Here is a 144,179-nt window from a genome sequence, read left to right on the forward strand (position 1 = left end):
CTATCCTACCTGGCAGACAAAACACTGCCTACCCTTTTTTGCTAGATAATTCTAAGTTAGGAAGCCTGTGGACTTACTAAATGACCTATATGATCTGGGAGGAGTAAAACACAACCATTCTGACAGGAGACATACCCGGACCCATAAGAGTCTTTCACTAGGACCAGGGTAAGATGGTTTGGGGGGAACTGTCAAATATTTATGGCTTTTTGTTCTTACATCAAATAAGTAGAATTTTTAAAAAATGTCTGGTGGTGAGAAGAACTTAAAAAAGTTAAAGTATTTGGGGTGTCTAAAGTAAATTCAGGCTGGGTTCATCATAATTTAGTTAGCCAGTTCTTTATAGCTAGACATTTAGTTTCTTTCTAGCTCTTTTCTGTTTTTGGCATGCAAGCATCATTGTACGTGTATTTGATTATATTCTTATGATCATTGCCTTAAAATGTGGTTTATTTGATTTGTTTGATTATACCCTTATGATCATTGCCTTAAAATATAGTTACTAAGAGTTTGCAAAACTTCCAAACTTTTGATACATATTGTTAAGTTGCCCTCTAAAAATATAATAAAAGTTTCCTTTTCCACTAAAACTGTATGCAAATACTTGTTTTCTTAATATTGTCACCAATACTATGTATTACCATTTATTAAAATTTTTAAAAACTTGTCTAATCTGAAATGTGGAAAATGGTACCTTATTAAGACTCCTTGTGAGAACAATGATCATAATCATTATCATTTTTTGTGGGAGTATCTTATTTTCCTCTCAAAATAGTTCAAGTAGGTCCTATTAATTCATATATTCATTGGCTATTTCTGCTTTCTAAAAATTAATTTATGTGTATGTCTTTTGCCTGTTTTTCTATTAGGATTTTTTTTTTTTTTTTTTTTTTTTTTTTTTTTTTTTTTTTTTTTTTTTTAGTGTAGAAGTACTCCTTAAAGATTAAGGAAATCAGGTTTCTCCTGATCATCTTTTTTTGGGATATGTCTTTAGTGGTATTTCTGTTGATCAAAAGTAATTGATAAATCAGAAAGTGTGGGGAAAGTCCTACAACTGAATACAAATAAAAACAAATGAACCTCAATGTGTATAAAAATGTTAACATATCCACACAGAATAAAAAAATTAATACAAGGGACTTTTGAATATATTACTCTGATGTACACTCTCAGGGAGATACATTCCAAGGAAAAAAAGGAATATGAAGAAATATTAAACTTTACTTATTAGGTTTCTTGTTAGTATAAGTATTGATAATAGTAATTTTGAAGTTATTTGCTCAATTTTACAATGTTAGAATTGAGATAGATAGGTTGACTGATATTGTTGGGAAAAAAGACTCTTACTGAGGCATAAAGGTGGTACAAACATGAAATGGTCCAAGGAAAGGAAGAACCCTCTGGTGTTTGATTGGCATTGGAACGTATGAACTTATAATTTTATATATATTGGATTTGTTTCTCTTAGCAATGTCTGGATTTGTAAACATGTTCCAACAAGAAACAGGGTGCACAAGCTTTGTAGATCCCAAAGAGCATTAACTCTCCCATGCCCTTCAGATGTGGCCATAGGGGCTGATGGACAAAGAATTACCTCCTAGAGCTAGGAGCCATGGATACCAGGGAGTTTTCCATAGAAAGCTGAACCAGGTACTTGCTCCATAATCAGGACAGGGATCTTCACAATCTCTGACCAGAAGGATTTGCTTACCACTGTGGAAACAATGACTGTCATGTTTCCTCTCTTCTTTTTTTGGTTCCAAATCTATCACCATTGGTAGAAAAAAAGAACTTTCTCTTAGACTGTAGGTGATATGACCCCAGGAGCCACACTTGGAGAGAACTGCCCATCACCAAGAGATCCTGGAATTTCAACTTGAAGATATAACTGGATGGGACTTTGGGTGCTCCTTCTCCCGTGGGAAAAATGAAAGAATTTTGTTTGGCAGGTCAAGTGTAGTTGGATATTTGGGTAGCTAAAAGGGCAGTCTGTGGAAGAGACTTCTTGTTATTTCTTCCCAATATCCATTCCTTTCTTCTCCTATTATGAGAGAGATTTTGAATTTTCAATAAATCCCAGTCTCCCTTGCATCTAGATGTGGCCGTGAGACTAAGTTTTGGCCAAAGGGTTATAAATGATAGTGTTGTACACAACTTTAGGCTTGCGTCCTTAAAGTGAAAGAGGTGTGCCCTGCTCTGCCTTTTTTTCTATCTTGTTTTAACTGTGGATGAGGTGGTGAGCTACCATGGACCATGAGAATCAGTGGAGCATACTAGAGATGGTGCAACAATAAGAGAAGGAGCCTGGGTCCCTGAATGACCTCATGGAGTAAATATCCTAAACTAGTATTGCACTATTTACTCCCAGACTGGTGCAGAGAGAGAAACAATTTCTGACTAATTCAAAACACTGTTCTTTTGGACCCCTGTTACATGCAGCTTAACCTGTATTCCAGTTTATATAGGTAAGATACCTTAAAGCACTTTGGCATGCTATCATTCCCAAATACATGGGAATTAAATTTTTTGGTATAAATTTATACTGAGAAACAAAAGTATCTAAAACTAAAAGTCTTATTTTAAAAGTTTAATTTATATTTGCCTTTGCTTTGTTGGTATAACAAATTTAAAAAAAATTAAAAGAGTTTAATTTATAGTAATGTCTTAATCAATTAGGAACTTATTTATAAACTGAAAAATGTTACATTTTAAAAAGTTTTTCATAGAAAACATTTATACATATTCTTTCAAACAGAAGTTTGAAAAAAATGTTTGTTTTTACTCCTTTTATAAATGGAAGCTTTATTTTCTCAAGTATTTTAATTGATTGCTTGGAAGGTATCTTTTCCAAACAGTTTTTAAAGCATGGAGGCCTTCAAATGCCATTTAAAAGCCCAAATGGTTTATATTAAATCTACAAATTTAGAGTTCTAAGTTTAGAGTTTTTTTAGAAAACTCCAAAGCTTATTTTTTTTCAAACAAACAGCATTAACATACATGTTAAGTATAAACTGTTAAATATGATATAGGATACATATAACTAATGAAGACATGAAAAGTTCCATGTCTTCATTAGTTATATGTATCCTATATCATTTTTCACTTTTCAATTTTGAAATTCACATTTTCACTTTTTAATTTTGAAATCTAAGTATCAACCTCTTCTGTTGTATCTTGAACAAACTGACATTGTTCCAATTGTATGTATAAAAGCAGCTGTTTGGCATTTGGTTGGATCAGCTTCACATGTTTGATTAAGAACTTTGGCAAATCTTTTAGATTCAGGTGAGAGCCCCTACAACTTCTCAGCTAGATTTTTCTTGAGGGTTTTGTTGTTTTATCATACAGTTAAAATAAGAAATCTATTGAATTTTGATTGACCTTCTCCCTTGCATGTCAAATTCACTCCTAAAAATGAACAAACAAAATAATGATTGGTTCACCAATTTTTATTTTGGAGGATCCATAATCCTTACAGGCACAGCAAATATGCTGAAGTGTGGATGGGTACTTTCTTGAATCCTTGACCTCTCCATTCACAAAGCAATGAAAAGACACAGTCTGACAGATGATTCAAACTAGACTTGAGACTTGCTTGGCCACAGATGGAGTACAAACTGGGGAGGGGGTCACCAATTCAAACATAGAAAGAAGATAATCAAAATGAGTCCTTGTGTCAAGGATTCCACTGTGTATAGAACAAGCCCCTAACTGAGTAATCATTTCTAGCCTCTAAGTCCACATAAGATGGTAAGCCAGGGCTGGCAGACAGGTACACAGCTCTGGAGAATTTGGAAATTTTGCATCAGTTATTGTGTAAATGTGATCCTAATTCCTAGCCAACTTCACAAAACAGAAGAAGCTATATCTCATTTCATCTGGTAAGACACATTCAACATTTTGCATTTATATTTAATCTTAGCTAGCATATTGATCTTTGCTTATCTAAAACTGTGTCTAGCATATCTGGTTGCAAAAACAGGGTGGCATGATTCCACAACTGAGTTATACAAATGACAGGCAGCCTACTGGAAGCCTACATTAAGGTTTTAAAGGGCCTCTTACCTTGGTGATTGGCATCGGGAGATACAGCAGTGAGAATCCTGTCTTGTTATCATAATTTTAGATGCAATCACTTTGAGTCAGTACGAAAACATACTTGCTGATCCATTTAAACACAAATGTAAACAAAATCAGCACAATTTTATACCCTTCTTTTTCTGTTTTACATAGCCATATCTCTTTCCAAGTCACACATAGATTTACCACATTTTACAAAGTTAGCTAGATATTTGTGAGATCTAAAAATCAAAACAATTGAACTCATTGACGTAGAGAGTAGAAAGATGGTTTCCAGAGGCTTGGAAGGGTAGTTGGAGGCTGGAGATGACTCATGGGTACAAAAATAAAATAGAATGAATAAGACCTACTATTTGATAGCACAACACGGTGACTACAGTCAATGATAAATTAATTGTACATTTTAAAATAAGAGTGTAATTGGATTATTTGTAACACAAAGGATAAATGCTTGAGGTGATAGACACCCATTCTCCATGATGTGATTATTTCACATTGCATGCTTGTATCAAAACATCTCATGTACCTCATAAATATATATACCTACTATGTACCCACAAAAATTAAAAATAAAATTTCTAAAAAGTTTGCTAGCGATTCCATTTATTAACCAATACCTCACTGATGAACATGTAAGTCATTCTAATTTCTTGTTATTATTAACAATGCTCCTGGTGAGCTCCCTTCTTTAATACTCATTTTCATATCAGGATTTGAGCGCTAGCTACAGAGACAGCCTCCATATACAGATGCAGATGTGGCACAGCACAACTCCAGGGGTTACCCTTCATCCCAGAGTGTCTGTAAATGGCAGGCTCTGGAGTCAGGTTGTGGACAACCTCCCCAGGCTGTATGTGATGGCCCTTGCTGCAGAATTCCAAATGTTCCTTGGAAGATTATCCCTGCCCCAGCTCCAGGGAAAAATCTCCACTCTCACCTTTCCAGCATTCTTCACTTGACTCTTCCAAGATTCCTAATGTCCAAGAAGGACACCACAATTAAATCAATTATTTGCCTCCCCTAAGACTAAGGTAGAATGCCTTATTAAGACCTTGTTTTGACATCATGTAAGAGCAATATCTGGGAGGTGGGTGCTGCCTAAGTGTTGGGGCAGTGTGATAAAGTTGAGTGCCAGCAATGTATTTTGGAGGTGAACCCAGGAAATACTGGCAAGAGAGTGGGGAGAGGAGATTGAGAAGTAAAGGAAGACAATAAAAATGTACTTTCAAGCATGTTGATACTGTGGGCAACTGGGGCTCAATCCCACCAAAGAAACTTGGTGGGACAGTGTAGGACAGGTTTCAGAGTCATTCCCTCTGAGAGGTGAGGAGCCTAGAGAAGTTATTCGTCAACTCCCCATGTCTTTGATTTATGGCTGCTTTCAGGGGCATTAACTCTTTGACACTTCTGCCCTGCCCTTCTTTGTGCCTGGGCCTGTCCCCAAAGCCAGAGAAAAGCTCTCAGACAGAGAGGTAGTTTTTTGGGCAAGTACCAACAGCATCTGCTTCAATGGTCATCCATGCCTGGATTTGAAAAATGTGTTGGCTGGTAAATTGTCTGTTTTTGTTTAAGAAAATTTAAGATGGGTTTATATCACTTTCAACCAAATAAATTCTTACATATACAGCAGACATATATTCCCTACCTATATACAATATAAATAGTGATATATGATCACCATGTATCACTATAAAATTATTGTGGGAAATAACAAGATAAATAAGATGCAAGACCTGTGTTAAAAATAATGATTGATATGATTAATACTAGTTACTTCTCATTAATAGTTCTTGTTTGAATTTAGTGGCCACCTACTATATAACAGACCCTATACTAATAATTTATGTTTTACGGTTACATTTATTAAGCCCCTAATTTGAGCCAAGATTTCTAATTACATTGTTTTGTTTAATCTTCACAACCTATGAATTAGTTATTACTATCCTTTTTATTCTCTCTGTAAAGGAAACTAAAGCTTACAGAAATTAAAAACTTGCAAGGTTACGAGTAAGTGGCAGAGCTGTGATTCAAACCATCACCACTACAGATGACAATGGGAGCAGGGAAAAATTAAAGTGGTTTGCTTAAGATCACATAACCAGAGATTTTAAATCATAGGGATGAAGTTATGGGGTATTGACTACTGGAGAAATATTGGCAGGCAAAATAATACACTTCCTACCCCCCACACTGATTCCCCTCCCCTCCCCTCTCCTTCCTTCCCCTCCCTTAACCCCTCCCCTCCCCTTCCCTTCCTTTGCTTTTCTTTTTTCCTTTTTTGAGATGGAGTCTCGCTGTAGCACCCAGGCTGGAGTGCAGTGGCATGATCTTGGCTCACTGCAACCTCCGCCTCCTGGGTTCAAGCGATTGTCCTGCCTCAGCCTCCCAAGTAGCTGGGATTACAGGTGCGTGCCACCATGCCTGGCTAATTTTTGTATTTTTAGTAGAGACAGTACCTTGGCCAGGCTGGACTTGAACTCCTGACCTCAGGTGATCTGCCCGCCTTGGCCTCCAAAAGTGCTGGCATTACAGGGGTAAGCCACTGCACCCAGCCAAAGATGTTTATGTCTAATCCCAGGAACCTGTGGATTTGCTGTGTCACTTGGGAAGGGACAAATAAGATCAGCTGACTTGAGATGGGGAGGTCACTCTGTATTAGCAGGGTGGATGCAGTGTATGCACAAGGGTCCTTATAAGTGAAAGGGGGAAGCAGGGGAGTCAGCTTTTTTGAAGATTTGAAGATGCTACCCTACCAACTTTGCCAACTCTGTAGATAGAGGAAGAGGCATGGGCCAAGGAATATAGATGGCTTCTATAAACTATGAAAGGCAGGGAAATATTTCCCAGAGGCTCCTGAAAGAACATACTTTCTGACACCTTGACTTTGGATCACTGAGACCATTTTTAATTTATGACTTCCAGAACTGTAATTATAAATTTGTATTGTTTTAAGACACTAAGGTTGTGATAATTTTTTACAGCACGAATAAGAAACTAATATATTGAAACTATTAAAAGAGGTCTGTGTGTAGAACTAGCCACTCTCAAGGTTCCAGAAAGAACGGTGATGTTGACATGATGAGATCACTTAGAAGGGTTCTACATCACCACTCAGATGCTAATAGGCTATTGCCTAAATGTACCATGGAGGAGAAGGAAGATACAGGAAAATTTCCAGTTAGAGGTGGGACTGCTTTAAGATGTCCTTCTATCTGGGTGAAAGCCTACCTCAATAAGCTCTGGTCTATTCTTGGGTGAGGACTTTTCTGGGGCTATTTTCACTCCTAATAATATAAAGAAATGCTTCTTGACAAATCACTGGATACATTTTATTTTTTCATATGCTTTCGGTGAATCTTAGACTTTTTAAAATCATTTTCCTTAGCCATAGAGTACAATAAAAATAAAAAGGAATCTCATGTTCTATTAATACTTAACTTAGGTCCCTTTGCTTTTGGAAACTAATATTATTCTTTAGTTTAAGCATAGACTAGCAAATAATATAATTATTCTACAAATCTGGAAGAAAATTAAGATGCTCACTTTTATTGTTTTAAGAAGTTGAATTATCTATGTATAGGGAGATTAAATTTATTTTGTCTTTGAAGAAAACACACATAGAAATTTATGTATGTAATCCATCTATATATTGGTGTATTTTAAAGTATTTGCTTTAATTGGCATATTGACTTATATATATATACCTATTTGAGGAAGAGTTTCGAATTGTGATTATTTTGGCATTTCCAAAGTGTAAGAATTATTTTTAGTCATAAGTCACACAACAATAAAATTTTCCCATAGTGCTGACGGCTTGTACTCTTGAGAGCTAATTCCGTTTCTGATGGAAGAGGTTGGCAGGCAGGTAGGTTTGATCCGACGGGACACCTATATAAAAATCAAGGATATCTCCATAGAATTTGTCTGGGGAAAAAAGACAATTTTTATTTTAAGGTCCAGGGTACAGGTGCAGGATATGCAGGTTTGTTACATAGGTAAATGTGTGCCATGGTGGTTTGCTGCACCTATCAACCCGTCACCTAGGTACTAAGCTTTTTTCCTGATGCTCGATGCTCTCCCCTCACCCCACCCTCCCCTGAGAGGCCCCATGTGTGTTGTTCCCCTCCTGTGTCCATGTGTTCTCATTGTTCAGCTGCCACTTATAAGTGAGAGAGAACATGTGGTGTTTGGTTTTCTGTTCCTGCGTTAGTTTGAGAATAATGGCTTCCAGCTTCATCCATGTCTTTGCAAAGGACATGCTCTCATTCCGTTTTATGGCTGCATAGTATTCCATGGTGTATATATACCACATTTTCTTTATCCAGTCTATCATTGATGGGCATTTGAGTTGATTCCATGTCTTTGCTATTGTGAATAGAGCTGCAGTGAACATATGCGTGCATGTATCTTTATAATAGAATTATTTCTATTCCTTTGGGTATATACCCCATGATGGGATTGCTGGGTCAAATGGTATTCCCAGTTCTAAATCTTTGAGGCATTACCACAGTGTCTTCTACAATGGATGAACTAATTTACACCCACACCAACAGTGTAAAAGTGTTCCTATTTCTCCACAACCTTACCAAAATCTGTTGTTTCTTTACTTTTTAATAACTGCCATTCTGACTGACATGAGATGGTATCTCATGTGATGTTGAGCTTTTTGTGTATGTATGTTTGTTGGCCACATAAATGTCTTCTTTTGAGAAGTGTCTGTTCATGTCCTCTGCCCACTTTTTAATGGGGTTGTTTATTTCTTGTAAATTTGCTTAAGCTCCTTGTAGATTCTGGATACTAGACCTTTGTCAGATGGATTGCAAAAATTTTTTTCCCATTCTGTAGATTGTTCACTCTGAGGATAGTTTCTTTTGCTGTGTAGAAGCTCTTTAGTTTAATTAGATCCCATTTGTCAATTTTTGCTCTTGTTGCAATTGTTTTTGGTGATTTCATAATAAAATCATTGCCCATACCTATGTCCTGAATGGTATTACCTAGATTTTCTTCTAGGGTTTTTATATTTTGGGGTTTTATATTTAAGTCTTTAATCTATCTTGAGTAAATTTTTGTATAAGGTGTAAGGAAGGGGTTCAGTTTCAATTTTCTACATATGGCTAGCCAGTTCTCCCAGCACCATTTATTAAATAGGGTATCCTCTCCCCAGTGTTTTTGTAAGGTTTGTCAAAGATCACATGGTTGGAGATGTGCGGTTTTATTTCTGCGTTCTCTATTCTGTTACATTGGTCTATGTGCCTGTTTTTGTACCAGTACCATGTTGTTTTGGTTACTGTAGCCTTGAAAATCAAGACAGTTATTTGGCTTCTTTGTCTTAATATTCCAGCCAGGTCTCATCAAGATAACAGTTACCTTTTTACCAAGTAAAAAGTTTTTATTTGCTCATGCTGAGCAGCACAGAGAGGAATGGGAAGTGAGAACTGGAAAAAGAGACTTCAGGATAGATAACCTCTCCAAATTCATCTTGATTGGGCAAACTGATTAATAATACACGTTTTATATCTGCCGTAAACGTTTCCCCAGGAATGAGCTGTCTTGGACTCACTTGCTTCTAAAAGGCCAGTATAAACAGTGGTACTTGACCACATTCCTCCTCTACTCATAAGTTAACTGTTAACAACATTCCCCAGAAACCGATTCTCCCCCCTGCATTTGCACATTCTAGGCTATTTCATGTCAGAATACAATTGAAGTTCAAATTTTATTTCGTCCTGAATATTTTGGGATTTTTTTTTTGGTATTTTTTTGTTGAATCACAAGACTGCTGTTTTCTTGATGGGCAGAAGACTATTTTTGTTGTTTACTGTTTGGTTTGTTTTGGGGGTGGAGACATTTTAAATTAAAGCAATTTAGCTTCCTGTGCCTCTCATTCCATCGCTATTTCATTTTCTAATAGAATTACTTGTTTAAGCCTCTGAATGCATCCTGATGATGGCTTTTGTGAGCTATTACTTGATGGGGGCAAAAATATTTCAAATTTTGGAGACAGACATTCATGAAGTGCTGAAAAATTCCATTTGAGAAGCCAAAGCAGCTTTAATGGCAAACTATGCCGACATAACTACAGAAGAAGTTGAAATCTTTACAGGTAAGAGATGAAGGGGCTTTGTTTTGGAGTTTTAAATTTGCTGTCTGTGTTGAAAGAGTGCTATAGATAAAAGATGGTATAGATTGGCCTCCTATGTATTTTCCTAAATGTATATAAATAATAGCACCAGTTTTTCTTTCATCCAATGAGAATAAATAAAAGATAAGTCCCGATACTAGCAGGAGACAGAAAGACAACAGCAAGAGAATGCAAAGGAGTAAGAGAGTTATAGGTGAAGGGAAAATCACAGAGCAGGGCATATCTCTAAACAATTTTTTGAGGGCCAGGAGAGAAGTCTTATTTTTAGTTTAGTTTAGTTTTAAAAAATGTTTTAAATGATGCTAATCATTTAAATTTTTTAAAGTAACATGAAACTTTATGTACATGAGCCGTAACTCCTTCATCCTGGAAACCCAGACCCTGCTTGTATTTTTAAGATGGCATCTCAATAGTATATGCAGCTTCTCTCTTATTTTGAATTTTTGATCATTTGTCTCTTCCATAACAAATTCTGTGTACCTTTTCCCTTTAGTAGGTGGTCTCGGCAGTGGTATTTCTACCTAGTTTCCCAACATACTGGGGTAAGTGGCAAAGCCAGACTAGCCAGACTCCCCAGGACTCCTGACAGAACTGTAATGTCCACAAGTTTCTCTGGAATTCAGCTAGAACTTACCTAGAGAATTTTGTGATTCAAAAACAAAAAGTTACCATAGGTTTCTACTAAACTTCAGAGAATTCTAGCATATTTTGTTGTCAACTGAGAACCATTAGGGTTTACAAAAACAGTCAGCATAATTTAAGGTAGTGGCTGTGGAAGACCCTCAGGAGGTTCCTGGAAAACACCAGGTTAGACTGTCAGAGACCTCCAGCACTGCCATGGAATTTTCCTTCTCCTGGCAACATAGGAGTTTAATAAGTAATAACTGCTATTTCCAAGTATGGCATGCTCAGATCTATTTTCCCTACTTAAAATAGGCTGCATGTTCTTGCTTATGGAGGTGAATGTGATGCCTACAAACTTCCCAACAAAATGATCCTATTTGTTTAGAAATCTTTCTCATTTGCTTGTAACATTTCGGTTAAAGAATTGGGAGAACCTTGGATTCCAGGGGCCCACATAAGGTCAGAGTTTTGGGACTGGATATCTCCACGACCTGTGGTTTCTGCCCTGAGGAAAGGAACATGGATCTGACTCCTGTCTCCCTCGGTGCAGAGCCTGCTGGTGCTCACAGAGGCCTGGCTGAATGGTGGGCATGCATTTTGTCATCTCCTCCCCTGTCCCAGTGAGCCACTCCAGCTGTGAGCCAGGGCAGTTGAAGGAACCTAGCCTCAGGCAGTCAGGCAGCTGTCAAAGGTCTTGTTTAATAGAGAATTAAGGGAGGTGAAACCGTTTGACCACTCTCTTTGATGTTCTGCGATTTTTATCTCATAATAGAATTAAAATACCAGCTATCCTGAGGAATGGAGATAGCCCTTATTTTGCAGTCCCGAAAACAGTCAATAAGCCTATTTTTCTTTTATTCTTATAACAAATTATTTTCTCTTAACCAAATGGGAGTTAAGGCAAACTGTGAATTTAAATGATGAGTTTAGACATGACTTCAAATGCCATGAGCTTCTCATTTGTTGAGATGGCTTTGACATTGCCAGGCTGTCTCAAATATGACCACAGGCAGCCAAGGGAACTTTTGTGCAAACCTCATGAACAATTGAGAGACTTTGGTTATAGCGTTCATTTTTCTTTTTCTGTTTTGTGACGTTGCATTCTTTTTTCCTTTTTATATCATTGAAAATAAAAACTGAACTTAAAGGCCATGAGCACAGAAGGGATAGATTTCTTTACGTCATCATTATGTGTGTGTTAATATGTTTAGACAAAAGTAACCCCAAATTCACAATTTAGAGAAACAAGGCTTTGTTAAATTTTGTGCTGTGCCTAAGGCAGCAAATACCAATATGTGTAAATTAAAATTAGATGCAGTAATCGGGATTGGCTCATCCAACAGTAACAGAAAGGATTATTTAAGCTTGACTATGTACTAAATAGCAATTTTTTTCATTTTTCTTTTTCCCATAAATAGGTGTTATGAATGGTTATAGCTGAACACACAAAAAAAGCCTTTTTAAAATTCAGCAATGTATGATTATTAATTTTCCATATCATTGAATATACTTTCACACTACAGTTCTTAAAGATTGGAAAGCATTTTATCATTTCATTTTACTCAGTAAATTCCTTGTACTGTTAAGACACTTACATTAGTTCCAATTTTTCACTCACAAATAATGCTTCAGTGATATACTTCTATCCTTCTCACTTTTCTGGTCATTTCCTTAGGAGAAATTCCTGGGTGTAAAGTGGCTGAATCGTATGTTTAAGATCATATGATCTTAAATGCTGTGTATGCTGCTGGGGCTGTCATAACAAAATATTATCAACAACAATGCACCAAAAGTGCATGTTCCAGAGTAGTCATATTGAGCATTTGTCTCCTACTGTCCATCAGATTACAGGTCAATTGCTCCCAGAATTCCTACTAGACAGATACTCTGTATTTTCTATACTTTATTGGGGATTCCTCAAACTATCATATTCCTGAATTTTGTGAGCAAGGCAGTGTCAGCGCCATTTTCAGGACTTTGGAAATACCTTCAGAATATGGGAAGGGAAGAGCTAATGTTTACTAAATAATTTTGTTTTCTTATATATACTTGGGTTCACAACCATATTTAAAATATGTATGCAACACCTAATAAATTCTTGCTAAATACATAATAAAAAAATATACATATAGGTATATATGTGGCCCTCTCAACATATATTTGGTGTACTGTTTGTTACTCCACTATATGTGTACCTCTCTGGTATCCAGGACACAGACTTATATGTAAAACATTGGAACTTCATTAGACAAATAGCAATTCTATATTAAAATGGCATGTGTTAAAATACTATGTTAAAATGCTTGCCCTATATTTTTGGAACTCCTAGCTCAACAAAAGGGTATTCAGACCAAAATATTATATATAGCGCTTTATTTTTCTTCTTCAGAAAATAAGAATATTATTTCAAAGAATACTTATAGAATATTATAGTATAAATGCAGTTTCAAACCCATTTTATTGATTCTCTGAACCATTCTATGAGGTATGGGCAAATCTCACATCTAGATTTTCTAGGAGAAAGTTATCAACTTGAATTCACTTCTTCTGGTCCTAGGCTCTGAGCTCTGTTATCTCACAATGCTCTGTCAACACTGCTAAGGGCAAGAAATTATTTAAGGTGATAGATTATAGACTGTTTCACTTTCTTAATATATGATTTCTTATACTTTAGTATATGATTAGTAGAGGCTGTTTGGAGACCTTATAGGAAAATATGTGTTTATTTGGGACAAAGTGAAATAAAGAGAAATGACATGGACAGATAGTCCACTCCTGATATTCCTGGTATCCCACAAGGAGATACACAGAGGAGACAAGGCCAGGCAAAATGTTTGTGCTTGTTACCATGAGGCTTTGTGTCTGTGTATTCCTGTGAACCAGGTTGCACTTTGGCAACAATCCCTTGTGCTTACATTAATCCAGTGTGAGTGGCCAACCGAGGCAGGACACTCCTTTTCCTTCCCCTCTGAGCTCATATTCGCTGGCTTAAGAGTGATATTAAAAGACTAGACAGGCCTAGTCTAAGCAAGCTGCCCCAGGCCTTCTCAGGAAAGAGCAATGCTGAGTCGAAGCAGACTCTGGCTGGTGTTACTTTCTCAATCCAAGGAAGTAAAGTCCAGAGAAAGAAAACTCAAGGGAGAGTACACGCATACCTCACTTTACTGCGTTGTTGCTTTATTGTACTTCACAGATAATTGTGTTTTTTATACATTGAAGGTTTGTGGCAACCCACGGAGCAAGTCTGTTAGCAGCATTTTTCCAACAGCGTGTACTCAGTTACTGTTTCTGTGTTATATTTTAATTCTCACAAGATTTCAAACTTTTTCATTATCATTATATCTATTATGGTGATGTGTGATCAGTGATCTTTGATGTTACTGTTGTAACGGTTTTGGGGTGCCACCAACCATGACCAAATAAGACAATGACCTTACTTGATGGTGCTGTATGTGTTCTGACTGTTCTACTGACCATCCATTTCCCTATCTCTCACCCTCTCCTCGGGCCGCTCTATTCCTTGAAACACAACAATATTGAAATTAGGCCAATTAATAACCTCACAAAGACCCCTAAGCATCCAAGTCAAAGGAAGAGTGTCACATCTCTCACTTTAAGTCAAAAGCTAGAAAGGATTTTAGTGAGGAAGCCATGTTGAAAGCTGAGACAGGCTGAAAGCTAGGCCTCTTGCACCAAACAGCCAAGTCATGAATGCAAAGGATAAGTTCTTAAAGGAAATGAAAAGCGCTACTCCATTGAATACACAAATGATGAGAAAGTGAAACAGCCTTATTGCTGATATGGAGAAAATTTTAGTGGTCTGGATGGAAGATCCAACCAGCCACATCATTCCCTTAAGCCTGAGCAAGGCTCTAACTCTTTTCAATTCTGTGAAGGCTGAGAAAGGTAAGGAAGCTGCAGGAGAAAGTTTGATTCTAGCAGAGGATGCTTCATGACATTTAAGGAAAGAAGCTGTCTCTATAACATAAGTGCAAGGTGAAGCAGTAAGTGCTGATCAAGAAGCTGCAGCAAGTTATCCAGAAGATCAAGCTAAGATCATTGATGAAGGTGGTGACACAAAACAACAGATTTTAATTGCAGGTGAAACAATCTTACATTGAAAGATGTCATCTAGGACTTTCATAGCAGGAAAGGAGAAGTCAATGCCTGGCTTCAAAGCTTCAAAAGAAAGACTAACTCTCTTATTAGAAGCTAATGAAGCTGGTGACTTTAAGTTGAAGCCAATGTTTATTTACCATTCTGAAAATCTGAGGTTTTCTGATCCTCCCACAGAAAATGAAAGCATCAATATCAATTGCCTCTTATTCCCAAGCTTCTTAAAAGGTCCATAATACATACTAATAATTAGCTATCTATTTCTTCCACCTTCTTCTAATTCTGCTGTCTCCTGCTACAGGTATTCCAATAAGTACTTGATTGGAATGTCTCTAAAGTTGATCATGAGTATCCGTTTTCAAACTTTTAGAGCAGCAACAGAGCACATAGAATTTCATAATATCAGCTCCATATCCTACCAAATTTAGAAAGTACTTCAAATTCCACAATCCAATATAATTACAATAAGCGCTAAAATTCAAGGAACTATTTACATGATGTCCCTTTATCATAATACATTTTGGAAGTATATAATGCTCTTAGCATAGTGTCTGTCCCATACAAGATATTCTACAAACAAAAGCTTAAAAGACATGTGATTTCTAATATTGGTTTACCTGTCTCTCTCTCTCCTCCTTTCCTCGAATAAAACTGTAATCTCTCTGTAGACAAACTAGTTTTTCTCTTTGTATCTTGAGTATCTCCCATGGAACTAATAGGAAAAGCTCAATAAATGCTTTTTGGGTAAATGAATGAATGAATGAAGAGATAGTATGTTGCATTGTTAAGAATTTGAATTTCATCATGAAAAGCATTTCATCAGTTAATAGGATATAGAATTATAAATGAATATTCAATTTTCAGATTGGAAAATATATTTATCTCATGATTTCAGGTTTTGAAATGTCTCTGAACAAAATATAGTTTATAAATTGATGTCCAAAACTTCCAGATGACGATTGTTCATCCTACCCTTTTGGACTCAGCCAGTGGGACCCAGAGCTTGAGGTGAGAGTGAGCAGGTCACAAAACAAAAGAACACTACAGCATGAGACATATGGAGGATGGGAAGGAAGGGCAGGTTTTAAATGTAAAGTGCAACAAAATACATGAAGAGGGAGAAGTGAAATAAAGGGTCAGCAATATTCACAAGGAAGATAATTCAGCAGGTAGAGCAAGGAAATATTCCCATATGCAAGGGAAGTCTGCGTGTCAAGAGTATGGTAAGAGACACCAAGTAAGCTCTTGATCAGGAACAGATCTGTAAAGGGCAAATGTTGGTTTAGTTAGATTGATACTAACATCTATTTCCCTCCTTCCCTCCCTTCTTTCTTTCCTTTCCCTCCTCCTTCCCTCCCTCATTCCCTTCCCCGTTCCCTTCCCTTCCTTTTTTCTAGAGACAAGTAAAAATTTACAGACTCTTCTTCTTCTCGGTAACTGGACTTCTCATTTTCATCCTGCTACCATCATTAACTTTTGTGCTTACAGTGGGCTGGACTTACAAGAAAGGATTATATTTTGCATTCACCTTAAGCATCATTGGGTTTGGTAACTATGTATTAGGTAAGTCAACTGATATTAATCATAGAATTGTATTATTGCTAGCCACAGAATCAACAGGTTTTGTTTGTTTGTTTGTTTGTTTGTGAGAGGGAATCTTGCTCCGTCGCCCAGACTGGAGTGCAGTAGTGCCACCTCAACTCACTGCAACCTCTGCCTCCCGGGTTCAAGCAATTCTCCTACCTCAGCTTCCCAAGTAGCTGGAATTACAGGTCCCACCAACACACTCAGCTAATTTTTGCATTTTTAATAGAGACCAGATTTCACCATCTTGGCCAGCCTGGTCTCAAACTCCTGATCTCGAGTGATCTGCCCACCTCTACCTCCCACAGTGCTGGGATTACGGGTGTGAGCCACCACGCCCAGCCAGAATCAACAGAATTTTAGATTAAAGTATAACTAGAAATTTAGAAGTTATCTATTAGAGTAGAATGAAGGCCAAAAACGATTTTTAAAACTCCAATCACATAATAAAAAATTCAAAATGAGAATTATAACTACAAATTTAGAACTATAATTATATATTCTCATTGAATATGCTATTCATTTTATAAGTGCTACTTCTTAATTTCCAGTTAGTTTTAAATAATCTATAATAGTCAGTGATTAGACTCCACAAGTAGGCTTTTTGTGGGTTTATACAAATGTGTTATAGCTTATGAGGGGGAAAAGGGGATGAGAGGCAAAATTCAACTTTCGGTGATTTAAATGTGATTGGATTTTTACCTTTAGGTATAAATCATTCTAAGAATTACTCACAAATTTACCCAATAATACTAATACTTTGGTGTACCTTTGGTCTTGCTTGAATTGCCAGTGTGCAGGAGATTTTCCCCTATGTTTTATTCTGGAGGTTTTATAGTTTCTGGTCTTACATCTGGTCTTGAATTGCCAATGTCCAGGAGATTTTCCCCTATGTTTTATTCTGGAGGCTTTATAGTTTCCGGTCTTACAGTTAAGTCTTTTATCCATTTTAAGTTGATTTTTGTGGATGAAGTATTTGTTTTTCTGCATGTGGAAATCCCATTTGCTCAGTACCATTTATTGAAGAGACTATCCTTTCCCAGTTGTGTCCTCTTGATGCCCTTTTCAAAAATTAGTTTACCATATATGGTTGGATTTATTTCTGAGATCTCTGTTCTACTGGTCTATGCGACAGCTTTTAGCTCAGTACTATACTGTTATGACTACTATAGCTTTGTATTATAGTTTTAAATCAGGAAATGTGATGTCTCGAAATTTATTTTTTCTTTTCAGAATTATTTTAGCTATTTGGAGTCTTTCATGTTTCCATGTTAATTTTAGGATTAGTTTTTTCTATTCCCGTGAAGAATGTGATCAGGATTTTAATAGGAATTGTGTTTAATCTGTATATTGCTTGGAATAGTATGGAAATTTTAACAGTATTAATTTTTCTTTCTTTTTTTTGGAGAAAGAGTCTCACTCTGTTGCCCAGGCTGTGATCTCGGCACACTGCAACCTCTGCCACTCAGGTTTAAGTGATTCTCCGGCCTCAGCCTCCCAAGTAGCTGGGATTACAGGCACCTGTCACCACACCTAGAAAAGATGTTAGACTTTTGTACTTTTAGTAGAGACGGGTTTTCACCATCATGGCCAGGCTGGTCTTGAAATCCTGACCTGGTGATCCACCCACCTCGGCCTCCCAAAGTGCTGGGATTACAGGCATGAGCCACTGTACCTGGCCCAGTATTAGTTTTTCTATTGTATGAACACAGGATATCTTTCCATTTATTTGAGTCTTCAATTTCTTTCATCAATTTTTTACAGTTTTCAGATTTTTCATCTCCTAAAGTATTTTTTGATGCAATTGCAAATGGCATTTGTTTTTTTAAATTTATTTTTCAGTTAGGTAATTATATTTAAAAATGCTACTGATTTTCTATATTGATTTTGTATCCTGCAACTTTACTGAATTCAATTATTAGTTTAAACAGTATTTGGTGGAATCTTTAAGATTGTTCAAGAATCATTAAGGTTACTTACATATAGAAACATTTCATCTGCAAATAGAAGTAATTTGACTTCTTCTCTCTCAGTTTAAATACATTTTATTTCTTTTTCTTTTCTGATTGTTCTTGCTAGTACTTCCAGAACTATGTTGAATAGAATTGGCAAGAGTGAGCATCCTTGCTTTGTACTGGATCTTATTGGAAATGCTTTCAGTTTTCCCCCACTGATTATTAATGTTAGCTGTGTGTTTTTCATAGATGACCTTTATTGCACTGAGGAGCTTTCCTTCTATACCTAAACTGTTGAGAGTTTTTATCAAGAAAAGATGTCGGACTCTATCAAATGCTTTTCTGCATCAATTAAGATGATCACGTGGTTTTTATCTCACATTCTGATAATGTGATGTATTACACTGATTGATTTCCATTTGTTAAAACAGGCTTGCATGCCAGGGATACATCCCACTTGGTCATGATGATGTACAGTCTTTTTGATGTATTGTTGGAAAAGGTTTGCTAATATTTTATTGAGCATTTTTGCATCAATATTCATTACAGAAATTAGCCTGTTGTTTTCTTTTCTTGAAATGTCTTTGGCTTTTGTATCAAGGCGATACTGGCCTTATAAGATGTGTTTGGAAGAGTTTTAGGAGTACTGGTATTAATTCTTTGGATGTTTGGTAGAATTTAGCTGTGAAGCTATCTGGTCCTGGGCTTTTATTTTTTGAAAGGTTTTTGACTACCTCTTCAATCTTTTGTTTGTTATATGTCTGTTCAGGATTTCTATTTCTTCCTGGCCAAATCTTGGTCATTATTTACAATCTACCAAATTTACAATCTTGGTAGGTTGTATTTTTCCAGGAATGTATCTGTTTCCTTTAGGTTGTCTTACTTGTTGGCATAAAATTTTTCATGAGAGTCTCTTATAATCCTTCGTATTTCTGAGGCATCTGTTGTAATTTTCTCACTTTCATTTTCGTGTTTGTACCTCTTCCAAATTCTGATTTTGTTGAGCTCCCATGTGTTGAGGTGGTTACTCAGGACAACAAGACAAACTGAAAGTAGTGATAAACTTTTTATGCACTTTCTGTGATGGAGTAAGCCAGAGACAGCATAGGTGCTGGCTCCTCAATGTTTCATTTCCCCCCATAGAACAGCACTGGGTGAGGTAAAGCAGTGTAGACAAGGGGATTGTCTCACTGCCAAGCAGCTGTGAACAAAAGGATCCTGTCATTATATGGATCCAGGAGGCTGTGGGGGAGACAGAGTGCATAAGGGCTAGGAGTGGAAAAGTACTAAGTCAGAGTGGAGAAACATGTCTTAGTCAAGGCCCCCTAGCGAGGAGGTCTTGGCAGAGTTGCTCAAAATGTGCCTCAGCTGAGGACCCCCATAAAGAGGTCTTCAAATGGAGGCGCCTAGGCTAGACATGCAGAGAGGTAAATGAGCATGGTTGGCCCAGGGGCGCCTGAGTCCTTTCCTGCAACACCGCCCCCGCCCCGAGACTGCAATGCACTGGCTGTGCACCAAGACTGGTGTGGAAGGGCAGCTTCCCCCTATGAGGCCTGCCAGGCAAAGCCTTGTAATTGCCTGTGGTCAGACTTGAATGAACATACACAGAACTGTGGCCTGGAGCTAGACTCCTCAGATTAGTCCCACCAGCTCAGCTGAAGTTAAGGGCTCAGTTGTTTTCTCATCATCCCTGAAGCCTCTTCATCTCTGGCAGGCCCTGTCCTCTGCCAGACACATCTGTGTTTGTCCCAGGGATGAGCTGCCACTGAGCTCTGCTGACCTATAAAGGGCTCATTCTTCTTGTGAATTCATTCATCATGGCTTCCTTGTGTTCACTGCTCAATAGCTCTACAGAAAACTAGGGTTTTTATTTTATCCCTTTTATCTGTGTTATTGGTGCAAGAGCCAAGAATTTTTGCATCCTGAAGAAGTAGTATTAAGTGCTTTACATGCACTGTGTTCTAGGGAGCGGTTGTCTGCCTTCCAGTTCCACTCTCCACCATTCTGCACTCTGCTCTGAACCCCACACACTGAACTCGGTGGCTGCATCAATAGACAGCCTTGCTTCTATTTTAGTTTGACCAATGGGAATTACTAGAAGTAGATTAGATGGAGAGGAGGAGGGATTTTAGATCATTTAATCCCTCAGCTTTACCTCTGCTGGGTCATCAAAGGACAGTTGCTTTCTTCTGTTGAAGCATTTGTCAGTGTCCTCTCCTACAACTATAACTTAAACTTTCTCTGGGTTCGGGTATCTATTCTCTTCTTTGCCTTTTTAGGCCTAAGGTGGTAATGACTTTTATTTTGCCAACATTGGGGTAGTTCATCATCTCTTATGACTATACTCTTTCCAGTTTGTAAACAGTCCCTTTATTAAATGACCCTCAATTACTCATTTGAATGTGTGATTTCCTATTGTGATTCTGATATATTTTTATTCACTGCCATCATACTTCATGTGCTAAGTATGATTATCATCCTCATTTTACTGATGTGGAAATTGAGGGTTAGTAAGTTGCCTAGTTAGTAACAGGACTATAGTTCAAGCTTACGTCTATTTAACATAAGCGAGGTCACCTGTAGCCAGTTCACTCTAACTGTAGTGTGCAGGGAACATTTGAGGGTTGTGTTTTGGAGACAGGAAGACAATTACAATTATCTAGGTGAAAAATAAGCACCCTAATATGCCAGTGACAGTGTGAATGGAGATCTTGTAATGATTCAAGTGCTTTTATGAAGAATAAAAAAGACTAGGTGGCCAACTTTTATGTATCTACTTAAGTTGGCCACCCATTCATTTTTATTCTTCATAAGACAACTCAAATCATTTTATATGTGTATATAATATTTATTACATTATATATAATATATATTACATATATGTAATATATATTAAATATAATATTTTATATATATAACTTTGTGGGAGAGGTTGGGTGGCTTGTGTGAAGGAATGCAAGAAGTCGAGGGTGACGTAAGGTTGTCAGCTTACTACCACCTTATTACACTTGGTTCTCATGTAAAATAGTAATAACAACAATGGCTGATGATACTGCCCCCAATGAGGAGACAAAATATGCTTCGAAATGAGCACCTTTAATTGCTTTACAGAATTGCCTGTAGTACAATAATGGAAGCAGGCAATCTTAGTCCTAACAGATCTTCCTTTCTCTCCCAAGCTGGTAGACAGATACTGGCTCTTGCCAGACTGCTATCATCAACAGATTGAGTTGACAAGTTTGTAATGAAGGAAAACTTGGAGGGACGAAGTGTAAGAAGTACCCTCATCATTTATGATCTCTGGGCATATGGCTAGAAACAGGAGGAGACAAAACATTGTGCCTACTGACATTTGCCAGTCCTACAGTGAATTTTGATTGAAAAATACATGAATGTTCTCTTTTTTGAGATGTCTGTTGTCACCACCTTAATATAAAAAAAATCATTTTTTCCCTTTCTACAGTAAGCATGCCCTCATTATTAGGAGTATTAAATCATCGAGAAACACTGAAGTCAGCTAAGTCCCTTTAGCCAAGTACAGGAACTACACTAGCCAAAATGCTCTGGGTGAAGTTCATTACTTAATCATCCACCTTCCAAAAGCAAAGTATCTTTTTCTAGTTTCTTAGATATTATCTGTAACCCATAACTTTTGAGTGGTTTGACTTATCAACAAAGGCCTGACGATAATTTAGTGGAACTACTTCCTAGAAGAGAAGGCTGAGTTTGAGAAGAGAGTCCTTAAAGCACAGATTAACATTTTCTTGGCTAAATGTTCCAAGCACATTTGTGGAAGGTACAGAGCTGTCCACTTGGGCATTTAAAAGGGCTACAGAGACCTGGGATCCTTCCATCTTTGGAGGCTCTTAGCTTACTAAAATTTTTTTGGGTGCTAAAATAGACTTATAATAGTTGAAGTATAGCATGAATACACGTAACAAATTAATACTTAGAAAAAAAAGTGCAATATAACTCTGTTATTTAGAAGATAATAACAACATTCATAAAAGTCATTGCTCCACATAATGGAGGTGGACAGTTAATGGAACATAAGCTTAAAACTATATGACATCTTTCAGTGTCATCAGTATACCCCATTTGAAGATCTACATTTGAGCCCTTTCACGAGTACGGGCCTTGTATAAATAGCCCTTCAGGTCTCCACTAGGATAGGGGTGGTCCCAACTCCTTTAGCCCAAGAAAGCACTTCAAAAATAGACGTTGGAGGCAATGGATATCCTAAATACCTGGCTTACACGTTCTAGGAGTGTAACAAAATTTCACACATACCCCATTAATATGTACAAAGATTAGGTATCAAAAAAGTAGACCTTAGACTTCGTTTTGGGAAATGATGGTTTCTGAGACACTCCTGTCTCCTTCCACTGAGCCTCCTTCTAGGTAACATTTTTGACGGTCTATTTTGAGTGTTTATGACTTAGGAAGTTATATACCTTGGCTCCTTGTAGGAATGATCCAGAATGCTTATTCTTCACAGGAATGTCCTTTGACAAAAATACAGTGCAACATAACTGCTATTTTATCTTTTTTATTTATTTTGAGACAGGGCCTCACTCTGTCACCCAGGATGGAGTGCCTGGTGCAGTCTTGGCTCACTGCAACCTCTGCCTCCTGGGCTCAAGTGATCCCCCTACCTCAGCCTCCCAAGTAACTGCGACCACAGGCATGCACCACCACGCCCAGCTAATTTTTGTGTTTTTTGGTAGAGATAGGGTTTCCCCATGTTGCCTAGGCTGGTCTTGAACTCCTGGGCTCAAGCAATTTGCCCACCTTGGCCTCCCAAAGTGCTGAGATTATAGGCATGAGCCACTGCGCCCGGCCAACAATTGCAACTTTAAAGATAACTATGCTTTTTAGCACAATCCTTGTTGAAGAATCTCTGTAACAGTGTAAACTGGTCCATCTCCAAGAGTGCCGGACCTGGGGATTTGGTCACATGAATATGGGTTCAAATTCTGCTGCACCAAGACTAGTTAAGTGACACGAAGAAATTACTAATCCCTCTGAGCCTTGATTTCAACTGCAGAATGGGGATAATAATAGTCCTTATCTCACAGGGTGGTCTGAAGATTGAATGGGTTGCCGCAATGAGAGCACTCCTGTGCTGCCTGGCATCTACCGGGCACTCAGATGTTCCTCATTATCGCTGTTATTCTTTTCCCAAATGCAGACTCAAATTTTCAGAAACAGAGCTATACGTAGAAGGTAAAAAGTTCAAACTTCTTTTTTAAACTACTTTTTGATGTTTTTAGACATTTCAGATTTTTACTTAAAGAAGTTTAGAGGCACTAATTACTCTGATGAGCTCTGAAATGGGTAATAGCCCTTATGTAGTGCCAAGGCTTGGCCTCCAGATGTCAGTATGAACTCAACTGATTGAGGTGGTTACTGTTTGAACCAGTTGGATGGTTAAAGCTCCTTTCTGCTTATCTATTAAATAACATTGCAGATGCACAATCATTCTTTGATTTTAAAAAGGTAATAAATATATACCTTTTGATCTATTACTTTGGAGGACATTAAACCATAAAGCTGGTATGGAAAATATGCAACAAGTATATGAATCTGAAAATACCACTTCAAGAAAGTTGGACACCATTACCACAAATAAAAACGTGGAAAGAGTGTTAAATTTAACAATTGCTCTTGGAATAAAAGTATTATTTACATAATTATGACATCTACCCTATGAGTCCTCAAAAATTATTCAACAGAAATCAGAGGCCACATCTGATATTCCTTACATTCTACAGCTGTGCAGTAAATATTTCGAGCCATTTCCATTAGAAAGTGGGATTAAAAATAGGTCCATGTCTATGAAGACCATGTGAAAGTAAATTGCTCCAGAAAGTGTCCCAGATTTATTATGGGTGTTGCTACAGAAACCTCAAGAAGAAGTTTGCTCTTAGAGGACATCCTTTTTTATTCTATGTGTTCAATAAACACGTATTGAGCATCTACTACATTCCAGGTAGATTTTAAGTGTTGAGAATACAGCAGTAAACAAAGCAGACAAAATCCCTGCCCACATGGTTTATGGTTTAGGGAAAAGAGACAGAGAGTACACACAATAGATAAATGAATAAACAAAATAGTATAGAAGATAAGGGCTACAGATCAAAAATGGGAAAGAAGGCAAACATTTGAAATACAGTGGTTAATGCAGGACAAATTGAACAAGTGACGTTTAAGGAAACACTTGAAGCAAGTGAGGGAGCAAACCAGAGGTATATTTGGGAGAAGAGCACTCCAGGTAGAGGGACCAGCAAAGGCAAAGTCAAGGGACAGCAAAAATGCTAGTGTGACTGGAGCAGACTAGACGGGACTCCTTCCAGGATTTCTGGTAGAGTCATGGCATGATTTGACTTTACTGAAACCCATCTGGTTGCTCTGGTAAGAACAGGTGGCAAGTGTGGAACAGGGCCAAACAGGAAAACCAGCCAGGAGGCAACTGCAATACTCTAAGGTAAAGACTGGGGGTTTAGAAGAAGATTTCAGGTGGAACATCTAAAGATGGTTGTTCAAGTGAAGATATCTGGATGCCTCTGCAGCCTGGAAAGGTCTGTTAGTTTAAGGATGAACCTGTTTTAAAGTCCATTCTAAAACAAACAAAAAAATCCCACCCATAATCCTTTTATACTAATGAATTACATCTTGAAAGCCTATTATAGAAGAGAAAAAAAGTCTTATTTTATAATAGTGCAAAAAGAAGAGTCAGAAAAAAAGTCAGCATGACAAATATATAAAACTCAAATACATAATGAGTACATGACAAATACATAAAACTAATATTTATGGGAGACAAGATGCAAAGTTTCTTCTGATCTTGACAAAAATATTGAAACCAGATTTCTATCTTACAAAAAAGAAAATTTCTCTCTTAAAGAAAATTCCCTTTTCTCTGGAATCCTAATCATTTTTTTCTTATACCAAACTTATCTCAGAAATACCAATTCAGTTTTTAAAAAGTCAATAGACTGTTTTAGAGTAGTTTTAGGTTTACAGAAAAAGGAATTTAAAAGACAGCATTCCCACATACTCCTTCTCCCCCTGCCCCACTCTCAACTAATGCAGCCCTCACCCACACTAATGCAAGATTTTAATAACTCATTGATACATTATGATCAATTGGAGTCCATAGTTTACATGAAGTTTCACTCTTTGTGTTGTACAGTTCTATGGGTTTTGACAAGGGCCTAACATTATGTATCTAACATTGCAATATCATACAGAATAGTTTCACTGCTCTAAAATTCTCCTGTGCTCCACCCAGTCATCTTCTTCCTTGCCCAGAACCTCTGGCAACCACTGATTTTTTTCTCTCTCTATAGTTTTGCCTTTTCCAGAATGTCATATAGTTGGAATCATATAGTATGTAGCCTTTTAAAATTGGCTTCTTTTATTTAGCAATGTACATTTAAGGCTCTTCTCTGTCTTTCTGTGGCTTGATGGCTTATTTTTAAAATTGATTTAGTTGGAAGCGTCTGTGTGTCCCTCCCTTTGTACTTGTATAAAGAAATATTTCATGGCCGGGCGCGGTGGCTCAAGCCTGTAATCCCAGCACTTTGGGAGGCCGAGACGGGCGGATCACGAGGTCAGGAGATCGAGACCATCCTGGTTAACACGGTGAAACCCCGTCTCTACTAAAAAATACAAAAAAAAAAAATTAGCCGGGCGCAGTGGTGGGCGCCTGTAGTCCCAGCTACTCGGGAGGCTGAGGCAGGAGAATGGCGTGAACCCGGGAGGCGGAGCTTGCAGTGAGCTGAGATCCGGCCACTGCACTCCAGCCTGGGCGACAGAGCGAGACTCTGTCTCAAAAAAAAAAAAAAAAAAAAAAAAAAAGAAATATTTCATCTATCCTGTATTACCATCTTTGTATGCAGAACTCTAAAACTTCATTATGTACCCTTCCCACATGCCAGCAGGCATTGTTGATTATGGTGACAAACAATATTTTCATTAAAATAAGATCCATTTGTTCTGGTAAGTGTTCCAATAAGGAGACTACAAAATATCATGTAAAGACCCATTGTCACTGGCACCTGATCCAAGTCATCGCTGACTTGGGTCCATTTTATGACCCACTCTTGACATTTCCTATTTGCTGTACTTCAGGAAAAAGAATCCAGTTTTTCTCTCTACCCCACCTCCACTGTGTGTCAAAGAAGGTGCACAGATACCAGCCTGGGCAACAGAGTGAGACTCCATCTCAAAAGAAAAAAAAAAAAGAAATACGTAACATCTATGGAAGGCGAAATTATGACACTAGCTGGCAACAAACACTGCAAAGTCAGCATGTTTTCCTGCCAATGTGGTGTATGTCCTTAACTCAAAACCTAACACTGTTCTTTCTCTCACAGACTGAAGACTGAGATCTGTGGAATGGTGGTGACATTTCTCAAAATGACATGGAAGGATCCACTCACAATTTTTTTTTTTTTTTTTTTACATGACATGCCCATATTCCTGCCTGTGATGGGATACAGATTTTATTATCCGAGGAGGAATGCTCCCTTCTAGAGGACAAGAATGGTTCCACTAAACTGGAAGTAGAGACAGTCATCTGATGCTTTTGAGGTCCACATTTCACTGAGGTAAAAGGCAAAAAAGGAAGCCATGCTGTTGTTTTATGTGATTGCTCATGACTGTCAGAGAAATGTAGTTAGTGCTAGATAATGGGAATATAAAGTAGTATAGAGGAAATCTGGTGTGCCCAGTAATGAACATGGAGCATAATTTCTGGTTGGTCTCTTGCCTTATATATGTCTTCCAGCATGCCCACTTCCTTCAGCCTCTTCATTCCTTCTTGTACCTCCCCCTACCATCTGGTGGGCCAACTCGGGAATTCCCATTTCATTCAGTGCTTCCCATTACTTTTCCATGCTTCCAAGAACCACGCCAGCAGCACATTTTCCCTTCCCCTAGAGTCCTTTTTCAGGGTGTTAAATCCCGTCCATAAGCAAGTGCAACCAAGCCAGTGATTTCTTGCAAGACCAGTTTTATATTTTGTGCACCTTGATCAAGTAGCCTCAAAATCCAATCCCAGTTACAGGCCAATGAATTCTTGTAAGTCCTCATTACATAGTATCTTTTTTCCTTAATCCCACCCAGCATGTTTCTTGACAGTTTGTGTAGGGATTTAGCTCTAGTTATTGGTCTGGCAACCAGGAGAGGAGGTGAGGATGTAACACGGTAACACAACAGAAGCACATGCTCTTATTAGGGAAACATGGGCCACCTTTCCAAGGTTAGAGGGTCCAGAGGTAGAAGATGCAGAGTCAACATCCTTAGGAGTATCCATCCAGATTTCTCCAATCTCATGTTTCAGGAAGCCCACTAGGGCCCTGGATTTTCATAATGCATCTGCCTTGAGTATTCAAAGGTCACTAGAGCACTGTGACTCTAAGAACTAGGTTTTCAGTCTCTTGCTCAGCTATGCCCTTCCGCTGAAGGAAACAAGGGTCTTTTTATAAGATACATAGAGGCTCTCTGGCTCTCATATTTATCCATTACTGTAGACACACACATCTATATCTACCTGTTCTTCCATCCATATCTATAACTATATCCATGTTTGCATCTATGTATATATTTAGAGAATTCATACTTTGAATTTTTTTAAAACATCACATTGAATAAGATGAAAGGCTAAGTTTCCTAATTTCTCCCAAAAAAGATGCTACTATGATATAGGGACCATAGTTACTGAAACAACAATCCCTCAGGCCATACTTTTTGAGTTAATATGAGAGAGCTAAAAAAAATGCATACAATTTTAAGAAAATTAGATTGAGGTCAGGTGCGGTGGCTCATGCCTGTAATCTCAGTACTTTGGGAGGCCGAGGCGGGCAGATCATGAGGTCAGGAGATCAAGACCATCCTGGCTAACATGGTGAAACCCCATCTCTACTAAACATACAAAAAAATTAGCCAGGCATGGTGGCAGGTACCTGTAGTCCCAGCTACTTGGGAGGCTGAGGCAGGAGAATGGCGTGAACCTGGGAGGCAGAGCTTGCAGTGAGCCGAGATCATGCCACTGCACTCGAGCCTGGGCAACAGAGTGAGACTCCGTCTCAAAAAAAAAAAAAAAAAAAGGAAAATTAGATTGATAATCAGAAATAATGTGTATAAAAAATATATCCAAATGAAAATAACTCCACAGATTTGTACATGTGTATTTCTACCTTTACTGAAGTACATGGTGGGGGAAAAATGGAAACACAGCTTTCAGAAAAAGCTGCTATTGAATAAAAATGCCAGTCTGCATCCAAATATGGGGTGAGGCTGATGTGGGGAGGATTAATAAGTAAAGTTGAGACTTGCATTATATTTTAAAATTATTTTTAAGTGACAAAATTAACAAATTTAATGTGGAACTATAACCCATATAAGAGGTTTACTGAGAAACATCTGATCATTTTTCTGTTCCTCCTTTCTCTTCTGAAACATTTGAAAAGGCTTTGTGGAAACATTCTGCAGTCCTGATGAATGAAAACTATTACAAGTATTGTATTCCAAGCTCTGGCTTCTTTTTTCTTCTACACCCTCTGTTTCAGATGTGTTCTTACTTAGTTTGTTTCCATTTTTTGCAAGAAGCTGGTTATTATATTAAATAGAAGAGCAATCCAGGAAAGACCATGGAGAATCCAAATTGATATTAAGAGTGAGTAAATGATGTGCTGATTCTCTTTCATAAGAAGAAATTACAGACAGGAAATAAAATGTAAATAATCATATGGTGAATTTTTCCCATAACACCTTCTTTTTATTAATACCTAAAAACATGCCTCTTTGGTTGCAGTGAGCCAAGATCGTGCCACTGCACTCCAGCCTGGGTGACAGAGCAAGACTCCGTCTCAAAAAAAAAAAAAAAAACCAACAACAACAACAACCAAAAAAAAAAAAAAAAAACAAAACCAAAACACATGCCTCCTTTTAGAATCTGATCTTAAAACCAGAAAGTAAAATTAAAGATTTCTAAAATTATCACTGCTTTCAAGGAAAAAATGTACTTTAAATTACAAACATTCGGATTATCTTCGATTTTTATAGCACATTTTGAGGGTGAAAAATTCACTTCCCCTTTGAAAATTGTTCTTTTGAATAAGGATAAGATTTTGAAATGGTCATTGATTTATCATCTCTACCTATAGGAAAGCTTTAAAATGAGGAAAGGAAAATATAAATATGTAAAACATCTTTTAAAATAATATTCATTTTTAAAATAACAATGCAATCCACTCTACTGTGCCATTTATCTGCATTTCTGAGTTTAAAATTGTATAATTTATTGCTTTTGTTATAAAAAAATCTTAGGCAAACTCTTAGAAGGGGGAAAAAAAAATCACTCATAATTCAATCATCCTAACATGGCAGCTACTATAACTTTTACATTCCCTTCAGATCTTGTCATTTATTTTTCATGATTGAAATCTACATGTATGAGATGTAACAGAAAGAACATGGACTTTGAAGTCAAAGAGAAGTGACAAGAAACAAATTACATAATAAATAAATCTTGATTTATCATATAATACAATTTGTACTGTGCTAATTATGGCATAAAATAAAAAATTTAAATTATCAGACATTAAAGTTTTCAACATTATCTGCAAATTTACCTGGAACAAAAGACTACAGACAGAGAAATACAGTAGAACATATAAGTCCTTCAGAAAATGCAGGGGTGAAACTCATAGGGAAATTAAGACATTTAAAAACAGCTGTGTATAATGGGGGGAATTAAGAAAAAAGCACGTGCACAGGCTCAGGGAAGATACATGCCCAAAAAAGACCAGAGAAGACAAGAGAATAAAAAATAATTATAAATCTCTGTTAATAGGTATACAATATATGAAACTGTAATTTGTAACATCAATAACAAAAGTGGAGTAGAGCTGTAAAAGAGTACAGCTGTTGTTTACAACCATTAAGTTGGTATCAGTTTAAAACAGATTGTTATCACTTTAGGATATTGTATATAATAATCCATGATTAAATCTCAAATAAAATATCTACAGAAGGTACTCAAAAGGAAATGAGAAGGGAGTCAAAATGTCTTCAATTTTCTGCTAATTAGAGCATAAAATAAAAGAAATATTTTAAATTATACATTAGATTATTAAATATTATCTACAGACTCACTTGGGGCAAGAGACTACAGGCAGAGATTTCTTAATAAAGTATAATGCGTTTATTGTATAATTTGTCTCTGGTCACTACAAAGAGATCAACTAAACACGAAGGAAATCAATAAGGACGGAAACGAGGTGTAAAAATGTAAAATACACAGAAAACAACAAAATGACATAGAAAGCTCTCTCCTATCAGTATTTTAAATGTAAATGGATTAAACTTCCCAAAGACATTAGATTGGCAGAATGGATTGAAAAAACAATCCAATTATTTGTTTTCTACAAGAGACTCGCTTTAGATTTAAGGACATGCACAGATTGAAAGTGAAAGGATGATAACAAGATAGTTCATGCAAAGAGTAACTAAAAGAGAAGTGGCTATACTACTATCAGACAGAATAAGTTAAAAACTGTGAGGAGAGACAGGAAAGGACAGTGTATAATAATAAAAAGGTCAATTTACTAGAAGATTTAACAGTTATGAACATATAAGCACCAAACATAAGAGCTCCTAACTGCATGAAGCAAACACTGACAGAATTAAAAACAGGTCTTCCTATAATTATAGTAGAAGATGTCAGTGACCAACTTTCAATAATGAATAGAAGGACCAGAGAGAAAATCAATAAGGAAATTGAGGAATTGAAAAACACTAGACTAATTGGGCCTAAGAAAAATAAACAGAACACTCCACCCAACAGCCGAATACACATTTTTCTCAAGTATACATGTAACATTCTCCAGGACCAACTATATTTTGGGACACAAATCAAGTCTTAATGAATGTTAAAATATTGAAATAATACAAAATATCTTTTCCAATCACAATGGGATAAAACTAAAAATTATAGCAAGAAGGAAAAATGGAAAACCTAAAAATATGTGGAAATTAATTAACACACTCTTAAGCAACCAACATGTCAAGAAATCACAAAAGAAATTAGAAAATATATTGAGACAAATAAAAATGAAAATATAACATACTAAAACTTACGAGATGCAGTGAAAGTAGTGCTAAGAGGGAAATTTATGGCTATAAATGCTTGCATTAAAAATATCTCAAATTGACAACCTAAATGTATACCTTAAGGAGCTAGAGAAAGAACAAACTAAACTCAAAACTGGTAAAAGGAAAAAAACGATAAAGCTTAAGGCAGAGAAACAAAACAGATAACAGAAAGATAGGTGAATCAACAACACTAAAAGCTGGTTCTTCAAAAGACTGACAAAATTGACAAGTCTTTAGCTACATTGATTAACAAAGAAAGAAAGAGTCAAATAATGAAATTAGAAAAGAACAAGGGGACACTACAACCAACTTAACAGAAATAAAAAAGATTACAAGAAAGTACTAAGAACATGGTATACCAACAAACCTGATAACTTAGATAAAATGGATAAATTCTGAGAAAAACACTACCTACCAAGACTGAATCATTAAAGAAAATATGAACAGACCTATAACTAGTATGCAGATTAAATCCGTAATCAAACATCTCTCAACGAAGAAAAGCCTAAACCCAGGTGGCATCATTGGTTAATCTATCAAACACAGTGTAAAGACAACGTAACACCAATGATTCTCAAACTCTTTCAAAAAATAGAATAGAATACACTTCCAAATGTATTCTACGAGGCCAGCATTACCCTGATACAAAGACATTACAAGAAAAGGAAACTACAGACCACTATCCCTGATGGAAAATTGTGGGAAAAGGCAGTCATGCACGGATTCTTGTCCTCTGCATAGTCACATAAGACTGGCTGTGAGCCTGGAACATTTCCTTACAGGAAAATAAGGAGCCCTTGCAGCTTGTGCTGGGCATTATTTGGGTGTTTGGGAATATCTTTCCCTGTTGCAGGATTGGTGTATACTCCTTTGTTCTGCTTAAGCATGTGTGTCACTGGAGCCCAGGCTCACCCCTCACTTTTTATATTTCAGACCCCATGGGGAAGAGGTCAAGATTCTTCGCTTGCAGTAGACAGTTTCCTTGCATTAGTTGTGAGGCAAAATCTGTTGGCCATGAAGGACCCTTGCTTGCCATTTAAGCTGATATTTTTCTGCCTGTTCTTTACGTAAGTAAAGCATTGCTCCATCCAATGCCTGTGTAAGCTGTGCCTTTCTTGGCAATTTTCTTGCAAGTTGGAAGATACATGCAAACCATCCAGGAGTTTGATGTCCTAAAACTGCTACTCATGGTGATAGGCAACAGACGTTATTTGCTTCACAATACTGGCACAAAAATCCTCAATAAAATACTAGCAAAGAGAATTCAACAGCATACCAAAAGAATTGTATGACTTGTCCAATTGAGATTATTCCTGAAATGCAAGGATAATCAAATATATGAAAATCAGTCACTATAATATACCACATTAGCAAAATGAAGAAAAAACCCATATGATCATCTTGATTGATGCAGAAAAAGCATTTCACAAAATTCAACACCCTTTCATGATAAAAAAAAAAAAAAAACTAAATGTTTAGAGAAAGTAGCAAACTACCATATAGAAAGGAAACTAATGAATAGAGAGAAACCAACCAAACATAAGAAGGCCATATATTTAAAAACAGCTAATATCATGCTCAATGGTAAAATACTGAAAACTTTTTCCTTAAGATTAACAAGACAAGGATGTCTGCTTTGCCACTTCTATTTAACATAGTGTGAAAATCCTAGACAGAGCAAATAAGCATAAATAAATAAGTGGCATCCAATTGGAAAGGTTGAAGTAAAATTATCTCCATTTATAGATGACATGATCGTGTATGTAGAAAACCCTAAAGATTCCATTAAAAACCCTATCAGAATAAGTGAATTCAGCAAAGTTGCAGGAGAGAGTATCAACACAAAATTCAGTTGATTTCTAGACACAATCCAAAAAGGCAATTAAGAAAACAATTCTGTTTGTAATAGCATCAAAAAGAATACTTAGAATAAACTTAAACTAGGAAATCTACAAAATGTAGCTGAAAGAAACTAAAGAAAATACAAGTGGGAAGATGGCCTTTGCTCATGAATTGGAGGGCTTAACATTTTTATGAGATCAATACTACCCCCTAAGTGATTTATAGATTTTTAAAAATTCTAATCAAAATCCCAATAGTTTTTTGTAAGAAATAGAAACATTCTTTCCAATTTGGTATGGGATATCAAGAGATGCCAAATAGCCAACACAATCTTGAAAAACAAAGCTGGAGGTCTCACATTTTTAAATTTCAAAGCTGCAAAGGTATAGGAGTCGAAACAATGTGGTACTGGCATAATGACAGACATGTAAACCAATGGAATAGAATATAAACAGCCCAGAAATAAACCCTTGCATATATGTTCAAATAATTTTTGACAAAGGTGTTAAGACTATTTAATGGGGAAAGAATAGTCTTTTCAACATTCAGTGTTGGGAAGCTGGATATCCACATGCAAAAGAATGAGACTGGGCACTACAATCTTATGTAATCTAATCATATACATTGAATCATGTACATGACCATTACTAATCATTAGAGATATGCAAATCAAAAACACCATGAGAAACCATGGTAGAGACCATGCAGTCTCTACCTTGCTGGCTTTGAAGAAGCAAGCTGCCATATTGTGAACTGCCTACTGGTGATGCAACAGGGACTGGGAGATAACCTCTGGCTGATAGCTAGTGAGCAACTATGATCACTGGTCTGGCCACTTGCAAGGAACTGAATGCTGCTAAAGGCCATGTGAGTTTGCAAGGGGATTTTTCCTCAGATGAGACCACACTCCTGTCTGACATCTTGATTGCTGTCTTGCAGAGGACCTAGCTAAGTTGTACTCAAACTTCTGACCCACAGAAACCAAGATAATAAATGTGTTTTGAGCTACTAAGTTTGTGGAAATATTGTTATGCTGTAACAGACAACTCATATATTGGGAAAGAATAATAACTGGGGCCTATATACTGAACTATTCCTAAAGCTCACACAGGGTTGGAAATTGAGCTTTCTCAGCTAGAGTAAAGAGATGATTTTCTATGCTGAGGAAATTCAATAGAGAATCAAGAAAGGCCAGGACTTAGAAGTGCAGCAAAATTAGCCCCAGAAAAATATTGGCTACTTTAAGCCTGAAATAAGCTTAAAAACAAATCTTGGAAAAAAATGAAAGTAATATTTAAGTAATAAATTGCCTGCCAGAGAAAGTCCCAGGAATCTAAAGAAACATCATAAACCCAAGCACTCTAAAATATAAAATTTACAATATTCATTATCCAATTGAAAAAATACTAGACATACAAAGAAGCAGGTAAACATGACCAATGATCAGGAGAAAAATCACTCAATAGAAACAGACCCATAAATAACAGAGTAATGGAACTAGCAGACAAGAATCGTAAAAGAGCTATTAAAACTACCTAAAGGATATAAGAAGCATTAACATAACAAGGGGAGAAATAGAATATTTAAAAAGTATAACCAAATGGAAATTTTAAAGATGAAAAAATACAATAGAAAATAATATTTCAATAGATGGGATTGCAAGCAGAAGAAAAAATTCATAAATATAAACACATAGCAGATTTTATCAAAATGGATGCATACAGAGAAACAAAACACCCCTCAAAATCAGAGTCTCAGTCAAATATAGAATGTATTAAGTATGTATATTGGGAGACAGTAGGGTATAGAATAATGACTGAAAAATTTTAAATTTGATGAAACGAGGGCAATGACTAAAATTTTTCTAATTTTATGAAAACTATAAACCTAGTTTCAAGAAACTCAATGAACCACCAGCAGGATGGACACACACACACACACACACCCCCCCACCCACTAACATCCTTCCACACAAAAAACACATACACAGCATAATCAGATTGCTAGAAACTAGCTATCTAAAATGTAGCCAGAGGAAAAAAGACACAGTATGTAAAGAGCAAGAAATATATTAAAAAAAAAAAAAAACAGGCTTCCTGTCATAAGTAATGCAAACCAGAAACCAATGGAACAACATCTTTAAGGTGCGAGGCCAGAATAAAATATGCAATGAAAATATCATTTTAAAAAAAGGCAAATAAAAACTTTTTCAGACACACAAAACCTGGGAGAATTCATCATCAGTTGAGATTTTTGTGTTTTTTCATACACTGAGTACTCTGGGATTATATCCTGTTCATTTTGAACACTATGCAACCATAAAAAAGATATAGTCTTTTAAAAACGTGATTCTGAAACAACAAACAGGATATTCATATTAAAAACAACAAGAACAATAAATTTTGATTACTCATACAATTCACCAAAACTAACTTGAAATATATCATATAAATAAACATAAATAATAAACTATATAAAAAGGACATGTAAGAGCATTAAGAAGTCAAACAAAAAAAGGGAGATATTTGAACGAACAATTCACAAGAGATGATATAAGATGGCCAATTCATAAAAATGCTTAACATAATTAATCATCTGAGAAATGCAAATTAAAATCACAATGAGATATCATCATTACATCAGTTAAAATGCAACACCTAACAACATAAAATTTCAGTGGAGATGCAGAGCAACTGGAACTCTGACATATCGTTGATGGGAGTGTGAAATTATACAACCACTCTGAAAGACCATTCTGGCTGTTTCTTATAGAGTTATACACACACTTAGTATTTCACATATCAATTTCACTCCTAGGCATTATCAAAAAAGTGTATTTCGTGGCCCGGCACGGTGGCTTAGCCTGTAATCCCAGCACTTTGGGAGACTGAGGCGGGCGGATCACCATGTTAGGAGAGCAAGACTATCCTGGCCAACATGGTAAAACTCAGTCTACTAAAAATACAAAAAATTAGCCGGGTAGGGTGGTGCACGCCTGTAATCCCAGCTACTCCAGAGGCTGAGGCAGGGGAATAGCTTCAACCCGGGAGGAGGAGGTTGCAGTGAGCCGAGATTGCATCACTGCACTCCAGCCTGGCGACAGAACGAGACTCCGTCTCAAAATAAAAACGAAAGTGTGTTTCCTCACAAAAGACATTAAAAATATTTGTGATAGCCCAAATCTGGAAACAACTCAAAGTTCATCGATTTGTATAAATGGAATTTTGGTATAGATATACAATAGACTACTACTCAGCAATAAAATATGACATACTGGTAAGTGAAATAATATGGGTAAATATAAAAAATATCATGCTAAAGGAAATAAGTGAGCTGTAAAAGACTATAAATATATGATTCCTGCATAATAGATGATTCCATGTATAAGAAATTCTAGAAAACACAAAATTATAGCAAGTAAAAATAGATCTATCAGTGGTTGCCTGAGACTGGGGGAGAGGGAATTTAGAAAAACCTAAGAAAGGGCCGGGCGCAGTGGCTCACGCCTGTAATCCCAGCACTTTGGGAGGCCGAGGCGGGCGGATCACGAGGTCAGGAGATAGAGACCATCCTGGTTAACGCGGTGAAACCCCGTCTCTACTAAAAATACAAAAAAGAAAAAAAAAATAGCCGGGCGTGGTGGCGGGCACCTGTAGTCCCAGCTACTTGGGAGGCTGAGGCAGGAGAATGGTGCGAACCCGGGAGGCGGAGCTTGCAGTGAGCCCAGATCACAGCACTGCACTCCAGCCTGGGTGACACAGCGAGACTCCATCTCAAAAAAAAAGAAAAGCCTAAGAAAGATTTTTGAGTTAATGTATATGTTCTATAGCTTGATTTTGATGGTTTTTATCAAAAACCATGGATAAAATGGAAAACTCATTAAACTGTATACTTTATATGAGTGGATTTTATTTTATAAAAATTATACCTCAGAGTTGATTTTTAAAAATTTGAAAATTAGAGATAAAGAGTTAAAAAATAAATATCATTACCCCATCAAACCTCCAATAAAATTAGAAAAGAAAAACAATTATTCACAGACAACATAATTGTTACTTAGAAAATATAAGAGACTACACAAACTTCGAATTGGTGGTAATGTGACAATTAGTAAATCAATCAGAATATGTAATAATATTACACTAGTGATTGATTATTATAATGATGGTGGTGATAAGATGTCATCCATAATAGCAACAAAACTATATGTCACCTACAAATAAAGATAATAAAATATGTACAAACATGTTAATGGAAAAAATTATAAATCTTTATTGAAAAACTTAGAAAAACATAGATGAAGCCCTAAATGGAGAAACACCTTATTTGTGTTTAAGAGTACAATATCATCATATAATAATTCTCCTCAAATTCAAAGACATTTCTATCAAAACTTCAGCAGAGTATATCATGGAATTTGATTCATTTGTATGAATTTGATCATCATATTTATACAAAAGAGTAAAAACATTTATTTCAGGACTTATTCCAAGGCTATTGTAATTCAAACAGAATAGAACAGAATCAAAAGTCCAAAAACAGATTTATGTACATATGAGAATCTGAAATATGACATAGACAACATTAAAAATGAGGAAATAGTTGTTCAATAAATTGTTCTGGAACAATTGGCTCTCCATATGGAACAATAAGTAAAATTAGATCTTGCTTTACATGCACGCACACACGCATGCACACACACACACAATTTAGATAGATTAATGATTTAAATGTAAAAAATGCAAAATTGTAAAACTTTTATAAGAAAGTTTAAGGAAATGTCTCATGGCATCAAAGTTGGGAAATGGCTGGCATAAGTTGTACAGACTCTAAAGGAAAAGAGTAATAACAATTTCATTAGAATTACATTTTCTCTATCACAAAAGATACCATAAGGAAAGGCTTAAGGCAATGTGTCCATAATTTAGAACATCATAATCTTTGAAAAAAGAGGAAGAAAAATAAGCCATATTTCCTGCCAAATTATTATCTCCTTTCAGAACACCCTTTTGAATTTCATAAGGAACAATGGTAAAAGAAACTTCTCAGGATTACATCAATCAGAATATTTTTAGTTTTTATACTCATCTAATGATTGGGTTGTAATTTGTTCCTTCTCTGATTTTTGCCTCCTTCTACTTTCTTCTCACATGCTACTTTCATCTTTCTTCCCAGTCTGCATGATTTCCTTGCTCTTACTCTAGTCTTTCCTATCTGGTCCACAGCTGAAACAAAATGTCCTGTTTTGAACTGTATTGAACCTCAATGAAGGAATTTATTTCATGGAATTTTTACACTAAACAACTTTTCTACATGGATAGCAGTCTTATGACTCTGACAATAACCATATCTTAATCTCTTAACTGCAGAAAAAGCTCGACATCTTCTCAGATCATATTGGAAAGTTTTTTAATGGCCGACTGTCACTGCTGTACCTCAGAGTCTTTCTCCAAGGCTCGAAATATCATTGCCCCAAGCAGACATACTATGTAGGCAATTATTAGTATGCCTTTGTGGACTTTGCTGTTTATCTCTTTCTTATACCCTGGAATGAGGGTTAGAAGAATTCACATCACTTTATGTCCTCCCAAAAGAAACCCAATACAACAAAGCCAAACTAACTTTTCAGATAGGCAATGTGAATTCCCTCACGTTTATTAACATACCTTTAAACAACTATACAAAAGATACCAATTCCTAGTCATGGAAGCAGAAAAATGACTCCACTTTGCCTCTAACTATAAACCTCCTTATTCTTAAAAAGATGATAAACTGTGCTATTTTTGTAGATAGAAAAATATTGGAGGGTCAAAGCTGGCCAAGTGGCTCAGTTGTTTATTCAGCCTCCATAGACGAAATTTTATCATGGAGTTACATGTTGGAGTATGTCAACAAATATTTTTAAAAGAGTACATGTTAATGCTTTCATTTTCTGATAAAGTAGATTAAGTTAGACCACACTCTACTAGTTACTAGTGGTGTAAACTCAGGCCAGTTATGTATCCTCGCTGTGTGTATTAGTCTGTTTTCACACTGCTGTAAAGATACTATCCGAGACTGGGTAATTTATAAAGAAAGGAGGTTTAATAGACTCACAGTTCCACATGGCTGGGGAGGTCTCGGGAAACTTTCAATCATCCCAGAAAGGGAAGCACCTTCTTCACGTGGTGGTGGGAAAGAGAAAAAGAGCCCAGGGCAACTGCCATTTATAAAACCATCAGATCTCGTGAGACCTCCCTCACTATCACGAGAACAGTATGGGGGAAACTGCCCCCATGATCCAATCACCTTCCACTAGGTCCCTCCCACATCACCTGGGGATTATAATTGAAGATGAGATTTAGGTGAGGACACAAAGCCTACCCATATCACTCTGTTTCAGATCATCACCTGTAAAATGGAGATTAAAAATAGCTACTTGATAGAGTTACTATAAAGATTGAATTAGTATATTTGAATGCTTAGAGTAAGGGATAGCAAATAGAAAATGCCCGACAAAGCTAGCAGCCAAAGAATTGGTAGCGTTTGCAGCAGTAGCAATAGTAGTAGTAGCAGGAGAAGGAGGAGTATCCACTCTCCCTTCCAATTCCTGCACCCCTTTGCCTTGCAAAGCACGAGGCGGAAAGAACAAAATAGTTGTTGGTATGATTAACAAGATTCTTCTCTTGAGGAGGTCAGGTTCTAACATTAAGAAAGGTGAACAGCCTATGTGGGTTATATGGCTCTGGGGCAATATCTTGAGGCAGGGATTCCTGATTTGAAAGTAGTACTGCTCTCGACTCTGCCTCCTCACAGCTTCTTCCACTTTAGAGAATGGGGCAAATCTCAGCAGCACTGAGGTGAACTTTCTTTCCCGGTGAGGACTTTAAGAATGAAAACACCTGGTTTTATTTTGTATGTGATGTTCAGAACTTTAAGACATCATTACAAGAACAGGCACATTTTGCCGGGCGCAGAAGCTCATGCCTGTAATCCCAGCACTTTGGGAGGCTGAGGCGGGCAGATCACTTGAGGTCAGGAGTTCAAGACCAGCCTGGCCAATATGGTGAAACCCCGTCTCTACTAAAAATACAAAAATTAGCTGGGCGTGGTGGCAGGCACCTGTAATCCCAGTTGCTCAGGAGGCTGAGGCGAGAGACTCTCTTAAACCCAGGAGGTGGAGGTTGCAGTGAGCCGAGATTGGGCCACTGCACTCCAGCCTGGGTAACAAGAGTGAAACTCTGTCTCAAAAAAAAAAAAAAAAAAAAAAAACCAACCAAGCAAATTTTAACACCTATAATCCCAGCACTTTAGGAGGCTGAGGCAGGCGGATCACTTGAGACCAGCCTGGCCAACATGGTGAAACCCCATCTCTACTAAAAATACAAAAATTAGCCAGGCATTGTGGCCTATGCCTGTAATCCAGCTACTCGGGAGGCTGAGGCAGGAGAATTACTTAAACCCAGGAGGCAGAGGTTACAGAGAGCCAAGACTGTGCCACTTGACTCCATCCTGAGCAACAGAGTGAGACTTTGTTTCAAAAAAGAAGAAAAAAGAACATTTTAAAAGCAGTATCTTTTCAATAACCAAAATGTACCCATAATAAATTATACTATTAAACATGTTATAGCCATAGTTATTGGTATACATTTTCAGTGTAAAATAATACATTTAATCAAACTGCCAGTCAATTCAGAATAACAGAAAAACAGTACAGCCTCACCTGAGCAGCCATTTTACTTTTAATTTCTACCAGAATAACAGTATGCTTTTATCTATTATCTTCTATGTCAAGGTTTAAACTAACAGTAGGTCTTGTAACTGAAAAAACAATAGATACCTGAGTTAAACCCCCATAGAGTATTTCTTAGGTTTCTCTGGCATCAATAAAACACTTTGAAGTAGGAACAATCAAATACTAGGTTGGTGCAAAAGTAATTGCGGTTTTTGCCAATACTTTTAACGGCAAAATAACCCCGCAATTACTTTTGCACCAACCTAATACTTTCAGGAAGCATTAGAAGAGCATTGAAAACAAAAGCATCTTTTTTGGCAATATTCTACAAAAAGGTCTTTGTTGATCTGTTGGGGCTAAGACAGTACCCTGGGAAAACACTCTAGCATTTGAGGGTTTACTTTTCAGTAGTCATACCATTAACCTAAGGCTGCTCCACACCATTCCTGTCAACAAAAACCAGGCCCCCACTCTAGTGAAGCCTTTTCAAAGTAATCCTACTGCCAGACTGAAGATTCTGATGATTCAAACCCAGGGGACAGCTGGTCAGAAATGGACATTTTGAGCCTGTTGAAATGATCCTATCACCACTCCACAGTTCCATCTGGAACCTTGAGAATGGCTGGTTCTACACACAGTCTTCTCCCCATTATTACCACATCTCTCCAGTTCGTGTGGCCCAGCAACTGCAAGCCTGTGATTCACAATCCTTCTGCACCCAGATTTTCCTGAACTGCTGCATTTTTGCTGTGATATCATCCAGCTCAACCTTCCTGGTCTACAGTCTCCCATGACTCTTTACCTGGCAATGATGTGGCTTGCCTCCTATAGCCAGTGAATCTCTTTATAGCTCTTTCAGGTTGGTGCAACAGTAATTGCCCTTTCAGACTACTCACTCATGCTCAATATCACACCAAGTGTCTGTGCTTAGCTGTGTTTTTCCCACCCTTCTCCACTTGCTGAAATACTCTTATAACCTTCCAGAAGTGGCTAACTTACATTATCTGTGATACCTTCTCTGATCTTCTTTAATCAGAAATAAGGTTCTCTGCTAACTCGGTTATAGCACTTATTTGTACATATTAGAGTACAATCCCCTAAAGAAGATCTGGGTAGACTATCTTATTCAAGGCTTTATACCTCCTTCAAATGCAGAACAGTGCTTTACATCCTCAATAAATGCTTCTTGGATGCAATTGAATAACTTATATATAATTCATATTATTGATAAGCTTTTATATTTTTCCCCTCTAGATTAAAATATTCAGAAGCAATATAAAATGTTGCAAAAATCGTGGGCTTTCAAGTTTTTCAGCATTGGGTTTGACCCTTGGCTCAGTCACAATCTATCTTGTGACCTTACATAGGTAACTTCTTTGAACCTCAGTTTTCTTATCTATAATGTAGATTTCATCATATCTGCCACACCCCAATCATTTTGGATTTAAGTTCCTGCATAGAATGCCTGAAACAAAATAATTTCTCAATAAACAGCTTTTATGACTTTTATAACTAGTAACAATTCTCTTTAGGCAGAAAGAGTCTTCATGGCATATTTTATGGTGACTTCCCCATAGTGTTTATTTAAAAAACTTTGTTGAGTGAATGAAAAATATGGTAATGCCTAAACTTGGAGCCTGAGTCTTGGCTAGAAGTTTCTGGGAATTAGTCTGTGAGAAACACAAATGGGTCATTTCCTCTTTTCTTGAATTTCAAGAAACTAAGTGAGTTTCTTCTTTTGTTAATTTGTCCTTTACTGCTGTGAACTAGGAATGGGATAGCTATATATTTTGAGTGTATGAACCTAGAGTGTATCACTAAAACACTCGAGGAAACTGATATGGTTTGGCTCTGTGTCTCTACCCAAATCTCATCTTGAATTGTACTCCCATAATTCCCACGTGTTGTGGGAGGGACCCAGTGGGAGATAATTAAATCATTCTCCCATACTGTTCTATTGGTGGTGAATAAGTCTCATGAGATCTGATGGTTTTAAAAATGGTAGTTTTCCTGCATAAGCTCTCTCTTTTTGCCTGCTGCCATCCATGTAAGACATGACTTGCTCCTCCTTGCCTTCTGCCATGATTGTGAGGCCTCCCAAGCCATGTGTAACTGTAATTCCATTAAACCTCTTTTTTCCCAGTCTCAGGTATGTCTTTACATACTAATACAGAAATGTTGGCACTGTCCCAGGTTCCAGGTTTTCATTAACATGAGCAACTCTAAACTTAGACCAATCTTTATGGCCATTCCATACCATGTAGAAAGAGGCTACAGTGTCCCCATATTCAAATGACTGCCCTAGTAGCAAATTACTCTGGTGGAGCAAAGCAGAAGGACACTTCTGATTTGGCAGTGTTACCTGCATTGCAGTGCTAGGATACACTGGAGAGTGACATGTGTCAGCTTGTTGCACATGAAAGGTTCCACATGCTTTGTATGCTATGCACAAAGTTGGAACTCTAAGGAAAAAAATAACATGGTTTTGCTTTTTATCTTGTAATAATAATAACAAAATGGAGAAAGAGGAGGAAGAAGAAGAAGGAGGAGGAGAGGAGGAGGAGGATTGAGAGGAGGTAGAAGGAGGAGAAGGGGAAGAAGAAGAAGAGCAGGAGGAGAAGACGAAGAAGGAGGAGGAGGAGGAGGGAAAAGGGAAGGGGAAGGGAAGGAGAAGGGGAAGGAGAAGGAGAAGAAGAATAAATGCTTTGTTGAGTGCTTGCTATGTGCCAGGTACTGCCTTAAACATTTTTCATGATGGAATCTCTGTTAATCATCATAACACCCTATGAAACAATTAATTTGAATACCCTCCATTACAGATGAAGAAATGGAAGTTTAGATATATTAAGAAATTAGTCCAAGATCACAGAGCTATCATTATAGCTTTAGTGAAGTTGAGACTCAAACTAATGTCTAGTTAGCTCTCAACTTATGTGTGCCCTTCACTGCTATTTATTCATCTATTAAATATTCATTAAGCATTTATTTATTATATGGTAATAAATGTTCTAGCATGAAAAATATAACCGTGGACAAAATAGACAAAAATTCCTACCCTCATGAAGCTTACATTCTAATGGGGGAATTCAAATAATAAACAAAAGTTCACATAAGGAAAATAGAATGTCAGATGATGAATAATGCTCTGGAGAAAAGTGGAACCAAGAAGGGAGATGGGAGGTGTGGGGCTAGGGCTGCCATTTTAAAAGGGGTAAATGGGGTTGTAATGGAATACTGCACTGACAAGATAAAAGCTGAGCAAAAACCTAAAATGTTGAGAGAGGGAGCTAGGGGGATCTGAGGATAAGCTTTCAAGGCTATGTAAGCAGCAAGTGAACAGGCCCACAAGCTGCAATAGTTTTAATTTGTTTTAACCTGTGTGAAAAATAAGGGAGCTGGAGTAGTTGGAGCAGATTTAGTGCAAGAAGAATAGGTATTCTTGAAAATCAGGGTGCAGTTTTGAAGGAGAGAAGGCATGGATACTATATGATCAAACACACTAGGTAGCACATATGGGATCTGTGGAAGAAATTCATATGAAAAATAAATGTACAGAGAATATCTGTGGTTTACTTCCAAGGAGTTGAACTAGGAGTAGGAAGAAAGGATAGGATGTAGCTTATACTTTTCATTTAACACATTTCTGTACTTACAATTTTTATAACAAGCACGTATTTCAATTTTAAAGTGTTTAAATAAAGGAATGAATATTCACATAAATGTGTGTAAGTACATGCACAGGGATATTTGTTGCTGTTTATAATAACAATTAATTGGGAGCTGCTTTTTAAAAATGGACTATCCATATGAGGAGATATAAAGATAATGGTAAAGTGATCTACATGTTTACTTTGAAAGGAGTATATGAGCTAGGACTCAAAACACTGGAGTGTGGGCCAGGCGCGGTGGCTCATGCCTGCAATCTGAGCACTTTGGGAGGCTGAGGTAGGAGGATCACTTGAGTCCAGGAGTTAGGTACCAACCTGGGGAACACAGTGAGACCTTGTCTCTACAAAAAATAAATAAAATTAACCAGGCATGGTGTCATGTGCCGGCGGTCCCAATTACTCAGGAGGCTGAGGTGGGAGGATCATTTGAGCCCCGGAGTTCGAGGCTGCAGTAAGCTGCGATATTGCCACTGCACTCCAGCCTGGGTGACAGAGCACGACCCTGTCTCAAAAACAAAACAAAACAGAACACTAGAGTGTGAAGTTTGTATAAGTAAGTAAATGTGCCAATTTATTTATGTGTCAGTGTAGAAATTTCCTTTGAAAAGTTATTCGTACAATAATAACAGAACACACTGGAAACTTTATTATTATGGAACTAGATTCATAATGGAACAAATGCTGAACTATTAAGTAGTCATTTGAAAATACTGCACAGATCGATAGTTAGCATAACAATGCATGCAATATACTTTAAATGGAATAAAAGCAGGCTTTAGAATTGTAGGTATGGAATGATTCCATTTTTGTGAAGAGAATCTAGAAAGTAAGCTCCGTGTAAAGAGAGGCTTTTCTTCAATGCTATATTCCTTACACCTAGTTTCTAGTGCTTGGAAAACACAAAATGAATATCTGTTGAATGTTGAAGCAGTAAATAAAAGCGTGCCTCCACGCACAAAATTACAAAGCAAAAAGTCCTATCTCAATATGTTAACAAAATGGTTTTGATGTTTTTTTTCACAATTATCTGTATTTCCCTATTTTTAAAATAACATGTAACAAAAATGTTACTTTCACTTAATGTTTATTTAAAGGTTGTAAGTTTCAAGGCTAAGAGTTTAGAAAATATCCATTATCAGGAATAACTATAACTCATTACCTATCTAGGACTCAGAGGGTTGAACGTGCACTCAACAGCACCATCTGCTATAATTGTGTGGCCACAGAAGCTTTTGCAAGGGGTTGATAAGGGGAGACTGAACAAATAAAAGTTACAAATAAAGCAGAGTTGCTAAGCCTCAAAAATTTGTAGGGTGCTGTTGTTCTAGAATAAACACAGAGAGAAGATGACCGTATCATTTGGGAATTTGACATGTGCCATTAGTCTTGATTTAGCTTTATTTAGATGCTGTGCTTGCAAATTGGGTAGCTGTCCTTTGTGGACTAAACAGAATTCCCCAGGTGTAGGTGTGATTTGCATATGATTTACTCAATTATGAATTTTCTGTTGAAAAGTGATGGCTTTATTAAAATAGGAGGAACTGAACGTGGACTTGTCAGTCTGCCTGAATAGGCAGAGGAATAAGGCAGAGACTGCATTTCCACTGGGGCCAGCAAGGAAGAACAGATGGAGCTGGGCCAAAGTTAGTTGGCAGTTTTTTCCAGAAGGTTAAAAAAATAAAAGTCCAGAGATAACCAACTTCAGCAAGAGGCTATAGGGACATCCTTTCTTAGGTTTCAGGCGTACGCAAGAAATTTTTTTTAAAAATGTTTGCTGGCCTTTTGTAATTACCACAACATGAAAGGCAATGAACTAAAGTTATATGAGTCCCAAGATTTGGGGGAATGTTTCTATTTTTTTTTTTCCACTGTGTCAAACGTATACATTTAATTGACTTTGTCATATCACCATATTTGATCCTTTTCATTCTTCTAACATTTTCTTTTAGCCAAATTTTTTTTTATTCTTCATGTATGCCTTTGCTGGTATTGCTTTACCTTGTTTTTTAAAAAAATCTTTTAACTTTCTTTGCCTTATTTACCAATCAAATTATTATTTTTTATTTTATATAAAATTTTTACCTTACCATATTATCTTGCTAATATGTCCTCTTAGATAATTTCATTCTTCTATCAAAATGTAATCTCAGCATCCCATTTACCAGCGTGATGTATGGTCACATTTCCTTTATTTATTTATTTATTTATTTATTTGAGACAAGGTCTCCTTCTGTTGCTCAGGCTGGAGTGCAGTGGAGTGATCTTGGCTCACTGCAACCTCTGCCTCCCAGGTTCAAGCGATCCTCCCACGTCTGCCTCTCGAGTAGCTGAGACAACAGGTATGCACCACTACACCTGGCTAATTTTTGTACTTTTTTGTAGAGATGGGGTTTCACCATATTGTCCAGACTGATCTCGAACTCCTGAGCTCAAGCAATCCACCCACCCTGGCCTCTCAAAGTACTGGGATTACAGGCATGAGCCACCACACCCAGCCCACATTTCTTTTAAATGTGCCCATTAAATCACTAGAATCCCACCTGCGCCTTCTCTCCTATAATACCCAGAAGTCTCAGGATGCTCGATCTTTATCTCATTCAGGAGGTTGGTCCCTGATTCCCATTCCCAGTCATTGCTATATGCATCCAAGGTGCTCCATGTGAAATCTGACTTATGCTTCCAATTTACAATGTTTGAATATACAGCTCCTTCACCTGAAGGACCAGGTGAAGTTCTACCATTCACTGCATCACCCAGAACAACTTGTGCAGATAATGGCTGTTGCCTACCCAAAAGCCATTCCCCTTTCCTACTCTCTTGCTAGTATGTAATCCTACCCGATAGGGAACAATGGGAAATATATCGGGGCTTCAGGAAAAGATTTTTCTTAGTAAGAAGTGGTGCATGGGAGGAAAAGCAACTTTCCATACACATTGAATGTGGTCACATCTCCAAGTGATGCCTGGAACTACTGCCACCATCATGAGACAATGAGGGGAGATGTTGTCAACATGCTGAGAATGGTGAGAGAAAAGATTGGAAGGATCTGGCTTCATTGCTGCATATTAGTTTGCTGAACCAAATCTGGAACCACTGTGCCTCTGAGCTTCTCATGGAAAGTAATACTTATTACTTAAGCCAATGTTAGCTGGGTCATTCATAGCCAAAAGCATCCTAACTGGGACATACTGTCTCTGTGGGAAGGTTCACCATTGCAGGGGTCAACCGCTAACTGCAGCTCTTTTCCACCTTCATGGTGATTTTATTTACGGGCCTCAATCGCATTTTACTGCTACTTAGATAAGCCACCATAATTCTCCCCAACAAGTTTCAGTAGCTGTCAATCACTGATAGGAGTCAGATTCTTGTTCCTCACCTCTCACCAAATGTTTGTACTCATGCAAATTTGCCTACAAATTCCTAAGCAACTGTCAAGTTCATTGTCTTGGTCCATTTTGTATTGCCGTACAGGAATACCCAAGGATGGGTAATTTATAAATAAAAAGGGACTATTTGGCTCACAGTCCTGATGGCTGAAAAAGTTTGAGATTGGGCATCTGCATCTGGTGAAGGCCTCAGGCTGTTTCTACTCATGGAGGAAGGTTAAGGGAAATTGACTTGTGCAGAAATCACATGTGTACAAAGAAAGGAAGCAAGAGAGAGAGAGAGGTGAGGTGCCAGGCTCTTTTTAACAACCAGCTGTCATGGAAACTAATAGAGTGAGAACTCACTCGCCCCGGAGGGAGGGTATTAATCTGTTCATGAGGGATTCACCCCCGACCCAAACACCTTCCATGGTGCCCCACCTCCAACACTGGGGATCAAATTTAAACAAGAGATTTGGTGGGGACAAACAAACCATATCCAAACTACAGCACTCATTATGTCAGATTTTCTTGCAGAATAAAAATGCAAAATGTCTCCTCACTATGCATCTGCTACACAATAACTTTCTTCCTAATTATAGAAGCAAAGTATGTTCATATAAAGAACCAGAAAACACAAAAAGATGAAAAGACAAGAATTTCAATATACCATCCAGAAACATGTTCATTTCGGTATTTTTCTTTTGAATCTTATACAACTGAGATCATACTGCATCTACCATTTTGTATCCTGATTTATTCACTTAACATTATATTGTTTTTCATTTTGCATTACTATTCTTCAAAAATCACGATGTTTAATTTTGGAAAATATCCTATTATGAGGATGTACCCAAATATATTTAATCAATTCTATTATATAAAAAGAAGATATATAATATAGATTTTAAATCTATGGGTTCTGGAACCAAAATCCCAACTCCAATTTTTATTAGATTTGTGACCTTCAGCAAGTCACTTAACCTTTTGGAGGCTTGGGTTTCTCATCTCCAAAACGGGTATGTAACAACACCTACCTGTTAGGCTTGTTGTGAGAAACAAGAGAGCTTAGTAGGATCTGGTACAAAGTTAATATTCAATAAGATTTGTTATTGTTATTATTATTATAAAAAATGTTAGGTTATTTTCCATTTTCCCAAATGTAAATAGGACATCTATGTCTCAAAACATCCTTGAACATACATCACTTTTTGCATCTGATTAATTTTTGGAATCATTTCCTAGAAAGGGAATTCTTGGTTAAAGCCTATTTGATTTTGATAATTTATCAGATTTTTATAAAGATGAAAAAGAAAATTCAAGCCTCAAGGGGGAAGAGTGAAAAGAATACATTCCCTGAGCAAAGTAAGTATTTTCCTACTCCCCGTCCCAACATTGTAGGGCAGATTCACCCATTTCCTTAAAAGTTGAGCTTTCTGTCCTTAAATTGAAGTGAAGAAGTTCATCCATAGGTCAAAATTAGCCCTTAACATAATAATGGGTCTGTTTTGGGCACTACTCAGATGGCATGCTGGAACGGTATTTTCTTTTTCAGTTACAGATTCTCACTTTCCTTTTTGAAAAGAAATGTGATTAAGCAAAAATCCATGCTCTTTTATTTATACAATTATTAAAAACTCATGGGAGCACAAGAAGTGGCTAAGAGGGTCCTTTCTGGAAGGACCCTCATTGTAGCTCCCCAGGTATAATTTTAATGAGCAATTAAGGAGTCTCGTCAATCAATTGTCAATTTCCTCAGGTATACTTTTCATTCATTCTACATTCTGATTGAGTTTGTTAGCGTATCTTTAGCTGCCTGTTTACCACTACTTCTAAGAAAGGCCACAGCCTCTGTCCTGAATTCTTAGTTACTGGTCCATGAATACTCGACCCATGATGGCAGACAATGAGAAAATAATGAAAGGAAGAATGCACCTTCTGTCTTCCCTGCTCAGAAAATCCCTTCACCAGACTCACTTCTCCTACCTAATCCTTTGAATCTTTAGATTGAATATAAACATTGTTTTGGGTTCAGTTTAATGGCATAAGAGCCATTAAGAAATACTCCACTAACTTCCAGCAGTTTGAAGTCTAGATTCTGCGACAGACTGCTATGTTTTAAAATGCACCCTTCCTGAAAGGACGCTCTGTAACTTACATCTGTGCTGCTTGCTTCTGCTGCCCTCCTGTGGCTTCCCGGGGTCCTAACAACCCGTGCCGCCTTTTGTCCAGCTGCCTGGTCTCACCCTTTGTCATCTGTTTTCTCTGCTGTTTATTCTCCTCTTTACCCTCATCTGTGATAGCTGTAGGAATTCAGGCCCTCAATGACTCATCCAGATTCATGGCTCCAATTTGCCCCCAGGATTGCAATGTTATGCTTTGCTAGACTCTATTCCCTTCCAGCACTGGTGCTCCTCATGTGTGACTAAATGCTTTCTTCTTTGATAGGAAGTGCATATTCTAAGTAATGGTGCATTCAGTTAAGTGATTAATTTTTGTTTAAAAATTATATTCTCAATCCTAGTTGATAATATGCCACTTTATCAGGCGCCAATGATCAGGCTGGGCACATCTGTTAGCAAAGCTTGGCTTGTTCACTGTGTATTACAGACATTTGCAGGGAGACTTTTCACAGGCGCCTTTGTCTTTTAGTTTTTACTTTTCTCACCAAGCAGTCAAATATGCCTTTTCTTAGTTCAGCGAGCCTTGAAAAATTTCATCTACAATCTAAGGAAGACTTCTAATTCAGAGTAATTTGCCAAGATGAACTACCTGATCTGCTTTAAGAGAAATTAATCATTTCCTTTTTCCTGGAACTTCCTCAAGTTTTGAGGAATGATTTTGTCTCCTTTCTGCATGGAAACATTATTTTAAAATTAAAATTTTAAAATATTTGTGAGTTATGATTCCAAGACAATAGTAAGTGGGGTAAGACTGAGGTCTAGGATTAAGAACAGTCATCTACTCATTGTCTCTTAACACATCAGTACTTTTTAAAGAATGCAGGTAAATGATACTAGGTCCTGGATATATGATATATACTAGTGATTTATTTATTTATTTATTTATTTATTTATTTATTTAACTAATTATTATTTTGAGACAGAGTATCGCTCTGTCACCCAGGCTATAATGCAGTGGTACGATCTCGGCTCTCTGTTGCCTCTGCCTCCCTGCTTCAAGTGGCTGTCATGCTTCAGCCTCCCAAGTAGCTGGGATTATGGGTGCCTGCCACGACATCTGGCTAATTTTTGTTTTTTTTTTTTGGTAGAAATGGGTTTTCGCCATGTTGTCCAGGCTGGTCTTGAACTCCTAGCCTCAGGTGATCTACCTGTCTCGGCCTCCCAAAGTGCTGGGATTACAGGCATGAGCCACCGCCCCCGGCCTACACTAATCATTTAGATATTAGGATGAGTATGTCCTCTAGTGCTCTCTACCTCTGTGACCAGGTCACTCAATCTCACAGCATCTCAGTTTATTCATCTTTAAGATCGAGATTATAATACATATTTTGCAGGGTTGTTATGACAAACAGATGTGACATTTTACACACTGTAAATCAAGATATAAATAGAAAATATTATTATTTATGCCCTTTTGGGGGGAGAAATATAGGAATACAGCATCAAAACAGCCAACCAACAAAGATGCTTCTTTAATGGGCCCTTTATAAAACTTAACTAGTAGCAGATAGTTCACAAAAAAATAAATTATATTCTAAAGATAGTTTCTTCTATTGACCTACCTTAATTATGAGAACTTTTTTTTCTTTATTTCTTCTAAAAAAAAAACAAAACAGGATACATGTGCAGAACGTGCAGGTTTGTTACATAGGTATACGTGTGCCATAGTGGTTTGCTGCACCTGTTGACCTGTCCTCTAAATTCCCTCCCCTCACCTCCACCCCTCAACAGACTCTGGTGTGTGTTGTTTCCCACTCTGTCCATGTATTCTCAATGTTCAACCCCCACTTATGAGTGAGAACATTCGGTGTTTGGTTTTCTGTTCCTGTGTTAGTTTGCTGAAGATGATGGCTTCCAGCTTCATCCATGTCCCTGCAAAGAACATGATCTCATTCCTTTTTATGGCTACATAGTATTCCATGATGTATATGTACCACACCTTCTTTACCCAGTCTGTCATAATGGGCATTTGGGTTGGTTCCATGTCTTTACTACTGTAAATAGTGCTGCAATAAACATACGTCTTTATAGTAGAATGAATCATATTCCTTTGGGTATATACCCAGTAATAGGATTGCTGGGTCAAATGGTATTTCTGGTTCTAGATCCTTGAGTAATTGGCATACTGTCTTCCACAATGAGAAGACAGAAAATATGAGAACATTTTTAGCATATATAATTTACAGTTTCTACTATTAAAGCAAAACCTCCAAGCACAGATAGACCTTAGGTTGTAATTCACAAAACAATGAACTTGCATTTGGGGGAGAAAATAAGACAATTCCAAACTTACTTAGATATTGTCATAAGTGATTCTGGCCAGTTCCTGAGACCAGTCGATTTTAAGGCACAAGATTGACTTGAAACAGTCAAAATGGTCACCTTACAAGAGAAATAGAGGAAACATGGCAGAAAATGCACTAGTATCATTAACAAATTCCTCTATGTGACTTCAAAGGCACACTCAGGGAAGGCTACCCCCACTGAGGAATTGCTTTCCCAAGTCCTGTTGCTGCTGGCTTCAATGTGGGGCCATCTCATTTCATCAGTCTTCATTCTGCACAGCTGCCAACCATTACTTATTCCCTTGGATCTTAGGAAGTCTTACCTGCCATTTCAAGAGTCAGATTCTATAATGATTTAACTGAAACACTGCAGTTATTTTTGGCACAATGATCTATGTCAGATAAATTTTTAAAATAAGTAGAACTCCTTTTTATTTAAAATTTTTGATTTAGGAAGTATTTGTATAGGTTTGTTACGTGGGTCTATTGAGCGATGCTGAGGTTTGGGCTTCTAATGTTCTTGACACCCAAGTAGTGAACACAGTACCCAATGGGCAGGTTTTCAACACGTGTTCCCCTTCCTCCCCCCCTGCTTTTTGGAATCCTCAGTGTTTATTGTTCGCATCTTTGTGTCTGTGTCTCCCCAATGTTTAGCTCTGTCTTAGAAGTGAGAACGTGTGGTATTTGGTTTTCTGTTTCTGTGTTAACTCACGTAGAATAACGGCCTCCAGCTGCATTTATGTTGCCGCAAGGATATGATATCATTCCTTGTTATGGCTGAGTTGTATTCCATGGTGTATATGTACCACATTTTCTTTATCCAATCCACTATTCATAGGCACCTAGTAGAGCCCCCTTTTAAAACCAAACCCCACATGGAATTCCAATTTATAAAAGACTTCAGAGAGGGAGCTACTTCACTTGAAGGGGGAGTTGGGAAAGTGTCTAAAATGTCTGAGATCCTCTTTCGCCCCTTCTTCCAATCCTCTGGCAGTGGCTCCCCAGCCACCTCCAAAGATCTTTAAGACTCTAGGTAGAACAAGGTGAAAAAAAGTAATCTATGCCAATACGACAATTGATTTTCTAAATAAGAAACTAGAACAAAGTTCTAAAATAATTTAAAGGATTGGCTAGCAATGAAAGAAACCAGATCAGTCTCTGGAGAGAAGATTCCCGAGAAGAGGAGCAAGGGAACTGTCTGGAATCATGGTCGTGTTCTGTATCTTGACAGGGTTATGGGTCATACAGGTGTAAGCTGTTGTCGAAACTAAAGTATACAGTTAGGATCTATGATCTCACCATACATAACATAAAATAAAATAACTGAAGGCCAGATCCAGCTGAAATCTTGTTGGTCTCCGGATAAATACTGACTCATATTTACTTAACTAAAAAGATGCCCTGTGACTAGAGTTTGTTTCATCTATAGAGATCAAGCACGTGTTTATGGAGCATCACTTATTTTGGGCTATAATTCCAAATTAAGTAACACAATTCAATGACATTAGCTCAATGGTTGCAAGATATATCATTGTTCAACTTATAGTCCCAATTTATATTTGATGGTGATGCAGAAAGAACAAACTGCCCGATTTAAATGGATCAATACTTCGTACTATAATCAAGAGAATAAGTACTGTAATACCGTGGAGACCATTCCCAGAAAAATGACTCCTTAAAACAGCTGAGTTTCAGGTTAAAGTGTTAATTCTCAGCTGGAACTAAGAGTTAAGAATTTCATCCCAAAACAGTGGCTCATAGAGTTTTTGATCCTTTACACACCTTCATGAATGTGATCAAATCTAAAGATTTTCCCTTTAGATGTGTATGCATGCATACGCAAATGCACATGCACACACTGCAAATGTTGCAGGCATACTCAGAGGTTAATACTGCCCGAAGCCTATCCATGGATTCCAGGGAAAGAATCTGCACTCGAAATCTTTTCTCAGCTGCAGAAAATCTCATTTGAGAATAATCACTACAGTGTGGTAGAATAATCAACAATTCCGCAGGGGCAATGAGTTAATGCTGTATTCCTGAGGTAGTTGGGTTTTTTTATTGTTGAGAAATTAGTTTTCTTCAAATTGGCTCACATCTATTAAAATAATATCTAAGATATGTGCAGCATTGTTTTGTTTTCAGAGCACTGGCATATAATGCCATACAACTTACTTCATCCACTGAATTAAAATTTATGTAATAGATATCTACTGAATTCAAATTTAAAGTCCTATGTCTCACCCAGCAATTCTAGAAGGTTTCAACTTCATTTGTGGATAAGAAAACTCAAGTACAGAGATAACCAAGATGAGTTGGCTAGTAAGCACCAGACTGAAAAAGACTGAATCCTTTCTCCAGCAACAGCCTCTTTCTTTTGGCTATGTTGCCAACCAAATGTTTTAAATAAGTAAGTAGCAACAACAACAATAATGATAGTTATTCACTCTGGACCGAGAATTTGGAGCCAGAATTTTAAATATGGGTTTACACTAAATGATAATCTTTAAAGATAATATGAGCATATTCTTTATCATCTAGCAATTGTCATAAACTGAGATTGCTACTTCCTTCTCATTGTCCAAGTTTATATTTGTGCCTGCCACTGTGTTTGTACTGTGTGAAAGCCAAATAATTTCATGGCAGCCCACAAAAAAGGAAGCTTTCCAGAAGTTGAAATAGGGAAATGTAATGAGAGATCTATATTCACAGAGCACATAGTAGTTTGGGAAATATGCTCAATGAATGCTGATGTTGATTGAATACTTAGTTTCAAAAATATCTTTCTTCTAGAATACCAATTTGGCAGGAAATGTTATAATAAATACAAAGAAATTCTGCTTCCATATCTAGAAATAAATGGAGTTAATTCCCACTTAATGAAGATTTCACTTTTCTAAAAATACTAGCCTTAATACTAACCTTCAGTAATTAACTAAAATTGTTTTGTAAAAATGTCTTGCTTATAGGATTTTCATAAATTATAAGGTCCAACTTACTAACCTAAACTATCAAACAAATTTTTGAAGTTTGAAGTTTCATTTTGTGTAGCATACCTATGTAAGCAAGTCTTTTCTGTATTAGAAAGAGAAGCTAAAATGCTGCAGGGCATAGAATCTGACATAACCCCTCATCATTTTAATGTTAAATTCAGCATCAGTTGATTTAGTGCCAGCAAACAATTTTATCTGTCATGTTAACTTAATACCATTCACCTAAACTATGTTTTTATTTGATTCATGTACTTGTTTTGATTTAAATCTTTTATTTAATAAAACTTCACAAGTATAAAGAGCTTATTTCTAGGGTTAGGTCTAAATATTTTAATACCATTACAATAAAAGCAAATCGATATTGGTGAAATTCATGAGAACATTTTTCCTTTGAAAGGGACCTACATATTACTCAAGTTTGAGAAACCCTGGTCCAGATTAGCATTGATTAATTCATCAATATTCTTGAGATACATTTTTGCCACATCATTATCCAATTTCTCAAGCTTATCCACAAGGAGATCATGACAAATTTTGTCAATTATCTTAATGAAATCAATACTTTTGGTGCCTATGATGTTTTGTTTAGTGATGCTATAAAAAATAATAAACTTTGGAATGGAGTTAGTGGGTCATTTAATTCATCTGGAGACTCAATGAAAGCCACATTTGTCTCATCTGATCCACTCTGACACACATTCATCACTGTAGAGGAGATGGACTTCAAAATGGGACGTAAGAAGCTTTGGTTTCATGTGGCAAGCTTTGGGACTATGGAGGTCCTTCACTTCACTTTGGACAAGAAAGGACTCTAGGGGACATAGAAGGTCTCAACCCTGGGCTACAGGTTTCATCTCCCTCTGTCTCCCACTCTTTTGTACATGGAGTGGTGTCATCTCTATTGTGGCTCCAGATCTGCTTGTATCTCAATCACCAACTGCAAGTAACCACGGTGTCCTTTCTCCTTCTGGAAAGGACCATTCCAGGTCCTGAGACAGGGCTTCTATTCTAGGTCCAAAGTCCAATTCCTGCCAGTCTCTAGATGCTGACCACATAAAATCTCATCTGCTTTCTGGTGTCCTTCGAGGCGGCACATCCCCATCTAAGTAGCCACTGCTGGCTGCGTATTCTAACTGACCTGCGGATCCTAATTCTGCCCAGCTCCAGTGCCAACTTGTGCCACCCTGTGGCTGCTCTAAACCCTACAACTAACAGAATCTTCATACAAATTTTTCTCTAATGTCTGTGAGGTCTGTGAGAGGAGGAGACTTGTTTCTTTTGTTCACGTTTCTATTTTGAAAATTTAGCATGGTATGCAACATTTAGTAGGCTTTCAATAAATGCTCATTCAATGAATGAATGAAAGCCTTAGAACACCCCCTAACCTACCAATTAAACAAGTACTTGAAGCATATATCTCTGGCTTCAGAACATAAATATATTTTTTTAAAAATCCCAGGTTACTTCATTTGTGTGGTGTCTATATCCAGTAGCTCTTTCCTTGTGGATATTCTAGCTTTTAAAGGACTCAAACAAAAGGCTCTCCTTGCACCTTTCTCAATCATGCAGTGGAAGGACGTGCATAACCCCAGAGCCTAGAAGTCAGCACCCCTTCTCCTTCAAGAGATTAAAGAGAGAGAGTTCCAGCTGTCCAAATAGTAGAGGCAGAGACTTCTCCTTTACCTCGAGAACTAGAAGAAATTTTCTTTATTCTCTCGGAAGTCTAGAAGTCCAATGGGGAAACAAAATAGGATAATACAACTGATTTCTAGGAAGATGTCTGTGGTTACAGTAACCATACTGCTTGCTTCACTTTGCTTCAACAGAAAGACCCCTGGGTGACACCTGAGCAAAATGTATCCATCTATTCAGGCAATCCTATTTTTACCTTTGCTTGAGAATGTATCAGTAATATTCCTCATTTTAATGCTCATTTCAAATAAATTTTCCAAGTAAAAGCCTGTGATTACGACCTAACTCTCAAATTTCTACTATAAACTCAGATTATACTCCAGGAACCCAGGACCTTCTCACACCAGAAAAGGCTGACTTATGGCCACAAAGCCATGTTATCATTAAATAATGACATATTTGAAGCTAGGTGGCCAAGCTATAAATATAATGATTAATAATACCTAGCCAACATCTCATCTTAAAATCAAAATTATGTCAATTTTTTTGAATCTCATGCACCAATATGAGATTATATTTTCAAAGAAGGCTACAGAAATATTCCTGGTCCCACATGCCACCACTCAACAAGCAGGGAGTCTATTTCCCCTCCCCTTCAAATTGGGTTGATGTTCGTGACTGTCTGCCTAAATAAATAGAATCTGGTGGAAGCAATACTGCCTTCTTCCAAGGTAAGGTTATGAGAGTTTCTTTCACCTGGTTCTCTCTCCTGGGATGTTCACCCTTGAGATTCAGGGATGATGTTGTGAGGAAACCCAGATCACATGGAGAGGCCGTGTGTCGGTGTCCTGCAGACTGGGCCTTCAGAAGTCTCAACTGACAGCATTACTACCAGACATATGAGCATTCAGGTGACTCCCGCCCCTGGCCTTCAAGCCAGCCCCACTGGAAGGGGAGTGGAGCAGAAATGAATGATTCCCACCATATCCTGCCTAAACTGAAGCTTTATGAGCAAAATAAATATTGCAGTTGCTTTAGGCCACTAGGTTTGGGCTATTTGTTATGCAACAATAGAAAACTGAAATAATCAAATGAGGTGCTCTCACTCAATCCTCATAATCACTGAATATTTTAGAATCCACATATAAGTGAGAGGTTAGTATTAATAATTTCATATTGCCAGTGTATAAGCAGGCACTGTGCTAAGACATGGAAATGCATTAGTGAACATGGCAGACATGGTTCCTGTCTTTATTAAGCTTATATGGCAGACTGACTGTGTTCCTTTCTTTACAACCATAAACTATAAGCCAGCAAGGGCACTGCTGAACCTCACTATACATAGAAAGACACAGGATCACGCTTTTCTCCAGACATGTCTTAATCATAACATTCTCCATCAGAAAAAAATCAAATCATGTGTTTCTCTTGGCTTCACATGTAGTGTAAAGGTGTATGTGACAATTGGTCATATTCTTGCATTAGAATTTCACAGACTGAGTCAAGTTTTTCTAAGGTTTGTTTTTGTTTCAGCTTTAATGGGATATAGTTGACAAATAGAAATTGTATGTCTAAATTGCAAAAGTTAATGTTTATATATATATATAAACATACATACACACACACACACACACATATATATAAACAACTATCAAGCTAGTTACCATATCCATCACCTTACATAGTTGGTTTTTGTGTGTGTGGTGAAAACACTTAAGATCTAGCCCTGCAGCAAATATCAAATATACAATACAGTATTGTTTTCTATAGTCATGATTTCTATAGTCATGATAGTCTGTACATCAGATCTCCAGAACTTATTCCTCTGTCTAATTTAAACTTTGTACCCTTTGACCAACATTTCCCCATTTCTACCATCCTCTGATCCCTGTCAACTACCATTCTACTCTCAGCTTCTGTGAGTTTGAATATTTTAGATTTCACATAGAAGTGAGATCATGCAGGATTTGTATTTGTGTGTTTGGCTTATTACACTTAGCACAAAGTCCCCCAGGTTTATCCATGTTGTCACAAATGGCATATTTTCTTCCTTTTTAAGGTTGAATAGTATTTCATTGTATGTATATACCACATTTTCTTTATCTATGTATCCACTGATGGACATTTGTTTCCATATATTGGATATTGTGAATAATACCCCCAGTGAACATGGAAGTGCAGATATCTCTTCAAGATACTGATTTCCTTTGGATATATATGCCTGGAAGTGGAGTTCCTGGATTATATGGTAGTTCTATTTTTAATTCTTTGAGAAAGTTCCATACTGTTTTGTATATGGCTGTACCAATTTACGTTCCTACCAACAGTGTACAAGTTTCCCTTTTCTTCACATCCTCACCAACACTTGTTATCTTTCACCTTCCAAATAACCCTTCTACCAGGTGAGAGGTGGTACATCATTGCGGTTTCGATTTGCATTTCTCTGATGATTAGTGATGTTGAATACTTTTTCATATGCATGTTAGCTGTTTCAAGATCTTTCATTAAGTCTACAATGTGGTCCAAGGTTGATGGGCCTGTCACTAGGAAAATAAAGGGGTTTGGGTCCTGGGCAGGCAGAACTATCCCTGGATGGCAGCAGAGTGGAGCTGAAGCCAGATCACAGGACTGTTTTAGGGTTTGCAGTCTAGTTGAGTTCAGTGGTCCTTTTACGAGGGGCAAGAAAAAGCATAGCTGCACCCAGCCACGAGGGTGCAGGCCTGCATCCTCAAAGTGGTCCTCCTCAGTCCTGGACTCCACTGGGGTTTTACAACCCCTTACCTGTATCCCAAAGCTCCCACAAGTTTTCTGAGAATGGATGATCCTGTTCTCGGAGGCCACCGAGCCCTCTCCAAGACATTCAAACCAGTAGGTCTGGGTTTGTAGTGCCCTGTGTCTTGGAGTTTTTGGTTTGTTAGTATATGGAGCCAAATCAGAAGATTTTCTATAATCAAAATTAAGCCAGGAAAACCCAAAAGGCTGTTCTACCCTCATCTGAATTAGCAGTGTAACTGGGGACAGAGAACATAGACAAATTCTAAGGATGGTTTCAGAAAATGGGCCAGTGAGAGTCAAGGCCCAGAGAAGCAAACTTAAGACTTCTAAGTGATCACCTGAAACCTGCCCCACAAATCTATCAAAAATTTTCTCCACTCCTGCTGCCCTACCTCTAAATGTAGGTGACTGCATTGCTTCCATTCCAGTGTGCTTTCTTTAAGTAGTCACACTCACAGCATGCTGGGCTTCACCTCAAAGCAAGTCCCATTGCATACTTGATTAACACATTACTTCCCAAACCAGCTAACTCAACTAACATCCTGCGTCCTGTCCTCTTCTGCAGTGGAGGTGGCATGGGTAATTTTGGATAATCATGCTGTTGATTTCTCCATCTCACCACTCAAGTTTAATGTATATCCTCTGTCTAGTTATGGTCTTGGCTCCTACCTACTGCCTCTATCCTTGCAATGCACAGTTGACCTGATTCTAAGACCCATTTCATCCAGACATTGCTCCTACCTGACACATCCCCACCCTGCAGAGACAATGGAGATGTCAAACTTATTCAACGAGTTCTCAACACTAAGGAAAGGGACAAAGTAAAATAACATGTATTAATCAATTGCAGAATATTGCTGAGGGCACACTGGACTAAACATTTTTTTCCAGTTTTTTTTTTCCAGTTGTTTGGACTAAACTTTTATAATTTCTTGTATTTCAACATCATTTACTGGAAATGAAATTGTGGATGCTTAAAATCAACATGAGTAACATCAACCTAGTTTTGAAAAGCATGATGAATCTGGCAAGAACTCCCTGCAAGTATTTTTTACATTCTTTCACTTTAGAAAGGTAAGATCATTCAACTAACTATAGTTTATCTTTAATGCTTTAGAACTCTTCAAGTTTTTGGTTCACACATTTTCCAATGTATTTGTGATTATCTCAGGTATCAAGGGTCATTAACATATTGGCTGTGACTTTGAGGTCTAGGCATTGGAAGTTATACTTCCTCCATTAACAACATCACACAATCTCAAATGGCAACTTCTGAATCTTGGTTTTAGATGATTGTGGCAATCTGGGTTTCATTATTAAAGGGAGATAAGATGACAGATTGGGCTGATTCTCACTATCTTGGAATAACAGCCTTAAGTGTTTGGAAAATGTGAGCACAAAAATATTTAAGGATTTGAAGAGTGTAGGTTATTTTCCATCTGGAAGAGAAAGTGCAGAAGATTATCGCCCAAACAATTTTGATATTGGGTTTTATCTTTCTGCAACAAGCAGACCATGGTTGACAGAATCTTCTTGCTACCATTTATGATGAGACTGTGGAATTCCTCAAATCTCTAGCATCTCTCATTTATTTTTAGCTTCATGTTTAGTTAGTAACAGTGGAATCTAAGTGCCAACATGTTTTTAGCAGATACTATCCAGATCTGCCAGTGATTTAAACTGCTCATGACCATGTAGAGATACAATACAGGAAAAGTAATGAAAAGGAGTTTTCAGTGAGGGAATGTTCAAGACAGCTTCACAGGTTAGAGTTCAACTTCAACTATAAATGTCAATTTATTGTAACTTTTCTCTTCTTGCTTATAGTATTCATGCCTGAAAAACTGAAACAGGAAAGGAAATCATTTTGGATTATCTTTTTCAAGGAGCAATATTTTATTTTAGTTTTTTAAACTGATAAATAAAAATTGCATGTTATGTACAACATGATGTTTTGAGATATGCATACATTTTGGTTCAATTGAGTTAATTAACATATGCATTACCTCACATACTTATCCTTTTTGTGATAAGAACACAAAATCTACTCTTTCATTAATTTTCAAAATACAATATATTGTTATTAACTATAGCCACCATATGGTACAATAGCTCTCTTGAAGTTATTCCTCCTATCTAACTAAAATTGTGTATCTTTTGACCAACATCTCCCAACCCATCATCCAGCACCTCATAGCTAACACTCTACTCTCTACTTCTTTAAGTTCAAATTTATTAGAGTCTACATAGATGTGAGATTATGTGGTATTTGTCTTTCTGTGCCTGGCTTATTTCATTCAGCATAATGTCCTTTAGGTTATTGCAAATGACAGTATTTTCTTCTTTTAAGACTGAATAGTATTCTCTTGTGTTTATGTACCATATTTTTTAATCCATTCATCTATTGATGAACATTTAGGATTTCATATCTTGGTTGTTGTGAATAATGTCGTAGTGAGCATGGAAGTGCACATATCTCTTCAACATATGTGTCCTTAAGTGTGATGTAAATCTCTTGTAGGCAGTATATGTTTGTTCTGAGTTTTTTAAATCTATTCAGCCACTCTTTGTCCTTTCATTGGAGAATTTAGTCCATTTACATTCAAGGTAATTGTTGATAGGCAAGAACTTATTATTGCCATTTTGTTAATCATTTTCTGATTGTTTTGTAGGTCCTTTGTTTCTCTCTGTTTTCCATTGTGATTAGCTAATTTTCTCAACTGGTATGCTTTTATTCCTTTTTGTGTATCTATTATAGGTTTTTACTTTGTGATTACCATGAGACTTAATATAAAACATCTTATAGTTACAACAGGCTATTTTAAGCTGTTCACAACTTAACTTTGATTACATACAAAAGTCACATTAGGAGGGGCTTCAAGATGGCTAACAAGAGGCATCTGGCATCCACCTCTGCCACAAAGAAGAACCAACTTAGTGAGTAGATAATCACACACTTCAAATAAATTGTCTAAGAGAGAATACTGGAATTCAACAGAGAAGGGAGAGGACACACCTAAGGCAAGGAAGGAGAGGGAAGCGAGGCAGCCTGTTTGGCCAGGACCAGCTGGGAGCCTAGAGATGTTATCCAATGCAGGGAAAAGTGAGAGTTACCCAGGGGTCTATATTCCCACTACAGACTCCTGCAATCTTAGCCATGGGTGAGCACCTCCACCCTCTGGCATGAGACTAAAGCAGGGAGCTGCCTGGAGATCACACAATGGCATTGCTCCAGAAAGGAAGGTTACACTGGGTCCCACACACCTCCTGAATCCTAAACAGCTACAACACAGTTCCATTTTGAGAGCCAGCCCCCATCATACTTTATTCTGCCCTGGGGCCCAACAGCTCCTGCAGCTCCACAATAATGAGCATCTTTGCATTGAGCCCTATTGACATCCCCAGCCTGCAGCTTCCTCCACTGCTGGCTGCTGCCACCAGGGCCAAAGTGAAAGCCACTGGCAGCAATAGCACTGGCCCCAGCAGTGGAGCTGCTATGCATTTTCACACATCCTGAGAACAGGTTCCACCACCACTGCTGGCTGCTGTTGCCATGTGACAAAGTGTATCCCAATGAAGTGATCACACTACCTCCAACAGCGGGGTTGCTGCGCATTTATAAGCACTCTAAGGACAAACTGCCCCACCCACAGCAACTGCCCCTGCTAGCTGCCATCACCATGGCCAAAGCATAAGCCACTGGCAGCAACACCACTGCTCCCAGCAGCAGCTAGCCATGCATTTACAAGTGCCATGAGGACAGGTTCCCTGGCTGACAGCTGTCACCTGGAGCAGAAGCCACCTACCGATGCCTTTCGCCACTGAAAGCAATGCTATACTCCCTGGCAACAGAGCTGCGCACAGTTGCTGCTACCCCCTTCAAAGCTCTCTGCTTGGAGCCTGGGAATCATTCTGCCCCTAGCCATAATAGTCAGCTTCTATATGCACCACTGGGGCATATGAGGATAGGCCCACTCAGCCTGGCTTCACTACCACCAGTGCTCAATCACACCATCCAGGGGCCTGGAGATCAGCCTACCCCACTTATGACTATTTGCACCTGAGCACTCCTCTGGGAGCCTGAGGAGAAGTCCACCCAGCTTGCAGCTGTCACCAGCTGACACCTACCCACATGCACCACTTGTGGGCCTGTGTACGGTCCCAGCCAGTCAGTCACAGACACCAATACCAGTTCAAACCTCTTGGGAGCCAAAAGGTTATCCCACCATTGCTACTGCCGTTGCCCACACCACACCTGCCGTCCAGGGGCCTTGGAACCTGCCCACCTGCCTGTCCCACCCTTGACACTGCTGATACTCAAGCAAGTTGCTTGGAGGCCCAAGAATCAGCCCACTTGGACCCACTAACACTGGTGCTGATATATACAACCCTGGGACCCAAAGAGAGGTATAGTCAGCCTATTGCTGCCACCACTGAAGCCCAGGGATGGCCTGCCTGACATCCCTGTCCCCAACATAACTTCACCACAGCCTCCACTAACAATTACACACTAAGCCACTGAGGAAACCACAGATACCTCTGATGCTGCTTACAGCCAAAGAAATCACATGGAAACTACACTACTGTAAGCACCCAGAATTAAAGCCTAAGTTCCCTACTCAGCCAAATCCATAGATACATTATAAGGAAAAAGTTATCCCCTAAAAATCAAATTTAAAGTATTGGAAGAAATGACTGTTACACTACCTGCACAAATATCAATATAAAAACACACAAAAAAACATGAAAAAGCAGGGAAATATGACAACTCTAAAAGGAACATAATAATTATCTAGCAAGAGATCCCAATGAAAAGGAAATTTGTGAAATTCTAGAAAAAGAATTCAAAATAATAATATTAAAGCAGCTTAGTGAGATACAAGATGTCAGGTCCAGGGTCAGGTTCTAGCCCATGCTGAGGTCGAAAGGGAGTGAGTGGGTGGATGAGTGGCAGACAGCTGAAAAAACACTTGGGGGGCTGTAGGTAGGTGTAATACGGCTTTATTCTGAAGCTCTCTTACACTGTCTGTCTCTGTCTCAGCTGCCTGCTCCAGCCACTCCCATGCACTGCTGCATGGCAGGCTCTCCCTTCAAGGTCACAGTGGCTTAACTCTTTCTTTGGGCACAAGCAAGCCAAGCTGTGTCCTGGCTCTCCACTGTCTGTCTGCAAGACGAACAACCCTGGATTTCTCTCTTTCACTGGGCACAAGCATGCCTGTACAGTATTAGCAGGGCAATTATACCTTTTACAGACAATAATGGCTCTGAGCAAGTGATGAGCCTTCCCAAGTTATGGCTACGTGGCTGTGATTATATAACAAGTGGAGTTATATGCCTGTGCTACAAACTCACTGACTCATGCAGGATGTTTACCTTGGCCTATGCTTGGCCAAAGAACATCCATTACCTTATACAAGAGAACATAGCTAAACAATACAAAGAAATCAGAAAAACAAATCAGGATATGAATGAGAAATCTGCCAAGGAAGATAGATACAATTTAAAAAACAAAACTGAAATCCTGAAACTGAATAATTCACTGAATGAAATAAAACTACATTAAGAGAGCTTCAACAAAATACTAAATCAAGCAGAAGAAAGAATTTCAGAACTTGAAGATAGGTCTTTTGAAATAACCCAGTCAGACAAAAATTAAGAAGAAGAATAAACAAAGCCTATGTGACTTATAGGTCACTATTAAACAACCAAATAGTCAAATTTCTAGTGTCCCAGAGGGTGAACAGGAAAACAAAGGTATAGAAAACATATTTAATAAAACACTAGCAGAAGCAGAAAAGTCCCCAAGTCTAGTAAGAAATTTATACATTCAGATGCAGGAAACTCAGAGATCCCCAAATAGATAAAATTAAAAATGAATGTCTTCTCCACAGCACATTATAGTCAAACTGTTAAAAGGAACAGACAAAAACAGACTTGTAAAACCAGCAAGAGAAATGCATCTAGCCACTTATAAAGGTGAACCTCCTTCAGACTAATAATGGATTTCTCAGCAGAAACTTCACAGGCCAGGAGAGAGTGGGATGATATATTCAAAGTGTGAAAAGAAGTAAACTGCCAACCAAGGATACTATACCCAGAAATATTATCCTTCATAAATGATGGAGAAATAGTCTTTTCTAGACAAGCAAAAGCTGAGGGAATTAGTCACCACTAGAATGGCCCTGTAAGAAATGCCTAAGAAAGTCCTACACTTGGAAGCAAAAGGATAAATCTATCATGAAAACACGTGAAAGTATAGACCCACTGGTAAAGCAAACACACAAATATGAAAGAGAAAGGACTCAATTATTACCACTACAGAAAAACTACCAAACCACAATGATAAGCAATAGCAAAGTAAGGTGACTACAGTTAACAACAATGTATGCTTATTTTAAAATATCTAGAAGAGAATGAAATGTTCCTAGCACACAGATATGACATATTTGTGGCAATAGATCCCCTAAATACCCTTATCAATTAAGAAAAATAATGAGAAGAGCTGAAATTTGTAGTCAGCAACCCTACAGGAAATTTTCTTCCTTTATCTGTTCATAAATAGACTAAGCTCTTGAATGCCCCACTTGCATCTATTCATCATTGTGGAATGATTTCAAAAGAAAAATTTATGTTATATCTTTTTTCTAACCTCAAAAAAGGTTGTACTTTTACTCTATATTTTTACTCCAACCCATCTCCATCTTATATTTTTGATGTCACAATTTATATGTTTTTATATTGTGTATCATTTACCAAAGTATTTTAGCTTTTTAAACTATTAAATTACTTTAAAATTATTTTTAATAGTTTTGATTTTCAACCTTTATACTAAAGATGCAAATGAATCTTACAGTATTAAAATATTCTGAATTTGATAATATACTTTTTTTTTTTTTTGAGTTGGAGTCTCCCTCTGTTGCCCAGGCTGGAGTGCAGTGGCACCATCTCAGCTCACTGCAACCTTTGCCTCCCAGGTTCAAGCAATTCTCCTCCCTCAGCCTCCTGAGTAACTGAGTAACAGGCATGTGCCGCCACACCTGGCTAATTTTTTGTATTTTTCTTTAGTAGAGATGAGGTTTCACCATGTTAGCGAGGATGGTCTCGATCTCCTGACCTCGTGATCTGCCGCCTTGGCCTTCCAAAGTGCTGAGATTACAGGCATGAGCCACTGCACCTGGCCCAATAATATACTTATTTTTATCAGTGAGTTTTATACTTTCACATGCTTTTGTGTTACTAATTGGTGTCCTTTTCTTTCAGTTTAAAGAACTCCTTTTAACATTTCTTGTAAAGAAAGGCCAGGTTTAATGAAATCCCTTTGTTAGTCTGGGAACATCTTGATTTCTTCTTCATTTTTAAGGGACAGCTTTGTCAGGTATAGTTTTCTTGGTTGAAGGTGTCATTCTTTAGCACTTTGAATATATAATTCCTCTCTTCTGACCTGTCAGTTTTTGCTAGTCTTATTGGAATTCCTTCATATGTTATTTGCTTATTTTCCTTTGCTGCTTTCAGGCTCCTCTCTTCGCCTTTGACATTTGACTATTTGATTATAATGGGCTTATATCTTACAATAACAATTTCTAAAAAGACAAAATTCTGTTTTCAATAGACTGTCTTTTAAGAGACAGACTTCCCTCAGTTATGAATGGAGACCACACATACTAGACCTCGGGAATTTCTGTTGAATTGGTCAGTTCTCAGTTTTTGTGTGGTTTTGGTTTGAATTGAATCTGATTGCAGACCTTTGACCTTCCTGTATCTGGATATTTATATTCTTCTCCAGATTCGGAAAGTTTTCTGCTATTATTTCTTTAATAAGCTTCTACCTCTTTATTCTGTCTTCTCCTTTATGAACCCCTGTAACCCAAACATTTTCTCTTTTGATGCTGTCCCATAATTTCTGTATGTTTTCTTCATTCCTTTTGATTCTTTTTTCTTTTGTCTTTATTTTCCAAATAACCTATTTTAAAGTTCATACTTTCTTCTGTTTTATCAATTCTGCTATTGATGCCCTTTATTGCATTTTTCATTTCATTCTTTATAGTTTTCAGCTCCCAAATCCGACTTTTTAAATGATTTCAATCTCCTTATTAAATTTGTCATTTTGGTCATTTATTGCTTTCCTGATTTTGTTATACTACCTATCTGTATTTTTATAAAATTCACTGAGCTTTCTTGAAACAATTATTTTGAATTATTTGTCAGGCAGTTTTTATATTTTCATTTCGAGGTTATTGTGTTTCTTTGGTGGTGTTATATCCTTGGTTTTTTCATGTTTCTTGTTGCTTTGTGTTGATGTCTGTGCATTTGAAGAAGAAGGCACTTTTTGCAGTCTTCAGACTGGCTATGTCCGAGAATGCACTTCACCAGTCAGCTCATCCAGATATCCTCTGCAGGATGCCTGGCACGGTCTGTGGGTGAGCTTGCTACTAAAGTCCTTAAGCAGGCTGGCCCAGTGCCTGGGTCAGCAGGTAGGTGGGCTTGGTACCTGATCTGGGTCCACTGGTACAGTCTAGCAGCCTGAGGAGTTGACCTGGTACCTCAGTCTGTGGGGGTGAACCTGGCACTGACATCTACTGTGATGGGCCTGGAACCTGAATCTGCTGGAGTATAAGGCTGCAGGGGCTAGCCTAGAGGGCCACAGGGACTAGCCTGACATTGGGCAGGCCTAGAGCTTATGTCTGTAAGTGCTGGCCTCACGCCCAAGGCCAGGGGTGTTGACCTGGTACTAGGGAAAGTTCGAAGTGTGGAACTGTGTGGGACAACCTGAATCTGGGCTGGTCTGAAACCTTTGGTGGATCTGGAGCCTGGGGCTGCGGGGGCTGGCCTATGAGGAGAAATATTTTTAATAGCCAAAGGGCTTGTATCTTGCATTATTAATTTCTAAAAAGACAAAGTTCTGTTTTCAATTGCTAAGCACTCCTCTGCTCCTAAGAGACAGTCTTCCCTCAGTATAAATGGAGGCCACACATACCAGACCTCAGAAAATTCTTCACAATGATCAGTTCTCAGGAAATCTGGATAAGCTGAGTTTCCCAGGCTAGAGCGTCCTGAGCAATTAAATCTGCATTACTGAATGTAAAAGCTTTCACTTCAGGTACCCATTCCTGCCATCCTTATGTGATATCCTACGTTTAAATCAGACCACCTAAATTGAGTAAAAATGTAACCAGCAGTCATCAACGTAGTTGAAATATAAAGCCAAAACTGAATAGTCCAAGAGATATTCACTGTTTATATTATCTGATTCCTCATGGTGTTACATGTGCATAAGTACAAGTCCTGAAGAAAGGAACAGAAGGCCAGAATGAACATCTGGAAAAATGCATGAAAAATCTGCAGTCCATTCACCTTCTAATTTCATTTCTGTTCTTTGCACCCACCCATTCTGGTTCTATAGCATTACATAGGTTTATAGAAGACAGTCATTATTTTGCTCTGCAACATTAACTCATGTAGTGAGATTGTAGGAGATTATAAAACTTGAATAAAAGGAAGCCAATCCAATATATATATTTTTTACTTGAATGAATATTTTAATGTAACTGAGAGCAAAAAAAGCTCTCTTCCTCTTTTTCTTACCTCTCACCATCAAGGAAGACTTAGAAAATGCTATTGTAATTATAGCTTACATTCTGTAATTTCTTGATACCCTGGAGTATACAGAAAATGAAAAGATAATGTTTTACCTTGACAGACTGAAATGGAAAAACCTTCTGTTGATGGGATCTCTCTGGAATGTAATGATTTATGTGATTGCAATCACAGAGCAGGCTAAAATACCATATGAATTCTCCAACGTCTTCCTTCTGTCAAGGAAGGAACATTTCCACGAAACCACCTTTATAGCCTAGAATGGCTGCCTGCTATCCAAAAAGAACTCTAAATGACAATTAAGTAACCAGTAACTTTGTCTAAATGTAGAGCAATTCGAACCATTTTCAAAGTTTTGAAAGATTGTTCTAACCTTCCGTTTCCTTTGCCAAGATTAGATGGAATCAAGAAAATAAGCACCTTGGAGAGGAATAAGACTGAAGATTTGGTGAAGTCTCCTTAGAGACATAGATGAGTCACAACTATTTTCAAAATTAGAATACATCTGTACCTTCAGAGCAATTTTAAAATTTTTAATTATTATAATTAACTGGGGAAAATGGGATGCCATAATCACAGAATAGCTCCACTGTAAAGAAAACAATAACAACAACAAAAACCCAACTAACCCAAAGCATCAGGTGTGGAGTTGAACTAATCCCATTTGTTTGTGTGGAGTTCACCATCCTAACATATACATGCAAGGTTCATCATTATTTTTTATTTTTCTCTACTTTATTTCTTACTCCCACTTCCATTCTCTATACCACATGGTTACCTTTTTCAATGTGCTTGATATGTGCCCTTTTGTATGACTAGATACTTATAAGTACACATTTTGTATGTGTGTATTAACTTACATAATGGCACTGTGGTATAGGTGTTTCTTACTTGTGGGACAACATTATGCCTTTAAGGTTTACCCATGTTGTTCTATGTGCATCAAATGTGTTGCTTTTGTGGTGTGCATCTGCCATTTTCTCTTCATGATTTCACAGTGTAACCTCCAATTCCTCACTGTAACAAGAGACATTATGATGAATATCCTTATATAGTCTTTTTATGAGTCTATAAAAAGACTATAAAAGAGTTTCCTTAGGATATGAATCCAGGAGTGACATTCCATTGTCATATATACATTCTTAATTTTGCTGAGTACTTTAGTACCTACTCTTGCTTTCTAGGACAACCATATACTCTTTCACCAACAGTATATGAGAGTTTCTGTTTCCCTACCTTCTCATTAATATTTGATAGTACCTTTCTAGTTTTTGATAATTTAATGGTCATAAAGTGGCATATTGTTTTAAAATGTTGAGATTTTGGTATATCCTTTTATAGGAAAGTTTAATACATTTTTGTTTGTGTGAGGTTAGTTGCATTATATTAGGTAAGAACATGCTGTTTCTTCAAAATTTGAGAATGAGGAAGAGAATGTGCGTGGATGCTGATAAGGGTGTCAAGACAGACATGGTGGATGCTCAGTGTAGAGTCTGTTTTTTCAACCCTTCCAATGATTCTGTGAGCTATTCATACCCTTTAATAAACCTCTTACTGCTCAAAATAGAGGGGATTCTGTTGTTGTCAACTAAAAAGACTGGCCCGTGTGGTAATTGGTACCATAAATGGTTGAAAATCTTCAAGGAGTAAAATGGGAATCTAAGATTGCCTATTCAGATAGGTTAAGTTTGAATACAGTAAAGATTTGGTTCTTATTATAAGACAGGTCCCTGAAGGATTTTATCAGTGGGATTTTATTTTTCCATATACATTTTTAATGGATTTGATAAAAGCCTCAAATATACTCTTGGATTTATTATTAAAATGACATTGAATTTATAGAACGATCTTGGGATAATTCACATCGTTACAATATACGGTATGGCTCTCTATTTAGGCTTTCTTATATGTCCTACAGTAATGTTTTTAAATTTTCTCTATAAAAGTTTTGTGGATTTTTTTAAGATTATTTCCATTTCTGGGTGCTGTTCATTCCTCTTCTAGTACAGTAACAACTCTGCTTTGACATCGAGGAAATTATGAAACATTTTAATGTTAACCATGATAACCACATTATATAACCAGTATAAAATAGAAAAAGAATGGCAGAAGAAACATGAAGTGTTTATTTTCTATAAATATGTACCTCAGATTTCTTAAAATGCTCTTATGGATAATGCATTTCTACTGCATTTTCTAGTTAATTATCGCTGGTGTAAAGAAACAGCATAGGCTAAGAAAATTCACTACACTCTCTTATTAGTTCTAACAGTTTTTTAGTTGATGAAACTTTTTCAAATGTAAATGATCTTATTGTTTTCATTTCATTTTACTTTCTCCACTTCCAATCTTTAACCTCTTATTTATTGCCATATTTCACTGGCTAGGATTCCAACACAATGTTGATCAGGATCAAAGGTAGAGAAAGTCTATTTTTGTCCCCAGCCTTAAAGAGAATGCATAAAGGGAATGCACAATAATCTTAAGAAATACTAAAGACTACACAATCTGGCCTCCCATTTGCTACCCCAGCCTCCTCTCTGAGGGCTGCCCATCCCTCTACTCCAACACTCTTCTTTTTTGCAACTGTCTTCCTCAGTTGTAATTACTTATTCTTGGAGTGTGGAACAGTGGGAGAAGCAGGGGAGGTGGGGGAGTCCAGGACCAACTCAATTGTTTGCACTTATTTTATTCCTCCCCACTTCCCCTGGGCTCAAACACTGCCTTTGTGTTACTCACACTGATCTAGGTTTCTCTTTTTGTCTCAAGTTGTAACAGAGAAGGCAAGATACACTCAGGGCCCTCCTTCTTTTTTAAAAATTAATTAATTAATTATATTTATTTATTCATTTATTTACTTATTTTTGAGATAGAGTCTTGCTCTCTTGCCAGGCTGGAGTGCAGTGGCGTGATCTCAGCTCAGTGCAACCTCCGCCTCTCAGGGCCCTCCTTCTACACCCATACTTCCTCCATCTGTGACCCCCTGCCCTTTCCTTTCCTAGGCTATCATTTCAGCTGGAATCTGGGAACCAGCCAACTGCTGTCTCCTCAGAGACTTTTTAGTTTTTCTGGTATATTCTTAGATGTACCATTTTCCCTCTCACTTCTGTGGTGTCTTCAGGATTGACTTTAGAATAGGAATCCAGAACTTCCATCAAGTAACATCTTAAATTTTTGCTGTCTGTTGTCTAAAAATGAAAACAACAGAGACAAACTGTGATTGACAATTTGTCAGTGCCACAAACTATATAGCCAAACTGAAAAACGCTATCTATGAAATACTGTGAGAGCTGGTCTAAGACTAGAAAGGAGACTGAAAGATGGCTCATGGCTTCATATACCTTGAGTCAAAAAGAGATTTCCTTAGTATCACAGTCCTGAAAGACATTGATATGGTTTGGCTGTGTCCTCACCCAAATCTCATCTTGAATTGTAGCTCCCATAATTCTCACGTGTTGTGGGAGGGACCTGGGGGAGATCATTGAATTATGGGAATGGATATTTCGCATGTTATTCTTGTGATAGTGAATAAGTCTCATGAGATCTGATGATTTTGAGTTCTCCAACACGAGCCCTCTTGCCTGCCACCATGTAAGATGTGACTTTGCTCCTCATTTGCCTTCTGCCATGATGGTGAAATCCCCAGCCATGTGGAACTGTGAGTCAATTATATCTCTTTTATTTATAAATTACCCAGTCTTGGGCATGTCTTTATTAGCAGCATGAGAACAGACTAATACAGACATATTCTGTTCCTTTGCTTAGAATGAGAATAGCAGAGAAGGTGACTTCAGTTGAAAAAGTAGTTGCACTGATATTCCATATGTCTAATATATAATTATTATACTATAAAGTAAATAAATAAAAAATAAAAAAATTATACTATAAAGGCTAGAGATTATGAGATAGGGAAAGAAAAAGAGGGAGAGTGGCAATGGCATAGAAAATCTGTGGCCGGAGATTGTTGAGATGAAGTAAGAAAAAGAGGGAGGGTACCACAGTGTAGAAAACCTGTGGCCACAGATCCTTGCTCTCAAATAGCAAAAACTGGGAGGGACATACTCTCAAGGAAAGGAAACTGTGGAATTTATGACATGGTATTTAAGCAAACCCAAAGCAAAGCTTCAGGCAGTTCATCACGCGTCTTGCTTGTTCCCTACACTGTTCTCTAACATGAAATAGTAATTCTTAAAGAAAAGTACTGATATTGGACCTGTCCATAAATATTTGGATATAGGTGGAGAGGAGGAAAGGAATATAAATAAAAGAATAGTTCATTATCTCAAAACAAGTACAAAGCCTCACGTGGTGGCTCACATCTGTAATCCCAGCACTTTAGGAGGCCGAGATGGGCGGATCACTGAGGTCAGGAGTTTCAGACCAGCCTGACCAACATGATGAAACCCCGTCTCTACTAAAAAAATACAAGAAGTTAGCCGGGCATGGTGGCGCATGCCTGTAATCCCAGCTAAATGGGAGGCTGAGGCAGGGGAATCACGTGAACCTAGGAGGCGGAGGTTGCAGTGAGCCGAGATCATGCCATTGCACTCCAGCCTGGGTAACAAGAGCGAAACTCCTTCTCAAACAAACAACAGCAACAACAACAACAAAAAAAACAAGTACAAATAACATTATATTCCTCACTGTCACACTTCATAGGAGTCTATAACTTCTACTTTGCACAATCAACGTTGTTCTTATTCTCCAGGCCGATTAGAGATAGATTTACTTGAAATCATAACTGGTTGGATGTAACCATTATACATTGTGGGGTTTTTTTCCCGGGACAAATAAGTCATTCTCAGCTTTAAATGTACTAATACTAGTATAAAACTTATTCTGGATGGAAAAACATAAACTGAAGGAGAAAGTGAGAAAGCACAGTTATGCACAGAAAAAAGGATCACAGAAAAGATCTAACCGACAGAATTCAGTAACTCTTTCAGAGAGCTGTGCAGCTTTTAAGTGTACCAGCTAGCTTGAAACCACAGGGCTGAACATACCTTCCTCCTTCCAGACAAGGTATCTGGCTTTGGATCACTACATAAGCACATCCATAAGTCAGAAAAAAAAAATATATATATATATATATATATATATATGATCATGGGTTTCTTCTGATTCTTGGTTTGGAAACTTCCAAAAACTGAAATTGTTAATAAATAGTAAGATGATAGTTCTTACTTTTAAAATTGATTTGCTGGCCTTTCATAATAGATAAAAACTTCACACTTAAACATTGTTGCAGGGTGGCCTCTTAAACTTTGTTTAGATACAATTTTGAAAGATGTTATTCACTAATCATCAATTGTTTAATAAATCCTATTGTATTTTGGCCACCGTGCTGGCACTGGGGTAACAAGGTACTACATTCAAATGGTTCATGAGGGACAGGATAGAGAGGGGCAGGGGAGGAAAAGAGAGAGGAGGAGGAAAAAATAATGTGACAAAATGTTAACAATTGAGAAATCTGGGTAAAGAGTAAACAAGATTATTTTGTACGATTATTGCAACTTTACTGTAAGTTCAAAATTATTTTTTAAGATGCCACAAAAACAATAATAGGATATAAGTGATCATAAGCAGTTATTAGAAAGTTGCATTATGAAAGAGTCTTCCAATCTTATTTTTTAAAGGAAAAATTTACTCATCGTGATAATGGGTATTTAGAGGAAAATGGTGTTCCATGGCCAAATAAGTTATAAAATATATACTACGCACCTCTCTTGACAGTCCACTGTACATTTTGGCATATTCATGAATCTGGGAAGTTCCACTAAGAAGCAGTTGGAAAGAAAGTAGATGGATCTGAGAAATGGAAAGAAAGCCAACTACCTTATTCTGTTTATCTGAGGATATCACAATGTAATTGACCATAAAACTCTTTTTGTGAGTGATAACTATTAAAATAGAGATTTCAGTAATGCCATTGTGAGATAGGGAACATTATCTCAATTTGTGTGCATACAAATTCATTTGGAAGAAGCAGCCTATTTGTACTGTTGTATATGCTGGTGAATTTATACAGATAGAGTTCCAGTTGGTTCTCAGATACTGTTGTGTGCAGATTAAGGCATGTGGCCTCCCTTTTAATTAGAAACTCTTCATTCCATAATGCAATATTTATTAAATCTCGTGTTGAGATATTTTTATTTATGCAATTTTCCAAGACTAATTGCTATGTTTTTAGAAAAGCTTTCTACTAAACTCTAATGAGTAGAATTAAATGAACCACTAAGATAAAACAAATAATCAATTCAGCTACCCATCATGAATCAGTTGATCTTAAAGTACCTGATGTAAATGCAAGATCATTGGCCTTTTGCCCAAGATTGCTAGAGGCAAGATTATCCAGGTAATCAATCCTTGCTCCCCTTCAGTCTTTCATGAAATTTTCCCAAAAGGTGAGTTCATATACGGCATCAGATTTTTCTTGACACCAATAATAAAATTCCAGTTACATTAACTGTCAATATATGTTTCTTTACTAGTAAAAGATTGCATCTAGGCCAGGCACAGTGGCTCATGCTTGTAATCCCAGCACTTTGGGAGGCCGAGGAGGGCAGATCATGAGGTCAGGAGATCGAGACCATCCTGGCTAACATGGTGAAACCCCATCTCTACTGAAAACACAAAACAAAATAATTAGCCAGGCTTGGTGGCAGGTGCCTGTAGTCCCAACTACTCGGGAGGCTGAGTCAGGAGAATGGCATGAACCGGGGAGGTGGAGATTGCAGTGAGTGGAGATCACGCCACTGCACTCCACCCTAGGTGACGGAGCGAGAATCCATCTCAAAAAGCAAAAAAGAAAAGAAAAAAAGAAAAGAAAAGAAAAAAAAAGAAAATGAAAAAATTGCATCTAAATAATTTGAAAAAAATCTACAAGGTAGTTAAGAAAACTTTTTGTTTCATTAAAAAATATGTTTAACAAGAATGCTGAATAAGACATCTTATTTCTTAAGTGACTAAACACTACTTGGACAAGAAATCAGAGAAGGCTAATTTTTTTTTTTTTTTTTTTTTTTTTTTTTGAGACGGAGTCTCACTGTGTCTCCCAGGCTGGAGTGCAGTGGCGTGATCTCGGCTCACTGCAAGCTCTGCCTCCCGGGTTCACGCCATTCTCCCGCCTCAGCCTCCCAAGTAGCTGAGACTACAGGCGCCCGCCACCACGCCCGGCTAGTTTTTTTTTTTTGTATTTTTAGTAGAGACGGGGTTTCACCATGTTAGCCAGGATAGTCTCGATCTCCTGACCTCGTGATCCACCCGCCTCGGCCTCCCAAAGTGCTGGGATTACAGGCTTGAGCCACCGCGCCCAGCCGAAGGCTAATTTTTAAAGTCCATAAATAAAATGAATTTAAGTGTATTCAGTTGTTTCTTATTAATTTCAATATTCTGCTTCCTTTTGCATGTACATTTAGGGCAAAAGACCAACACCTGATCAAAAGTGGAAATGCTAATCCAGTTTTATAAAGAATATAATGAATAGTCCCCACAATACTACATAATTGCTAGTAATTATAAAAATATTTCTTAACTAAAGTAGGATTTCTTCATAATTATACATGCCAAGTCATATAACAGAATACAATGATTGTTAAAATGCAGGTATCATTTAATAATGCACCAATTCTTATTTATTTTATTAACTGCATTGTTTAAAAAGTAAATACATGAATGTAAAATATGGTATTATGAAGCAGTCAAAATCAAGAAAAAGAAACAGTGCCAAATATAAAACATGATATGGCAGATAGACAAAGACTCAATATACTAAGTTTTTATGTTTAAATTGGCATATTTCTTCATAATTCTTGACTACTAAACTCAGTGTACTGGATATACTGTCCTTTAGCCATATAAAATAACTATCTTGATTTCCATATTAGTCCATTCTCACACTGCTATAAAGAACTACCTGAGACTGAGCAATTTATGCAGAAAAGAGGTTTAATTGATTCACAGTTTTATAGCTATACAGGAAGCATGGCTAGGAGGCCTCAGGAAACTTATAGTCATGGCAGAAGGGAAAAGGGGAAGCAAGCATGTCTTCACATGGCAACAGGAGAGACAGCAAAGGGGGATGTGCCACAGACTTTTAAGCCATCAGATCTCATGAAAACTCACTATCATGAGAACAGCATGGGGGAAACTTCCCCCATGATCCAATCACTTTCCACCAGGTCCCTCCCTCAACAGTGGGGATTACAATTCAAAATGAGATTTGGGTGGGGACACAGCCAAACCATATATTTCCACCCCTGGCTCCACCCAAACCTCATGTCCTTTTCACACTTCAAAACCAATCATAACTTCCCAATAGTCCCCCTGAGTCTTAACTCATGCTAGTATTAACCCAAAACTCGAAGTCCAAAGTCTCATCTAAGACAAGGCAAGTCCCTTCTGCCTATGAGCCTGAAAAATAAAAAGTTAGTCCTTCCAAGATACAATGTGGGTACAGATATTGAGCAAATGCTCCCATTCCAATGGAAGAAACTGGCCAAAACAAAGGGGCCTGCAGCCCCATGCAAGTTCAAAACCCAGCAGGGCAGTCATTTAATCTTGAAGCTCCAAAATGATCTCCTTTGACTCTATGTCTCACATCCAGGGCACAATGATGCAAGGGGTGAGCTTCCAAGGCCTGGACTGGTCTGCCCCTGTGGCTCCGCAAGGTACAAAATCTGCAACTGCTTTCATGGGCTGGCATTGAATGTCTGTGGCTTTTCCAGGCACACAATGCAAACTGTCAATAGATCTACCCTTCTGGGGTCTGGAGGATGGTGGTCCTCTTCTCACAGCTTTACTAAGTAGTGCTCCAGTGGGGACTTTGTGTGGGGGCTCCAACCCCACATTTCCCCCGCTGCACTGCCTGAGTAGAGGTTCTCTATGAGGACCCCACTCCTGCAGCAAACTTCTGTCTGGACATCTGGGTGTTTCCACACATCCTCTGAAATCTAGGCAGACGCTCCCAAACCTCAACTCTAGCCTTCTGCATACCCACAGACCCAACACCACATGGAAACCACTAAGGCTTGGGGCTTGAACCCTCTGAAGAAATCACCTGAGCTGTACTTTGGCCTATCTTAATAACGGCTGGAGCTTGCATGGCCACAATGCAGACTGTCATGTCCAGAAGCTGCACAGAGTAGCGGGTCCCTGGGCCTGGCTCATGAAACCATTTTTCCCTCCTAGGCCCCCAGGCCTGTGATGGGAGGGGCTGCTGTGAAGGTCTCTGAAATGCCCTGGAGGCATTTCCCCCATTGTCTTGAGTATTAACATTGGGCTCCTCTCTACTGAAGAAAACTTCTACAGCTGGCTTAAATTTCTTCCCAGAAAATAGGTTTTTCTTTCTTATACCATGGCCAGGTTGTAAACTTTCCAAACTTTTATGCTTTGCTTGCCTTTTAAATATAAGTTCCAATTTCAGAACATCTTCTTGCAAATGCATATGAGTGTATGCTGTTAGAAGCAGCTAGGTCATATCTTTAATGCTTTGCTCTTAGAAATTTCTTCTTCCAGATACCCAAAATCATCTGTCTCAAATTCAAAGTTCCACAGATCTCTAGAGCAGAGGCACAATGCTGCCAGTGTCTCTGCAAGCATAGCAAGAGTGACCTTTACTCCAGTTCCCAATAAGTTCCTCATCTCCATCTAAGACCTCCTCAGCCTGGACTTCACTGTCCATAACACTATCACCATTTTGGTTACAATCATTCAACAAGTCTGTATAAAGTTCCAAACTTTCCCTCATCTTTCCATCTTCTTCTGAGCTCACCAAACTGTTACAACCTCTGCCTGTTACCCAGTTCCAAAGTTGCTTCCATATTTTCAAGTATCTTTATAAGAATTCCCCTCTTCTCTGGTACCAGTTTTCTATATTAGTCTATTCTAATATTGCTATAAAGAACTACCTGATGAGGGGTAGTGTATAGAGAAAAGAGGTTTAATTGACTTACAGTTCAACAGGCTGTACAGGAGGCATGGCTGAGGAGGCCTCAGGAAACTTGCAATCATGGTGGAAGGAAAAGGGGAAATAAGCACCTCTTCACACAGTGGCAAGAGGGAGCGAGTGTGAAGGGGGAAGTGCCACACACTTTTAAACCATCAGATTGCATGACAACTCACTCACTACCATGAGAACAGCATGGGGGAAATCCACCACCATGATTCAATTACCTCCCACCAGGTCCCTCCCCCAACATTGGGAATTGTAATTCAACATGAGATTTGGGTGGGGACACAGAGCCAAGCCATATCAATTTCTTTGGCTAATTTTGTGACATGGATTATGTTCAATAATGAAAAGTAAGAAAAGACAGAAGATTAAATGTAGAGAGACAAAGAACTCAACATCCTCTGTGACCCAAGTGACAGTTTTTTGTGAATACTAAAATATAAAATGACATAATTGTTATTTCTGATAGTGGACTATTATGTAGAAAATGCTAATGACTTTTTTCTTGATTAGATCAAAGGTAAAGAAAATAGGTTTTAATTATTTACAGAAGAACTACAAGCCAGATTTTATTTCAATTAATTGAAACATTTTAAAGTCACCTACCGTTCTTTCCTTCGTTCATTTAATCCAGGTATTTGCAGACTACAGTCTGCAGGCCAGATGTTGGCTTTTATAAATAAAGTTTTACTGGAACAAAGCCATGCTTATTCATTTACATATTTTCTATGGCTGCATTTATACGTTAATAGCAGAAGTGAAATACTTACAATGGGATTTTTGTGATCTGCAGAGCCTAAAATATTTACTACTGGGGACCTTTACAGAAAAGGTTTGCTGGCCTCTGATCTAATCAGGCTTTCAATCATTTGTTATCAATTAAAAAGTGTCTGCAGAGTCTAACAGACATTGGTCTCAATGCTAAGAATACAACGATGGGGCCGGATGCAGTTGCTCATGCCTATAATCCCAGCACTTTGGGAGGCCGAGGCAGGCGGATCACCTGAGGTCCGGAGTTTGAGACCAGCCTGGCAACATGGGGAAACCCTGTCTCTACTGAAAATACAAAAATTAGCTGGGTGTTGTGGCATGTGCCTGTAATCTCGGCTACTTGGGAGGCTGAGGCAGGAGAATAGCTTGAGCCCGGGAGGTGGAAGTTGCAATGAGCAGAGATTGTGCCATTGCACTCCAGCTTGGGTTACAGAGCAAGACACCATCTCAAATAATAATAATAATAATACAATAAACATAAAGCTGCAGTTTCTGCCCCCATGGAATTGGTATTCTAGTGAAGGAGACAATTAGACAGCAATGGCAACAACAGTGTAATCAAGTCTAGAATCAGGAAAATACAGCAGATTATAGGAACATAAACTATAGAATGAAGTGGGGTATGGTAAAGGTGATCCTGGCAGAAAATGATATCTAAACTGAAATATGAAGGGTCAGTAGGAGTTAGTCAGGAAAATAAGACCTAGGAGGAAAGAAGGAGTCTGAGTTAGGCTGTGAGCATTGCAAGGAGAAGAAATACATGCTGAGTCCCAGGGATAAAAGAAAGTATGTCATGAGTGATGTTCAGTCTGGTCAGAGCAAAGGGTTTTAGAAGGTAGTGATGAAAAAGAGAAGCAAGCAGGATCCAGATTATGCTGGGTCTTATAAGGAGTTTATTCTGTGGAAAATGAAAAGTCATTGAACGATTTAAGTTACGAGAGAGACAATCAGATTTGTATAATATTTTAGAGTGATTACTTAGATGTCAGTATGGAGTTCGGAGAAGAGAAAGACTAGGATCATAAATAGCAATTAAAAAGCTGTTGTAGAGATGAGGCTCCCAGCTATTGCCAAGTGAAGAGACTGGTAAATCCTCTCCCTAGAAAGCAACTATAAAGCTGGACAAAATTGGCAAAAATAATTATTTTAGCAATCTGGAAATGAACAAAGGTGTGGAGCAATCTGAGAAGCATTTATATCTGAAAATCAACTTAACTTTGGTTAGGAACACTGGAAATCTCTGGTGTTCTGAACTTGGGCTACTCCCATATCTTCCCACACTCAGCCAACAAGGAGATTTTCCAAGGCAGGGCAGGTCATAAAGGACAATAGTTTTTCTGACTGGTGAGGGGCTCACTCCATTTGGTGTAATGGGAAAAGCCCACGCTCATCAGTGATGTCAGTACAAATGAAAATCCCATACAGTGGTGGACTAGGGAAAGCTCACAGTTCTACAAGCCTCAAGTTGTAGTCATGGTTGGAGAAGGCATATTCTTTTCTTAATTGTGTTCCTGTGCAGAAGATAATGGAGAAAACTCGAGCTAACTACACATGCCTGGCCAACCCTGAAGCTGAACACATGTGTATAGAAGACACAAAAGGGTCCAGCAGAGTAAAAGCCTAGGCGTACTTGAAAATGGCATAAACTTTAGACGATCCTTCCTTTGCTCACACACAAATTTACTGGCTTGATGTGGATGAGGACGACTTCTATCCAACCAAGGTCTAATCAAAGCAACATAGACACAGGGGCAGCTCCAAGGAAGCAAGCTTAAAAATAAAACTAAAATATGAAATGAAATGAAATGAAACAAAAGAAAACATTAAGCAGAGATGTCAGCAATCACAAATCACAAAGCAAACAGTTTTCATAGATGTAGCCTAGGTAAGTTACTCAACAAAGAAAAAAAAAAAAAAAAAAAACTCTCAAAAACAGGCTACAGGGAGAATAAAAATCAGAATCCAGAGCTGCTTCAATGTATTATATAAACTGTCCGGATTTCAACAAAAACGAGACACACGAAGAAACAGGAAAATGTGACCAATACTCGGGAAATATAGCAGTCAATAAAAACTCCAAGTGTTCCCCGGTATTGGATTTAGCAGAAAAGACTTCAAAGCAGCTAATGTAAATGCTTAAAGAAATAGAGAAAACCGTGTTTAACATATGACAACAATGAACAAACAGAGATTCTCAATCATAAGACAGGAATTTTTTGTGTGTGGAAATTTTAGTGTTGGAAAGCACAGTAACCAGGTTGAAAAATTCACTACAAGTATTCGACATGAGATTTGATATGGTAGAAGAATCGATGAACTTTAAGATAAATCAATATAAATGATCAAATCTGAAGAAAAGAGATACAAGAATTACTGAAGAAAAATGAACAAGGCCGAATAAATATGGACAACACATAGCACACCAACATAAATGTAATGAGAGGCCAAGAAGCAGGGGATAGAAACAAACATAAAAGCATTTAAGAAAATAAAGGTTTAAAACCTCCCAAATTGGATGAAAAACATTAGTTTACACATCCAAGAAGCTCAACAAAGCCCAAGCAAGCATACCTAGCTATATCCTAGACAGACTATTAAAGGCCAAAGACAAAGATAAAATCATGAAAACAGTAAGAAAAAGATAACTCATGTACAAGAAAAGCACAGTAAATAGCAACTGACTTATTTTCTGAAACGATGGGGGCCAGAGTGCAGTGCAATAACAAAATGCGGAAAGAGAGAGAAAAAAAACCTGTTAACCAATAATTCTATATTCATCAAATCTATGCTTTAGAATGAGTGTGAAATTGAGACATTCTGAGACAAAGATTTAGAGATTTGACTGCCAACAATCAATGTCTTATAAGAAAATACAAAACCATCAAAGGAAACTATTTAGACTAAAAGAAAATGATTCCTGATGGTGACTCAAATCCACAGAAAGAAATGAAGAACACCAGAAGTGGCAAAATGTGGGTTAATATAAAAGATTCCATAAATATATTTTTCTCACATCACCTTTTAATTTGATTAGAATACACAGGATAGCATAAAGCAACAATTTTAACATTGTATTTTGAATGTATTATATATATGTAAGATATAACAATTATATCACAAAGGAGTGAGTAGGGAATAGGATGATATGGAAGCAAAGTTTCTATATTTTCTTGGAATTTAATTAGTATTAATCTAAAGTACATGTGGTAAGGTAAGATGCATATTTTAATCACAAGACTAACCACTAAGAAAATAAATCAAAAATATAAATTTTAAAAAGCAAGGAAATTAAAGTGGTAAGTTAAAAAATTATTTAACGCAAAAGTCAAGGAAGATGGAAGAACCAAAAAATGAGGAATATATGAAAAACAAATAGCAAATGTAAGTCCAAATATATTAATAAGTACATTAAATTGAAATAATCTAAATATCCCATCAAAAAGGTAGTGACAGTCAGATTTGATAAAAAGTAAGATCCAACTACATGTTGTTTACAAGTAGTACCAACATACATAATGTGTAAGGTACTGTATGTGAGAGGGTTGGGAATACAGGAAAAGGACATAATTGATGGCAGTATCCCTAGAATCCCTTTATTCTTTCAATGTGTTTTAAGGTTGCTACCAATAGAAGCAGGATTAGCATTTTGACCTTTCCATCATCCTAATCTAGCCCCGTAACTTTATTCCTTTAAAAATGCAAAAGATACTGTGGCTGTGAGAGATACGATAATTAATATGATCTGATAATCCTTAAATCAACCAGCCTTCTAGTGTTCTTAAATATCAAAATAGTAATTTGATTCCCTCCTCATATGCAACTGAGTTATGTGCTTTGGCAACTCACATCCTCTGAGAAGCAGACCAAGACAGGATTAAACATGCAAGATACCCATTGAGGAAAATGCTTGTGAAGAATGAAGTGAGAAAGGAGCAGAAATAAGTAGAGAGATACTTCAGAGTGAAATCGAGGCCTAAGATCTATGCAATGAGAGCAAGAAGGAAGGATTAGGTAGGAAGACACTAAACTTCAGTGCAGTTCTGAGAAAGTCTTGGCTAGGCCAATGAGAAATCTCTGAGCAAAGGTTTCCTGTTAGAAGAATTCATCATTGCGCAGACCCAGATTCAATACCCACACTATACTTAGCTATTGGCTGGGAACAGTCCAAGGGAAGTGTGGTCTCAGTGTAAGCAGACAAATCTGAAGGTGCAGCAGGTTAAACATATCTTCTGGTGGGTGTTCTGGCTTCATGTGATACATCTGTTCCAGCATGCCCACTTCCACCAGCCTTTATATTTTGTTTTTCTCATCTCTGTTGCTTGCCAAAATAACTCAGGCCTTTCCACTAAACTAGGGGTCAATCATCACATTCTCTAGTCTTCTAGGAGTCAGTCTTAACAGTGAGTTTGCATGATCCCCTAGGGCCTTAACTAGGATATTAAATTGTATATCCCGAGATGGAACCCTAAAGTAAATAAACTCTCACTTAAACATTCTTTTGTACCAACACTCTTGGTCAGATATCTTCAAAATCCAACTCCAGGGGTAATCTCATTTTGAATGGCACACGCTAACTGTTATTACTCTTTCAGGGTATAATTTCTACTGTCTCTGTGATGTTAAATTTTAGGTGTAAACTTGACTGGATTAAAGGATACCTAGATAGCTCATAAAGCATTATTTCTGGGTGTGTCTGAGAGGGTATTTCCAGAGAAGATTGGTATGTGAGTTGGCAGATTAAGCTGGGGAAAATCCACCCTCAATGTGGGTGAGAACCATCTGATCAGCTGGGGGTCCAGATAGAACAAAAAGGCAGGGGAAAGGTGAAAGTGTTAGTTCTCTTGGAGGTGGGAAACCCTTCTTCTTCAGTCCTTTGACATCAGAACTCCAGGTTACCTGACCTTTGGACTCTAGGAACTGTACCAGTGTTCTCTTGGGTTTTCAGGTCTTCAGCTTTGAACAGAGTTACACCATTGGCTCCCTTGTTCTAAGGCTTTTGGACTTAGACTGAGCCATGCTACTGGCATCCTTGGATCTCCAACTTGCAGATGGGCTATAGTGGGACTTCTCAGTCACTATAATCATGTAGGCTCATTCTCCTAAGAAATCCCCACTGTCTCTCTCTCTCTCTCCATCTGTCTACCTATCTACCTACCTATCTATCCACCCATCTATCTATCTTCTATTGGTTCTTTTTTTCTGGAAAACTCCCATTAATACATTCCCTTCTCAGGTAGAGCACATTCTTAGCCAAGTCATGTGGAGATTTAACCCTAGTTATCGTTCTGGCAGTCAAGAGAAGTGAGAGCAACTCCTGAGGGGCATATCTACTGCAAGAGATAGATCTCTGCAGCAACTTAGGTCAGGAGGAGTGATAGCTGCCTATTAGGGAAGGGTGGGCCACCTGTGCAAGTCCAGAGGCTTTAGGGGACTCTGCAGGGCCAACTTCCACAAGGTCATTCATCCAAATATTACCATCCCATATTCCAGGGTTTCAGGTTTTCCCAACTAGGATACTACTTTAGCTGAGGACTTAAACATCTCTGGAGCTCTGTGACTGTATTATATCTTTAGCTTGTTGCTTAGCTGTTTTTATTCTTCCATTTAAGAAGAGAAAGAGCTCTTCTTAAGCTGTTAGAAAGGCCCTCTGGCTCTCATACTTAGCCTTTAATGGTTTGTTAACTGCCTTCTGGTTCTCATTCCATTGTAGAGTGTTGATACAGCTTATTAATATCAAGGGAACTCTACTGCCTGGAGATGTTACTCTCCAATATCTTTCACATACCGGAATCATTGCACTGTCAAGACCATTTCCATCGACTGGGCATTGTCTGAGGTCACTGATATGGTTTGGCTCTGTGTCCCCACCCAAATCTCAAATGAGGTGAGGGATGTGGTGGGAAGTGATTGGATCATTGGGGAGGTTTCCCCCGTGCTGTTCTCCTGAGAGTAAGTGAGTTTTCAAAAGATCTGATGGTTTAAAAGTATGTAGCGTTCTTCACTCTCTCCTGCCACCAAGTAAGACATGCCTTGCTTCCCCTTCACCTTCCTCCATGATTGTAAGTCTCCTGAGGTCTCCCCAGCCATGCGGAACTGTGAGTTAATTAAACCTCTTTTCTTCATAAATTACCCAGTGTCAGGTAGTTCTTTATAGAGGTGTCAAAATGGACTAACATAGTCACCATGGAGGAATTATTCAGCATCTGGGCTCTCACTTTGTGCTAGAGACTGTACCATGCCTTCCACATTCCAGAGGGCTTTGTGCCAGCTAGTCAGTGAATGAGCCAGTCCCAAACTCCATCTTATTATCAGTTTTCTTAGATCCTATTCTTGGAACCACTTGTGTCAGTTCAGGTTCTCCAAAAAATAGACATTAAGATGTAGTCAACATGCAAAAGATTTATTGGGGGAAAGATAAATTGGAAGGAAGCAGGAGTAGGTAGGAAGAGCTTCCAGATTGCACTGCAGCTCTGACACATGGGTAAAGATAGATGATAGGAAGTAAGGGGTAGGAAAAGCCTCAGACTTCAGTGCAGTTCAAAGAAAGTGATAGCCAGGCTGATAAGGAGACCCCAAGAGCAACCCCAAGAGGTTGTTGTTAGAAGAATTCAATGCCAGATAGGCATTGCCCAGTTTAAGTAACCACACTGTACTCAATCATTGGCTGAGAGCAGCTCAGGGAAGCATAGCTTGGATGTGAGCACCATTGTGGCTCCAGGTGAGTCAGGTGGAGGCTGTCAGTCAACTGTAACCCACAGCAGTTTCTGCTGAATGATGATATGACTGTAATTTTATCACCGCCACATGTGTCTTCCACAGTGTTTTTGAGGATTGCCAGGCTAGAGTGTTTGCATTCAAATATCTTCTTTTGTTTTGAATTTTTACTTCTATTAAAATACTAGATCTCTTCTAGTGATCTTACCAACACCTCTACTGGCTGTCTCAATATCCTCTGGGCATCTAGCCTGATGTGGTCTGAATGTTAGTGCCCCCTGCCAAATTCATATGTTGAAAACTAACCCCCAATATGATAGTATTAGGAGAAGGGGCCTTTGGAAGGTGATTAGTTAACAAAGGCAGATTCCTCATGAATGGAATTAGTGCTCTTATAAAAGAGGCCCCAGAGAGCCACCTTGCCACTTCTACCGCATGTAAACATAGGAAGAAGGCACCATTCTGTGAAGATGAAAGTGGCCCCTCCCCAGACATCCAATTTTCTGGCACCTTGATCTTGCATCTCCTAGCCTCCATAACTGTGAGAAATAAGTTTCTTTTGTTTATAAGCTACCTAGTTTATGGTATTTTGCTGTAGCAGCCAGAATGGACTAAGACAATGTGTTAGTCAGTTTTCATGAAGCTGATAAAGACATACCCAAGACGGGGCAATTTATAGAAGAAAGAGATTTAATGGACTTACAGTTCCACGTGGCTGGGGAGGCCTCACAATCATGGTGGAAAGTGAAAGTCACGTCTTACATGGCAGCAGACAAGAGAAGAGAGCTTGTGCAGGGAAATTCCTGTTTTTAAAACCATCAGATCTCATGAGACTTATTCACTATCACAAGAACAGAATGGGAAAGACCCACTCCCATGATTCGATTATCTCCTACCGGGTACCTCCTACAACATGTGGGAATTATGGGAGCTACAGGATGAGATTTGAGTGGGGACAAAGAGCCAAACCACATCAGACAATGCCCCAAATTTGAAGAAAGACCTCTACTTTAGTCCCTAAAGCAGCACTATCACTGTGCAATGATAATTATCAGACATATTAAAGATTTGGTGATAATGAAAAAAATTCCTAGGGAGATAAATGAAGCCCTTGGATTTTCATTTTAGATGTCATCATGTCTCAGGTCCTCTAGCCTTTCTCTGCCACACAAAATCTTCAACTAGGTTTTCTGCCACCCTCTCCCCAAGAGCTTTCTCCCATCCATTTCTGACCTCAGTCTCAATTCTCAAAATTCTTCTGGGTTGTTAGGAAGGAAAAAAAAATCAATATTCTACTCTTTTGAATTCCTAAATGTAGCTTGTGGACAAGTTTTCTAAGATGAGGATCTGAAGTATAATTTGACATAACCAAAAAAGGGATAATCAAGGTATTTATATTAAACAATGGAGTCAACCTGGACTTCTGGTGCCTTGTCATATCTTGATTTTAGCTACTTATTGTATTTTTATTTGTTAATAAATTATCGAAAACTCAGTCTCAGATTAAACAGAAGGTTTTGATGGACCTAATTCAAAGGCATAAGAAAGCAAATAGCCATAAATCATTGCCTTTTCCATGCAATTCCTCATCTCAAGTTTATTTTCCAATCTATTGGTATTTTCTTTGAAGATAGATAACATTTAATAATGGCAAAGGTACATTAAAAAGACTGCATATCAATTTATGAACAGATGTAGGCATGCAGCCAACATGTATAAATGGAAAATATTTTTGGAGAGCTAATTCTTTGATGTGTAGGTTCTTTTATTGGGATTTGTCTTTATCTCCCCCATAATAAAAAAAAAAGTAAGAGCCTAGTTCAAAGCACAATCGGTCTTTCATGGTAAGGACAATGGATGGAAGCAATTTGAAGCAAATGCCCTTTGATTAAAGAGATCACTATTTGAGTTATCAGTAAATAATCAACCTCAAAATAAAAGTCCAGATCTTTTCTAGTTCATATGGGTATGGTTTATTTTAGCAGAATTAAATAGTATATGCACTTTGAACTCTCTGGAGCTTAAATATTTTTAAAAGACTCTTTGGAAATAATTTTAAAATAACCTGACTTTATTCATGTACCAAAGCATGGAGAATTGAAAGCAAATCAAGATTCCCCAGAACAGATATTGGCCTTTTAACATCATCTTATACCTGTAACTTTGATTCTGAAATTGCCCTTGCATGTGTTTGTTTTGAAGTCACTTTTGATAGGACAAGGCATGTGCTGCAATATACAGATAAGCAGGAAATGAGCCCTGGAAGAAAAATCCGATTCATTCCAAAACTCAAAGAGTAATGGCCTCAGCACTGCATATTTGTCCCTTTTCTAATTAAAATTTCATCTCTTCCAAATGATGCCACACAACTGCCACACTTTTAAACCAGCCTCTCCTGTACTTGTACTAGTTAGCACAAAGAATTCGCTGTTACCTACAACTTCCTAAGGAAATACTCATTTTCACAAGTGCTCTCTGCTGAGATGCCCCAGCAATTGCAGCTCTAATCATGCAGGAGGAAGATGGGATGTTCTTTGATTGACAATGCCAGCTGGCCCTTGACTCAATCATGGATGCCTCTTTAAAAGTCAGAGTTTTGTTTTCTTCCCCTTGGTTAAAACAACATGTTCTCCTTAGCATGTCAAAGATATTTTCCCATCAAACAAACACACAATATAAAAATACAAAACAATAGCTGTGCACCCCAGAATAATTTTTTTTTTTTTTTTGAGACAGAATTTCGCTCTTGTTGCCCAGGCTGGAGTGCAATGGCATGATTTTGGCTCACTGCAACCTCCATCTCCGGGATTCTCTTGCCTCAGCCTCCTGAGTAGCTGGGATTACAGGCGCACACCACCACGCCCAGCTAATTTTTTTGTATTTTTAGTAGAGACGGGGTATGGCTGTGTTGGTCAGGCTGGTCTCGAACTCCTGACCTCAGGTGATCTGCCCGCCTTGGCCAAAGTGCTGGGATTACAGGCATGACCCACCACGCCTGGCCCCCAGATTAATTCTTATTATGTAGTTCTCCTAGTAGGCATTAGCTGAGACAAAGACTCTTGTGGTAGTATATCTGCTTACAATTCGCTTATCCTTTGCTTATGGCAAAGGAGAAAGATTTCTTAAATTATTAAAATTATTAAATTAATACAAAACTATTAATAAGTTAACAGTATTAGTTTTCTAATATATTTAAATTTTTAAATTAAATTCAGAAGTGTAGAGTATAAAAAGTGAAAGTCCCTTCATTTCCTTTTACATAGTCAAAAAACTTTTCCCAGTAGTTATCACACGACAGTTGACTGCATAGTCTTCCTCACTTTTTAATATCTTTATATATCTATGGACATGTATATATAATGGGTTAAATAGCATCCCCACAAAATTCATGTCTACCCCAAACCTCTGAATGTAACCTTATTTGGAATGAGGGTCTTTGCAGATATAATTAAGGTGAGGATCTTGAGACGAGATCATCCTGTGTTAAGGCGGACTCTAAATCCAATGTCAGGTGCCCTTGTAAAAGAGAAAAAAGAAGTGACAGAACAGGCCATGGAAAACGGGACAGAGATTGGAGTGAAGCATCTGTAAGTCAAGGAGCACTAAGCATTGCCTGTAGCCACCAGAACCTAGAAGAGAGGCATGGGACTGATTCCCTGGCAGAGCCTTCAGAGGGAACCACCTCTGCCAACACCTTGCTTTTAAGTTCTCTACTCTAAAACTGTAAAAGAATTAATTTCTGCTGTTTCAAGCCCCTGAGTTTGTGGTAATTCATCATGGCAGCACTAGGAAACTAATACAGTTCATAATGGTTAATTTGTTGTTGTGGGCTTTCCACAAAAATGACTACACACACACACACACACACACACACACACACACACACACACACAGTATTAGTGTTAGTATTAGTATTTTGGAAATCTCCTTTATGGATCAATGGTTCTCAGTGGAAGCTGTACTACTCCTTAGCTTGGGTTTGAAATGATTGGAAGATGCTACCAGCTTTTTAGTGGGTAACATTCATACCAGTTCCATACAATAAGAAGTTGTCCAGCCTTCTGCATGACTTTTGAATCTCTCACCAGATAATTATTTAGATGAAAAACTACATTTATAATTATTTGAGGCAAAGACCTCATGCTGCTATAAAAGTAAACACAAAGTGTTTTTGCATAATTTAACTGTACACGTCTTCCTACCTTTTTGAGAAATGCAATTACTATAATGTGAGGAAAATTTGCATTTTCTTTCGTTTCGAATGATTCCAATGCAACTGTGCTGGTCTGCATTTGTAGACGTTGACCCAAAACATCAGAAAGTAGTGTTTTACCTACTAATTTCATTGTGCCTGAGTATTTACATAATGAAACAGATACTGTATTAGTCAGTGTTCTTCAGAGTTATAGAACCAATTATATTTATGTGTGTATATATGTATGTATGTGTATGTATGTATGTTACATATACATATGTGTGCATATACATGTATATATGTTAAGTTGACCCCTGAACAACATGGGTGTGAAGTATATAGGCCCATTTATACATGGATTTTCTTCTACCTCTGCCACCCCTGAGACATCAAGACCAACCCTTTTTCTTCCTCTTCCACTTCATCCTATTCAATGTGAAAAAAAATGAAGGATGAAGACCTTTATGATGATCTCCTCCCAATTAATGAATAGAAAACATATTTTCTCTTCCTTATGATTTTCTAAATAACATTTTCTCTTCTCTAGCTTACGTTATTGCAAAAATACAGTATAACATACAAAATATGTGTTAATCAACTGTTTATGTTATTAGTAAGATTTTCAGTCAACAGTAGGCTATTAGTAAGTAAGTTTTTGGAGACTAAAAAGTTATACACATATTTTTGCCCCTAACCCCCATTTTGTTCAAGGGTCAACTGTATATATGCACACACATAAATACATATATAAAGATATTTATTATGAAAAATTGTATCACACAATTATGGAGGCTGACAAGTCCCAAGATCTTCAGGGTGAGTTGGCAAGCTGGAGACCCCAGAGAGCCAATAGTGTAATTCCAGTCTGAAGGTTCAAAAAGCAGAGCTGATGGTGTAGTTCCCACTCTGGAGACTGACAGTCTCAAGACCCAGGAAGAACCAATCTTTCAGATCAAGTCCAAAGGCAGGAAGAAAAACCCATGTCCTAGTTTGAAGAAAGTCAGGCAGAGCGGATTCCTTCCTACTTGGAGGAGCATCATTCTTTTTATTCTATCCAGGCCTTCAACTGATTGGATGAATCTCCCCCACATTAGGGACCAGGAACCTGCTTTACTCACTGTACCAATTCAAATGTTAATCTCATCCAGAAACACCCTCAAAGACACACCCAGAATAATGTTTGACCAAATATCTCAGCATGCTGTGGCCCAGTCAAATTGATACATAAAATGAACCATCATAGATATTAATATACAAAGTACTTTTATTTTCTATTTCGTATTTTAGTTAAAACATTACGCTTGTTTTTTAAAATTGTAAAAGAAGGTTATATTATCTATGATTTTTATTTTATGATAATAAATGAAGCATTACACAATATTTGGTATAAAGAGTAGTCACTGGCTATTAGAGGGCTAAGAACCACTAATCTAGATGTTTTGCATTCCATTGTAATGGCTTACCAGTCCTTAATAGATAGACATACAACATTTATAATTAATTAACACTTTGGTTGCTTCTCTCTTTTGTTTTTTTGATTACAAAGAATATGGAGAACATCTTCATACATTTTACAATATTCCCGTGTAATAGATTTCTCAAAAGAGTATGTACATTAAAAATTTTGATAGACACTATTGCAGTGTGTTTCAAGACTAGAATGCTTTCGTCAATGAAAATTGCATACCAAAGACTACAAAACAGATACAAATGAAGTAGCTTTTGAAAGAATGAAAATGTAGGGGCCCTACCCATTCCTTTTTTGACTGAGCCAACTCTTGGGCATCTCCCCAGCATCTCTCAGACTTCAGGGAGCATAGCTTGAAAACTGCTGGCTTGAAATACAATTTACCCTTCTTGGTAGCTTTGGCTTTGTGAGGCTCACCCTGAGACTTCTCAATACCTTCTACTCAGTTTACCTAACATCCAGCTAGTTATCGTCGGGTTAAGGGTCCAGTCCATTTATCAGTTGTCTATATTAACCAGCTATTAGAATCTCCATGCCATCTTTATCATTATTTTTATTTTCTTTTAAAAACTATTTTAAATACATGTACTGAAAAGGACATAAAGCAAAAAAAATAGCTTAATAAAGGAGCATAACGCACATACCTTTATAACCACTACTCAGATAAGGAAATAGAACCCTATCAGCAGTCCAGAAGTACCCCCAACACAACCACCCCATTCCTCCCCAAGGATAACTGCCAGAGGTTGATACTAGTCATTCCTGTGTTTTTCTTTACACTTTTATTCTTCTATATACATACATATAAGTAAATACACTCTAGTTTCTTTTTACCTATTTGGAATTTCATATCAAAAGAATAATAAGATGGTTGGACATGGTGGCTCACACCAGTAATCCCAGCACTTTGAGGCTCAGGCGGGCCCATTACTTGAGGTCAGGAGTTTGAGACCAGCCTGACCAACATGGTGAAATCCCGTCTCTAGTAAAAATACAAAAAAAATTAGCCAGGCATCATGGCGCATGCCTGTAATCCCAGCTACTTGGGAGGCTGAGGCAGGAGAATCACTTGAACCCAGGAGGCGGAGACTGTGGTGAGCTGAGATCGTGCCACCGCACTCCAGCCTGGGCAACAGAGCGAGACTCTGTCTTAAAAAAAAATAATAATAATAAGTACATGTTTTCTATTCTTTGAAGCAATATCATTTTCTGAAATATGTACATACTGTTGCATATGGCTACAGTTTTTTCCTCTAAGTTTTATTGCTAGGTTGCATCAACTCTGTGACTATACCACAGTTCATTTATATACTTTATTGTTTATGGACAATTTGGTTGTTTTCAGTCTGAGATTATCATGAATAACGCTGCTATGAACTCTTTTATACATATCTCCTGGTTCACAGTCTTGCATTACTAGTGCACATATAACTGAACAAAGAATTGCTAGAACATAGGATATGTACCTGAGCTTTCCATTTTGTGTTGTTTTACTAAAAACAAACTACACTACTTAGTTTTAAAAAAGCATTTGTTCTACATATGAAAAAATGCTCAACATCACTAATTATCAGGGAAATGCAAATCAAAACCACAATGTAATACCACCTTACTCCTGCAAGAATGGCTGTAATCAAAAAATCAAAAAATAATAGATGTTAGTGGGGATGTGGTAAAAAGGGAAAACTTACACTGCTGGTCGGAATGTAAACTAATATAAGCACTATGAAAAACAGTGCAGAGAGTCCTTAAAGAATTAAAAGTAGATCTACCATTTGATCCAGCAATCCCACTACTGGGTATTTACCCAGAGGAAAAGAAGTCATTATAGGAAAAATATACTTGCACATGTATGTTTATAGCAGCACAATTTGCAATTGCAAAAATATAGATGCAGCCCAAATGCCTATCAATCAATGAGTGGATAAATAAATTGTGATATATATTTATAGACACCAAGGAATACTACTCGGCCATAAAAAGGAATGAAATAATGGCATTCACAGCAGCCTGGATGGAATTGGAGACCATTATTCAAGTGAAGTAACTCAGGAATGGAAAACCAAACATCATATGTTCTCACTCATAAGTGGGAGTTTAGCTATGAGTGTACAAAGGCATAAGAATGATACAATGGACTTTGGGGTCTCAGGGGAAAAGCTGGGAGGGAGTGAGGGATAAAAGTCTTCACATTGGGGCCAGGTGCGGTGGCTCACACCTGTAATCCCAACACGTTGGGAGGCCGAGGCAGTGGATCATGAGGTCAGGAGTTCAAGACCAGCCTGGCCAACATAGTGAAACTACATCTCTACTAAAAATACAAAAAAATTAGCCAGGCCTGGTGGCAGGCATCTGTAATTCCAGCTACTTGGGAGGCTGAGGCAGGAGAATCACTTGAACCCTGGAGGTGGAGGTTGCAGTGAGCAGAGATCATGCCACTGCACTCCAGTCTGGGCAACAGTGCAAGACTCCATCTCAAAAAAAGTCCACACATTGGGTACAGTGTACACTGCTTGGGTAATGGATGCACCAAAATCTCAGAAATCACCACTAAAGAACTTATTCATGTAACCAAATACCACTTGTTCCCCCAAAACTTACTGAAATAAAAATAAATAAATAAATGAATATTTAAAAAGTATTTTTAATAGATTACCTGATAGCTATGTATATTTTCAATCAACTTTTGCTCATATATTTCCCATAATATTTTATGAAATATAGAATTATATAGAGTTTCTTTTGGGAATGATGAAAGTATTCTAAAAGTAAATAGTGGTGATGGCTGTACAACTCTAGTATATTAAGAATTTTGAACTGTACACTTTGAAAGGATGAATATATACAGTACGTGAATTATATATCTAAATTAAGCTGTTATACATAAGCAAACAAACAATAGTGACGATAAGAATTCAGGATTGTGGATGGCAGAAGCAGTGTATAGGAGACTTTTTCTATCTTCTACCATCCTACCAGGCATTATGTGTGTGTTGGAGTGGGGGTGGGGGCAAGGAGTGGAAGAATCAATAGGGCAGAGGGAAGGTAAAACAGGAGATGGAAAAAGAGGAAACTGGTAGATTTAGATGGTGGCTTAGGATCACATTTTGGTAGCTTTATTTTTTAATGATGAGAAATGAGAATAAGCAAATGGAATACGATTGATAGTATATTCAAAGTGATGATGATGATTTCAGATGCATGATTTTCTGGTCTGCACATATTAGCTCTCTACATCCTCAGAAGCATTAATAAGTTCATGGACTACATGAGGAAAGGGAGCCGTAGGGAGGGAACCCAGAGTCACAGCATTAGTAATATAGATAATGATATTAATAACAATCACAGCTAATACTTACTACTACTTTACATTTATTTATTACTGATTTCAGAGTTTCAAATCCCAACTGTGCTACTTACTATGTGACCCTGAGCAAGTTACTGGGCTTCTTTTGGAATTACTACTGTCTCCCTGACCTTACTCTAAAGAGGATGTGCATGAGTAGATATGCCAGTTAGATGGAGTGCACACTTACCCTGCACCCTACCCCCCAAAACATAATCATCTCAATGAGGTGAGGCTGTAGGCAAGAGATGGGGACATCCCCTAAGTTGAGAGAAAGCATGCCTTTCAGCTTGAAACTAGGGAAAATGGAAAAAATAGAAAAAATAACGTCTCAACAAATCATCCTGTCACATAAGCATCCCACTAGCTACAGAATTCTAAGCAACATGACTATAAACACTCTTGCTTAAATTGCATAGTAATTTGTGTCCCTTATGATATGGCATGAGAAACAATTTTTTTAAATCCACAAATGATTCTTTGAAATACACCTTTTTGCCTCTTGCATTGGGGATAACATGAAGGGATAAGATCATTTTGTTAATAAATATGGTAAATAAACAACCATAGGTCAGTTTTGTTCATTTAGAAGGTTTGAGGACAGTAAAAGTGCTCAGAAAATTCCAAAAGGTTGCTTCTATCAAATGAATCGGGATGGCTTCTTCAGCAGTTGAATATCACTCTCTATAGTGTGTTTCTCCTATAAATGAAAGCCTTGTTTTGGACCTGGACTGACTGCTTCTGATTTTATTGGAACTAGAGTGAGAAACTGGTTTGCTGTGAATTCCTGCCTTGTGGTTGAAGGTGTGCAAAGTCAATAGAGGGCCTGAGCTCTGCTCAAGCTTGAGGCACCCAAGTCTCAGGTCGAATTAAATGTCCTCCAGGAGGCTGCTTTGAAATTCTAGTTTTTAAAGCATGCTTTTCAGAGCAGCAAAGCACAAATGCCATGTGTATATTGACTGCACTTTATGCACCCTGTATATAAAGGTTGTATTGAACATTTACGAGGGTTCTCCTCTGAAAAATTACAGATAATATTAGAAAGTATGTTTCCTGCATTTGTACCAAAACCTCAGACTCCAATATACTGAGGGCTTGATGGAATCAAGAAATAAAAGAGGGAACTTGTTACTACAACATATCATTTTCCTGGCACAAATGAACCCGTTTCACTCATGCAGGCCTTAAGGTATAGGAACAAAAGAACTCTAGCAGTTCAGAACACTTTGCCTGTGTGAACCTAAGTTCCTGCTCCTGTTCTCCATGGTTAGCCAGAGGAGGAAGGAGCTGAGCAGGCAGGAATTGTGTCAAACAGGGTCAAGAGGAATGCTGGAAGGCCTTTTATTGCCACGTCATACATCTACTACATTTTTCTTGCCTTTCAATTTTTAAAACTATTGTGAATTGTTCAAACAGCAAAGGTCTAATTATAAATGGCCTCTAAATGTTTACATTAAATGAGTTGACTTATTTCCAAGGTAATTTAGCAATAAATGTTCACAGCGTTTATTATTTGAAAAGTATTTAAATGTGCTTGATTTTTCTCCCATCCGTCTACTCATTAACAGTCAGGGAATAACAAAGAAACCAGTCTCTTTTTTAAAAAGTGGGGAGGCGGAGACAGGAATCAATGCGGGGAATTAGTTACACAGGTGATGGAAGAGTTGGAAGCGGAACAGGAGATAAGGAGGCAACCCAGAGATTAACAACAGCAGAGAGAGACAAAGGAAGGTAGTGGTGTTGCCAGAACCCAGAGCCAGGGTCGCCCGACAGTAGCTGGCAGGGCGGCATGCCCATCCACCAGAAGCCGAGCCGCAGGGGAGATGCAGCCACTGCTGGAGAAGTCACATGAAGCAGAAAGTTATCCTGTGTGCTCCCTTCCTCCTGCAGCCCCACATGCCACCTCTCATAAGTACCCCTCGTTGCTCAAAAGCAGAAGCCAGGTGATGTGAGAGTCTGGGACTTACAGCCTTCAGGGGTCAGGCCCACTGCCATAGAGAGCAGAGCAGGGGATAGGAAATAAGTATTTCTTGACATCCCATGTTCCTTGGCCATTCTCTTGACTTCTCAATGCTGAAGAAAAAAATTTTCGATAAGAAATCTTCAGCCTGCTGGATATTGGGGAAGACTAGGTCCTAAAGACTACAGCAGCCAAAGAAAGCTGCCCCTTATCTCTATCTGCAAGCTCAATACTCCTGGCCTATGGTATCATCAATCTCTATAGTTGACAGAGCAAAAGCTCTGTCCAATGGGATCATTGCAGACCCACCCATGGAGTCAGCTGCCTTTTTCTTGGTTTTCTTGACATTGTCTCATACTCGCACAGGAACTATTGTGCAGCATTTTTGTGAACTGTCACAAGGAAAAATGGCTATGGGACAAGTCTATGGCTATCAGGGCACGTTTGCCACATGTCTTCCAGAGCTTTGAGGCATAAGGAGAGAAAAAGAGAGAAAATGGAAATGTGAATGGGTGGTGAACTATTTCTCATGTGCTTTTTGGGAAGTAACTAGAATAAAAACACCTTTCCTTTCCTTTCCTTCTTTTCTTCTCCTTTTTAAGGAGAAAAGACATACCTTGGAGGAATATTTGTGCTATCCAAGGGTGGGGAATAAGGGCAGTTCAGCAGAAAACAGCTGGAATGTATCTGCAATGGGAGTGGACATAAATGCTCTCTCTGGGCCATCAGTGAATTGTTGCTGTGAGAAAGCCAAAATAGCAACCTCTTTATCACTACAACAATTCTCTCTCAGGCCAGTTTCCAGTTCTGCATGCACGCCCAGGACACTTCCCAGCTGTTTGGCGGTGCAAGTTCTATTCGATTGACCCAAGTCTCAGACCACAGTGGAAACTGCCATGTCTAAGTGGCCCTCCACATCACGCGCAAGAGAGGGTGATGGTATTCTGGGCGCGCCCAGCAGAGATAAGACACTACACTGGTCAACGTGAATACAGATAGGAAATGATTGTCTTTACTGTTAGTGGCATAACTGGCATCTATTCAGCCCTTGCTATGTGCCAGGCTCTCTGTTACCTTCTTGAAACTTTATTAGCACAGATGAGGATCCTGAGGCTTTGAGGTTGGGTTATTTGTCCAGCCACACATCTATTCAGTGGCAGATTTAAGACTCAAATCTAGGTCTGTCTCTCCCTCAGACCCAAAGCTCTTCTTCACTGTGCTACTCTGTACACCAGCTCTTAGGGAAACTCAATGGAAAATATGTACTTTCAGTGGTAACCAGCATTGAAAACAGCCACTGACCTCCTCATGGGTAATTTCTGGAAGAGATCATAAAACAGGGAATGATTACTTGCTTGGTCAATTTGTGTAATATTTTAATGCAAACAATAAGTAAACTCTTGCTATCTATTTAGGCTATTGAATCACGTGATATCTGTTAATATTCTTCAAGCTTCTATGTTCTAAATCTCTCCAGCTACCCAAACCCTAGAGAATGATGCTCCATTTCTGCAACTTTTTTTCCCAGACCTTCCCAGCTGAAATAATCAAATCCTGGAATCTGTAGGCTCAGATCCTGGCCAGGTCTAGAGCAAATCCCAACTCCATCTTCAGGGAAGGTCCCTTACTCCTTTGTGCCCAGAATCCATTGTGCCTATGATGAGTGCTTGTCACCTAGGTGCCCACCAGTTCTGCTCTTCTCCAGCTCATGCACTGTCCCTTTGCTCTCATTTCTGCTGCATCGCTGGAGTCCAGATGACTCATCTGCACAGTGAAGACTCTTCTCTCTGGAAGTCGACCCCGTCTCCTGAATTCTTACAATATTTACAGATGTAAACAGTTAACACACAATGACACATACATTGCACGTATACTACCACTTCCCTTTCCTGAACCCACAGAGTTAGAATGGTTTAATTTATTGCCTAAACCAGGACAGAATAAAAAGGAGACTAAATTGCATGATGACAACAGGTGTAAACCAGGGCAGTCCCATAGCAGACATTGCTAATTGATCCTGTTCTTTTCAATAGTGCTACAGGCAGCCCCTCACAGATGAACATTACGTGGAATCATTGGCACCATAGGGCACTTACTGTTTATATAGATGCGAATTATTCCTTTTTCTTCCATTATGAATGTAAGTATTTACTCTATGAGCTTCCAGATAAGAAGTCATCTATTTTTAATGGAAAGAAAGATATGGTTTCTGCTCACAAATAGATTAGAATCTAGTTGTGAAGAAAAGACAACTCAATTGCATCTCATGACTGCAAATATTTTTATCCATAAATGGGTTTCCCTGGGTGGATGAGAAGACCATCTAACCATTTGCAAGGCACGTTAGGCCCAAATTTAAACATTCCATTGAGTTTAATTTGGAGTTGACATAAAATATAGTACAGCTTCTAAAGTCAGAAAGTCCTGAGTTCAAGTACTGTAAGTGCATTCACTAGCCGTGTGAAAATAATGCAAAATAGAAAACAAGTACCAAAGGGAGATAATTATGCGTTAAAAGTAGAGAAAAGAAAGAGAAGAATTTTGTTTAGAGACATCTATCTTATTGTGCTCCTTTATTCTCTTTTTTAAAATAATATTTATTGGGTCAAAAATCACAAATAAGTACAAAGAAAACAAAAAAGATCCACAATCCCAGCACCCAGATCACCACTGCTGACATTTAAAAACAAAAACAACAGAAATAAAGGTTCATGATTAGAAAGTTCGAACGTATGGAGAGGTATAAAATAAGGGAAAAAGGTCTCCTTCATTTCCCCCAGTATCACTCCCTGAAGTAACCACTGTTAGCATTTTCTTGTGCATCGTTTCAGGAAAAGTATATGCATTTATCTGCTTGTATATATTCTGCTCTTGCTCTTTTTTTTTCACTTAATGGTATATCATGGCAGTCTTTCCATCACAGAGCATACAGATCTCCCTTATTATTTTACTAAGAGCAAGTAGGCCATCACAGATATTATAATTTAATCAGTCCCTTTACATTTTGGTTTGCTTTTGCTATCCTAAGCAATGCTGCAGTGCACATTTGAGCCACTTTAAATGAATCTAGCTTAACCTCACAGACTGATTAGGAGTGAAAATAAAAATATGCTACAGATATTTGTACTTTGTCTCCAGAGTGCATTCATCATCTACTACTGCCCATTCCATCCAGCTTCTCCTCGCTCCTACTTTGCTGTATCCTGAATCCCCTGGTTTTTGCCCATCTTACCTTCCCAGCGATACCTGAGTCCCCTTGATGAATGAGCTAGCTTCCTTTGGACTTGCTGTCCTGGCAGTGACAGCCACATCCTCCCTAGGGCCCACCTGTCAACATCTGCCCTCTGGCTCCACAACCGTCAAATGTGATTGAGAAGCACCCTCCTTTTTTGGTACTTGAACTTCATCAAATGCTTCCAATGAGGAGAACGGAAATTTTACAGAAATACTTCCCAGAATGAGATTTTAGGTGGCCCTTAAAGGACAGGGTAGATTTTATAAGGCAGGACAATGTCCTCAAGGGAGGACTAAATGACTTCTTCAGATACTTTGCAAGGGATGACTGTATATAAGGCAAGTATTCTGTAAAAAATCAACTAGTTTAGCAATATTCCTCTAAGCACTACATTAGTCCCTGGAAGCCAGTTCAACATGAATTAAGTTCCAATGAATATTCTCAAACCAGACAGATTGTCTGCAAGATTGCTGAGGGCCTACAGAGTGCCATAATGACCCAGAACCAGAGGCTCAGGGGTGCTGGTGAGGAGCTTGTGTAGAGCTTTTCTCTTGGGAAGATTCAGATGCAGGGTTAAAGGCTTTATGAAGAATTATGATTTCTAGTGATGAATGAAGAAAGCTAGGGCAAAGTCATCCTGCCAAAAATGAAAGAGCATCTTAAGACTTGACAACAGTGGCAATTCTGTCTCCCAGTGCTGTAGAATACTTTATGAACCATGCAGTGATTCAGAGTGGCTTAACAATTGCTGGATGGTGAATGCATCCCTGGAAACCTTCCTATTTCTGCAACAATATAATGATATAAAATTAGCTAATTTTAGTATATTCCTACATCTGGGAGGTTGAGGAGATGGATCAGTCAAATATTTATGGGCACAACCCCTACTTGTTGAATACTCCAGTGCTCTATAAACATTTGTTAGTAAGAACCTCCTATGCTGAGGAAAATGTAGAAGTTTTGTGGCCAGGGATGGATTGGTTTAGTGTTTATATTTACCTAGCATGTTCAGCAGAATAATGCCTCCTCCAAAGATGTCCCCAGTCTTAATCCCAGGAGTTCTGAATATGTTACTTTACTTAACAAAAAAGACTTTGCAGATGTGATTAAGTTAAAGACCTGAACATGGGAGATTATCCTGGATTATCAGGGTGTGCCTGATGAAATCACAAGTGTCTTTACAAGTGAAAGAGTGAGGTAAACCAGTTAGACTCAGAGAAGGAAATGTGATAATGACAGCAGCAGAGGTTGAAGTGATGTGAGGAAGAGGCCATGAGCCAAGGATTGCAGATGGAGAAGTTGGAAAAAAGCAGGGAAACGGATTTTCCCCCTGGAGCTTTGAGAAGAAATGCAATCATGCCAACATCTTGATTTTAGCCTGTGAGAAAGTCACTTTGGATTTCTGACCTCCACAACCTTAAGAAAATAAATGCATGCTGTTTTAAGACACAAAATCTCTGGTAGTTTGTTATAGCAGCAATATAAAACATAGACATCTAAAACCATCCAGTGTTGTTTTCTTCATTGTTTTATCTCATAAGTACAGAGAACGCCAGAGCTAAGTCGAATGCTGAAGGAAAATTCAACAAAGACTACTGAACAAACACGAGAAAGATGTCACATAGATCCAAATTAAAGCAAGAGAAATAAGGGTAATACTATAAGCTTGATGCCATGTTAGCCCTGATCCCTCTTTAGTTAACTGGCAATTCAATTTATTTAAACATTTCAGTGTCTCTGGCAGAGTCATGTTAAATTCACCATAGTCCCCTTGCAAGGCTCTCTTCAGAGAAATTTCTTCCACTTATTTCATGGGAATCTGAATATTTGAAGTGCAATAAATTTAAATTTTTATTATTTTAAAAACATATTTAGATGTTATGATAGATTCTTTTGGGAATTATCTTCTAATTTCCTTAATAATTCCCACCTCTTTAATAATTGCTACTTGATCCACAGGACCTAAATTGAATCCTTCCTTCTAGCCAGTGTGAATTGGAACAAGGAAGGGCCAAGAGGAACTCCTGACCTAAGCTGGACTAATTATTTCTCTTGGGAATCTAGAATTTGAACTGCAAGATCCAGGGTCTGGGAACTGGAAGCAGAGTTACTTTAATATCAGAAGTCTAGAAAGTTCACAAATTCCATAGCTGAATTTTACATCCTCCTAGGCCTAATTGTTGAACTCCTTCTTAGATTCCATATTTCATGTGGCAGAATAATGTGTGTAGACAGCAGCAATTCTCACCCCTCTCCGTATCTACACTCTTCCCAGTATGATCTGTAGCTCCTCCCATCAAGTGGTGGAATATATTCACCCATCCCTTGAACCTGAGATGGTCTCCTGACTTACATGTAACGGTAAATATGGTGGAAATGACATACAAGCTCTAAGCCTAGGCCTTAGGAAGCCTTCCGCAGCCTTCCATACTTCTTCAATAATTCCCTCCTCACCTCTCTCTCTCTCCCACCCCCAAACTCACCCACACCAAACTCACTCACACCCTCTCCCACCCCCCTTCCACCCCCATATCCCATGTCTAATGATAGTACGCTCAGGCTCAGGCTAGCTGGTTGGATGATTGGAGATGTAAGTCCATCCTTCAGTCCCAACCAGGAGCCAGTCATGTGAATGAGGCATTGAGGCTTTCCTAGACCTACCAGCTCCCATTTGACCTACTGGCTGATCACAAATTTGTGAGCAAATCCAGTCAAGACCAGTTAAGCCTGGCCCAGATCAACAGACCCATCCATCTGACTCATATATGCATGAGCAATAATATATTCATTGCTCTAAGTCAGAGTTTTGGGTGATGTATCATAAAGCCATATCTAATATATCTTAATTTGTTTGTTTGCTTCTTCTTTCACTTAATTTCAAAAACTGTTTGTTGAGTAAGTTCCTATGCTAAGAATATGGGATTACTGTGAAATTACCATAAAACAAAGCCCCCATTCTCATAAAACTGAAATTCTAGTAAGAGTTGTGGGGGAGGTGGGGAGACAGGCAATAAGCAAATAAAAGAGTAAATATATAGTCTAACAGAAGGAAGATAATAAAATACGGTTTGGAGAACAGGGAGTGTGGTAGCAGGAGGAGACCTGAGGGTAGTAAGTGAGTGAGTCATGCGAATATCTGAAGATAAAGCATTCCAGATAGAAGGCATAGCAAGTACAGAGGTCCTCAGTGAGAAGTGAGCTTGGCATGATTGAGAAAAAGGAAGTATTATGTCTGAAGTAGAGAAATGAGGGGGAGAGCAGCCAGGAAAGAGGTCAGAGCAGTGAACAAGGACCTGCCACGGGAAGCTTGAGAGTAATGATAAGTACTTTGGATTTTACTCTGAGCAAGACAATGATACAGGAGCTAAAAAGAAATTATTTAGGCAGATAGTGATGGTAAGAGAGTCCTCGGCAGAACTTCCCTTTTAATAAAAAGCAATCCCAAATATCATATATTTTCTAACAGAGAGCAGCCTGAAAAATCGAGCTGCAGACATAGATAAGCAAGCTGGAAGCTTGCACAGGTGAATGCCGGCAGCTGTGCCAATAGGAAAGGGCTACCTGGAAGCCAGATATGTTTAACATGGAGGCTCCATCTTCCTTTTTCTTTGTCACCACGTGTATAGTAAAAGAAGCTGGGCAACATGGCTGGCCAGGTAGAGAATTCATCTGCATAATAAAAGATCAAGGTGGGGCCGCAAGCTTCTTCACACCCTATGCAAATGGCACACCTGGTCCAACCAGTCTTTTGTGCCCTATGTAAATCAGATACCTCCTCTTCAAGCTAGTCTATAAAATCCCATGCATTTCACCACGGAACTGGCAACCCATTTTTTCTCCAGGACCCCTTTCTGCACAGAGAGCTCTTCTTTCTTTCACTTATTAAACTTCCACTCTTACCCTCACTCTGGTGTGTCTGTGTCCTAGTTTTCCATGGCTGTGAAACAACGAACCTCAGGTATTACCCCAGACAATGATGTCACTTCAACAGGAAACAACTGAAGAGGTCTGATCAGAGTTCTTAAGTGAATGGAATCACATTTTAGGGTGTTCACTGTGACTATCATATGGATCCACTCTAGATGGACAAGGAGGAGACCTACTGGGAGGCTGCTGCAATAGTCAGGTGGAGATGAAGGTGACTTGGTCCTGTATAGTAACACTGAGCAAACAGATTCTGGATGCATTTCTACAGTAGAGACCATAGCGTTTGCTAAAAGTTTGATTATGGGGTGTGAGTAAACAAAAGGGGTATGGATGGCAACAAGGCTTTGGTTTTAGATAACTGAAGAGACAGAGACATGCGGGGAGAGGGGAGGACTTGGGGAAATTAGGACTTTGGTTTTGGAAATACCAACTTTGAGAGTGTTTTCAGGTAGCCGAAAAGATAACATCAAGTAAATAGCTGGCTATCTGAGTGTGGAATTGCAGACAGAGCACTGAACTGAAGACATACATTTGGGAGTCATTTGCGTATAGATGGAATTAACAGCCTGAGTCCAGGAGAAATACTCCAGGGAGCATAGTGAGAAAAGAGAAATCAGTGACCAAGCCCTGGGGCCTCCCAGTGATTACTAGGGGACAGGAAGAATGAGCAAAAGTGTTGAGAAGAGAGACCAGAAAAGTTTAAGGAGAACTGGAAGCAGTTCCTGCTAATAAATTCCTTCCTATTCTGCTTAACTTCACTGCTAGGGACTGTATTGTGTCCGCTCCACTCCCCGAAATTCATATGTTAAAAGCACTATCCCCCAATGTGACTATATTGGAAATAGAGCTTTTAGGAGGTAATTAAGTTTAAAGAAGGTCAAAGTACAGGAGGGAAGTAATCTGATAGGATTGGTGTCCTTATAAGAAGAGAAAGAGGGATCAAAGTTCTCTCACTCTCTCTGTGGCTCTCTACGCATTCACCAGGGAGAGGGGTCGTCTACAAGCAGGAGGGGAGGCCTCATCAGAAAGCAACCTTGCTGGTGCCCTGATCTTGGATTTCCAGCCCCCAGAACTGTAAGAAAATAAATTGCTATTGTTTAAGCCTCCCAATCTGCGGTATTTTGTTATGGTAGCCCAAGCAGACAAATACACTAGTTTAAAAGCTGTCTTCTGTTACACACGGAGGTTTTAAACAAAAGTCTTTCTTTCTGATTGTTACTCCTGTTGCCCTGTAGCTCTCCACCTGGGGATCAAGGGCATCCACAGCTGCATGGGGAGGGCACAACCAAAGACTTCCACTGACCTGCTGAATGATTATTTTTTTAAGTCATGGCAGGCATAATAATCTAAAACCAAAGCATTTTTGATTTGTGAGAGCTAAAAGCATGAAAGAGAAGTGGTTTTATTTCTAAAAGAGTTTAGTGGAAGACTGGGCCAGAGCCCAGGGCAGAACATGGAGTGTACACACAGCCATCATACAGGAAACATGCAGGCTGAGGATTCACTGCAGCTCCTTCCTCACATAAGGGAGATAGAACGCCTTCCAGGGCAGGGAGGAGGCTGGAGTGTGAGGGGAGATAAATCAGGAACATTTAGTTGCTCCTGTGAAAGTTTTCAGCCCTGCCTGGCTACCTCCACGCCCCTCCCAGGGTTGAAAGCCCAGCTGGGGAAGGGCAGATAAAAACCCCCAGTCAGGCTGGAAAGTCCCTCAGCTAAATAGCTTTGCTTCCATTTACATCTGGAATGCTGAAAGGGACTGACTCACAATGTTTCTCACACCAGTTGGGAAAAGCTACAGTGGAGTGGACGTGGCTGCCTTTGTATTTGGGGAGAGAGAGCCTGAAACAGCCACAGGCCCCTCTGGATTCTGCCAAACCAGCACACAGCACAGATAAGGTGCAGAACTATCCTCATGTCCCAGTAGGGGATGTAGAAAGTGGCTTATGGTTGAGTGCCTACAGGTCTGTCAAGGAGTTACCAAGGACAGAGGCATGGGTCTCTAAACCAGATCTTAGAGTGGAGAGCTCCAAAGCCCCAGCCAGGTGGAGGCCTCTGCTCAGTCCCCACGGAACAGCAGTGACCATGAGCCTCAGCAGGAGGCCCACATGCACTGATCACGTGGGAGAGTAGCCCTGAGCTGGGGGAAATTCAGTTATATCTGAGCTATGGTGATACATCTAAAAGTGGTTATACTTTCAATAAAAAGATCCCTACTTAATCTAGATATCATCATTCTAGTTGTGCATTCTGCTTTGCTTATTAAGCAACTAACCATACTTTTAATTCTATTGAAAATATTTTGGTTGCATTTTGTCACTAATAATATAGGCAGTCTGCAACTGGTGGTTTAAAATGTATTCCTCCATATAAATAGTATTACCAATAGTTGTTAGTTTCTCAGATGAGCTTGCTGAGTCTGTGTAATATAGTAATATAGATTACATAGAAATATACATAAACGTTTACATAAATTAAAATATAATTTAATTACATCCACAATTAATTAAGTTATAATTATAATGTCAATAGTATTAGTCCAGTAGGTGCCACAATAGTACAGCGAAAAGAGTGCTCCAAATCCCCAGCACCACCAACTATTAACAGTGAGTCCTAAGTTCTTTACTTAACTTTTCTGAGCCTCAGTTTCTTTATATGTAAAATGGGGATAACCATCTTTTCTTGTAGGATTGTTGTAAGGATTAGTAACAGTTTTCATAAGGCACCCATTCTTCAGTGCAACTGATATTGGCTAAGGATTAAAAAAAACAAACTATCTGATGAAACAAATTAAACTGTGAATAATTCATGTTCCCTTAATCCTCATAGAAGGATTTGCACTTTTAAGAGAAAGATTTTTAGGCCAGGCACAGTGGCTCATTGGGAGAACCAGGAAGACAGATCACTTGAGCCTAGGAGTTTGAGACTAGTTTGGGCAATATGGAGAAGCCTCATCTCTACAAAACACACACACACAAAATTAAATGGGTGCAGTGGTGTGCCCCTGTAGTTTCAGGTGCTTGGGAGGCTGAGGTGGGAGGACCATTTGGAACCAGGAGGTTGAGGCTGCAGTGAGCTGAGACTGTGCCACTGCACTCCAGCCAGGATGATAGAGGGAAACCCTGTGAAAGAAAGACAGAAAGTAAGAAAGAAAGGCTTGGCAGGGCGTGGTGGCTCAAGCCTGTAATCCCAGCACTTTGGGAGGCCGAGACGGGCGAATCACGAGGGCAGGAGATCGAGACCATCCTGGCTAATGTGGTGAAACCCCGTCTCTACTAAAACAAAAAATACAAAAAACTAGCCGGGCGAGGTGGCGGGCGCTTGTAGTCTCAGCTACTCGGGAGGCTGAGGCAGGAGAATGGCGTAAACCCGGGAGGCGGAGCTTGCAGTGAGCTGAGATCCGACCACTGCACTCCAGCCTGGGCGACAGAGCCAGACTCCATCTGAAAAGAAAGAAAGAAAGAGAAAGAAAGAAAGAAAGAAAGAAAGAAAGAAAGAAAGAAAGAAAGAAAGAAAGAAAGAAAGAAAGAAAGAAAGAAAGAAAGAAAGAAAGAAAGAAAGAAGGAAGGAAGGAAAGAGAGAGAAAGAGAAACAAAGAAAGAAAGAATTTACAAAAAGAAAATAAAGAATTTACAAAGAAAAAAGAAAAAAATTTTAGTCCAATTAAATATGCAAATAAAAGGATTTTTCAGCAATTCCTTGAAACACAAAGTCAACTAAAAATGAAAGTGGCAGGAGGGAAAATACTTTGAAATGGCATAACCACCATTTTAAGCAAGGTGGACCCACCTATGCAAGCTAGCTCAGTATCCTGTTAGGATGTTTGGACTGCATATACTAGAAAACCCCTAAAAGGCTTAAACAAAGTAGAACTTAATCTTCCCCCCACACATAAAAGAACCCTGAAAGTTAGCAATTTAAGACTAGCATGGTTACTTGACAAAACTGTCAAGGTCCATAGCTCCTTGCCATCCTTCAGAGTGTTTCTTGTTCTCACAGCCCAATATGGTTGATAAAGCACCAGCCATCACATCACATCCATGTTCTGGGCAGCATGATGGAAGAAGGGTCAAAGAAACTCTCTAAAAACTCCCTGGAAATCCTGCATAATAATTTCATTTGCATTTATTGGCCAAAATGTGGTCACATGACCATATCTAGCAGCAAGGAAAGTTGAGAAATATTCTCTGGCTGAGTTTTAGGATTCTATTATTAAGAATGAAGAGAAGAACAGATGTTAAATTAAGCAACCAGCAGCCTTTGCCACAGCATGATGGAACCAGTAAGGTAGCTCTTACCGCTTTCACTTTCTCCCTTTCATACTCTGCTTTGTGATGTTGAAGGTGGGATGATGCCCACCACATTTCTGCTTCGCTGGGAGTTCTGGAGGGAGACTAGAAGACCTGAGGAGGAAGGATCCTGCCTTATTCACATCACCTAGCTTTGCTTCTTCACCCTGGCAGCAGCACTTCTTTCCAGGAGAGACAGTTGATCTCAGTTTGCAGCTTGTTCAGCACCCACAGACCAGCCTCATCTTTCCTTGCTTCAGTTACATCAGCACCAGCCCAGTCAGCACCCCTGCTGTGGACACAATTGTGTTCTCCCAAAAGTCATATGCTGAAGCCCTAACCGAATGTGACTATATTTAGAGATAGAGCTTTTAGGAGGTAATTAAGGTTAAATGAAATCATAAGGGTAGTTCCTTAATCCGAAAAGATCAGTGGCTTTGTTATCAGAAAAAAAAAAGGGTCTTGATCTAGACCCCAAGAGAGGGTTCTTGGATCTCATGCAGGAAGGAATTCAAAGTGAGTTGCAGAGTACAGTGAGGAGAGAGAGTTTATTGAAAGCTAAACATACAATTTACTTACATTACAGAGTAGGGCATCCTCAGAAAGCAAGTGGAGAATGCATTGTCTTCAAGTTTTTCTTATGTAGGGGTCTGATCTATGTAAAGATGATCTATGTAAAGACTAAGCTCTGCCTACATGCGGGGGTGCTGACAGCATGACAAAATTTATTATTCTATTGCTTTAAAGAAATCTATCCTTGACATTTTAGTGTGTAAGTCATCAAAACACAACTATAATTATCCTGAAAGCATATATTGTTATGGGTAACTGGGACATCTGGACTTTCTGTTGCTGTAGGATTTTGTCCTAGCAGGCCTTATCAAGCTGCTTCCTTAGCTGCAAACATCTTAGGGCCATGAGTTGTGACTGGCAATGAATATGTCTTGCTAGTTTTAAGATGACGTTGATTTTAAAATGGTGTCACTCTGGCTCTGCTAGGTCCTGCTTCCTAACAGTATTATAAGAAGAGGAAGAGAGGTCACTGTCTGTGCACATGCACCAAGGAAAGGTCACCACGTGAGTATGTAGTGAGAAATTGACCATGTGCATGACTGGAAGAGGGCTGTTACTGGAAACCAAACTGGCTGGCACTCTGACCTTGGACTTCCAGCATTCAGAACTATGAGGAAATAAGTTTCTGTTGTTTAAGCCCCAAGTCTGTGAAATTTTGTTATGGCAGCTCAAGCAGACTAAGAATCCCCTCCTGAGAGGTCTGAACTTTTCAGTCCTTCTGGCCCTTTTGTTCCCGAAGGTCCAGGAGCAGTATCGAATTTCATCACTTGCCACCTTTTTGATAAATTATGTTCTACTTTTGCCTTTTTAGTTCTTCAATGTCCAGTTAATTATTATGTGTTTCCTGTTAAAATAAGGGTTTGTGGATTTTGACTCCTGCCTGGATCCTGCCTGATACAATACTAATAGCCCTGGGGCTCTCTCAACTACGGCTACAGATACCTTAACAGAAGGGCTAGTAGCAAATTTCCCAACCTTTGTCTCCCCTCAAACACATCTCTACCAAATTCCACCTGCCACTTCACACCTCGACTCATTCCTAGTCTCCATTTTTTCAGTCTTACAATGGTCCTGTGTCTAGATTCTTCCTCCCTCTTTACCTAGCTATTTTGCTTTCATACTGCAGCTGAGTGATATACCTGGGTTTTGGTTCCATTTCCTCCATGAAATACAACTTCTCATATCCTTGCCTTAGAACTGAGCTGCACCACTTCCCTAAGACTGGGCCTAGCATTCCACGTTTTCCTGGGGTGGGGATAATGGACATAATTTAAAATTACACACCCAAATCAACTTCCTTAACTAAGTTGTTCTTGTTTTTTTAAACTTTTAGAGCTTTCTGCTTTTGTAGGCTGTAAGATTTCAAAATAGCTCCAATTGGTTCTCCTGATGGCAGCAAAGGGAATTCCATGGTGTAGGTGGGACACTTATATAAGAAAATTAATTTGTTATTAAGTCAGGCATCTTAAGTTTGGGGCAGCCTGAAATAACCATGTGCTTAGCTGTGCAATCAAAGAATACTTTTCAGGCAATACATCATGTTCATACACTTGCTGGTTGCTTTTGCATGCTCAAGATTTGTTTTTGTGCATTTTTAAATGCTATATTTGAATCGTTTGTGTGTTTTTTATGTATTGAAAGCAATGGAACAATAAAAATTTTCTAGAGAGTTTATCTTTCCTTCCACAACAATGCTCCTCTTTCAATTATCTCTGTTCTCTTCTTAGGCTACCTGGTTTACTTTAATAGACTTTCTTTTACCTATCACCATAAATCCCACAGTCACTAAAAAATGCTAGTGAACAAATGTAAAGTACTCTCTCAGAGTGCTCTGTTATCAAACTATCTTGTATAAGATAATAACATTTTTAGGCCCTATTCATGTCAAGAATCCTGTTTTCTTGTAAACATGCTTTCATAGCCTTAGGCACAGGTAAGAAGGGAGGCTGGGGAACCATTCACTCATTTAAATTTTCCTTGCTTTCTCTGTGGCTGAAGAAAATAAAAATTCCCACCTATGTTCTAACATGAAGAGCTAAACTGCAGGAAGCAGACATTTTCAAGATACTCAGAAAGCCTCAGGACTAATAACGATCACTTTGATTCAACACAGTGATCACTGTAGCCTGTGACCATTGGCCAACAATTTTTATTTTCTCATTCTCCATGGGAAATCTAGCATTCATGTCCATGGGGGCTCTGCTTTTTAACCCAAAGAACAAAACCTACTCTCAAATTGGTATAAATTTCCTCGTGTATACATATGAGGTCAATAGGGAAATAATATTTGATAGGACTAACCCAGGAAATTGTCATATAGCTACTGTATCCATACCAGATGGACAAGCACTCCAGGAAAACCAATAGTGACTTTGAGGAAGCTTCATCTCACTTTAAAGCCTCAGGGGCTGGCAAACTTCTACCATAAGAGGCTAAAGAGTAAGTATTTCAGGCTTTGGAGGCCACAAGGTCTCTGTTGCAACTACTCAAATCAACTGTTGTAGTGAAGTGGCATCGTTGTCTGAGGAAATACCCAAGGTTTGTCGTCTGGCGCCAAGAAGATTAAGGATACGGACACACACATACAGAGTGGGTTTAAGAGGGAAAAGTTTTAATGGGAAAAAGAAAGAAAAGAGAGCTTCCTCATGCAGAGGAAGTGCCCAAGCAGGTTTCTGGGTTTGGGGTGGGGTGTGCTTGATTTTAGAGAGGGGCTTGAGGAGGTGGTGATTGATTTACATAGAGACCAGGGGATTGGTTTGACCAGGTGTTCCATTGACATAGCCCACGAAGAGACTGGCTATCCCACCCTAATCTTTTATTATGCAAAGGCGGTCTCCACCTGACCAGAGCCAGGACACCTGCACAAGTGGCAACAAGCAAAGGGACGAGGGAATTGCCCTGTTGGATATCCTGGCTTCCAGGTACGACTGCCGCCATTTACCCATGCAAGCTTCCAGCTTGCTTATTTATGCTTGCGGCTTGATTTTTGAGGCTGCTTTCTGTTAGAAAAGAAATGGTTTGGGGACTGCTTTTTATGAAAGGGAAATTCTACTGAGAATTCTTTTATCCTGACAATCTGCCTAAATAATTTCTTATTAATTCCTATATCAGTAGCACAAAAGTAGGCACAGAAAGTGTGTAAACAAACTAGCCTGATTGTGTTCAGTAACACTTTTTTTTTCTTTTTCCTTTTTTTTTTTTTTTTTTTTTTTTAACAAACCAAGCAGGAGATTGATTTTAGCTAATGGGTCAGAATTTGCCAAGCTCCGCTGCAGGATATCCACAAATACTCTTTTACATAAAAACAAACATGCCACAAAAAATCCACATTCTGCTTTCCTGGCATTCCACATAATTACCTACAGGTTTTACACCTGTAAAAGCATACAGAGAATATTGTCTCTCTTCTTTCAGCTTTCTGAATTGAGGTAATGAATTTTAAGCCCAGAAAGAAAGATGTTTAGTGCCATTTTGTCATTTCTTATTTGCTAGAGTTGTATATCAAGGCAAGACATTATCACTAACAGGACAAGACCTGGGCTCTAACAACCTCTTCCACAAAGGTAAATATAAGAGCATTCCAGGCCATTACAAACCAAATTACCCAACTAAGACAGGTGAAGGCTAATGCTTCTAATGGTACTCAGGAAAATCAATCAGCCAAGACAAACAGAGATGGCTGTCAATGTTATATTGACAAACTGGTGGGTGGTTTACAGAAAGAAAAGGAAGTCGGCCGGGCGCGGTGGCTCAAGCCTGTAATCCCAGCACTTTGGGAGGCCGAGACGGGCGGATCACGAGGTCAGGAGATCGAGACCATCCTGGCTAACACAATGAAACCCCGTCTCCACTAAAAATACAAAAAAATTAGCCGGGCGTGGTGGCGGCGCCTGTAGTCCCAGCTACTCGGGAGGCTGAGGCAGGAGAATGGCGGGAACCCGGGAGGCGGAGCTTGCAGTGAGCCGAGATCGCGCCACTGCGCTCCAGCCCGGGCGACAGAACGAGACTCCGCCTCAAAAAAAAAAAAAAAAAAAAAAAAAAAAAAAAAAAAAAAAAGGAAGTCAGTGAGGAAAATATTTGGATGAGCAACAAAGGATGAAATTCTTTCTAGACCCTTGAGGCAAAGGCTCAAGTTCAGGGTTAAAGTTAACGCAGTTCAGTGAGAAGAGCCTTCTTCCACCAGAGTCTGATGAGCCAGTTCTTACAGTAAGTTGGTTTTTAATTTGGGGGAATTTTTGTGGGTGTGCTTTTTTTTTTTTTTTTTTTTTTGGTAAATCACCAAGTTTGAAAAACCCAACTTTGAAATAGTTGTGCTTGAAGCTTTTAGAGTTGGGAAAATAATATTAGCAGCTAATATTTGAGTGTTTCCTGAGTTCTGGTTTTACACATTACCCTGTTTAATATTCTTTATCATTATACCCGAGTTATAGGAGAGGAAATCAGCTCAAAATGGTGAAGTAATCTACCCAAAGACGCATAGATATAAGAGGCAGGGCCAGGATTTGTTAGCAGGTCTGTCTGACCTGGAAGTTTATACTCTCAATCATTACATTATACTGTTTCTAAGTTGTTTTCCCTCTTTACTTCTTGATAGCTAAATCTCCAGGTCACAAAGGATTTTGAAAGTACTTTTTAACTAGACGGTAAATAAGTTTTAGCTCTCATTTTCAGAGACACTCAAGATTAAATTCTCTATCCACTGAGTTGCTTGAAGTTGTTACTGAGAGGACTGTGTCCTGCTTAAATATGAAAATATTTATACTGGTCAGAAAAAAAAGAAAATGAAAAATGGCAAAAGGAAGAGTTTATTAAGTTTAATATTTAATCAATTTCTTTAAATATTTAATTTAATTAATTTGTTTCAGTGACAGTTTGGGCAAAGTATCTTAGGGCCAGCACATTGATAAAATGAAATAAAAAATGCCAGTTTACGTAAGATATGTGATAGAGAGGAAATCTTAATCACATACAAAGAAAAATCCTACATATATATATATAGGATTTATATATATATAGGATTTATATATATATGATTTATATATAGGATTTTATATATATATATATATATGAATATTCCCATTATTGTACCAAGCTATTCTCTTGAAGGAGCATTCATCCTGTTAAACAGGTATTACATCTTCCTTCCATCTACTTAATGCATGTCTTCCTAACCTTGCAAATTTAAGAAATTCTACTGCTAATATATGGATTGTATCACCTTGTTCTTTGAGACGGTCGTCAGATGTATGCTGCTTCTCCCTTTTTGTCATGGAATTTGACACATTTATGTAACACTGAGCCTTCACCCAGGGTTTTCCTGCTTTGGCCTCTATAACTGGATCCTGCAGGTTTGGTGAGTGGAGGCCATCCTCCTCTCTCCGCATTGCCATTCCTCCCTCTCCCTGTATGACGCATGTGTACAAAGCTCCAAAGCAGAGAGGGGAGAGCTGCAGGAAGGCAGTTTCTTAAGTGCTAAGGAAAACGTGTAGGCTTTGTTATTTATTTATTTATCTTATTTTTTGGCTGAAGGAAGTAAAATAAAGGAAGTCCAAGGAAAAACAACTCCCTCTGGGACCTTGGCTTCAGCTGCCTCTCCTGGTTTTAATGAGATCATTTTTGATTCTGAGGTTTTTGTCTCCGGAAAACCATCCAGAATGGAGCTACTTTTGAAATATTAGGCGTATCCCAGGACCCAAAACCCCAAGGAGTTCAACTGTCTGCAGATCATTTGGACCACCCACCTATGGAAGACGCACAGCCCGTCCAAACCCCACAGAAATGCCTGCCTCTCACTATCTCTCTGAATGGCACCCAGGAGGCTTTGCTCCTCCGTGGAATTGCTGAGCTAGACAAGAATGTTAGTCCTCTGGCCCAGTGTTACTTGCAGGTGGAAGGGAAAGGAAAATTAAGACACAAATTCCATCATTAAAATGAATAAATGTTGAACTCAAGAGACTAGTCTAAAATGGGGAAGGGAATTTTGGGCTTCATATACTAATGCCTCCATTCAAATATTTTTTGCCCCAACACACTGAGAAAATATTGGAGTAGCATAATTCAATGTGAAATAGGAAAACTTCCATGTTGAAATTACTTTCAGAGCTTACTTACGGGTCATGCAAGGAAAACACTCATATTCCTTTATATTCAAATCTATTTTCAAAATAAAACATTGTTCACCCATTTTATTCACTGAACGACTTTTGGTTATGTCCAAAAGAGCAGATCTACTTTGAAAAATTTGGTACTACTGGTGGCATTGAAAAGAATGAAGGCTGTGAAAGTGTGGTAGCAGAAGTCTCAGAATGACCCCTGAAGGCACTCACCTTGCATAATCCCCTCCCCTGTGAATATGATGGGACATCGTTCCTGTGATTATATCACATCACATGGTTTCTTAGTCTGTTCGGGCTGCTATAAAAAACAGCATAGACAAGGTGGCTTATAAACAACAGAAATTGATCTCTCACAGCTCTGGAGGTGGACCATCCAAGTGTTGGCTGATTTGGTGTCTGATGAGGGCCCACTTCCTGGTTCATAGTCAGCTGCCTTCTCACCTTCTCCTCACATGGTGCGAGGGGGCAAGGAAACTCTCTGGGCCCTTTTCATTCATAAGGTAGCTGATCCCATTTATGAGGGCTCTGCTCTTATGACCCAATCACCTCCTAAGGCCCCACCTCCAAATACCATCCCATTGAGGGTTAGAATTTCAACCTGTAAATTTGGGTGAGGCGGGTGACATAAACATTTCGTCTATAGCACATGGTAAAAGGGACTTTGCATATATAATTACTAATCATTCCTCTTTACAATAGAGAGAGATCATTTAGGGAAGTCAGTTTTAATTACATGATTCCTTTAAAAGTAGAGAATGGGCCGGGCCTGGTGGCTCACACCTGTAATCCCAGCACTTTGGGAGGCCGAGGTGGGTGGATCATTTGAGGTCAGGAGTTTGAGACCAGCCTGACCAACATGGTGAAGCCCCGTCTCTACTAAAAATACAAAAATCAGCCATGCATGGTGGCAGGCGCCTGTAATCCCAGCTACTCAGGAGGCTGAGGCAGGAGAATAGCTTGAGCCTGGGAGGTGGAGGTTGTGGTGAGCCGAGATCACACCACTGCACTCCAGGTTGGGCAACAGAGTGAGACCCTGTCTCAGAAAAAAAAAAAAAGGAGAGAATATTCTCTAGTTGGGAGAAGAAGTAAGAGAGATTCCAAGCATAAGAATGATGTTCTGCTACCTAGTGGAGTGACTATAGCTAATATCAACATACTGTATATTTCAAGAGAGCTAGAAAAGAGGATCTTGAAAGTTATTACCACAAAGAAATGATAATGCTAATTACCCTGAGTTAATCATTATTCAATGTATAAATGTATTGAAACATCACAATGTATCCTGTAAACATGTACGATTACTATGTGTCAATTATATACAACAAAAAAAGAAGGCCTTGACACTTATTGCTGGTTTGAAAATGGAGAGGGCCACATGATTAGAAATCTGAGCAGCCCCTAGAATATTGTGGCCCTCAGTTCACAGCCAATGGACTGAATCTGCCAACCACCTGACTGAGCTTGGGAGCAGATCCTTCCCCCAGGGCCTCCAGATTAGAGCCTAGCACAGCTGACATCTTGATTTGAGCCTGAGCAGAGAACCCAGCCAAGCCCACAAGGACTTCTGATCTGCAGAACTATGAGATAATATTAGGTGTTACTTTTAAGTTAAGTTTATGGTAATTTGTTATGCAGCAATAACAAACTAATATAAGAGGTACTGAAGGAACCCTTGAAGGGGATGAAGAGCCCAAAGGCATTCAGAATAATAAGTGCATCCCTGGAACAAGGAACCTCTTTGCAATGGAAGGAGACTCCTAGAAGTGGGAAAATGTTCAGGCAGATGTATAACTCCCAAGGCAAGTCTTAAGATTCTTATTATTTTATAGCCATATTTGATCGGCTGGCTTTGACTCTGCTCCTCAAAATCCACTCCTTCATTCAAAACCCACCATGGCAGGAGGACTAGGAGGTTAGAGAGCCTCCCTGATCCAGCCAACATTGCCCAGTAGTGGCACACAAGGCCCATTTGTCCCTTTATCTCCCATATCTGCCCCTCTGCCTTTCAGGACATGAGGGTTATGAGATTGTACTCTCTAGATGCCTGCTCTTGCCACACCATTATTCAGTCCTCACTGCCTCCTCCAACCCCACTAAACATGTCCAACTACCTGGTAGGTAATGGACCCATTTTTTCCCCCTGCCCAAGGAGGCTGAAACCAGAATGGTCCAAGGAGGTTCTTACCAGACAACTTGGAAGGGGTATAACTGGTACTCCTAGGGGAGCTGACATCTATGTCCAGGTGTCCAAATAGAAAAAGAGCAGGAGCTATAATCAGAGCCCAAATCAGGAGCTAGCAAAATGGACACCACCACAGAAGATACTGGGTGAGGAGTAAAATCACAGACTGGCTCAGCTTCATCTTGTTGGGTAGAATCATAATGACTTGAGTCATTTTTAAAAATTAGATGTATACCTGTTGGGTCTGGCACTTTTATTCTATTTACCACTTTGAAATTCCATCCATTTGAATTTCAGTCTGTTTTCTATGTCTTATTGTGTTGGGACTTTTTTGCAGCATTGATACTATCACTCTCTCCCTATAGCATAAAACTCCTCTCCTAGTTTTCCTGACACCAGCTTCTCCTACTTTTCCAACTGTCCCTGATTTCTTCTTCTGTCTTAGTTCTGGCTGATATGATGAAGTACCGCAGAATCTATTTTCCATAGTTCTGGAGACTGGAAGTCTGAGATCAGAGTGCCAGCATGGTTGTTTCTCATGAGGGCCCTCTTCTAGGTTGCAGACTATCAATGTCTTGTGTCCTCATATGACAGAAAGAAAGCGAGCTAGCTCTCTGGCCTGTTCTTCTAAGGGCACTAATCCCATCCATGAGGGCTCCACCCTCATGACCTACTTACATCCCAAAGGTCCCAGCCCCAAATACCATCACACTGGGGATTCAGTTTCAACAAATGAATTTTAGGGGAGGTGGGGCACAAGTATTTAGTTCATAGCACTTTCTGTTTTTGAGATCCTCTGGCTCCACTCACCCTTAACACTGGTGTTACCCAGTGATTTATCTTTAACCAGTTTCTTATTTTCTCCATCCATTCTGGTTTTTTCATTCACTTCTATGGCTTGGATTCATCACTCAAATATGCAGATGAGTCCAAAATCTCGATCCCCCATCCATTTTTATTTCTTGAGCTCTACATATGGACATACCAAATCTCCTGGACACTGCAATTTGGATGTTCTGTTGGTACTTCAAATTCCACATGTCTGTTCCCCAAATCATATTCTTACTGGGTCCTTTCTCTGGTTTAATAACATCATGATGCCCCAAATGTTAACCATAAATCTACCTATTGTAGATGTTGGATTCTCATGCTCACACCCTGAGACCCAAGTTACTTAGGCTAATAACAGTTAACATCTAATGAGGAGCAATTTGCTAGTTATTCCTCGGCTTCAAGTTAAAGAAAGACAGCAAGAAAAAAAAAGACTAATGTGAGAATATCATTAGCTGATAGGGACGTGAGTGAACACTGTCACCCTGATCAAACCTACATGCCAAAGGAACAGAGCTCTCACTGGGGAAACTGTGTTAGGCAAAGCATAGTCTGATATCGACAAGATAATCCTCTTCCAAAAATTCTCTCAATCTAGTCATAGGAGCTCATGCTTCTCCATCACTGTAAGAGTGTCGTCTCTTCATGAGTCAAAGCCAAGATCGTGGTTGTTTCCTTACCTGAACAGCCAAGTCCCCAAGAGTTTCAGCTTCCCAGTGAGTTGTCAGAATTCCCTGGAACAAATAGCCCAATAGCCTCCACTGCTTCTGGCCTATTTCTGCTGGTTTCTATCCTTCATGCAAGCCAGGAATATAATTTATACACACCTCTTGTTACTATTCCATTTAATTGTAATATAGTCCCACACATACAAACATGAAAACAGCAATCATGTTTTATTCCAACTCCTAATTGCATGTAGCAATCATGTGCTTTCACTAAATTATTTCCATCAAGCAGAAATAGTGCCATTATTTCAGGAGTGCCAAAAGGCCCACCTGCAGTCCCCACCCCCATCAGCAAAGCCAATCGAGTCTCATACACTTGCCCTGCAATTTCGTATATAGTGGCCCTCCCCCATAACCACACACACACACACAGACACCACACATGCACACAGACACATCAGACACCACACACACACACACCAGACACCACACACACCACACCACACACAACACACACACACACACACACACACTTCCACACTGAATCTCTGTATGTTCAGCGCCCCTGTTCTTTCCCTTCCCACCAGCATCTTAGGCCCTGAGGTGTTGAGTGATTACCCAACACTCTCCTTTTTAAAATATTTATTTATTTATTTATTTATTTATTTATTTATTTGAGATGGAGTCTTGCTCTGTCGCCCAGGGTGGAGTACAGTGGCGTGATCTCGGCTCACTGCAAGCTCCACCTCCTGGGTTCACACCATTCTCCTGTCTCAGCCTCCCGAGTTGCTAGGACCACAGGTGCCTGCCACCATGCCCGGCTAATTTTTTTGTTGTATTTTTAGTAGACACGGGGTTTCACTGTGTTAGCCAGGATGCTCTCCATCTCCTGACCTCGTGATCCGCCTGCCTCGGCCTCCCAAAGTGCTGGAATTACAGGCGTGAGCCACCACGCCCGGCCCCAACACTCTCCTTTTATCTTTGTGCCTTAGAACATTCTCAGCTGGGCTTCCTAACTAACCATTTCCTGTTCTTCTAATTCTAATATACATCCATCTCTGTTTCTCACAGGGAGAGTCCTTATTAATCTCTTTTCTTAATAACACCTTAAACCTAGTCTTCATAAGACTCTCTTAATGAGGCTCTGTCCTCTGGAGCTGGAACATCTTCCTTTTCCTGCCCTTGGGTGTCAGAACTGCAGGTTCTAAGGCTTTTGGACTTTAGACTGATCCATGCTACCATCTTCCCTTGTTCTCCAGCTTATGAACAGCCTATTGTGGGACTTCTCAGCCTCTATAATCGAGTGAGCTAATTCCACAAATAAATCCCTTTTCATACATCTCTCTCTCTCTTTATATATTCTATTATTTCTGTCTCCCTGGAGAACCCCTGACTAAAACATTGCACCAACCAATCTTCAACTTTTCTTATTTTTGAATAACAATGACAACAAAAACAGAATAAAAGAAAGAAAGAGAAAAAAAGAATGTCCTTTTCTCTGTGTTCATTCTGAAACTCATTTCTTACACTAGGAATTGTGTGTTCCTTGCCTGATTCTCTCCCAGCCTGTTTTCTGCATTGTATCATTGGAAATAAGCCTAGGAATTACTTAAGTCATGCATATAAAAATGAAAACTAGAGAAAGAAAACATGAGGTAGTAAGGTGGTAAATTACTAAGCACTGGGGTCGGCAAATGTTTGAATTTTTGCTTCTGCTTTTCAAGGTTTTGTACTGTTGGGTGCATTCCAAACGAGGCCTCAAGCCTAGTCATCTCAGTAGGTATTTTTTTCCTTTTCCTTTTTTTAAAACCGTGTTATCAATCATGCTTTCCTAAAGGCTCACAGACTATTTGCAAAGCAAAGGGGAGCCTCAGTGTCCCAAGGCAGGATTACCATTTGCTGCAGGAATTAGGAATGAAACCGAGGAGGATTCAGTCTTGCATTGCTCTCTGTGTTTGAAAAGGGGGGGAGAAAAAACTGACAGTGCTCTGAGGACTTGAAAACAACCAGCATGACTTGACCATTTGAAAGAGAAATCCTGGAGCAGCATTCCAGAAACACGAAGACAAGCTCAGCACTGTGCAACCTAAGGAGGTCACTCCTCTGGGAGTATTTCATGGAATTAAGAGAAATGACTTTTAAGAAGTAGCTGTCTGAATGAGAACAATTGCGGACTTTCTTTTTTTCTAGGGCTGAGCTCCATGCTCACTAGTTTTAAAACACAAAGGTTAAGCATAAAATGAAACAGGAAAAACTAAATATATTTTCCAACTGTCTGCTTGCGGCCAGCTGCCAATCAGCCTAGACTGGGTGGTGACTCTTGCCCTAAAGTTAGCAGAGAGATAGGCTGGATGGTTTTTCTGGCTTTTTTTTTTTTTTAAAAAAAGTATTGCATTTTAGTCATTTTAGTTGTGAAAGGCTTTGAAGTTTAACACGAAAGAACAGATAGTGGTCAGAGTTTAGGTTTATAAACTCACTTCTACTATTCAACAGATGCAAAAAGCACATGGTTTCTTGTAGCTTCAGTTTTCTGATCCATAAAATGAAAATGCTGCAAGGCTGGCTTTTTCCTGTTATTCAGATCCTGCTTTAAGCGTCTCCTCTCATAGAAGTATCCTATCTAAAGTGTCTGCCTCCAACACCTAGCTGCTCCCTGTCACATCACCAAGTTCTAATTTCTTCCCTAAACCCTGCTTTTTTGTTTGTTGCCTGTCTCCCCCAGTTAGAGTATAAAAATTACGAGGGTAAGAAACTTTTATTTCTTTATGAATTCATTTAACAAATATTGTTTAGTGACTTCTCAGTACTAGATACTGTCCTGTGCCCTGGGGATACATTAGTAAGTAAAGTAAGGAGATGCAGTCCTTGTTTTTAGATAGAGAAGTCAGGCCTGGAAATAAGCAAATAAGCCTTGAAATAAGCAAATAAGCAAATCACTTTGCAACATGTCCAGTGGCAATCGGTGTTTTGAAGAAATAGATATGGGAATTAAATGGGATCATACAGGGTAGGTGGTTAAATTTATACAGGGTGGCCAGGGAAGGCCACTGAGTATATAACATTTTAACAGGACTTGAAGAAAGTGAAGAAGCAAGACCTGGAGCTGGGGTATTCCAGAAAGTGGGAACCCCCAAGGGAAAAGGCCCTGTTTGGTTGTTCCAAGGGCAGTATGGCTGGTGCACAGGTGGAGGAAATGAAGAGGACAGAATGAATAGATCATAGTACAGACTTTTGGTTTCATTCTGACTGAGATGAAAAGACTGGCTGGTTCTACTGTGGCTGCTATGAGAAGAAAAGATTGAAGGTGAGCTTTGCTGGAAGCAGTGTGAGGTTAGAGCAGTGATCCAGCCAAGAAATGAGGGTGATTTGGGTGGTGTGATGGCAGTGGCAGTGTGCACACAAACTTTGATTCCAAGATCTCCTGATAGACTGAATGTGTAGTGGGGAGGAGAGAGAAATAGCAATGTCTCCCAGGCTGTAGCCTGAACAAATGAACAGATGGAAAGATTAGGAGAGAATAATGGTGAAGGCAAGGATGAAGAGTTTGGTTTTAGACCTATAAACTAATTTTGAAATACATATTAGAAATCCAACAGTAAATGGTGAACATGTTCAGAACTCAGAATTTCAAGAGAAGATATACAGGCTAGAGATATACATTTAGCAAACATCCTCAAATAAATAACATTTAAAATCATCTTTTTCACCATTGTATCTTCAGTGCCTAGTAGAATATTGACACTCAATAAATATTTTTCTAATGAATGGATGAATGTTATGAGGTTCAATAAGATAATGGGCAAAAAATTGGTATTTTTCAAACTACAAACTCCTTCAAATAAAAGGCTAGACACAATATTCTAATATTATGTTTTTTTTTTTTTTTTTTTTTTAGGCGGAGTCTCGCTCTGTCGCCCAGGCTGGATTGCAGTGGCCAGATCTCAGCTCACTGCAAGCTCCGCCTCCTGGGTTTACACCTCAGCCTCCCGAGTAGCTGGGACTACAGGCGCCCGCCACCTCGCCTGGCTAGTTTTTTGTATTTTTAGTAGAGACGGGGTTTCACCGGGTTAGCCAGGATGGTCTCCATCTCCTGACCTCGTGATCCACCCGTCTCGGCCTCCCAAAGTGCCGGGATTACAGGCTTGAGCCACCGTGCCCGGCATTATGTTTATTTTATAAACAGAAAACCTTTGAATGAACAATATTATGTTTATTTTATAAACAGAAAACCTTTGAATGAACAATAGAGTTAGCAAGAGTACAACCAAGTGCAATTAGAAATCTTGCCTCCAACAGAAACAAACTCCAGATGCGTGTTTTCCCCCTTCTCCTTTTGATACTTAAAGTTGATAGAGTTTAATGCGCAATTAAGGGCAGTAAAGCTTCAGAGAAAAATGAATGCTAGTGAAGTATAGCAATTTTTTAAAATAATGATCGTTCAAACTGTCAAAAAGGTTTTTATAGAAAATTTCAAACTGTCTCAGAGGAAGTACTTTTCCAAAAGGTAATTATAAAACTATATGGATTTCACATGGACTTTCCCTCTCCAGATCACTCCATAAGTCTAAATTCATTTGGCATCATTTTGCATTGAATAATAATAGTCTTGACTTCCATCTTTTTGACTTTTAGGCTATAGTATGACATTTTAATATTTTTAAAGTTTCTCGATAAAAGGAAACTACTGTTTAGGGGCTTAAGCAACCACCCAGTAAAATTATCTGGGTGTTTTTTTAAACACATGATAGATGTTAGAAGTCACATGATCTACTCCCTCTACCGGTTATGGAAATATCAGGGTTAAAGGTTTTCTGTCTTTAAAAGCTGCGCATTCTGATGTGAATATTTCAACTTTTTCTAGACCAAGAGGGAAGATAGGCAGGTAGGTGAATGGATGGGTGAGTGGTGAGTAGATGGATGAATAGATAAATGGATGGATGGAGGGACAGATGAATGCAGAGAAGTGAGGGCTAAGGAGAAAAAGAGAAAAGCAGGCAGGCATGAGAGTGAATGGGAAAATGAGATATTCTGACTTTTGACAAATTGTCAAAATAACTCAACAATGTAAAGATAGCCTTTATAACAACTGACGGGCACAACTAATATCTCTATGGGAAAAATAAACCTTGATGCTTATTTCAGATTATACACAAAAATTAACTTGAAATGAATCATAGATGTAAACGTAGAAACTAATTTATAAAATCTCTTGAAGAAAACACAGGAGCAAAGCTTTTTGACCTAGGTTTAAGCAAAGAGTTCTTAGATAAACTACAAAAGCATGAATCTTATAAAAGAAAAAAAATGATATATTAAACTTTAGCACATTTTAAGTATTTTGCTCTTTAACAATCACTGCTAGAAAAAGTGAAAAGTCATACCAAAGACTGGGAGAAAAAACTTGCAAAGCAAATGCCTGATAAAAGCCTTCTAGTTAGAATATATAAAGAACTTTTACAATTTAAGAATTTTAAAACTGGGTGAAAACTTTGAAGACATACTTTATCAAAAGAGATATAATAATGACAAATGAGCATATGAGAAGATGCTCAACATAGTTTTCAGAGAAATGCACATTAAAAACCACAATAAAATACTAATACACACCTAATAGAATGGCTCAAATTTAAAAGAAAGAAACAAACAAAACTGACAATGACATTTACTCTCCAGTCATGAGGAAATAATAGGGACCAGATTTACCTTCTGGCCAAGAACTATTAGAAAACCAAGCAAAATATATGAAATAATAATTTTCAGAAATTAGACAACAGGTATCACAGGGATACAATCCCAGAAAAGAGCAAATCAAGATGAGTCCTGCAATTGCACCAGCTCATAACCTGGCAGCAGTTCCAGGATGCAGTGCAGGGGGAGAGAACCCAGATAGAGCCTAAAATTTTACCAAGTTTAGGAGGCAGAAATTGGAGTTTCAGGAGACCAACATGGTTAGAATTTGTGGGTTAGAATATTAGAGAGGAGTAATCTACATAGAGAAAAAAAATTCAGAAATCTGCAGAAAGATTCACTTAAGACTTTTGATGAGTACTTATAGGAAACTATCTGAGGTTAGGAAACAAACCACTGCGTAGAAGCGGGCAGAACAATTTCCCGAGCTCATACAAGGCTGGAAATTGTTGCTGTTTCCACAAACCAGAGTGGAAAGACTTCCTGACAGATGGATATCAGACAGAACTTTCAGAAGCCTCAATAGTGCGGCTAACATCCGCTAAATTAAGGTACTCTAAACCTATGCTAAAAATTTCAAAAGCACAGTTTGAAAGCATCCAGCTGATTTCACATAATTTAAATATACAGCAGAAGAAAATCCAACACTATTTAAAGAAAAGTAACAAAATTTAGCAACCAAAAATCTAAAATTCACAAGGCACAGGATCCAATCCCAAACTGTCAGGCATGTAAACAAGTTGGAAAAGATGATGCATGACCAAAAGAAAAATCAGCCAATAAAATCAGCTCCAGAAATGACATACACGATGGAACCATTAAATAAGGACATTCAAATGGTTATTTTAAATATGTTCCATATGTTCAAGTAGATGATAGAGAAAAACCTGTTGGGATTAACAGCAGATTAATTACAAAGGAAAAGATCAGTGAACCTGAAGACACAGCAATAGAAAGTATCCAAAATGAAGCACAGAGAGGGAAAATGACTGAAAAAAATAGAGCCTGTGTGACAATATTACACGATTTAACTGCTTGTAACTGTATTCCCAGAAGGAGAAGAGGGGTCAGAAAAGAAAAATGTTTGAACAAAGTATTGCCAAAATGTTTTATATTTGATAAGAACTGTAAATCCATAGTTCTAAGAAGATCAACAGGACCCAAGTGAAATAAATGTAAAGGATACTATTTCAAGTGACATTATAATAAAATCTCTGAAAATCAGTTATAAAACTAAAATCTTAAAAGAACCCAGAGAAAAAAAGACATATAATCCAAGGAACAGAGACAAGAATGACAGCTGACTTCTCTTCAGAAACATTGCAAGCCAGAAGAGAATAGAGACAGATATTTAAAGTAATGGCAGTTAGGAAGGGGAGGAGGGAAGAGAAAGAGAGCTGCCAAATCAGAATTATTTATTCAGTAAAAACACCTTTGAGCTGAAAGGTGAAATAAAGTCTTTTTCAGACAAGCAATAGTTGATAGAATTATCATCAACAGATTCGTGCTATAAAAAATATTAAAGGTAGTTCTTCAAAGAGAAGAAAAATTATAGGAGATGGAAATCTGGAATTACACAAAAGATTGAAAACCACTATAATTGCTAAAAATGTGAGTGGGCAAATTTAAAAGCCATTTTCTTCATTTTTAACCTCCTTAAAACATAATTGACTGTTTAAAGCAAAAATAGTAACAATATATTGTGGAGTTTGTAACAGAAGTAAAAAGTACGACAATAATGAAGCAAAGAATGGGAAAGGTGGAAGCATCATGTTTTATAGTTTTTACATGTGAAGTTGTATATTACTTTAAAGTAGACAGCGATAAGTTAAAGATGCATATTGTAAGCATAAAAGAAATTACTTAAAAACTGAAACAAACATATAAAAGCAATAAAGCCAATACCAACAGTGGAAATAGAAAGACTGACAACATCAAATGTGTGTGAAGATGTGGAGCAACTAGAACTTACACTGGAAATATAAAAGTACAACTACTTTGGAAAACAATTTGTGGTTTTCTACACAATTTAAATAAACTTGCCATAAAACCTAACAATCTCACTCCTAGGTATTTATCCCCCCAAATTAAAACATATATTCCACATTAAGACTTGTACATGATTGTTCACAACAGCTTTATTCCTAATAGCCTCAAACTGGAACCAAATAACCGTCAACTGGTGAGTGGATAAATTGAGCTATGTTTATACACATATATGTGTATATGCACACACATATACCAGCATATTACTCAGCAATATAATAAAAGTAACTACTGACACATGTCAGAATACAGATGCATCTCAGAGGCATAATGCTAAGCAAATGAAAGAAGCCAAACAGAAAAGACTCTTCTGTTCAATTCCATGTACAGTTGCCCCTCAGTATCCATAGGGGATTGTTTCCAGGACCCCGCAAAATACCAAAATCCATGGATGCTTGACTCCCTTATATAAAATTGCCTAGTATTTTCATATAACCTATGGACATCCTCCCATATACTTTAAATCATCTCTAGATTACTTATAATACCTAATAGAATATAAGTGCTATGTAAATAGCTGTTAATACTGTATTTTCATTTATATTATTTTTATTGCTAATTTTGTTGTTTTTTCTCCCATATTTTCAATCCACAGTTGGTCAACTCTGCAGATGAAGAATCTGGATATGAATGGCCTACTCTATATGATATTATTAAATAGGCAAAGACTAAAATGACAGAAACAGGCCAGTACTTACCGGGACCTGGGAGTGGCAGGAGGGAATTGACTGCAAACATGCAAGAGAGAACATTTCAGGGTAATAGAAATGTTCTATGACCTCATTGTGATGGTGGCTACATAACTGTGTACATTACCTTCCCAGCATTCACCTAAAAGTTGCAAGCCTTCCACAGAATCTGTACCAAAATAGATACAGATTCTAATGCAACTGTGTAGATGAGGATTCCTAGTGATTCCTACTACACCATCTTCCAAGCATCATCTACTAACTTGTAGTTTGTTAAGCTAAAATAAGACAGGAAAGAAGGACAAAAGAAAGAACAGAAGGAACAAACAGAAAACAAGTGGACTTATGCCCAATCGTATCAATAATTACATTAAATGTAAATAGAGCAAACACTCCAGTTAAAGACAAAGCTTTTCTTACTGGATGAAAAAACATAAAAGCCCAATACATGTTGTTTACAAATTATTCCCTTTAAACATAAAGATACAAACCCCCAGTTAGAAAAAAAGAGAAAACACAAATTGCCAATATCACACTTGATAAGGCATGTGCACAGCTGCTGATATTTAAAGGATCATATCTACTATGTTCATATTGAAGGTGTACAACCTAACATGATATTACAACTGGCTAAATGTTGATTCAGGATACTTATTAATAATTACCATAACCCATGAATTGTGCTAACCAGTTCATCTACATCTTTTTTATTTAGTCTTCCCACAACCCTGTTGTGTAGATGCTGTTTTTGTTCATAGTTTATAGATGAGGAAATTGAGTTTTATAGAGGATAACTGACTTGCCCAAAGTCACACAGCTTGTTAATAGTAAAACCGCTTACTTTTTGGACTCCCATCCTGGCAGTATTCCTAGAATCATAACTGTCTCATCAGAATGAATCTAAATGCATATATTATTTTTTAAAGGAAGAACAGCTTGTCTTTTTCTGAAACAATTCTACAGGCTGAAAGTCTTGAAGGAAGAATGGAAAAGCTACTCACTGAATTGCTGCCACTGTTGCCGTGGAAACCTGAAAAGAGATTACATACACATCAGTTTTACAACTCCATTTTAATAGGTGCAGAACATAACCACAGGCTGCTGACTCCTCATGGAAAATTCCCAGAAAAATCCATCTAATCAAAAATCTCTTCAGCTTTTTTAATACAAAAATCCCAATTCACAGAGTAAGCTGAGCTCTGTCAGAGAGGGTGGATAATGATTCTCTTTTCCTGAACTGTTGCTCATCCACTGACTGTTGAGGAGGGAACCAAGACAAAGAAATTAAAATAATGCTGAAAAGCAAGAACAAGAAACTACAAGGCATTGGATGCATATGTCATAAGAGCCAGGTCAAGCGGCACTGGAGGGGGAACTGTGGGTACTGACTTGAACAAACGGTAAATATCACTGAGATAAATATGCAAATGTAAACTGGTCCCACCCATGGTAATAAAGGCAGCATCCTCCACTGGGAGCAACATGAACGCTGTTTGGCAGCACAGACCTAACTCTGTTGAGCATTTCAGAGATGCTGATGTATAGATGCTGTCAATGGGAAGTTGGTTGCCACAGTAAGATGGAATTCTGAAGCTGAATACGGTATAAGTCTGTTTACAAAGTAAAAGTAATGTCCTTGCTTATCTAAAAAGTCCCGTTCATAAGTCCCCCTAAAAGCTGATTTGAAAAGTTACAAAGAAAACTCAGCAAGAATAGTAAGTAGTGAAAAAGACATGATTTGCCAATTTTCATGACTTTGAACTTTGGGTTAGCCAATAAAAATGATTTAGTAGATATATTAATTAGGACTGGATTTAATTGCAGATGACAGGAACCTCAAAGTAACCATGGCTTAAACAACATAGAATTTTATTTCTCTCTCACTTAAAAGTCTGCATAGGTCATCTGTCGGTGATTGGCAGCTTCACGATCATCAGAGATCTAGGCTCCCCAGCTTGTTGTTTGACCACTCTCAGCATGCAGTTTCTGACTCATGTTCCAAAATGGCTGTTAGAACTGCATCCCACATATCCACAGCAAAGCCAGCAGAAAGAAGAAAAGAATGGAGAAGGCCACTAGTTTTCCCTTTAAGGACACTGCCCTGAAGTTTCCTACACTTCTATTTACATCCTATTGGCCATGTCCCATGTGGGCTTGATCTACCTGTGTGCCCCAGACAAGCAGGATTTCACATGTTGAATAGAAATAACCAGAGAAAGAGGGAGGCAGTTGTTCTCTGTATAGTTTAGGGAATCACAGGACTCAGGTTTGATTCATTCATTCATATAGTCGTTCAAGACACAATTATTAGTCATATGGTATGTGTCAGACTCTGTGTTCGATTCTGGAAATAAAAAGATAATAGCAACCACATCAATAAGCAAATCATTTCAACACAATGTGAAAGGAATTTCACAGAGGTTAAAGAAAGTAGCTAACTTTGCTGTGTTGCAAGAAAGAGCTTTTATGAAAATTTCACAGAGGAAATGCCATGTAAACTAAGTCTTTAAAAAATAGGACTTTGCCAATGAAGAAGAGCTGGAGGAGAGGGTGGAGGAGGGGCAAGTGTTGGAGAGTACTGGAAAATGGAGAAGCTATTCCAGACAGCAGGATGAACAGATGCAAATGTGACAAAATATGGGAAAGTATAGCTGCTAGGAAATGCTCAGGAGTTCCATAGGACTTGGAATGGGGATGAGAGATGCAGGAAGAGAGCCAGGGGGGAGCCGTGGTAGTAGATGAGGCTGAAACACAGGCAGAGGCCCCATGGTGAAGGGTTTTGTGGATAGACTGGAGAGCTTACACATCATTCTGCACTCAGAAGGAAACCACTAGAGAGATCTAGGAATGAGAGGATCACAGTGAGATTGGATTTTGAAAGATTAATCTGGAAGATGTGGAAATGTGGAAGAAGCCAGGAGACAGGCATGATTGAAAACAGAAAAAAACAAAAAAACAAAAAAAACAAAACCCTGTTTATTTATTGAGCACTGACTGAGCATCAGCTCTTTGCCAGGCACTCTACTAAGTGCTACAGACACCAAACGGAGTGCAACAGACACAGAAAACACCAAAGGCATGCAGAAGAGGGAGAGACATAAACCAGTGTTAACATTGCTCTGCAGCATGTGTGAAAACAGGAAGGTGGAGAATGATCTGGGATGACAGTAAAGAAAGTGCCCAACTCTACTGGGATGAAACCAGAAAACTTCAAAGAAAAACAAACTTTAGTTTGTGAAAGCTGATCAGAAGTTTGACAGGTGGTCAGAGGCTGCAAAAAGCATTCCTGGCAGAGTATATGGTACCTACAAATATAAAGAGTCATGAAGACAAAGTGCAAGTAGTTCTCATTGAACTCATTGTGCAAGTGTCAGGGATGGAAATTAGTCTCAGGTGAAGACAGAGGCAGCTGGGGAGTCACATGATCAGACCTGGCAAGAGGTGCTGGTCAATGTAGGAAGAGATGAGAGCCTGATTTAGAGTGGATGAAAAGGGAGGTCACCACGCCACAGATCTCCACTTCCTCCTTCTGATCCACCCCATACCCTTTACCACTCTGCTTTATTGACCAGGAGGCTGCGTTGCATGAATTGCATCAATAGGTTCTCTTGTATTCTAGCTTCCAGTTGGGTTCAACCAATGAGTAACAACAGAAGATTAATTGGGGAAGAGGACGTGAAGAAGTGAGGTCAGGGGAGGTATTTATCCCCTCAGTTCCAGGCCTGTGGAGTTACATGGACTGGCTTCACACTCCTGTTGGGAGGTCCTGTCCCCACAGAGACCTCTTGTGCTTTTCCTGTCTCTTTTGTGCTCTTGTTTTCTCATGTTCTGGCTCCCAGAACCCTCCCCATTCAAGCATAGAGGGGGTAACAGAAACCCATGAGCTACAGGGTATTACACTATCCCTTGTGAGTTCCCTCCACTGGGCACTTTGAAAATAACCTCTTTATTACATTCTAAAATTATGTAATCAGTATGCCAACTGTTTTCTGCCAGGATTCTAACTAATATAATCACTAAATACCACTCTCACTTAAACCTCATTTCTTCACAACTCTTACAACTTTTATGTCTAAACTGGAGCCACCAGTTTTCCAGAAGGAATGATTAAACCCCCAAGATGGTTCACAGCTCTCAATTCTTGTTTGAAAGGTCAAAGATAACAATCTGGCAGGTTCAGATGGATAAAACTAAATTCTTGCTACTGACAAGTTCAAAAGTTAGTGGAGGCTATAAACTTGTGCACACACAACAGTAAAACTCGCCAGACAAATCTTTGGCATAATTCCTGGGCATAGTATAGTTTAAGCAAATAGTCTAGGCTGAAAAAAACCCATCATTTCCAATTGTAAATTCTAGAGAGAGAGAATCTGATGGTCCATCTTGAATCTCGGTTCAGTTCTAATCTAGTCAGGGTGGCTCTGACATGGCTGTTTGAGATTCATTATTATGTGGGGAGAGAAAGTTTTCAGATAAAAGGTATGGGTGTAGGATGCGTAGACATTCCTAAAAGCATCTATCACAGTGGATACATAGGCACCAGTCAGTCTTTCTTTAACTGAATAATTTCATAAGGCAGAGTGTGATGTGCCATGTAAGGGTAATTTAAAGTCTCTCTTGCCATAAGGTACTCTAGTGCTGTGCTGTGTTTTATTTTTAAGGGAAGGGATAATAGCATATTTACAACTCAATTATGTTTCTATTATTCTAGTCCTAGTCAAATTAAACATTCCTTAGTCCCACAGTGATTTTTGTGGGGGAGGGGTATTGCTACACCTGCCACACAGCTGGGTCCAAGGACTGCCTGCATGCTCCCAGCATGCTCTGGGGTTAGTTTCCATGCCAACCAATCTAGGAGTGTTTCCACTCTCTCTACCCGCTCCAGGACAGAGCTAATAGAATAGCCATGTATAAGGAAGAGTAGGAGACAGGTTGAATAAGTATATGCAATTATTTTTATGGCACTGTGGTCTCAAATTATTCCTTATGCTAGTCCCCTTTATAACGCATTATAATAGGCAACAGATTACAATGTCTTTCCTGCTAAGTGCTCAGAGTTCTTTCAACTATGCTATCACATTATCCTCACAGCATCCTTAAGAAATAAGAAAGGTCTTATTTTGCAAGATGGTAAACTAAGACATAGAATGGTGAAATGGCCATCTTCCACATGCAGGATGAGGCAATGCTGGCTTTAGGGTGGGATTCAGGAATTACGCCTCTAAAATCTGTGTTTTCAATATATTTTTCTGCTTTCCTGTCTCCCTCTGCCTGAAGCTACAGAGCAAAGGAACTCAATACAATTTTGATTAAATATAATCCTCATTATATTTGTGTTAATTGTAAAATGGCACAAATGGTGGGAAATGCTATTGAGGAAGAAAATTAGGTAAACTATTAAAGAAAAAGGCAGGTAAATACAAGACTGGGAAATAGGAAAGCAAGTAGATATGTTTAACTCAAGTTAAAATATTTCACACAAATTTTCTTTCAAGGAAAAGAAACAGCCACTCAGCTTTGGAATAATAGATGTTTAGTCTACTATCATGAAGCATATTTGTGACTTGGGGAAATAAAAATATGATATCAAATGTAGCAAAGATTAATAAGAGACACCTCAAATAGTGAAAGGAAAACTCAGGAAGATGTGCACAGAAGAAAATAAGCAAAAAATGTCAGCCCACTTTTCACTTTTCCTGGAGACTCTACCTTTAGCTTCAACTATCTCAGGGAGAGAAAACCATGACCACATCCTGGGCATGGACAAAAGCATACCTTTGTGAAATGGAGGTTGCAGACACATTAAACCTTGTCAAAGTGCTGAGGGCATTGTTTTAAACATCATGAGATTAATTTTACCTCATTACCCCAAATGAAAAGCTACAACCAAGAAAGGTGTCACTCTAGTCAGTGAATGTAGAAATGCCACAATGTAATTTTATGTCCTTGCTGTTTGTCCAAAGAAATAACCAATTATTTCAAAGGGACTCCAAAATTCAACAGTCATTGACATGCTGGTGTCAGGTGCTTTCTGAATCCCAAGCTTTGGGTACCCAAAATACTTACTCTGGACTTGGCATATTAGGGAATGTTGATCTCTGCTCTGAATTCCCAGATCCAGGAGTGGCAACACCCACTCACATCACTATATCCTACGTGCAGGATCTTTGCAGCATAGAATATTGGCCTAGGACTGAGAAAACCTCTTTGCTTCTCTCCTGAGGACAATCCCTGTGATTTTCATTGCTTGTTTGCCTCAGGGCAACATGCACCATTGGATTCCCCACCCGATTCCATCCCAGAGAGCAGGGCTTTGGAGTCAAAGTAAAGAGCTTCAGATTCTGGCTCATGGTAAGCATTACACTGACCGATGACACTTCCAAAGAGTGACCTTAGGCAAGGTCACTTCTCTCTGACCTTCAGTGTTCCTATCTAATAAACTATATTAATAATACCAACCTCATAGGTATTATGAGGATTAAATGAGATAATGCACGTAAATTTTAGTCCAGTGCCTGGAATATAGTCAGCACTCAATAATTGCTAGCTATTTAAAAACAACATCTTAGAAATCTGTCTCAATGGGCCTCTGCCCAACAGACAGGCCTCTTGTGTCACACTCATAGGGGCCTCTTGTGTCATACTCACAGAGTGTAAACACAGAGCACGGCAGGGAAAAGCTAAACTGGAAAGGGCAGGCTGTGAAAGTAGTGAGCCTGTAGGAGCCAATTAACTAGTTGCCAGAAGCATGTATTAAGAGTTTCTCTGGACAGAATGGATGATAGGGAGTACAGAACAGTCAAATGAGCACAGTTTAAGCTTGTTAGAGCCAATCTAAGAAGGGACACAGATATATTAAGTACATTCATAAAAATAGACAGACTTGGGAAAATATACTTAAATTAAATGAAAAGTTTGTATTGAAAACTAGTCTTCTCCCAGGCTCATTAGAGTGGCAAGTCAATTATCCCTTAGCAAACTTAGAGAGTTGCTTTTACATGGTGAGATGAATTAGGAGACTAAACAATTCAAAACACTAGCAGTAAATCTAAGCCACATCCAGACTTGAGCAGAGCTAACACATTTTTAGATGATGAAAAAGTAGATGCTATATAGAAGAATTCAAAAGACACAAGTAACATGCTTAAAGTATTCCAAATGTATTTGCAAAGAAAGATTTATTCTTTGCTGCTTTCAGTATATTGCTTCGAGCAAGAATAATCTCTTCATTACATCCCTGATTCACACTCCTTTCCTTTTTAATATGCTACCCTTCATTTGCCACACAAAGATATTTCAGATCTGCCATAAACACATATATGCCCCATGCAGTATAATGATAAACTAGCTGTTACAAAGAGCTTAGAAACCAGACAGACTGTTTCTACATATCTAACCCAAGTTATTTACTGTGGCTTAGCATATTTTCAATAGCAGTTCAACCACATGCTTAACTCTAACACAGAATTCTTTTCACCAGCTATGGAAAAAAAATAATCAAAGAGACTATTGCTTCTGTGGAAGTTCTTGTACATGACTCCAGGGGAATTATCCTTTCCCTCATTCCAACATGCTTTATGAGGTTGCCCCAACCTGGCTGCACTAAACCCTTAAAATACACGATTCTGTGTGCACACGATTCAGTCGTCAAGATTGGAAGAGTCCCAAGAGTCTCTGAAAGACAAGAAAGAATGCTTTAAAGCACTGAGACCATTAATTATCCTGGCAGAACCCTAACAAGTGAAGCATTTCCCTTCACAATCTGCATTATCCCAGTCCCCTTCAAAACACCATTTTCAAAAACTGTCAGCCTCCACCTAGCAGACTCTGAACATCGTCTGCCCTTCCACCTGGATCATCAAGCTTCTGAACAAGGAGACAGGATGGCAAAATGCCAGCAGTGCCTCCACATGGGAGATGGCATGCACTCATTTCTGGTTTAGCCTACTGCTGCCTCACTACATGATTAAGAGTTTGGGTTGAAGGTAGAACGAACTGGCTCCACCACTCACTACCTTTAAGATCTTATGCAAGTTATTTATCTTTCCTTAGCCTCGGTTCCCCATCTATCAATTGAGGATAATGACACACCTACCTCTTTGCATTTGGGAAAAATTAAATAAGACAATTCTTGTAAATAATTCAATAAGCACTGTAAGCAGTCAATAAATATTAGCTATTGTCATAGGCAATACACTTTGGAGATGCAGCCTGACCTTTTTCTTCCTGAGCATTCCTTCATTCATTAAATGATTATTCATCCATCTCCGGCATTAGGAAACCATCCACAAAGCTCCATCAGCTACCTGTGTGAAAGTTCCAAGGTGCAAACTCTATGCAGCTACTCAAATTTGAGTAAACTATATGCAAATACCCAAATCTGAGGAAACTAGTGCAGTTAAAGAAACTTATCCTCTTCCAGTTTTAGATTATTTCTTTTTTGTTTTTTTTTTCTGTCGACCGGGCTGGATAGAGTGCAGTGGCATGATCTCGGCTCACCACAGTCTCCGCCTCCCGGGTTCAAGCAATTCTCCTGCCTCAGCCTCCCGAGTAGCTGGGATTACAAGTGTGAGCCACTGCGCCTGGCTAATTTTTGTATTTTTTTTTAGTAGAGACAGAGTTTCACCATGTTGACCAGGCTGGTCTTGAACTCCTGACCTCAGATAATCTGCCTTCCTCGGCCTCGCAAAGAGATTATTTCTTTACCTAAGAATTATTCCACCATACTACTGGGCTCAATCACATGAAAATCCAATAGCAATACTAGCAAGTAAGTCAATCAGTGATTTATATATGAAAATATACATATTGTCAATAAATACATTAACAAGCTTAATCTTATTAGTGACTTATTAAAATGAACCCAAAAAGCATTGTATCTATCCAAAAAGTAAACATCTTTAAATTATAATATTCAATGTTATCAAAAGAAGCATGATATATGCTAATGAGAATGTAAATTTCTAGAGTATTTTTATTAATATTCATATTAATGTTTATTCATATTTATCAAGAAGTCCTTCCCCAATAAATGACATCAGCAAGATGGTCAACTAGAAGCTCCTAGCACTCTTCACCAACAAAAACCCCAAAACAATAAATAACCACTTTTCAACCAAAATAACTAAAGCACTGGAGAATAGCAAAAAGAGCAGCAGAAATCCTGTTGAGCACAGAAACCCAAGATTGCCACATAGAGATGGTGAGAAAACACCTTGCCTTCACCACCCCATCTCCCAACTCGAGATTGGCTCAAAACCAGAAGGGACTGGTTTCCCCTGTGGGGAAAATGTAAACAAGACAACCCCAGCAGCTACTATCACCGCTGTGGACGCATACAATCTTCCCTACTGGAAATGACGGCAGTCCACAGGCTCGGAGCATAGCTGAGGAAACTTCCCAGAGTTCACGCACTGAGCTACCTCCACAGAAGAAGCCAACACTGAGCTCAGTACCCCCCACCCCCAGCATGGCGCATGCTGTTACTGCTCTGTGCTATCTTGGAACCAGAGCCCCTGTTAGAGTGTGTCCTGCTCCAGAGACTAGTAGCCATTGCATCCCTCTGTCCCTGAGGCTTAGCTGCCACTGAATCATGCTCGCCTTATAGCACTCCATCCACAAATAGAGATGCCACTATGTCCTACCCTCTAAACCAAGCTACCACAGAGCCACTCCATCCCTCCCATCTCAGTCACTACTGCACCCTACCCATAGGGCCAAGCAGAAATGGCCCCCCAACCCCCAGAGACCCAAAGCCTTGAACTACCAGAGAAGCCACACCCCCATTGCCACACTGAGGTGGCACGATGCCCCTTGGGGACACTAAGCTCAATACACCAGAGGAGTTGCACCTCCTTGCACCACAGCTGACGTGGCACCCTAACTTAAGGGATCTGAAGTTTCCACTGGCACATGTAGCACCACATTCTGGGGCTGAGCAGATGTTTCACTTTGGGTCCCAGGGAATCCAGAACCTTGACTGAACTGTGCCACCCCACACTCCAAGCCAAGCAGCCACAATGCCCTGTCTACCTGAAACTGGACCAGCCGCCACCAGCCCAAGCTGCTGAGGCACTCTGCCTTTGCAGGAGTGTAGTCATTGATGTGATGTTCCCTGTTCCCTGAGGCCTAAGCCACAGTGGCATCTTGGCATCTCTAGGTCCTTGCTGCGGCTGCACCTAGCCTCACAGAGCCTGGGCTACTGCTGTGTCTCACTGGCCAGAGTTACCATTGTGTGGTACCTCATGCCTTGTTGGTTCCAGGTCCCAAATTGCAGCTGTGCCCTGCTCCATGGGGCCAGGCTGGGCTGTGAGAGCACTCCTTCATTCTTAGAGCCCAACCAGATCTGTGCCTTGCCCCCACACCCCGAGTCAGAACAACAGCTACATTCCAGCCCCCGAGGCCTGAGCTATATACCCCAGCTTAGTGGGGGAACTGTGTTCACTTGTACCTTGGAGTGTAAACCTGTACCTCAAGTCCCAGGTGGTGGAATAGTTTTTAAGACCCAGGGCCCAGGAACCCAACTCCACAGCTGCTCCAAGCACCAGCGCCCTGAATTCCATTGCCACTGTGGCTTCCTGTGAGCAAGGTCATACCCCAAACCAAGAGCAATCCCAAGTCTCCCCTCTATGAGAAAGATGAGAATAGGAGGAATCATAAAGCCCGTGCCCTAATAATATACATAGCCACTGTCACTGCCACAGACTCCTCAGCCTATAATACTGAAGCAACTGCAGTCATCACTGATGTAGATTATAAACTGAAGAAGCTGTATAGAGACAGTACCACATGAAACCAGAACCACTGTGTCCTACTCAATCAGCACCCTCAGGCCCATCTGCAAGTGAAAGTTGTCCCCTATGAAAGCCACTCTGTAAAGTTTGGGAGAGGAGACTGTACCACAAGATGTACAGATACCAATACAAGGACAAAAGGAACATGAAAAATTAAGGAAATATGACACCACCAAAGGAACACAATAATTCTCCAGTAACTAACCCCTAATCCAATGGAAATTAACGAATTGCCTAAAAAGTAATTCAAAATAGTAATCTTAACATAACTCAGTGAGATATAAGAAAGCACAAATAGACAATTCGTGGAAATCAGGAACACAACGTATAATCTGAATAAGAAACTCAACAAAAAGAGAGATATTAAAAATATGTAAATCTTGAGGTTAAGGAATTCAATCAATGAAATAAAAATGTATAGTTGAGAACTTCAACAGCAGACTAGATGGGAAAGAAGAAATAATCTGAACCTGAAGACTGTTCTATTGAAATGACTCAATCAGAAGGAAAAAGAGAATGAAAAAGAGGGCTGTGCAGAGTGACTCATGCCTGTCATCTTGGCACTTTGGGAGGCCAAGGTGGGCAAGTTGCTTAAACCCAGAAGTTCGAGACCAGCCTGGGCAACATGCAAGACCCCATCTCTACAAATAAATACAAAAGTTAGCATGGCATGGTGGCACATGCCTGTAGTCTCAGCTGCTCAGGAAGCAGAGGTGGGAGGTCAAGGCTGCCGTGAGCCATGATCACTCCACTGCACTCTAGCCTGAACAACAGAGCAAGACCCTGTCTCAAAAATTTTTTTAAAGAATGAAAGACAGAAAGAATGAAAGAATATAAAGACAGTTTACAGAATTTATGGGATACCATTAGTGAACAAATTCTGTACTGTGGAAATTTTTAGAGGGAGAAGAGACAAGGGGCAGAAAATGTATTTAATAAAGTAATTGCTGAAAATTTCCCAGGTCTTGGGAGAGATATGAATATCCAAGTCTATGAAGCTGAAAAAAATCCCAAACAGATTCAACCCAAAAAGATCCTCTCTGAAGCACATTATAGTCAAGATGTCAACAAAGACAAAAAGAATTTTTCAAGGGCAAGAAAAAAGCATCAAGTCATATATAAGGAAATCCCCATTAGACTATCAGTGGACTTCTCAGTAGAAATTTTGTAGGCCAGGAGAGAATGGTATGATGATATGGTTTGGCTATGACCCGACCCAAATCTCATCTTGAATTGTAGCTCCCATAATTCCCACATGTTGTGGGAGTGACCTGGTGGGAGGTAATTGAATCATGGGCTGGGTCTTTCCCACGATGTTCTCATGATAGTGAATAAGTCTCATAAGATCTGATGGTTTTATAAATGGGAGTTTCCCTGCAAAAGCTCTCTCTTGCCTGTCGTCATGTAAGATGTGACTTTGCTCCTCATTCACCTTCTGCCATGACTGTGAGACCTCTTCAGTCATGTGGAACTGTGAGTCAATTAAACCTCTTTCCTTTATAATTACCCAGTCTTTATTAGCAACATAAGAACAGATTAATAGAGTAAATTCGTACCAGATAGTGAGGTGCAACTGTAAAGATACCTGAAAATATGGAAGCAACTTTGGAAATAGGTAACAGGCAGAGGTTAGAACAGTTTGGAGGGCTCAGAAGAAGACAGGAAGATGTTGGAAAGTTTAGAACTTCCTAGAGACTTGTTGAATGGCTTTGACCAAAATGCTGATAGTCATGTGGATGATAAAGTTCAGGATGAGGTGGTGTCAGATGGAGATGAGAAACTTGTTGGGAATTGGAGCAAAGGTTATACTCTTGCTTTGTTTTAGCAAATATATTGGTGGCATTTTGCTTCTGCTCTAGAGATCTGTGGAATTTTGAACTTGAGAAAGTTGATTTAGGGCATCCGGTGGAAGAAATTTCTAAGCAACAAAGAATGCAAGAGGTGACTTGGGTCACCACACTGTTTTGAATTCACAAAGATATGGTTTGGAATTGGAACTTATGTTTAACAGGGAAGTAGAGCATAAAAGTTTGGAAAATTTGCAGCAGGACAATGCAATAGAAAAGAAAAACCCATTTTCTGAGGAGAAATTCAAGCCAGCTGCAGAAATTTCCCTAAGCAAGGAGACACTAAATGTTAATCGCCAAGACAATGGGGAAAATGTCTCCAGGGCATGTCAGAGGTCTCCACAGCAGCCCTCACATCACAGGCCTGGAGGCCCAGGAAGAAAAAATGGTTTTGTATGCTGGGGCCAGGGCCTTGCTGCCCTGTGAAGTCTCAGGACTTAATGCCCTGTGTCCCAGCCACAGCTAAAAGGGGCCAATGTAGAGCTCAGATCATTGCTTCAGAGGGTGCAAGCCCTAAGCCTTAGCAGCTTACAAGTGGTGTTGGGCCTGCTGGTACACAGAAGTCAAGAAGTGAGGTTTGGGAACCTCTGCTTAGATTTCACAGGATGTATGGAAATGCCCAGATGTCCAGGCAGTGGTGTGCTGCAGGGACAGAGTCCTCATGGAGAACCTCTGCTAGGGCAGTGCAGAAGGGAACTGTGGGGTACAAGCCCCCACACAGAGTCCCCACTGGGGCACTGCCTAGTGGAGCTATGAGAAGGGGCCACCATTCTTCAAATTCCAGAATGGTAGATCCACCAACAGCTTGCACCTGGAAAAGCCACAGACACTCAGTGCCAGCCTGTGAAGACAGCCAGGAGGGAGGCTGTATCCTGCAAAGTCAAAGGGACAGCACTACCCACGACCATGGGAACCCACCTCTTGCATCAGTGTGACCTGAATGTGAGACATGGAGTCAAAGGAGATCATTTTGGAGCTTTTAGATTTGACTACCCTGCTGGATTTTGGACTTGCATAGGGCCTGTAGCTCCTTCATTTTGGTCAATTTCTCCCATTTGGAATGGATGTATTTTTCTGATGTCTGTGGCCCCATTGTATCTAGGAAGTTATTACCTTGCTTTCGATTTTACAGGCTCCTAGGCAGAAGGGACTTGCCTTGTCTCAGATGAGATGTGGGACTATGGACTTTTGAGTTAATGCTGAAATGAGTTAAGATTTGAGGGACTGTTGAGAAGGCAAGATTGGTTTTGAAATGTGAGGACATGAGACTATTGAGAAGGCAAGACTGGTTTTGAAATGTGAGGACATGAGATTTGGGAGGGGACAGGGGTGGAATGATATCATTTGGCTATGACCTCACCCGAATCTCATCTTGAATTGTAGCTCCCATAATTCCTATGTGTTTTGGGAGGGACCTGGTGGGAGGTAGTTGAATCATAGGGGTGGGTCTTTCTCATGATGTTCTCACAGTAGTGAGTTAGTCTCACAAGATCTGATGGTTTTATAAGTGGTAGTTTCCCTGCACAAGCTCTCGCTCGCCTGTTGCCATGTAAGACATGACTTTGCTCCTCATTCACCTCTGCTATGATTGTGAGGCCTCTCCAGCCATGTGGAACTGTGAGTCAATTAAACCTCCTTCCTTTATAAATTACCCAGTCTTGGGTATGTCTTTATTAGCAGCGTGAGAACAGATTAATATGGATGATATATTCAACTGGTGAAAAAAAACAAAACCAAAAACCGAAAACAAAAAAAAAAAACCTATCAGCTCATGGAAGCAACCTAAATGCCCATCAGTGACAGACTGGATAAAGAAAATGTGGTATGTATACACCATGGAATACTATGCAGCCATAAAAAAGAATAAGGTCATGCCTTTTGCAGGAACGTGGGGGTTGGAGCTGGAGGCCATTATCCTTAGCAAACTAACACAGGAATAGAAAATGAACTACCACATGTTTTCACTTATAAGTGGGGGCTAAATGAGAACTCATGAACACAAGAAGGGAACCGCTGGCATGAGTCTACTTGAGAATGGAGGGTGGGTGGAGGGAGAGGAGCAGAAGATATATTAATAACTATTGGGTATTGGGCGATGAAATAATCTGCACACCAAACCCCTGCGACACAAGTTCACCTGTGTAACAAATCTTGACCTATACCCCTGAACCTAAAATAAAAGTTATTTTTTTTTAATGTTAGCCAAGAGTACTATGCTCACCAAATTTGTCCTTCAGAAATAGAGAAATAGTCTTACCCAAACAGGCTAAAGCTGAGAGAATTCATTATCACTAGGCCTGGTTTATTAAAAAGAAATGCTTATGGGAGTTCTTCAAGCATAAACAAAAGGGTGATAATTACTATAATGTAATACATATGAAAACATAAAACTCACTGCTCGAGGTAAATACATAGGAAAATCCAGAATGCTCCAATATTGTAATCATACATATTTCTTGTATGAAGGCTAAAAGTTAAAAAGGTCAAAAATAACTAAAGCTACAGCAAGTTGTTAAGAAATACACAATGTAAAAAGATGTAAAATATGACATCAAAAACATAAATTGTGGGATGGAATGGTAAAGGTCTAAAGTTTTTGTATTCAACAGAATTACTAGCTTAAAATAGATTATAAATATAATGTAAGATGTTTTATGTAAGCATCATGGTAAGCACAAAACAAAACACTGCAGCATATACACAAACAATTAAAAAAAAGAATCAAAGTTTAGCATTACAGAAAACTACTGAAACCCAAAGGCAATTAAAAAGAGAGGAAGAAAGGAACAAAAGAGCTATAAAACAACCAGAAAACAAATAACAATATGGCAGTAATAAGATCTTACCTATCAATAGGCACTCTGACTATAAATGGATTAAATTCTCTAAACCTGGGCAACATAGCAAGACCCTGTCTCTACTAAAAATTTTTTTAAAAAGCTGGATGTTCTTGTAGTCCCAGATGCTAAGGAAGCTGAGGCAGACAGTTCACTTGAGCCCAGGAGTTTGAGGTTACAGTGAGTTATGATCAAACTACTGCACTCCAGCCTGGGTGACAGGGTGAGACAATGTCTCTATATTTTTTTAAAATTATCTAATCAAAAAACATAAAGTGGCTGAATGGATAAAAAACCGAGTTCTAACTATTTACTAAGAGACCCAAGTAAGCTTTAAGG

General features: G+C 38.7%; 1 long non-coding RNA gene across 7 annotated transcripts; it reads left to right on the plus strand.

Moving 5' to 3' along the window:
• The first annotated feature begins 7,201 nt into the window (after positions 1–7,201).
• On the plus strand, positions 7,202–111,227 carry LOC105473630 (uncharacterized). 7 transcript variants are annotated; one of them, XR_982360.3, is made up of 7 exons: positions 7,208–7,264; positions 9,992–10,183; positions 15,858–15,970; positions 16,360–16,525; positions 27,009–27,116; positions 32,599–32,732; positions 110,570–111,227. It is a non-coding gene; the product is annotated as an uncharacterized lncRNA (long non-coding RNA). The 7 variants fall into 7 exon arrangements; XR_011625833.1 differs by lacking the exons at positions 32,599–32,732; positions 110,570–111,227 and adding an exon at positions 9,422–9,653 and having other exon boundaries at positions 7,202–7,264; positions 27,009–28,371; XR_982359.3 differs by lacking the exon at positions 32,599–32,732.
• The last annotated feature ends 32,952 nt before the right edge of the window (positions 111,228–144,179 follow it).

The sequence above is a fragment of the Macaca nemestrina genome, chromosome 7 (assembly GCF_043159975.1).
Source record: "Macaca nemestrina isolate mMacNem1 chromosome 7, mMacNem.hap1, whole genome shotgun sequence".
Classification (NCBI taxonomy): domain Eukaryota; kingdom Metazoa; phylum Chordata; class Mammalia; order Primates; family Cercopithecidae; genus Macaca; species Macaca nemestrina.